General features: G+C 39.5%; 1 protein-coding gene across 1 annotated transcript; it reads right to left on the bottom strand.

Annotated features, from left to right (window-relative positions):
* Nucleotides 1-42,820: 42,820 nt before the first annotated feature.
* Nucleotides 42,821-108,162, bottom strand: LOC134224750 (A disintegrin and metalloproteinase with thrombospondin motifs like). The gene is made up of 8 exons (XM_062704306.1): nt 108,010-108,162; nt 95,275-95,327; nt 85,702-85,828; nt 85,447-85,611; nt 69,986-70,217; nt 69,802-69,902; nt 68,186-69,596; nt 42,821-45,097 (listed from the first exon to the last, which is right to left on the bottom strand). The coding sequence occupies exons 1-7, from the start codon at nt 108,072-108,074 to the stop codon at nt 68,849-68,851; spliced, it is 1,491 nt and encodes a 496-aa protein (XP_062560290.1). The 5' UTR covers nt 108,075-108,162; the 3' UTR covers nt 42,821-45,097; nt 68,186-68,848.
* Between the last annotated feature and the right edge of the window lie 19,561 nt (nt 108,163-127,723).

Genomic DNA, 127,723 nt, shown 5'->3' with positions numbered 1-127,723 from the left:
AAATACGCCTATTGGATGTGCCAAAATTGAGCGTACAGCTAATGTTTTTTTTATAAAATTTCTTATTATAAACACGATTAATATATTTTAATATTGTTTTTTCATGATTATATTTATAATAATAAACATCCGCTACTTAAACATTCAATGTTTTGAAATTAAACTATGTTTTGGTCAAAATGGCGAACAAGTGAGAGGTAAGAACATTGCTATTTAACAATTCAATGCCTGTGGGCAAAATAAATGCTTAAATTTGTATGTTTCACCGGCATCGCATCTAATATGTGATAAATAATCGAAATCGATTACCTACACTCTACGTAGGGGCGGAAACGAAATCTGTAAGCAAGCATTAGACTGGAACCCAGCGGGACATCGCAGCAGAGGCAGACCCAGAGGCTCATGGCGGCGAAGCCTCAATAAAGAAATAAAAGAAGTCGACCGAAATCTAACCTGGCAACAGGTTAAAGCGATAGCCGGGCATCGCTCAGGATGGAGATCTTTCAAGTCGGCCCTTTGCACCACCGGAGGTGTACAGGATCCATAAGAAGAATCGAAATCGAGCGAGACATACGATTAATTTGTCAAAATTCAGTCGGTAAATGATGAAAACAGATGTAAACATACAGAGAAAACGACAAATGTTAGGAATGACATAATTCAAATCTAGTATGTCTTTAACTTAAATTTGTTTTAAAGCTCGATTTTTGTCTCAGGTCTATCATTAAGAGTAATCCCGCATAGAAATAAATCGTACGCTAAATGATTTAAATTATAAGTTTTCCATTCCGCGTGTAATCATCATAACGTGAACGATACTTATACAATCATATGATTAATATATTTGCCGACCTTATAATTGAAAATTATTGACAGATTATACATGTTACAGTAATGATTACTGGAATGAGAAATGAAAAATAATCTTTAGAGAAAAAAATTATACCTGATATAATTTGGGTAGTTATTCACACCTGACTGCATAAAAAGAAGTGTTTTTTAATTTTAGTGTTATAGTGACATTTCTGTCGACGGCAGTTGGTCGTCAGGCCTGAGATCACATTTTTCTTTTCAAATTCGGTGGTGAGGCAAAAAAACGAAAAGGACTAAATAAGTTACAACTTCATTATATAAAATGGAAAATGAATCTGCTTTTGTTTCTCCAATTTTTCTTTATTCGCAGAATTATCCCTTTCCTATCACCTCAAGGGAAAACGTGAAACGTGGTGAAACGATTCTAGTCCACTTCGGACACCGGTGTTACGCCACTCCGTACTGGGCAAGCGGAATCAGCAAATCGGCCGAATCGTAAGGATATGCTTGCGAAGGTAATATAATTATTAGCAACACTACAACCAGAGACCGGCGGAGTGAAAAACTGTCGAATTGGCAACGTATGAAAATGCATGAAACCGCGAAAATAATACTGGCAGCACTTGAACTTTTTGCTTGCTTCTTATGGATGCAAAAAGTAAACAAGTCGAATTGGAACCGCTTTTGACGGTTCTATTGGAAACAAGATGGCGTCTTCACCGATCTCTTATTCTAGTATTTCTAATAATTATCTCCTTCAATGTATTCGGTGTTCGGTTATTTGAGACATAAGGCCCAAACGCAATATCAGCGGAACGGCGACGGAAACGGCAAATTTTACAGAAAATATATGGGCTAACCGTCAAATCTGCCGTTTCCTTCCTCGTTCCGCTGTGTTGCGTGGGGCCTTTAGTTTGGGCTCATTCACAAACTACATGACGCTTTAGGAGGTGGGAGGGTGTCTGTCCGAGTGTTACGAACCATTCAAATTTTAGAACTCTTCCATACAAAACACATTCTCGAGGGAATGGGTGGGGGTTGAAAATGGTCCATTTTAGCGTTATGTAATTTGTGAATGAACTCTGCGTCGCATCACGTCATCGTACCCTTCGTACATACATGCCATAGTGCATTATACTAAGGACACACCTGTGGTACTTGTACCATGGTACAAGAGAACAAGAAAATTATTCCAAGACTATCTTTGATAAAGACAATAATTGGTATGGTACTCATTTCAAGATTCTTGTACCATGGTACTTGTACCACCAGTGTGTCATTAGTATTAGAAAAGCACCATCATCACTTAGTAAATATTTGTTTTAATATAATTCACAGATGAAGTATCCAGCTTTCATCGTCCGAAAATGGTGGAGAGTGTGGCAAAATCAAACATTTACTGTACTTTCAGACTTACAATAGATTATTTTAAGATTTTAGAGAAAGATATGTTGTTAGAAAATTAGAAAAGTTATAATAAAAAATATATTTAATATAATAGAAACCTTTGGTGTTGGCTTACTTTATTATAAATTGAAAAGAACTCTAATAAAAATATTACCCTACTGTGCCTCGTGAAATAGTATACATATTATAATACAGTAATCATATAATTGAATACTTATCGCACAGCGTTTGATTTGGATTAACAGCTGAATCGTTAAAAAATCATACTATTTTTAATCTTTGTTGAATATAATCAAAGCCCGAATGATCGCATGAAACAAAAATGAAGATAAACCAATTATTGATGGTAAAATTGCATTGCAAAAATACATGCAAAAATTGATGATTTTGAATGGTAACGATACTTAACAACCCATTCAATGTATCATCCAAAACCTAAATATTATAAGGGCTATCGTAAATATTATTCATGGTATACTTGGCGAACGGTTTTTTATATGATTCCATAAATAATTCAGCTATAAATTTCTATACTCAAAAAACGATAACTAGAAAAATAGTTTTATAATTTAATTTTATTCGGGATATTATTGAATCCAATCATTCACAGTCAAATTCTAAAAGTACAAGGTGCATGTTAAGGTACCGAACATAAAAACAGCTTTTCAATCCCGTAGAGCATTTCTGATTGAATATTGAAAAGATAGCTAGCTGAAATCGTAATTTCATAATTAAATTTGGATTGAACTCCACGGTCTGTTACCATAAGGGATACAATTGGATGATTTCCATGTGGCGAGTAAAAATAAACTTTTTTAAGAGTTCGGCAGCTTATTTAATGATATCTTGGTGAATTTAAATGATTCAACCAAATTTGTTCCTACGGTGACTGAGCCTTCAAATATAAAATGACATCTTATAATGTATCCGTGTGCTGCTCTTTTATTAATATTATTATTAATGAGTGTCCTGAGCTTATAAGCTACCTATACATCGACTTTTAAATAAAGTTATACTTAATTTGAAATATGCCGTTCCCAACATTTGTCGTTTTCTCTGCATGTTTACATCTGTTTTCATCATTTACCGACTAAATTTTCCCAAATTTATCGTATGTCTCGCTCGATTTCGATTATCTATCATATATAAGACACGATGACGGTGAAATCCATATCTTAAAGCATCTATTTTGCCCAGCAGCATTGAATTGTTAAATAGCATTGTTTATACATCTTACTTGTTCGTCATTTTGATTAAAACATGGTTTAATTTCAAAACATTGAATGTTTAAGTAGCGGATGTTTATTATTATAAATATAATCATGAAAAAACAATATTAAAATACATTAATCGTGTTTATAATAAGAAATTTTATGAAAAAACATTAGCTGTACGCTCAATTTTGTCACATGTAATAGGCGTATTTTGAGATTATTTTCAAATAAATGAACTTTAGAGAAAAAAATTCAACCATTTTATGTACGCATACATTGAAGGAAGGAATAAATATTGAAATGCATTAAAAACAATGGAGCCAACAATTAAATTTCCTTTGGAATTTTCGAATATATTCATCTAATCCATGCTGTACGCTGAATTTTGAGAGTGACTGTAGCTAATCATTTTATCTCCCTTGCGCCAATAGTTGCGGTAGTGTTCCAATAGCTGCGAATCTCATATGAAACTTATGGGATTCACAACTATAGGGACACGAATAACAAAATAAGGCAATCCATGAGACAGCTGCGATCAGCTGACGATTTTTGTTTACCTTGATTTTTTGACAGATTCTGACCGGTCTGACAGAACAATCCAAAGAAAATTGTTAAGCGCGGTTTACACCAGAAGTGAGTTGCATTCAACTGCATACACACTTTGTTTTGATTTCGATTGTCAGTCCCATCGCTGAATGTCCTCATGGATAACCTAATACCGCAACTATTAGAACACTGCAGTGGTACAGTGCACTGTACCAATAAAAAAATTAGTCTAACGTTATTTAACACTTACGTACCTGACGCCCCAATTTCATGGGAATTTTCTAAATTTTTAAAATGATAGTTTTCAGCAGTCTTCCGTCGGAATTTGGTTATGTTTTCTGCAATCGCTCACAAAATTCCATGGGGGAAGTGGTTTCATCAAAAAGTGGCCAATTCCCTTAGAGAATCAGCATTCCAGGGTATTCCGTAATACTCTCAGAACACATTTGAGTGGCCTCGTGTCATCGGAAAAGGGTCAGCCGAATACGTCAGGTAATTGTTGGGGACGTCACGTGTCGTCCATAACTAATCAGGGGAAAAACTAGTTGCTTTGCAAACGTGTTGTGAGTCATGGCCTACTAACGCTCAATTCAAATAATGCCGCGTTAAGGCTACTTTACACCTCGGGAAAATTTTCCGCCGGATTTGGTCCCCGTGCATTAAATTGGGCCGGGATTTTGATTTTCCGTGCCCAAATCCCGAAAACATTGCATATGTAAAAATGCATGGGGAAAAAATCCGCGGACCAAATTCCCGAGGTGTGAGGCTACCTTTTAGCGTGGTTGTGCATGGCGAGTCACGTGAGACGTAAGATCAATAAGATAGATATCGGTGATGAAAATTATGCTATGCATATTACATGTGGGCAAACGAGAATTCAAATAACTATAAATTCATGGCACACAACATTCATATGGGCTGGTCATGAAGTTTAACACGGCGAAAGTCGTGTTTCCGGCTCGATCAGGCAGTGGCCATTTTTCCGAGACCTTAGTACTCCCATTAATATCTCCGGAACCATGTCTATTTTCAAAATGATGTCCAATGCCCCAAAAACTATAGGAATTTTGTGAACGATTGCAAAAAATAGAACCAAAATTCCGATGTATGACTGCTGAGAACCAACATTTATAAAATTTAGTTTTCCATGAAATTGGGGGATTGAAAGAGTTAAGATTGCGTTCGTTTGTAGCGTACAGATTTCGTTGTGAACAAGTGTTACTGCTCCCGTTCCGAATAGCATCCTTCTCTCCTCAGCCAGCTGTCAGTGGTCACAAAGATTCGCTCAATCGCCGACACGAGCGGAACGGCTTGATTAGAAACATCCTAGGGTATCTGTTCCTATATCAATAACAATAAGCCAATGCGCATATGAAATGCATTTATTTCTCACCCAATAATCAAGTAACATGAGAATAATTATGCTCGGCTCACGTCATTTTTAATTGATAACAATTTGGTAACTTCAAAAATGAAATTGTTATCACATTATAGAAGTATTTAGCTAAAAAACATCATCAGTGCCATGCACCTATTTCAATAACATTCAAAAACAGTTAATCCTATGCCTGTACCTATATCAATAATACTAGTGCTGTCCAATGAGCAGCTCGAAGTAGCTCGAAGTTGTTCTTGTCACACTCATGCCCGTTTGTTGACAAAAAAGAACGAGCAGGACGGGAACAACTTCGAGCTACTTCGAGCTGCTCATTGGACAGCATTACTGTTTCCAACATGAAATACGCACACTATTACTTGTGTGTATACGTAACGATATGATTGCAGTGATGCCGAATTCTTTAATGTTTTGTATTTGAGCTGAAATATAATTACAAAATTCCAGTTTTTGTTGTAGTTTTCCAACTTAGCAGTTTAATTTTATGTTTGTCATAGCTTATCTCCTCGATATACCTTGTTTTACAAACATAAGAGATGAATTTCACAATGAAAGTTCATTCAAGCATTTTTTAAATAAAAATCTAGGTCGGCAACCCTTGCAGATGCTGCAGGCCATGTAAATAGTTTGGAATACGGACAAGGATAATTTAGACGTTGTTCGAAATAAACCTATATCAAACTATAGGAAATCGCGTTAGTTTTTCAAATATGATTATATTTATAGTGAAAATGTGATGTGCTCTCTGTGTTGTGAAGTGTATTTTGAAAGGATACATTTGTTTTAGCTTGAAATTGAGTGGAAAACAACGGCGTGAAATGAGATGAATCTGCTAGTAGCAATCGAGCAGTGCATCAAATCAATAGTTCAGAGGTAGGAAAATGAAAATAAATGTGTTTTATAATTTTGTTTTTAATAATTTGAGTCTTGTGAACTAAAACATTACTCAAACGGAATTTTAAATAATATTCTAAACATTTGAGAAGGTGGTCTATTTATTATTGTGTACATACGATGTGAGAAATTGCAATCAAATTGATTTTTTATTTGGTTTATCAACGGTTGAGATTAATATACGGGCTGTTATTGATATGGGAACAGATACCCTATGAGCCTAACATCGAATGGATATGCGCCAGTCTTGTCCAGCAGAGTGAATAATTCATGCAGCGGGGACAGATTAGTGAATTATGATAATGTCTCCATATTTAGATGGTCCTTTAAATACAAAATGGTATAACATTCACATTTCTAGGCTAGGGTTTTTCTGCGAATCATGATATGAAATGCTGAAGCCGTTGACTTTGTTTCAAAAACGAAGAATGTAAGGTCACTCATGCCCTGGAAGTAAAGTCGTAGTTTGTAGGGTCTGATATGCAGGATACAGTTGAGCGAATCTAACCTTCTTGTTTTCGGTGCTTGATACCCGTGTTGAAACTTATCGTCGGAGAATAAAAGCGGAATCTAATTTTTTTGTTAAGATTCGAACTTATTTGTGTGGTTTGAATTTGTAAACGAAACGTACACGATGCGTTGTATTTTGTGGGGCAAGCTATTGCAAAAACTGGATTGTGACTTAGAACAACTTTTCTGAAGGCTACCTTCCTTCCGGATTCTGTCTTCCATGCATTTTAAATGAGGAAGAAGTTTTATAGGTCGATGCATACAACAGTCGTATGAATCCAACCATTTGCGAGTTTTAGAGCTTCTTCAATCACAACTCACAACCATGAATAGAGAGCGAAAAAATTAGACAGATTTGCAAAATTCATTTCTTTTCATGATTTAAGACAACAGCTGTGTCAAATTTATCCGATAAAACGGAAAGTGAATAGCTAGTATTTGCGAACTAATGAATAAAATCTGAATTGGTCATTACTATTATATCGTTAGGTGAAATAAAAAAAGCATTTGATGAGCATTTGACCTCGATGGCAAGGTCGGTGTGATTCGTGTCTTCCATTTTTCTGATTTTACAGTTGGATATACATACAAAGCAGTAAATCAAACCGTTCAACTTGTTGCTTATTCCAATCACGGCTTGCATGTTCAGAATTTAATGTACTGAAGCCTACCACACTATCATGACACACAGTTAATGTCGATTTTGTCATAATTCAGCAACAGTTGTTGCAGAACATGTGCAGAACGCTAATGTCGCCTAGATCACGATTAGAAACTACAACGCCCAATGATAGCAGTGTTGAGCAACAGCTGAGCGCAAATCCAAGGAGAAAGAGAACATTAGCACCATGTGGTTTATTAATATCGTGGAATTATAGGTTTATCGTCTACTTCTTCGGCGAAAGGAACTCAGTGTAGGCCACCGAAGTCTATACTTCGAGATCGATCGTGTGGATACACTCAATTTTCGTTCCACACATTGACGGAATTCCTCGCCTACAATTTTACTGGTCTGGTCACTAATGGAGATATAGGCGCTGATGGCAGTGGCGGCGTTCGCATTGCTAATTGATATGATAGTCGATGTTTTGAGCAGTCTCAGTGGGGTGGGGTTGACGGTGCGGTTTTGAGCTTGGACAAGAGAGCGATTCATATTTGACGATGTGGGTTATGGTGGGTGTCAACCGCCTTTTTGAAGGTTCCTGAAGAGAAATTATAATTTCTGCATACCAGAATAGGCCACCGACTGACTGTCAACTGCACCCGGAGGTGTGCGAACTTTTTGACTGTCGCCTCACCTGTTGTTGAATCACACTTCGTAGCTACGCAGCATTCAATTGCAAAATGGATGAATACTTAACTCGTTCAGCGGGGTCGGTCAATGGTAGAGTGACACGGAGTAAGCAAACAGATTGAAAAGCGTCTTCCAAACAGTGCTGTTTGATTCACAAGCTGACCGCCGAGCGATGTATTATGACACATGTCTGCGACGTAATGAGCGAGGATTGCCTTTTTTCTTATTGTTTGCTGAATTTGAACTTCACCTACTGGAGGTTTGATGAGGTGCAGATTGTTGCAGCGGTTGGATATGCGTTGAGAAGATAACACTAACAGAGCTTTATAATTTATGCTAGGTGTGACTACTTACTCACTCGGCCAAATATAAACTGATTAATATGAATAAATAATGTTGGACATACATTTAGTTGGAGTTTGCCAAGAAATTTTTTACACAAGCTGAATTTTTAAATGTGTTGTTTGGTAAGATTGTACACCCAAACCAAAAATTTCTGTCATGCTCTGCATAATTCGTTTTTATACAGTTTCTGCATATGAATAATGCAAGAAATGCATAAAAAAAATCTGCAGGGTCTTGTATAATAAGTTTCATACATCATTTCAACTACCACATTCATCTTCCGCACTCTCCACTTCATGTATTGTGTATCCGGAATAAATTTATACCGCTTTTTATACCGAAGTTGGATTTTTCTCCAGATACAGGCAACTTTCCCAACTTCGGATATAGTGCGCTGGATTCGCCTAAAGATGCGCTAAACAACGCATCAATTAGTTTGACAGATAAAACTTCGGAAGAAAGTTCGGTTCGGAAGTCCCGACTTCCGAATTCTAAGTTGGTGCTACGCCGACAATAGCAACAAATAAAGAACAGGCGAAACATGCAAGAATCTCTCCATGCCGGTTTCGAACCCACACTCTTATAATATAATTACGTGTCTTACGAAAAATCTGCCGTGTGCAATATACACTTTGTTATTGTGGTAGTGAGTCACATAGCTGCTTTATTTCAGAAAATCGGTTCGTCTTATTTGTCTGGTAGTGACTGGCAGCGCGGTCAACTTTGAGTGCACGGTTTCAGCGGAACGACGATTTTCCCCAGTTCTCGCATCAGTGTGAAGTGACATAAAAGTGACATCTGCCGGGTCGTCGTTGTCGAAGCGGATAGCAAACAAATGAGGTGTATTTTTTGGCCTGCTGCGGAATTGACCTCAGCTGGGCGTTCCGTTCGTGGCGGCCAAATTCGGAATAAAAGTTAGCGACGAAATTGCGACGGAGCTCTTGGAAACTGTGGTTACGGATGCTGTAATATGCTGGTGATAACATCACGTACCGTATAACGCTGGCTTAGCGCTGGAAAGCAAAACAGGCGACGTTTTTATGCAGCAACAAGCGGGGGATGGCATAGTGAACAAAATGGACTGCGAATGCCAATGGCAATAAAAGCGTGGGCTTAATTATGTAGGACAGTGAAATTTTGTGACGAAAAGGAAGTGCTGCAGATGATTAGTGGTGATCAGTGGTGAAGCACGGCTAGTTCAGCAACAAGTTCGATTAATTTATTCAACCACAATTGATAATAAAGCAACAGGTAAGGCAAGATTGATCTGAAGACCAAAATTTACAGATACGGATGAAATTACATTTGTTTGTTTTAGTTCATTTTGTGTATACAGTGCAGTTGATGATTCATACTGCCTCATCACTAATGCAAACGCCTAGGTTTGTAAAACCAACATAAAGCACTGCAGCGGGTCTTGTTTTTTTAATGCACGAACTGTCACCTCAGTTTGTTTTGTTTTGTCCGTCTGTCTCACCACTACATGTAACGTTCACGCGAAAGGAGTTATCACACATACATACACAGTTTCTAAATCAGCACCAACACATACAAACATTAGATTTATTTTTTGTCACGAACACACATGTAGTCTTGAGTGACTAATACATGCAAAATGTCTCCAAAACAAATCTCTTCCTTATACAACGTGCCGCAGTTCGAACATATGCAATTTTCGCATATGCCCAATTCTTATACAGTCACTGCATATGAATAATGCAGTATTGTATTAAAATCTAGCAGACTCTGGTTGGGTGTAGCAAAGTACTGTATTATTACTACTTTGTTATATTTTCCTTGTTTGATTTTCACGCGTTATTGGAAGATTTGTCTCATTGAGAGACTTGTTTTTTTAATATCTGGAGGTACGATCAGATTAGTCAACATGCCACAATGCGAAAATTAAATTCTTGAATGGAATTTCATTGGCAATCTGGAGATGATGAGCTCGATTCTCAGTCTGGTCTATGATGTTTTCGGGTGGGAAATATTGAATTCTCGTCTCCCAGGGCATAAGTGTATCCCATTGTACAAGATACATATTCGTGAATTGGCAGGCATGGAAAAGCTTTTAATTAAAATCTTTAGGCATTCTTTACAAAACCTTTTCGAAAATCTTCAATATTTTTCTTTGGAAATTTCTTCGAGAATTCATTCTGGAATTTCTCTGAAATTTCTTCTGAAAATCGTCCAGAAATTCTTTCCGCTACGGGAATTCCCTCCAAGGATAATTTAGAAAATAACGTCAGGAATTCTTTTTGACATTCCCTCATGAATTCCTTCGATAAATTGTCTGGAAAGGTCATTAAAATTCATCCGCAAATTCCTTCGGAACTTCCTTTTCCTTTTAGCAAAACCATGCATAATTCCTTTCGAGATTCATGCAAAAATCATTTTGAAAATTTTGTTGAAAGATTTTTTACGGAAATTTATTAAAGAATGAAATAAGAAATACTAAAGGAATCTTCGGAAAAGTTTCTAATGGAAATATACACGGAATTTCCAGATGAAATATCTGATCAAACTCTTGAAGTAGTTGCTGAATGATTCATAAAAGAATTTCTGAAGAGATTCTCGGAACAATTTCTTAAGGAACTCCTGGATGAAGTCCTGAACAAATTCCTAAGAGGAATTTCGAATCAATTCCAAGAATTTCTTCCTAGAGTTTCGGAAGGGATTTCTTGAGAAATTGTTGGAAGAACTTCTATGAGAAGTTCTGCTGCTGAAGCGATTCCTAGAAAAAGAAAATGAAGGAATTCCTAATTTGGTTTACGCAGGAATTCTTAAATCAATTTCCAAAGGAATTCCGGAAGGTTTTTCTGAAACAATTTCTGTATGTATTCTAAAAGAAATTTACGAAGGGGATTTCGTAGTAATTCCAGTCAAATTTCCAGAGGTATTTACAAAAGAATTTATGTAGCTTTGACTCCAACAGAGAATCACCCAACACAGCTCGACGTCCTTGCATTTTAGAATCCATCCTCCATCCTCCTTACAACTGCCAGCAGTAATGGCTGTACCTTACATGCACAGTGTCTACAAGGGCTTTCATAGATTGATCCATGTTATAGACTGATTCATACCACACTTCTTCCGTCTTCTCTCATAATCAGTGCATAAAACTAAATCGCTCGCAAACATCTAACAACGAAAACGATAGAAACATTTAAACCGGAATGTGATAAGCAATACCATCTAATAAAATAGAGACATATTAAAAAAATATATCACGGCCTCTGGCCACTGGCTTCGGTAATTTTTCAATTCCAACTATTATGCATTTCAGGAAAAACATGAAATCATTCACAATTGAACTTATTCCTCTCAATAGAAAATATGGACACGACAAACAGTAGATTTTATCGAGGATTGCTACCAAACTTTTCACATCACCGAGAGAAAACTTTGCATCACCGATGAGACTTGAAGGAAGATTGAGTAATGAAGAGAAGCCAAAACCGCGAACAAATATCAAAGGAGACGGAATTTTAGCCTATCAACGACATTCGGCTCTGGAAAATCAAGTAAAGCACTCAAGTCCAAGGTGAATACAAATTCAGCCATCTTGAATTTTTATATGGGGCAGCCACCGAGTTTGTTTATGTTTTGCACTGAAAATGAATTTTTCACCCCCGCGCTAGTCTCTCCCATCTACTGTCGAAGTGAGTGAACCCTGATATAAGAACCCTGCTCAAGTCGACGGGACAAGCGATAGTGGGTGGAATCTCTTGCCAACGAAGATGAGAAAGCCACAGCAACCGGGCGAAGATTAATGTAATTATTCCTGTGAAAGACGCGATTGGTCAGCTATTGACCGACTCAATTGGCCTGCTGAAAAGGAGGTTCAAGTTATTCGTTCAAGGTTCAACTTTTCTAAGCGTCAGCAGGGCCGCCACCACATTGGCATGCTTTGGCTATGATCTGGCGTATACCACGCGTTAGTACCAAAGCTTCATCACTGCTAGCGATCCAAACAACCATCCATTGCATGAAATCGAACAAAATTTCAGGGACGAGACGCCGATTCCATAACATTCGCTCAACTGTTGTATCGTCTACTCCGCAATAACTGGGACATAACAAGTTTCCCGGACGACCGGATGCATGGTATCTCAGTGAAGGCGCCCAAAACTGCGACCCACTGTATGCGGCAAGTGGCGAGGAATCTTGCTGCTGTATAATGCTTGTCTTCAAGGTTCCATGCAAAGTGATCCCAGAACGAATCCAGGAGAAGATCGATGCGACTCTCCGACGGCAGCAGGTCGGGTTGTATGTGACCATATTGTCACGTTCCTTATCATTCTGGAGCCGGTCAACGATTTCCAAGAGTCTTCCAATTTGGTTCCCATTGACTTCGAAAAATCTTTCAACGCACTTAATCACAATGAGACGCAAAGCGGTTTGTTAGCAAATCATCAACCTAATCAAGGCAAAGCAAGAGGCCCTCTCATACAGAGTGATGCACAACCAGGGTGGCCAGATTATATTTTGATAAATCGGTAGCTTGACTGTAAAAAAATCGGTAGTTATCGGTAGGCCGGAAAAAGCTTAAAACCATTAAATGAAATAGTAATTTCACATGGCGCACTTAGCCTCATGTTGAAAATATTTTGCAACGTCGTTCAAAGTAAGTATCTTACAATTGAGAAGTTGGGAGCCATAGTTTATTGTTTATAAGTAATTTCACTATCAGGATTTAAATCGGTAGTGATTAGGTTCAGATTAATATCAAATATTCTTTTCCAATTCGAATCTTAAACTATAAAATAACAAAATTGGGTCCTAAAGCCCTACCTCGGTTATGGTTGCAAACGATAGTGCATCGGTCAAGAATACTTGAACCGATGTCATAAAAATTTTGGTAAATATCTAAATCAGTAAAAATAATATTTTTGTGTTTAAGACATTTTAAGGCGAATTTTGGGCTGTGCAACATTTCAGAACGAATCAACCATCAGCCCAAAACGTCAGGCCCATATATTAACTGTCAAAGGTTGAGTCAAAGTGCCCTGCGGTGTTTTACTAGTGCGTTTAAATCATATTATTCCGTGCGTCAAACGTGACCAAAAATGTCGAGGAAGCATTTTTCATCTATTTTTAAATTTCAAATCAAACAATCTTCCTTTTGATTTCTAAGTCAAAGGAAAAACTGATGCGTTCAGGATGACTAACTTCATCGTTCCATGCAAGAAAATCAAGCATCGATTCTTCATTTTAGGACCCAATTTGTAGATTCCCCTGCAATGATATTTTTACATTTTAAATCTAGTTTAAATCTATGTTGCTGTTCAGAAAAATTCCACACTTGTAAAACTGATTGGCCAGAAGAAATTATGACATATTCATATAATAATGTATTTGTAGAACATTTGAATCTTACGATTTTCGAATCCACAGAAAATAGAACTTACACACTTAATTTTTTTCACCGAGGCCGGCAAAATAAATAACCGAGAATCCAACAGCTGAGATGTCGGTAAAAATCTCGGCAAAAGTTCAAATTACAGACTGGTCGTAAAATGTGCGTAAACGTCCAGCTGTCAAAATCTGAGACGAGACCTGCAAAGACGCTGCTTCTTTTCTCTTGTTTTGACACTTGTTCTTCTTTTCATCACAGTTGACCATCGAGTTTCAACTGTTTACTTGACTGTTTTTCCTAAGCCCCAGGTGGACCCTTCTGAGCACAATAAAAGTGTATCCAATTCACGAAATAGTTAATTCATTTTCATAAGGATTTTTATACCGGGAACAAAACACAGGTTTATTACTGATTATTAACAAGCTAAACGGAAGGTTTGGAATACTCGTTAAAGAAAAAAAGCCTTGGTAAAACAAAAATGATGTGTAATAATTTAATTGGGATACCAATACTTTCACTCAAAAAGCTGCTGGTTGCACCTGACAGTTCGTGACAGCAGTTGGCTGGCAGCAGCTGAAGTTACATTTTTTCCTCTTTGCAGGTCTCGTCTCAGGTCAAAATTTGCCGTGCTGTTCGGTAATACGTTACCGATGTGCTCGGCGAAGTGCATTACCGAGATAATGTAAATTCATATTTTAATTTGTTTTACTTTTCAGTTGAAAATAATAAAAACAACAAAAGCGTGAGGTAGCATCAAATATATTTTGTAAATGGAAAATGTGAAATGAATTTAAAAAAAAAAAAATTTTTTTTTACAAAATTGAATAACGCTTGACATTATCGAGAGTATCTTCTTCTTCTTCTTGGCATTACGAGAGTATCATTGTACTTATTTCGACCACCTAAGATATGATAACACTACTCTGGCTGCACTTAGTATATGACGAGCTGGAATATTCTTCCACATCCAAGAATCCGTCAAACCCATTGCAAGCTGACATTACTCATTGAGTTACAAAACTCGTTCTCTCCTGGGTGGTGCGAATAGAATCGATTTGGTTGTCAAAGTGAAGCCAAACTTTTCTATTGTGCCGGAGCCAAACATTGAAGATTGTGGTTATGTTCGTTTCAGATCCTACATTGAGAAGTATTGTTATTATTTGGGAAAAAAATAAAAATAAACTAAGATTGAGTTTTGTATTCTTTGTAACAAATATTTTCACATTATATTTCGAATTGAAAATTAGTAGGAATGCAATTAAAAAGCACTCGTTACGAAATTTCACGAGATACAACAGCTGATTGGAGCTGGAATGTATGTAAACCATCGTAAAGTCATGTAGAGTCTCGCGCATTTGTGCGCCTTCATGCAGCATGAAAAGAGAAATTCGAAGAGCGGGAAATGTTTGACAGCCAAGTAACTGCAAAATAATTTTGCTTATGGGATTGATTTCAAAATATCCCTCTACTCGCTTGAGAGCAGAAAAGCGGCTTTATCCGCAGCACCCAGGTTCTCTCCATTCTTTTCCATGATGGTATGCTCTATAAAATAAAAGTTCAAGCACGGGATAAAGTAAAATGCCTGCTATAATGTAACTTTATAACTTACAAGAAGATTTTTTTGTCTGCGGCCGTTGTCTAGAAGCAAACAAGTGAATGTTCTCCTCATTTTTTCTAACACGTTCTTTTGTCACGTTTTGACGTTTGACAAGTATACTTCTCCGAAATTCGGTAAAGTGGGTAGTATACCGATGAAGATCGCAAAACATATATCCGAATCTCAGTAAAACGTTTATTTAGCTGATTCTCGGTAATTAAATGTACAATAATTCGGCGAAACAATTTTTTTTGACGACATTCCGGTTAAAAGCGATTTTACAGAACATGTTCGTTAAATTCTTTTACCGAAATAAAATCTGGCTTTTAAGTGTGTATCGATTGACAGCTTCAAATATTCGAAACTCAACATGTAGAAAGAATCCATCCAAATCCAAAGTTATTGTTTGACTTCAGACCGGGTCATTTTTCAAAGCTAGCCACATATCATTGTCAGCTTCATAGCCTTGTACTATAACGACGACAGGAGATCTCCGTAAAGGTGATCTAAAATATTTAGACCGGAATAGCCCTTTTCTAAATGAATATTTTATGAAACATGTTGTTCACAAAGGGTGTACTTGAAACCACCGTAGAAATAATCAGAAAAATAGTTGTATCATCACAGAATCTTCATATTCTTAACTATCTAAAAGCAGTTACAGCCAAAGCTCCATGATACGATATTAAAGGGACCATCGGCTCATGGAAATATCGAGATGTGGAATAGAGAATCCTTGGAAAGCTATTTAAAGAGTAACAGTAATCCAGAAAATATTTCTTAATATGACATAATTTGCTTCCATGAGTTGATATCGAGTCATAGAACATCGACTCATAGAGGTTTGACTGAACCAATAAAAAGATTGCGAGAAAAACTAATGAATTGGAAAAAAATAGTAGACAATAAACTTCCCAAGTCCCAAATAATTTCTAATTCATAAAAGTTACTAATAAAAATCGTAAAAAATGCCCATGTCATTGCTGCAAAATATTGAACAAAACTGTTTTGATATTTCAAAATAATAGATGAGGATGATCATTAAGTTATATTTATCAAAAAAGCAGTAATATCACAAGTGGCAGGAATGATAATTATTGAACACTTTGATCCTGTCCTTAATCTATTTATGTGGTTTGAAATATGAATTTGATGCAAAATGTCATTATAATAGAGAAGACCAAATTAAGATACAGTCGCCTCTCCACATATCGATATTGAAAGGACCATGGAGATAGTTAGAGATCGTGGAATGGAAGGAAAATTGAGATGTTTACTAGATCCCAAAAACCACGTTGCTATGAAAACGACAACACAGAGAACATCGAGATGTAGAGAGTCGACTGTATTGAATATTCAAGCAATTTATGATTAAACTATTCTGATGTAGTTTGTTTGAGAATTTACTGATTTTTTTCTAATCGTTTATAAGAAAGATTACTATGTTGACCGTGCTTTTGTTTGGTGGGTTGAAAATCGGTAGTTCTCGGTAGGAATTTTGAAAAATCTGTGGTTTTTGATCTCTTGTCTGTGAATCTGTAGGTGAGTCAAAAATATGTAGGACTACCGAGAAATCGGTAGGTCTGGCCACCCTGCACAACGGGAACCTGTTCGATGTCAACCGGGTCGCAGCTGGTTAGACAAGGATATATCCTATCATCACCATGGTGCATACAGTAAGCAACGGTGTTATTGTTCGTGATCAAAACCACAAACCATCAGACAGCACCTGAACGACTTCGATTTGGCTGAAAACGTAACACGTCTAGCTTATCGGCTATCTAATATGCACATTTAGATCGACGAACTGCCTTACATTCCTAATCGACAGACTTAGTCATCAACGTTAACAAAACCAAATCGTTGAATGCGAATACTATGACCGCTTCCAACTTTTTAGTGGCCGAAAAATTAGTGAAAAATGTTGAAAGCTTCTTGGAAGCCAAATGGCATCAGACGGCGGTTCCAAGATCGAAATAGGTGCACGGATAAGGAGGGCAAGGACTGCTTTGTAATTTTAAGTAATGCGTGAAATCTGTGCTACTATACGCTAGTGAAACATGGTGTGCATCAGGGGACAGTCAGCGGCTGCAGGTATTTATCAACGGTGCTGGAAGCCTCTCAAACACCGAGGCGCATCGTCCTTGTAACCAGAGAGCAGTAGCCTCCATAAAAAAATAAAAAAAGGCGAACGAATTTGACCCTGACACATATCAATTGGTGTGCACTGACCCACAAATAACTTAGTAAGTTAAATGTAATTTGAATTATCTGAGCGAAAATTGAAATCAGATCACTGCTCACAGCAGCACACCGCAGAAATTAATATTCGAGACCTCGACTATCCACACTACACTGGCCCAGGATACAAAAAGTCGTCCGATTCTACGGGGCACCCCCCAGGATTTTTCCTTTAAGTAAGAAAATCATTTTCTGAAAATTTCAGCCAGATCGGTTATTGCATAAGCTGGCGCAATTGATTTGAAGTTAATATGGGGGTTTCAGCCGAAATATATGGGAAAATACACCTCTGTTACTATTTCGTACATTGAATTGGATGGAAAAGCCCGATTGAACCCAGATTTGCAGGAAATGAAGTTAACATACCAATGAACAATTCGACATAAAATTCTACTATGATTAAATAAACTTTAAATTAGTTTTTAGCTGATTTATTTGGAGTTTGGTTGAGCACTTTGAAATTCATTAGTTGCCTTGAAAACAAGCGCATGTAATCGAAGGTAGCTGCGATATGTGTTGTGGCGCGCGTGCAGTTACTTATGTTTCAGTGCGCGCGAAATCACGCATCGCAGGCACCTTTGATTGCATGCGTATGTTTTCATTGCAATTAATGAATTTCAAAGTGCTCAACCAAACTCCAAATAAATGAGCCAAACACCAATTTAAAGTTTATTTAGTAATAGTAAAATTTTATGTCAAATCGTTCATTGGCATGTTAACTTCATTTCCTGCAAATCTGGGCTCAATCGGGCTCTTCCATCCAATTTCCTGTACGAAATAGTAACAGAGGTGTATTTTCCCATATATTTCGGCTGAAACCCCCATATTAACTTCAAATCAATTGCGCCAGCTTATGCAATAACCGATCAGGCTGAAATTTTCAGAGATTTATTTTCTTACCTAAAGGCAAAATCCTGGAGGGTGCCCCGTAGAATCCGACGACTTTTTTTTCTCCCCATACTAGGCTGGGCCACTCTAATCCACACACTCTGCGTTGTTCCAGCTCTAGTTAGCCCACATTGAGAGCGACAAGGCCACTCCAACTACGAGGCTCTTCACGACCACAATCACAAACATTTTTATTTGTTCTCAACACTTCATTGCGTGCCCATCGCAAATTACGCCCTACACATTGATACCGCGGTCTTCCAGATCTTCCTCTAATACCTCACCGCGGATTTCATAGCACGGTCACCACGATCCGTTTCCAACTTTTCATTGCGTGGTCATACCAATCTGCTCTCTAGATTTAATTACGCGGTCTTTTCAATCCGCTGCCTACATTACATTGCGCGGTCCTCTAGATCCACTTCCCAAAATTCATCGTGCGATCATCCCGATCCGCTGCCTACATTACATTGCGCGGTCATCCCGATTCGCTTCCTACATGTCATTGACGGTCATCCCGATCTGCTTCCTAGATTCCATTGCGCGGTCATCCCGATCCGCTTTCTAAATTTTTATTGCGCGGTCATTCCGATCCGCTTCCTAAATTTCATTGCACGGCCATCTCGATCCGCTTCCTAAATTTCATTGCGTGGTCATCCCGATCCGCTTCCTTCATTCAAGTGCGCGGTCATCCCGATCCACTTCCTAAATTTTGTTGCGCGGTCATTCCGTTCCGCTTCCTACATAACATTGCGCAGTCATCCAGATCCACTTCCTAACATACGTTCATAACTGTTCTATGTTAAGCTACCCGGCTGATTTGGAATAACCGTTGAAGTGAAAAGTCTTCGTAAAACAAAATTAAGCGGAATACTTTATTTGGGATACCTATACAGACCCTATTATAATTTGGCAACAAGCTCGGAACATTTATGTTGCCAAAATTTAATGGTTTTCGTTTTCTCATGATCCTCCTATATGAAATAAACTACCAAAAGAAAAATAAGACGATTTTCATATTATGAGTTTTGACTGAAAGAAACGATTTGTTGTCGACCAATTTTTGTGCGTTCTAGTCTTTACTCTATTAGAGGAACAATCCGTACACCCAACCAGCGGATGACAGATTTCAATACAGTTCTGCATAAGAACCTTACAGAAACTGTATGATAATTGGGCATATACAATTTTGGAAGAATTGTATTATTTTAATACAATATTTGTATTAAAAGCTTACAGAATTGTATATGCCCAGATTTTATACAATAATTGTCAGATTTGTGTTTTGGGTGTAGTAGAGTTACAAAAGCGATTCTGGAAACGCATTGGAAATTGCTACATTTTTTCCTAGGCAGAATGTTGGACTAGCAATTCATCATCCCCAAATAAAAACTGTACTTGCCTACATGCGATGGACAGCCGTTCGCACAAACTATTCAAGCAGTTTTGCTTTAAAATCAACAAAGTAGGGGAAGTGGGGGTAGCACGCCCATAGGGGTTAAAACGCGCCACCCCTGAATAAGGTTAAATATCCCCATTGTGATTATTTTCTGTGAATACTCAAATATTCCAATCCGTAAAACACATGCATCTGCTGGCCAAAGGACACGTCTGGTTTGCACTAAACTTCACAACACAATGATGATCGGGAAAACGCCGGCCGGCAACGTCGACAGCATCATCATGCTGATGGTCGACTCTTGTCACACAGTGATGTCAGGAGAATGCGATTGACTTTGTGTTGTATATAGCAGGGCAAGGAAACTGATGCAATAAGGCTGGTATACACCTCACATTCTCCTTCTTCTCCAAAAAAACTATCAATCTGAAAAAAAATATCCGGTGACCATAACCGTAAACAGACGTTCAACTCACCAACTTGTGTACAAAAAAATGGCCGTCGGATTGCCAAGTGGCAATAAGCGAAGAGATGGCGCCACATGTCAAGGCAGCTAACGTTATTTGGTTTTGTTTTAAATTTCGATTTCATCAGATTTTGTTTTGTTTCTTTATCAAATCTGATGCTAATGGGACTCTTTATAAAACTGCACGAAGCACGACCACGAGCGAAGCGATGTTGATTTTCAGACAACACCGTCGAAAATGCTCAATCGTTTCACTCAGCGCGCAGGAGATATTTTTATGACTCCGGAAGGGTTGTTTAATTTATTTATGTGTAGATTCCTTTTTGACAAGTAAGACTTGATTTGGATGGATTCATCGTTGGTTTTCCAATCAAAAGAACTCTACTATCCTCCGTTCAGACTCGTGGTTTCGAAGTACTATCGCAAGCATCACGCATCAGAAAAGATAAAACCAACGCGAAGGCTCCGCAAATATGGTATCATTTCACAAATTTTCTACAACTTCACAGTTTCTTTACAATATCGTGGCATAAACTTGCAGAAAAGTGATTCGTTTAGTTGCATTGCATTGTAATTTGTAATAGTCGATTGAAAAACAATGCGTTGACATTGAGAGAAAAAAAAATGCGGCCGTGCGGGGACATCTTTGCGTTGAGTGTTTCTGTTTTCCCGACCAACCATTTCTTCAAGTTTCTTAAAAATTCTTCATATCAATCTTTAAAGATTCTCTTACCAAACATCGATAGCGATCGATGCCATTTCCTGAAGAATTTCAAATTAGACAGAAGTTAAAACACGACAAATTTATAACGATCTTTTTCAAAATATCGATACCAATTGATGCCGTTCAAAAAATGCGATTTTTCGCCATTCTACTTTATCGACCTACCAAAAATTCGATAAAAATAAAAATCTTCAGAGGTACTTCGAGAGTCTTTTTTACATATAGATTTTCTTTTATTTATTCGCTTATTTAAGAACCGAACCTGAAAAACCAATGGTGTTGATTTGCGCAGAGAACTTAATCACTAAACCAAACTATGTTTTTCAATGCGAGTAGTTAAATTGCAATAACATTCTTCGCCATGTAATTTATTTGAAATACTACTTCTATGTAGGGGCATTATTTTTCACCTTATAACATTCTTCTTTTCATTTTACTTTACTTCCATGCGATACATTTTGGACATTTCTACATAAAATGGTTCTTCAACACGGAATCGTTCTCTTGCGATTATTGAAAAACGAATGTCGTTTCATTCAACATTCGTCCATAATAAATTTCTATTCCGAAAATCAAAATTTCGGAGGAAGTAAACAAAAGCCAAAATATCAATCGATTTGTAGCAATAAGTTATATAGGCGGCGCTAGCGAGCAGTGAAATTCCAATGTATTTGAATTTGAAAATTTACACAGGAAAATCGAATTCAAATGTATGAACTTAAACGTCTGTTTGCGATACTACCAATTAAACAAGTTTTGAGTTCGAAATCAAATCATTATTATTAGAACATGTTTTCCTTTGATTTTCAATCTTATCTGTTCTAAGTCAGCTAACTAGGGAGGACTAGTACAAACTAATTAGTATTTATTTGCTCAGACTAAGGTCAGAGTGGCCTGTGCAGTACATAAAAGTCTTCTCCATTCAGTTCGGTTCATGGTTGCACGTCGCCAACCACGCAGTCTTCGATCGACAAAACTACACACTAAACTCCCTGGATTAATACAAATCGCGTAGCATTCCTATATTTACAAACGTTGTGCTGACTCGACTACAGACGCGCTGTTCCAATTTGGACACTGCGTTATAACTTTATCATTGATCCCATAACGCTGCTATACTCCTTCACGCGGTGTGTTGCAAGATAAGCTCTACCTTGGTCACATTGTTAGCTACTAGGGAATCATGACACAACGAATACCTTCCCCAACTTCCCGCAACATCCAACTCCGTAGTACTTATGAGGATGTCGCTGTCTTGGGGACCTTTGCTTAAGTAAGTACTACATCAACATTTCCTCCCCATTTCAAGTTGTCTTAGGTTGAAATCAAGGACTACACCCATTTTGATTTCTAATAGCAATCTGGATAAAAATTTCCAAATAAATATGAATTAATGTTCAAGCCATAAAGAACACCTCAACTATTTTGTGCTATGCTAATACTTCTAAAAATGGGCTTTAGTTTAACGAAATAACACCCTGCTTCCGATGCGCAGAACATAAATGTGCTCATTGGCATTAGTGACAAACTAAATGCACAATTCAAATCGTTTTCATTTGGGTGGTTTTCATTACTTATGCATATCAGCTCGATCTCCGATCGCAATCTTTTTCCTTTTTTTTATTGAAACTTGCATCCCTAGGTTAGCTCATCTCTTATCACAAAATTTCTTTCATTAGAGATATCCAATAACTTACGAAAATATTTGTTTTGTCAATTTCAATCGTCGATCTTATTGTTTGTCTTCCAAAGTGGTTTTCAATACCTTTTCATCATGTTACGTGTTGCTATTACTTTTGTTATTGCTGAACGAAAGATTTTTCTACCGTCTAACCTTTTTTCTACAATTTGAAATGCTATTTTAATCCGTTTTCATTACCTAGCATAAGATTTCCTTAACCATAAACGGTTTTCTTTACCTTTTAAAAATGTAGTTTTACCTCACCAATGGTTTTCTTTTTTATTGGAAATACTTTTTTTTGTCGGTTTTCTTTACCTCACAAATGGTTTTCCTTACCATTCAAAACGTTTTTTGGCGGTTTTCATTACCGTGCAAGCATTTTTCGTTACCTCACAAATGGTTTTCTTTACCATTCGAAATATATTTTTTTGCCGGTTTTCGTTACCGAGCAAGAGGTTTTCTTTACCTCACAAATGGTTTTCTTTACCATTCAAAATATTTTTTTGGCTGGTTTTCATTACCGTGCAAGAGGTTTTCCTTACCTCACAAATGGTTTTCTTTACCATTCGAAATATTTTTTTTGCCGGTTTTCATTACCGTGCAAGAGGTTTTCCTTACCTCACAAATGGTTTTCTTTACCATTCAAAATATTTTTTTTTGCCGGTTTTCATTACCGTGCAAGAGGTTTTCTTTACCTCACAAATCACTCAATTGCTGTCGAATAAAACACCTTACCTGTTTTGCTTTCACTTACTGTTTTGCATACAGATTAATCTGGCAGGATCGCCAATGTGAATACTCAAATATTCCAATCCGTAAAACACATGCATCTGCTGGCCAAAGGACACGTCTGGTTTGCACTAAACTTCACAACACAATGATGATCGGGAAAACGCCGGCCGGCAACGTCGACAGCATCATCATGCTGATGGTCGACTCTTGTCACACAGTGATGTCAGGAGAATGCGATTGACTTTGTGTTGTATATAGCAGGGCAAGGAAACTGATGCAATAAGGCTGGTATACACCTCACATTTTCAATGGTCTATACGATAAAGTAATGAAAAATATTGACATTGGATACATATATTTCATGATTTTTCTCTAGTTATACATGAAAAACTCGAAAAAACGATTTTTGCGTGTTTTGATGCAATTCTAGCTCGGTGGAATTTAGTCTTTCTGTCGCTGTTATACATTGATAAATTAAAAATTGAGCCATGAGCCATGCTGCTTACTCGTGTTCTTTATGTTCCACACGAAATCGTCGTCAAAATTGGTCTTAAAACGATTTGATGGGCCTTCAAACTTCTGAGGTCGGTGTGGGGCAGTACGCTCATGCTCATTTCGTATGACCGAAACAGCTGAAACATTCGGTTAATTGCCTTAATGTAGGCAATTAAAATGAAAATCAGTACGATAAGCACATGCGCGTTTTAACCCATCCACTGGCGCATCTCACCCCGCATGGTTTCAAAATCAATTTTTTTCGGGTGCTTTTTAAAAATCAAATTTCTGTACAATAAAATGTACAATTAGATATCTGTCATCGGTAGTCAGTCGCAGATATGCTGTTCTTCAGTATGCGCTGATGAAAACTGGCTGAAATGGTGGTTTTCATTGATAAAAATGGCATTTTCCTTAACGTGGGCGTCCTACCCCCAGTTCCCCTATTTGTTGTTTAAAGCTGTAAAGCTGCATTGATCCTACAAACATGAGGGCCATGCTTTCGCGCAGCGTTGAAGTCGTTTGAGTTGATGTACGGCATAGTTTATCAGTGCCAGTACGAAAGCTGTTTTGCTGCCATCTGGTGGAATTAGGTATAGAAAATGTATCACGAAGAGCTTTCCATCGCAACTTGGAATGTGTGTATTACAGAATGTCGAAATTGTGTACAACTATTCGATGACGAATAATAGGGTAGTTAACTCATTTACGACATCGTTTGCAATATTTTCAGAAATGTTATAATCAATATCTTTTCACCTCCCAACTTGAAACCTTGAAAGGGAGTCGCATGAGATGGTGGACAAAAATTGTTTGAATAAGGTAGGGCGCGAATTGTCCACTTTTCCAACAACATTATAATCGTTCACGTCGCTCAAAGAGAGACCACCGGTAACATTTTAATTCCCTGATTTTAGAGACTGTTTGGCTTAGGGGAAACTCTGCATAAAAGTCTTCTCCATTTAACTTGGAAAATGGATGCACGTTGCCAGTCACGCAATCTGCGGAGAGTCTGCAAATCATCTTACACCGGATCGATCCACCTTGTTCGCTACGCATCGGGCCCTCGCCGATCGAGAACAATTTTTACTGGGTTGTTCGACATTCTGGCTACGTGCCTAGCCCACCGCAGTCTTCTGATTCTCGCGATGGGTTGGTATATTACATCATGGGTCTCCAAGACTTCTAGGGTTAAAAATGAAATGTACACGAACATTTTGAAAATTAAGCCAATAATTCTCAAGGCCGACTAGAATATGACGTCAAATACAAAAATACAAATACAAAAAAGATTATTCAACCAACGACACCCCCACCCCCCTTCGCCACGATGCCATTTTTGAACGATTCCTAAATATAAATAGAAGACAAACAAAACCGCATACATAATATAATATGGAAATAAGGAGATGTATAAAACGAAAGTTATATTCAAATTTGCCCTTGAAATCACCCAAACTACACCATAACTCCACACCACCCATCATACCACACACCACCCAAACCAAACAGCATGTTGAAGCATCAATGAAACACCCTTTTTCCCCTTCCCATGTATGATACAAAACGAACGCAAAAACCACCATGGCCACGAGCGTATGAACCAGCAGTTATTCGTGTCGTAATCGAGTGCAATTTCTGTTGTCAACGATCAGTGAAAATAAATACTAAGGTATGGAAATCCATATATTGTGTGTGTGCCTTCTTCCTCACCTTCTATCTATTCTCATTGGTCAACGATGAAACTTACAACTGTGTTGGTGCGAATGCTGCGATAAAGTCAAGCTCTATCTGGTAAAAGGGCGAATGTCGCAAGAGAGGATTCTCTTCGTCGACTTCCCCTCTTTTAAATAAAAGTGACAAGCAGTGGATTTCATCGCGGTTTATCACCTCAGAATGCAAGTTTTCATTGTTTTCTTTCGTTCTGAGGGGAAAACCGCAACGAAATCATCTGCTTGTCACTTTAATTTAAAAGAGGGGAAGTCGTCGAAGAGAATTCTCTCTTGCGACATTCGCTCTTATTCCAGATAGAGCTTGAAGTATAGACTAACGCAAAATGAACTCCCCCAAGAAATTGTGACGTTTGAGCGGGTCGCATAATGAACGCAAAATGAACTTTTGATCGAGAAGACGACCCGCTCAAATGTCAAAATCCATCGGGTGAGTGAATAATGAACCGCTGCACAGGTCTATAATGGCAATAATCATCATCGAGACGGCTCTCAACTTAAAAGCGCGTGCGTTTTTCGTCGATTAGTTTTCGTGTTCAACACGTTCCACATTGCAAGTTTTTGCTCGTTGAGTAAGCGTTATCGATATTGCCCTAGCGAGGATTCTAACCCATGGAGCGAACGTAATTTATATTATAGCATGGTAGCTGCTCAATGCTCGTAGTCCCTATTATATGGGAAAAAATGGAAAACTGCCTAGACCGTTTTCCTTGTCAGCTGCGAACGCATTAATCAATCTTGATGAAATTAAATAGCATGTAATTAGAAGAGTGGCTCTGCGGAATGCAACTTGTTGCGATGAAATCAGTTGAGTCTAAGTACATGAAAATCGTGTGAGTTTTTGAGGTTGAAAAAGTGACCATACAGACACACAAACATACACACACATACATACACACACACAGACATCACCTCGATTCATCAAACTGAGTCGAATGGTATAAGAAACTTTACTATCAGATGTTCCTGTAAAAAGTTCGTTTTTAGAGTGAAATGATAGCCTTTCGGTACAACTTTGTTGTACGAGAAAGGCAAAAATACACGCAATGACGTAAAAATAAGTTTCTCTTATTTTCACGACATGACATGTAAATCGATAGCTGGGTTGGGGAGTTCGTTAATTCCCGGCCCTGTTCATTTTGCATCAAAAACACAACTATTGGATTTGTGGGATTTAAAAAATCGGTTCTTATCATCATATATATAATAGCCCTGTTTGTCTGTCCGGTGACTAGCCAACCAGACGCAGCACGCGGGGAAATTCTCACAAAAAAATTAACACTTCAATTCTTTTCACTATCAGATGCAGAAAACAAAACCAGTGACAACCTTAGACAACCAGACACAGCATTTGATGAAAAAAAATCACAGACAACAGACGTTGAAAATTTTGATTTTTTTTAATGCAGAAAAGAATCTAAACACTTGCCACGGGCGCTACTGCGTCCACAAATAAACTAGTAGTTTTATAATTCACAATTTTGACATTATTGCATTTTACAATTTTGGAATTGATACAGCTGTTTTCTTCGTGTTGTTTAACAAACACATATGAATCATCAATTGAACGGTGCGAATAATAGCACATGAACGTCATGTCGGTCCAGATCTACGCAAATTTACGTCTTACTGATCAGAATTTCTCCGCTTTAAGTACAGAAGTATCGGTCCATTGAGCGTTCTGTATATAATCAGTTTGGGACGGAGGCGAACTCTATTTGATTGGAACGTTTCGCGGAGTCCAAAGTACGCACGATTTCCTGTCACGATGCATCTCTTAATGTCTCTGCTGGTATCGTCATTGGAGGCCACTAGCAGGGACAGGAATTATCAATCTACCTTCACTAGCAATGAGAAGCAGCTAGTCTTAGTGTAGATGATTATTCCTGAATGAATATTCATCATCATGTGTTCATGCATGACCCTAACTAACACTATTATTGTTCATCGATTGAGTAATGTTTCAATTAGGTTCTGCAGCATGACGTCACGAATGAATTCGGTCCTCGTCGAATGAATTTTTTTGACAGTTCAGTAGTACTTTCCACTGACTCCGACAAGGATCGAGTTCGTGATTGGTTGGCTGCCCCCGAGTCCAACGCGAAGTACTACTAATCAGTCATCAGTTTGAGGTTAGATACAGACGCTGCAGAACCTAATGAAGTTCATTCTACTTGCGATGTCAACAAACATCTGTCAATATCACAAACGAATATCAAGTCGCAGAATTTCAAAATCAAACGTTTTGAATATCATTTCGCGTTGTTTTTTAAAAATGGATAACGAAGAAGCTGGTCCATCTCGCCCAACTAAGACTGCATCCAAACGTAAAGCTGGTAAATATATATTCTTTTCTAGAATTTGTCGTCGAAAGTTGGTGATTACTTATGATTCTTTGTAGGAAAACCAACGCTTCAGGATATCGCTTTTCGCTTCATTAATCGGAATGGTTCTACCGGCCAGTGTGCGATTGATGTTTCAAGTAAGTGTACATATACACAAACACTTGTGGATGTTGGCAATTTCATTCGCCACTTCCGCACACGCCATCCTGAAGCTGCTAACAAAAATGGATTGCTGAAGGATGAAATGATACCGGAACAAAAGCCAAGAATCATAACGAAGCGATTGGTAGCTATGGATGCTCAACTACTTGTTGATTCTATCATCAAAATGGTTACCTGCAATCGTCTTCCACTGGAAAGCGTTGAATGGGAGGGATTTAGACAGATTCTGGACCCTCTTTCTGCCGCTGTTGGAGTGACCATTAATAAGAGCACCATTAAGTCTCATCTGCATGGAATTACCGGTCTGGTCCGAAAAGCGATGTTAACTAATATCGTTAAAAGTCGATACTGCTGCAGACTGCAGCTGTTTTGAAGACCAAAATCTTGGAAGTGCTATCTACATATGGAGTTACAATCGAGCAGATCTACTCCGTCACGGTTGATAACGGAGCCAATATGTTGGCCGCCGTGCGAAAGCTTAAAACGGACCTGGATTGCATGCTACTGCAGCAAATAGAAGAGCTTCGAAAAATGGAAGTGGCAACAAGTGATGCAGACGAGGACACTTATGTGGATTTTGCTGGTGATCTTGAGCTAACGAAGGACATATCGGAACAATTCCAAGAACAATTGAATTTAATTAGATGTGCCGTACATACACTTCAATTGGCAATCAATGACGTGCTCAATAAATCCGATAAACACAATTTTTCGATAATTACAATGCGTCGCTTCCTCCAGTTTGGTGTCCAACGAGATGGGGTGGCATTTTTGAAATGATGGATAGCTTTCACAGTCAGAAGCAGTTTTTTGAAAAACTCGGACAAGAATTTCCAGAACTGGGTGAGTATAGAGCATTTTGAATATCATTTCAATCATAATTACGACTACAAATCATTTTAGAGCTGTCTCGAGTTTCTGGACTTTCATTGCGAACTATGTAAGCGCATTCAGACCACCATACATCTGTACCATCAAGATGCAGGAGAAACATGTGTCTCAACCTGACTTTTATTTGGCTTGGTTGATGACATTGAGTGAAATTCGGAAGCTTCAGGCGAACCCTTTTTCAGCACGGCTGGTGGAGTCATTGACGGGGCGGCTGGAGAACTTGAAAGCATCACGAGCTTTTCAAGCAGCACTTTATTTGGACCCACGTTTGAATTTTTTGAGCTCAAAATTGTTCAATGACGACGAAAAGCTAACCATACAGGTAAAATCAGTGTACGATCGAATGATATAATATGTTTAATGTGTATCGTAACGTTTACAGAACTACATCGTGGAAACATGGGAAAGGATCAGTAAGTTGAGTCCCCCAGCAGAAGCTGAAGCCGATCAAAGTGGTACCAGTGAAGGCTGTAATTTCGACGACTTCATTACCGATCTTTTTGGTGGTACCCTAGATGAATCATCTAGTTCTAACAGTTCAAAATTTGTTCAGCAACTCAGGGCTCAAGACGCAGAACCCCGTCAGAGTTTCAGTCACGACCAGGGCTGTGCAATATCAGGATGCTCTTTGTACATTCATAGAAAACTTAAAATGATACTCTTTCTATATGGATAACCATCATTGCACAAAGAGTGTCCAAGACAACCAAATGGAACGACGCTCGTGCTGATGAAGAACATGCGAAAATGTGTATCCCCGCTGCACAAGATATTGTGTTCTATGCTTTGCATTAATTTTCACACGATTAGCTTTATATGTGTGCACGGCCCAATGGCAATACAACTGCAAATTGATGGTGATGAGTATCTTTTCGAAGGCAAGTGAAATGATGGTCCTGTATCGTGCCACTCTTTTATATTTTGGAGAATGATGGAAGAAGCAAATCCGATCATTTCAATAGGCATGTCACAATAAATAGCTTTGTGTTACTATGATGGTTGAGGATAGTGTGGAATGCAGAAGAATAAGCGTGTCTATATCAGGGTGTTAAAAGGTGTTGATGGTGATGGTGCACAGCACTGGTCACGACGTTTGGGATTACTGGCTGAAAAGAGAGAAAAGTCACCCAGAACTATTCGAAGTAGCGATGGTGGCGCTTGCGGCTCCATCAAACCAAGTGTCGGTGGAACGTGGTTTTTCCGCGCTTGCGTTGGTGCTGTCTCCACAGAGGACAAACTTAGGTCCGGAAACATTGGAGAACATACTATTGATAAAGCTGAACCAAGACGTATTCAAACGAGAGATATCCAATTATGATTGGAAAGGCATATAGAAAGTGTAATATGCTATTTCTGCACGTTGTGCAGTTCATTTTAACATGTATTCATTTATTCTACTACAGCTTTCATTACCACATTGCTTAATTCGTTTGAATGAAGTTTACAAGTAGTTTTGAAAACTTTTATTCATTTTAACTAATTTGTTATGAGTATTACGCTAAATTTCAATCTTTTACAATTTTTACTAAACAACTTTATACCAGCGTACTTGCAGACTATGGGATTAAAATATAGTCATTAATAAATAAACACTTACAAAATGTTGTCAATTATTTTCAACTCTATTCCATTCATTATTTTCCATTGGGTTATTTTACTGACTGTCTGAGTTACGTAAGGCTTAATGCGTATGATACTGTAAAAAATGACTAACACTGAAAGGCTGTGCGCTAGTTCATCCAAACTGACTATAAATCCAGAACTATACCAATCAACAGTCACGACTCTTGATTTTTCGTAACTCAAACGCTTTTATATGTATTCAATGTGGTAAGATAATGATATGGAAATGCCAATATCATCTTCCAAACTTAGACTTACATTTTCATGACAGAATTAGAGGAGAAAATATAAAGTTCCATTAGAATACGGTAAGCATGAAGATTTTTATATAGTTTGGAAGACAATATTAGCATTCCCATATCATTGAATCCTGGGTCATCTCAACTGAGCTTGAGATCAGAACATGCGATCTACATCCACAAAACTAGCTTTTTTCGTCACTCAAGGTTTGAATATGTATTAAACCATATCCATTGAACTTTTGGAAGATCTGATAAGATTGTTTTGGAATAATCTTTATTATTATTATTTCTCAGACTAAGACCGGAGTGATCTGTGCACTCTTTCCATTCAACTCGGTCATAGTTCATAGATCAACAGGCATGGTAAGATAGTTGTGGGAGATCATGGATCATTTGAGCTTCTCAAGATTAATTGGATGGGTGCCTAGTGACGCCCGATTATATCGCTCGAATCAAGTTCGAATTCCGGTAACGGCGCGCATTTTTTTTTCACTTCGTGACGAAGTTGTTAAAGTAGATTATACTATTTTTGTCAGTAAAACAGTGACGAATGATAACTAAATTTGTTATTTGCAAACGCGAGCACCGAACATAAGAACAGTTTTGGTCAACAATTATTAAAATTACCTACCGATGTCTGTTGACCTTCCAGGAGATGAGATACGCTATTGGTTGATTACATATCTAAACTTTAAGAAGCAAAAAGGCTTTAAATCAGTTGTAGAACTCAAGTAGCAGCAGAAGCAGACCCATAGGCCCACACACTTAGAAAAATTCGTGTAATTTTAAGTTCGATTGCATGCACATAAAAGGAGCGGCGCATATAACATACATTTAAGTCTGTTTTTAAAATTACATGACAGTGTGAACACAAAAAAATACACGTCATGACGTAAAAGCCAACTTTTGAAGCTGTTGTACTTTTACATCATGACGTGTAAAGTGAATAAAACTTTTGTTGTTGTCTTTATTTTTTCACTTGAAAAATTTAACAACCTACCTGGAGCTGGAGCTGAATATCCAATAATCTGCATGCGCTTATCATTGCTTACTGCCTTAGTTGCCGTAACAGCGGTGACTCAAAGATTTGAGCGAACTTTGAAACATTGGTTTATCAGAGCTCTGCCTTCGCTCCGCACTACGGGCAGTCTCCTTAAACTCTTGAAAACTTCCCTTTTTATTTCATCACAGGATCTAAGTTAGTGATTTAAATTCATTACAGTATAAAAAACGAATATCACACTTCTTTTAAACTTGAACTAATCACATCGCTTGGATGAACTTGTACTGTACAATCATCTGCAAGAAAAAAAAAGCCATCCATCACACTGTATTTTTTCTGCGGTACAGCAGTATTCCGCTGGTAAATTGCTAGGAAAACGGAATTCTACTTCACGCCACTAAATAAAAGAACCCTTGTGATCTATTTAGTTTGGTTTATGTTTTCATGGGCAAATCACTGTCTTATTTTCCTATAAATAGTTACAGCCACGGAAATCAAATTACCGAAACACATCGTCACATAACCACAAGTTTTCGTCACTGACGTTCAATACCTACTGCATCGATCGATGTTGAGATGGCTCACCACCAAATTCGTGTAAATTTACATCTTATACATTCTAAATCAGCATCATTACGAAACTGAATACTTGGTACTGAGAGTACATCAAAGCATACGTAAATATAAATCTCATTTGTGTTCGCGTCGTAAAATATTCAAGTACAACTGAGATTCAGTCGCATGTAAATTTCATATTTTCTTAGTGTGCATGGTGACGTACCTTCCATAATAAAATAAAAGAAGTCGACCGAAATCTAACTCGATCAGGGGGAATATCATTCAAGTCAACCCTTTGCAACACTCGTGGTGTACAGGTTTCATAACTAATCAAGTAAGTAAAATACCATAGACGGAAACGGAGACAGCAGACCCGCTTCGCAAACACTCCAGTTCGTTCGAATACCTTCGGGACCTCGCCGAGGACTTACGACAATAGGATGGTTTTTTGTGCCTGTTGTTCGATAGACTTATGCAGGGGTTCATCGAATTCACTCACCCGATGGATTTTGACATTTGAGCGGGTCGTCTTCTCGAACAAAAGTTCATTTTGCGTTCATTATGCGACCCGCTCAAATGTCATAATTTCTTGGGGGAGTTCATTTTGCGTTAGTCTATATTGCGCTAGAAGATGTTATGCGGAGATCCGGGTGTAACACACATGGTACATCAGAAGTAACAAAAGTTGGATTGGTGCTAAACGATCCGAAGACAAAGTAAACGCAAAGTGGGTGCATCCGAGCGCGACAGGATCCACCTGGGAAACATTTTAACGATAAACGGGAATATCAATACATGGACTAAGCGTTTTAGAAGGAAATAAATGTTGACAAAGCTTATTTTTACTTTTTTTATTCGACATGTTTCTTTAAAAGTAGGTCGTTTTAATCCAACTCTTGTGTCTCTTATTAAAAACATATCAGTGTCCAGTTTAGTTTTGTATTCGCTTCGATTTTCTTCGGTGTAACTGCAACCGTCGGCTATGGTACGATCTATTTTTTGCAGAAAGGATAGTTTTAACCCTTAAAGGCGCAAGGCGATTTTTTTAGAATTCGTCGGAAATATTTTTAACGTAAATAACCATTGGAATTATTAACATTAAACGTATTTTCGGTTTGTTGTTTTAAAACAACATTGCGCATTTAAGGGTTAAATACCGTATTACATTATAAAAGATATAGTACACTTCCTATTAGTGTTACTTACGGGCACGAGACGTCATAGCGATTTGTATAAGAGGTTTCAGGTCAATAAACTCTTCTGATGCCGCTACACATGCACGCAATCCCGACATCCAGATCAGTATCCGGTTCGAATCAAACGTTCGCTTGCCTTCCTATTTCAACCAGCTTTTCTGACCAATGTAATAATGTAGGGATACTGCAATCAAAATAAAATGCTTTTCGTTATCATGCCAAATTTACTCCTCACTTTACATACTGTTTAGCCAAGTTAGGTTTATTGCACTACTGATTCCGTTGCAACGGGATTAAAACAGCATGCAGTGTCACTGTTTAAGTAATATCATGCCTTTATCGTATAAAACTAAAACTCAAATTGTTCAATAAATTATATTCAATTTCCCGACTTTTGAAATGATTATCGTTTTTGTTTTTCGACAATAAATTTTGATTTTAACATTAGTGAATTTAGGAATGAATGAATCTGAATGAATGAACCAAAACAAGAAACGAATTTGAGGATAATTGTTTATTCAATTGGAGATAGGTTGTCTTGTCAAATATCAGGTTCAGATGTGTAGTAGTAAATTTATTGTAAGTTGACTCAAAATTCATCCGATTTGAGGATTGTGTTGTGGTGATTTTTGCTGTCCCTGGTCACTAGTAAGCCTAAGTACACGAATTCTTCAACCACCTCGATTTCGTTTTCAGTGATACAAACTGGTGGGTGGGTGGTTGGCTGACATTACATCGTCCTCTCTTGAGCTTCTTCCTATCATGTACTTACTTCGTCATCTAGGTGTTGATGATTGGTGTCCAATCCATTCTCAGTTTGATGTATGCTTCCTCCATCTTCTCAAAGGAGTCTTGGGGAACTTTGCACCCAAACTTCTTAAGGGACACTAAAATAATGCTAGCTCAGCGGAATTTAATAACAAAGAGTCAGATGAATATTGATTGCATGCTCGTTAACGGTTGCTTCGTGTGGACTGACAATGTTCTGTGTCTGTCCACGATTGTGTGAGCTGACGAAGCGACGACCTATTTCGGTGACCTTCTCTGCAAGAGTTTTGAAGCGATTCTTAGAGCCATTGTTGTCAAATGGGATCAAGGGTGGAATTGCTTGGATTTTAAAATTTTGTTCAATTTTTAGAACGGCTTAGCACAGTCTGGGAGAGCGTGGGTCTTATTGGCGAAATCACTATTTTTGAGGTCCACAATTCGGGTCTTGGTGGTTTTTGTCCGAATGCAACGCAATTAAGCGCAGGCATCCCTGTACGTTGGTACTTCCTGTGTGTGACATTTCATAAGCGGATCAAATCTTTGGTGAGTGTATCAATAGTTAGGGTGCTGCTTAACTGCCGAGCCATTGGAACGTGTAGTTCACGGGCCTGAGACAGTGCCTCTTGGATAGCATGCAGTTGCTCGTCGGCAGTCTCCGGCGTTGTCGGATGTTATATTGTCGCTCACGCACGTTTGGAAATGACCCCAGTCGAGTCCATATGACAGTTTCACCGGGACTGCTGATGCCGATTAACCAAGGAGCCAACTTCCGCCACCACCGGATAGTGATCTGAGCTGAGCTTCTGGAATATGACCGGCTGTGAAGTATGATATGTGAAGGTAAAATGTGGCATGGACCGAGTTGGGGAATCCGGGCTCAGGATCGTGTAGTGGGCTACTTCCATGTCGTTGCTCCAGATGGAACCGTTTCGATTATCGCGACTTAATAGGCTTAATACTTGGCATTCAGATGGCCGGCACTGATGTAATTTCGTGTTTGCTTGACGATGTCCCTCCGAAGCGCGGCAGATGATCGATAGTAAATAGTTAATAATAAATAGTTATAATCAGTATTGTCAGACAAATACAAAGAAACGTTGACTCTTCCTTGATTGAATGGTCAAAAACAAAAAATTGAAATCCATCGAGAAACGGTTGAGATATTAACGTTCATAGTCTATCATATTTTCGTGACGGTCTCCGGTTTTCGCAATCGCAAAGTGTGCCTTAATATAGAATACGAGCTACGAGAAGATCGGCATCAGTTGCTTCGGGTGTAGAGTGGAGTAGATTTATCCGGTGGAATAGTTTTGTCCTCCGGCTACCATGTGGACTAAGCGAGGGCCATTCACTGGTGGGTGATGCAGCTGTTGCTGCTAGTCGCTTGTGCGGTTGTAACGGTGGAATTTGAATCGCTCGCTGAAGAGCCGGGATGGACGGATAGTTCACCTCGCTTAGTGCGGGAACACGGTTCTGCTTCGGGAGAGTCCTAGTGGAAGCCTTCGTTCTGTTTTCCAGGAGCTCCGCCCATTTTCGACAGCCCTTTGTAGTGGGCAGTGGCCCATTGTTCAACACCACAGTTGGCGCACTACGGCCACCTGCCGACCGTGCAGTTTGTAGCGTCAATGAGGTTCAGATCCTTCCAAACGACGGAACCATGCTCGAAGTTGACCAGGTACAACTAGACCTGATACTTTCTCGTCTTGTCGAGACGAATGATTTTGTGGATGGCGACAGGCTTGAGGCTACAACTTTCCAGCTCAACAATGAGCTCCTCGTCACCCATATGCAGTACACGCAGCAAAGCAATACCACCATTATTGAAATAATTTTGTATTATTGTTTCACCCATCGAGAACCTGATACCCAAATGGAGAATAGTTTATCCATGCATCTGACAGAAGGAAATAGGTTTATACAACCTTGAGCAGTTATGAAAATGTGTAAGGAGTATTCGACGTAATTGTGCTATACTATTGACTTGCTTATTGTATTACTATATATATTATGTACTTTATGTTGTGGTTCTTATGGAATTGGGCTGCAGCTGGCCAACACTAAGATCTTAAGGTGGTGACATTCATAACGAAGTCTTGTAAATCACCCATATAGATTCGTCTGGCTATATGAAGCACTAAGGACTGTTCAGTTTATTGAGAGGAAACTTTTGCATAACGATATTTTACAGTCAGATTGGTCAATTTTGATGGAGTTTGCTCTTTCGTATATTATAATACACTGTCAATCAACTGTAATTTTTGAAAAGAGATAAATGCTTCTCGAATTTCGCGTAAACTTAAGCTTCCCAACAGATTTTTTTATAAGCAAAATTGACAGTTTGTAAGAATGTAAATCGACATGTCAACAAAATCATCAAGAAGATCGGAAAGAAACACACTGTCAATGATTGGTTGATATCTAAAAACAGTAGAGCCTATGGCAGCTCGAAAACGGCATATAAACGGTTGGAGCGGTTGAAAATTCAATAAATTAAGATTGTTATGAATATCCCAAATTACTGAGTTAGAATTGTTTCGTTGATAATTTGATTTCATTTCTAGAAAGTCAGATAATATATTCAACGAAAAGAAAACAGATTTCGAAAAAGATTGATGGTTTAAAAAACATCGACAATACAAAGTGTTCTCTTTATAAACTGAACAGTCCTTAGTAGACTTTCTTGTTTCCCAAACTGGATCTGGAACTGGTTGAATATCTTATGTTATAGGAAATGATAGCCCTGGCGTCTCAGATGAGGCGGACCTTCAGCTTCCTTGGATGCTGGCCACTCCTAAGGGAACGAGTTACATACGACTACGATTCGAATCGATTTCCACTCAAAATCGTAGATTTGCACACTTGTATGCAAACTTGTATACGCCGGGCAGCTATTGGTTAGCTCTCAGAAAAGTTTGCCATTGAGATCCTATTTCAAATCTTCCACCGACTCATTGCGTTGATTTTTCATGTCTCGCTTGTTTGTCATCGGCAAGGAGTCTTACAGTTGTTTGGGAATGAAAGTGGACGACGCGCATTGTAACACCAACATTGCACTCCCATATCCTACAGTCCACCTCGTGGAGACAGTTAGCTGATTTGGATTCGTTTAACTTCACGAACTTTCATGGGCGTAGCCATTCCTTCGACAATTGCTCCTGGCATTCTATCCGCAATGCTATCAGGGAATCTTTAGGAATGCCTCCAGTAACTTCTTCGGCAGTGTCTTCAGGAATTCCACCATAAATTTTGCCGGGAATTGATCCGAAAATTCCACCATTATTTACTCCAAGATAATCTTCACGAACTTCTTTATAAGTTCTGCAGAATTCCCTGCAATAATTCAAATAATTTCGTGCTGTTTCATATAATTTTTAGGAATAAGTATATTCCGTGGAAATTCCGCAGAATTGCCAGTAAACATTCCTGAGAATTTCACGAAAAATCTTCGAATTTCTTGTGTAAGTTCCATAAAATTTTCCGTGAATTGTTTCGAATAATTTCTTGTGAAAATTTCAAAGAATTTCAGAAATTATACCGGAAATGAAATGAACAATGGAGTTTTCGGAGGAATTATTAGATTAATTCGCAATGAAATCCTGAAAGAATTCCGGTGGAAACTTCAAGATTTCCACTGGTAGATCCTCCAGGAGTTTCTCCGAAAATTCCTCCTGGAATTCTTCCAGGAGTTCCACCGGCATTTCGACCAAGAATTTCTCTAGGATTTCCTTCGAGAATTATTCCGGTAGTTCTATCGGCAGTTCCTCTGAAAATTCTTCCGGGAATTTCGGCAAAATTGGAATTTATTTAGGCTTCTTCAGGAATTTATATAGATTTTCCACCAGAAGCTCCTCCGAGAATTTCTCTGCGAGCTCCTCAGGGAATTCTCTGGGAGGTCCTCTGATGATGATGATGGTCCAGCTACAAACCCCAACAAAGGTTTCAGCTAGACGAGATTTGTCTATAAGATGAATTCTCTTGTTTCCCCGGGGTTCCTTTGGATATTCTCCCGGGAGTTTCTTCAGAAACTTTTCCAGAAAATTCCTTCGAGAGTTCCTCCGGGAATTCCACCAGCAATTCATCCGGGAATTTCTCCGGAAATTCCTCCGGGATTTCCACCAGAAGCTATTCCAGGAAATTATTCAGGCTTTTTTCAAGAAATCATTTTGGCTTTCTTCAGAAATTAAGCTGGAAATTCCTCCCGAAGTTCTTCCGATAGTTTCTCTGGGAGCTCATCCGGAAGGTCCTCTAGGAATTCTTCTAGGAGTTCCTCCTGATATTCCTCCGGGAGTTCTTACGGGAGATCTTACGGGAGCTCCTCCAGCAGTTCCTTCGGGAATTCCTCCGGAATATCCACCAGCAGTTTCTACGAGAATCCCTCCGGGAGTTTCACCGGCAGTTTATCCGGGTGCTTCTCTGGAAAGGAACTCCCGGAGGAACTCCCAGAGTAATTTCCGGAAGAACTCCCGGGGGATTTTCTATAGGAATTTCCGGAGAAATTATCAGAGGAATTCTCGGAGGAACTGCCGGTGGAACTTCTGGAGGAATTTATTGAAGATCTACAGGAAGAATTTCCGGAGGAAATCCTGGAGGAACTCTCGTAAGAATTCTAGGATGAGCTCCCAAAGGAACTTCCGTAAGAATTCCAGGAGGAACTCCTGGAAGAATTCTTAAAAGAACCTCCCGGAGGAATTCCCGTAAGAACTCCCACAGAAATTCTCCGAGGAACTTCTGGAGGAATTTGTAGATAAATGCCTAAAGAAATGCTGAATGAATTCCTGGAAGAAATCCTGATTGAATTCCCCAAGGAACTACTGGTGGAACTTCAGAGGAACATCCGGTGGAATACCCTAGAGGAAGAGAAAAAATATTTCTGAAGGAACTCCGGAATCCCATTTCCTGTGAAATTCCTGCCAAATATCATCCAGGAATCGCCAAATATCGTCAAGGAATTCCCTGTAAAGGGAGGTATTACTGGAGGTATTACTGGAGAATTTCTTGGAAAAACTCCTGGAAGAACTCCAGGAGGAACTTCCGGAGGAATTCCCACATGGAAGTCCTGAAATAATTCTTAGAGAAGTTCCTAAACGAATTTCCGAAAAAATATCTGAAGAAAAATACCAGGAGAAATTAATGCAGAAAATCCCAGATGAAATCCTGAAAGTATTCCCAGATGAATTGCTGAAGAAAATCCCTGCGGATTGTTCCGAAGAAAAATCGAATCTAAGGTAGTTTCAACGAGGGAAAATTTGTTGGATTTCGGTCCTCACGTACCTTACAGATCAGGTTAGTTTACAAATCAGGAGCTTGTCCGCAAATTTCGCCAGGATTTGTTTTACTTTCAACGACGAATTGCGCCTTTTTGGAAGCACATGAGAACAAAATCAATGGACAAGATTTCCGAGGTGTAAGCCCAAGTAACAATTGAGGTTGTATCAGAGTTTTATAGCGTTCTTCAAAACCTAATCTCAAAACCTTTCATGCAGTCCTCGCAGTTTCCTCTTGTAGATTTCTATAAAACCATGTTACAGCCAGTTGGCCCAGTTTTATTGCAATCATTAAAACCTAATATGCGTTCCAGTTCAGGAGCAACGATTTTATAATATACTTCAAGCCTCACATAAAACATGCAACATAAAACCTCCTCTGGACTTGGTGGTTTTGAGAACCACTATATAACCATGATACAACCACTTCATGACTATGATACAACAACAAATAAGCCGATAATGAAACAGTTGTCAACTCTCAGGTTGATTATTTGTTTATTGTTTGTATTCGAAAAAAATATGTTTTCTTCCTGCAATACATGGATTACATGTCAACAACAAAAATAAAAGAATTATTATCAGCAAGTTCAATAATAGTTCATATCTGGCTTTAAGTGTTCTATGCATGTTTGAAGGCATGCCAGGGATTTTTCATGGTGAAACCATGATAAATAATCAGTATTTTAACAATGCGCTTCGTTAATTTGTTATTATTTAGAATTTTTCAAGTTTAATCAATTGCCTTAGTTAATTACTTTAGAAATAATTTCAATGAATAACCATTTTGTTTGATCAAATACTCAAAGCATTGTTCCTAAAACTTATTAGGATGACCAATTTTATCGTTTAAAAGGTGAAACAGAAATTTGCATGATATTTTGATTATGAAATTCATTATTTTTTCCATATCGGCGACATTTTTTCGAATAAAACTTTGATTGCATTAAATATGCCTCTATATAACCATTACTCCTAAACTGGCCCTATCTTGGCATTTCAAACAACTAGAGGTTTTATCTTGGCCTTTCTCAAGACCATGTTACGACTAGCAAGTTTTATCTTGGTCAAACCTAAAGCTTGGTAGTTTTATATATAATGACAACATGACAATGTAGACAAATATAAAAAAAATCATAAATAAACTTTTTTTGCCCTCGGCGTCGAATGCAACTACTTTTAAAAGTAAGTATTTCAATTGAAAAGCATATAGTGGCAATTGTTAAATGGTATATTTTGTACCATAGAAGTGTTTTACTCGTGTTAAATTGGAAAACCATGTATGGATTAAATACATATTTTCATACCCCTCATGGGCAAATCCTGTTTGAACAGTTTTTTCGACGACTTAAATATATAAGGGAACTGCTCCTGGATTTCATCTCATGACTCCGATGTTCATCCCATTGAAAGCAGAGCAATGGAAAGGTATTTGATTTGTGATTTTTTTCACCAGGAGTTCGTAAAAAGAAGCGAAGAAATTGGTGCCGTATTTCTTCGCTTCCCGATAAGATGAATGTATTTTCAGTGAGTGAGATGGAGATCGGAAAAGTTCCCCTACATAATTCACGACATAGAAAAAACTGCCCATGTTTTCTTTTCATTTTCGGCTGAAAACGAAACGAAAAAAACTTCCGTGGGTCAAACAATTTGTGCTGCAAATGTGGTTTCTATCCATAGTAGTAGTTTCAAGCTTCGTATTCCTATGCAGGTCTTCTTCAGGAGTAAAGGTTATATGTGGGTTTTATACAGGACTCTACGAAGCTTGGCAGCTTTTATAAGTCTTTATCAAAACCAACATATAACTTAACTGCTGGCTTTATGTCAGTTCCATTTTTTAGCTCTGAGGAGGAACACAGGAGCATTATAAAACCTAAAGAGCTGTGGTTTTATATTGGAATTCAAAATGTAGTTCTCAAGTACTCTTGCGGATCTAATTAAATGACAACTGAATAAAACCAAAATAAAACTTTAAGCATTTCTACATGCCGTAATAAAACCTCTATAAAACTAGCATAAATCTTCGAAGCATTGAGATTGTTACTTGTGAGGCTACATGTAGTGTGATTTGAATCAATTTCGATCAATAAGGACTGTGAGTTGATTGGATTTGGCATTTATTCATATGCGCCAACCATATTGATGGAAATAATTAAAATTACATTTTATTCATGTTCTTTGCTTGTTGAGATTCTTGTTATTCTTATCCGCAGATTTTTCCTCACTTATATTCATGAAAAAGGGTTTTAGCACGAGAAATTAATAATCCCACTCTTTTCGCATTTGCCTTTTAAATTTTTTTAAATTTTTTTTCTTATCTCTCTAATACCCAGACAGGGTACTCTGACTATTTTTTTGTTATTTTCAATTGACGATTCCCGTCAAAAATTGCTTTCCTTTCAATGTCTCAACCGATTCTTTGGCTTTTTTAAGCTTAATTATTTAAAAAAATGAAAACGCAAGCTAAAAAAGTGCTGCACGTGTGAACCGCCCTGAAAAATACACTCGATGTTCGTTCAAAATCGAGCAAATGTTAGGCTAATCTTTAAAAACAGCACTTTTTTATTTTTGTTTGAAATTAAAAAAAAAACTTAAAGGCGTCAAAAATATAGGTTCATTGGGGAAGTTTCCAGGAGAGCTTCTAGAATGATTTCAAGGAGCATTTTTGGAGCCCGAAATGTTTCGAGTTTTTTTGAACTTTCATATATTATGGATCCTAGATGCCCTAATAAGTTTTGGGAATCTTTTCAATTTCAACCACCTATTTATGTATATGATTGGATCGTAAAGTGCACATGTTTGAGGGAATTCATTTCAGTACCCGTTCAATCTTTCCTCAATTTAGGGGGGGCGACGGATCCCCCCTGCCCGCCCCCCCCCCCCTTGGCTACGCCCTTGCGAACTTTCAATGGCACATCATGCAGCATGTTGTTCAACTTCATTATGATTGTTTGCTACTATGAGAAATGGGGCATTAGGAAATATAAATTTTACAAGTAGTTTCGGATCATAAAAATAAATGGAACAAAACAAAGAATTTCATTTTCACTTCAAATACTCTTTCTGTATTTTTTCCCTCAATTTTTCGTTTCTTTATTTGTTAATATATTTTACATCGAAACGATACAAGATATTTCTTACAAAACGTCACATTCTCGATAATTGTCTCAACGTGTATGCGTTTGTGTGCACTCGGCACTGCTGTACACTTGTACAGTTGCCTTTCTCTTCATATTCTTGAATTCTATATACGTTCCAACCCTTCCAGGAAGAACCCTACCAGCAGATGAACCTCTCTCGAAAGGACTCTGTATATTTTTTTTATCCCTCCGTCTAACAACTAACAGCGCTTAAAAGTGATAAATTAAAGATATCTACCTAGAGAATAGTGGGGGGCGAAGGGGTCTGTAGTGTCTTGTGTATATGTGTGACTGTTACCGTCTTCAAGATTAACAAAAATACGCATCTTCACCTTAAGAGCAACACATGTGTTAGTTTTCTTTCTCTCTGTTGCAGGAGCCACATGCATCAACATGGGATTGTTTTTTAAACTTCTGTTCCTAATTTCTTGTTTCAGTGCAGACTTTTTCGTTGTTTTCGATTTTTTCTTCTAGTTCCTTAGCATAATGGACGAATCGTTTTGTTTGTTTAAAATTATGATCACTTACAATTGTTACATATTTACAAGATTTGTTTTTTTTTGTTGTTTCAGTAGTTTGTTTTTAAGAACAAAAGAAATAACAAGGTTTTACGAGTTAACGATTGGGTTCTTGAAGTTTTTGTCATTTTTATGTTTTGTGTTCGTGTTCGTTTGGCGGGCAGTTCAACAGTTGCATTAGTATACTTTAACGATTCGTACTTTTTGTACAACAAAATAATACCGAAATCAACATTGTGGGCAGTTTTCCGTTGACAAATTGACTCTTCGGCCAAGTGCCTTTCGAATTCGATCGGTGGTGTCCAACGCTGTAATAACAAAACTTGTTAAGGTGACCGTGATGTGTCGGTGCATTGTGGGTTGCCTACATTGAGGCCGGGCGACGATCACTTTCAGCGATGAGATCTGTCAAGGGGGTTGTTTTGGGCTAAGATGGGGGCTCTTCGTTCGTTTGCTTATGTTCGATGTTAAATCACAGTAGGCCATAGTGAGAAGTGATAGACTTTTAATCGTGGAATTCGGTTTACAAATTATGGCAATGCTTGCTACGATGGCACCTTGCCCTTTAGAGCACGATGTCCGTAAAAGTTGTTTTAGGGTTTGGTTCAATTTAATGACACTCTCAGGTTTCTGGCAACCGCGGGAAGATGAGTTCGGAGCAATTCTTGTTTCCAACATATAACACAACACTGTTGAATAATAATCTGTCATTGTTCTTGAAATTTAGAAATCACAGATATTAGTTACATATTTAATAACTCATCTTTCGGCGGTGGCTAGTTGGCTCAAATATTATTATTTTGTCACACTTCCTGTGACTCGTTTCGTTACGATGTTACAATGTGGAAATGTTTAGCTAGGATTGTCAATATATCGATTAAATCGAATGTATTGAACACATCTTCTCTCACTCTCTTTTTCTCGATTCTTAAATCTACAATGAAATGTGACTACAATTTCTTAAAAAAAACTGTATCACTTTACTTATAAACTATAAAAAATAGAAACGACTCTTCGGTAGAAGTAAATAGTTTCTTTCGCCTATTTGCACAATTTTATATCACAATTGTATTTTGAATGTAGATTCTGCTTACTGCATAATTTAGTGCATTGTGCTTGGTGTGATTCTGTTTTTGCGCGCTTTCACTGTGGGCTTTGTGTGGATAGCAGTGGGAGATATACGACGCTTCCGACTGTATTCGGACGATAGTTTCTGAACGTTTTGCTGTCACTCTCTTCATAGAAGAAGAAAATACAAAACAAGTTGTTTCAATTTATATGTTCGGGTGAAGGTGGGAAATGCTGGGACTTGCTGACTGCAAACCACGTTGCTAAAGTGTTTCCAAGTTATTGGAGTTGTAGCAAGGCATCTTAATTCATGGCCTGCTGTAACCATGCTGGTTCTCTAATGGTGGTTGCGTTTTGCACACAGTTACTATGGTAATGATGCGCTGCCGGTCTTTTCTTTTTTTTATGGTGCAGAAGAAAAAACAGAATTCTATTGGTGTCTGGGGATCTAAACTATCCTAACTATTTAGTATTGCTACTGTTGATTGCTGACGATTTCCTGCTGCTGCAGTTGCTCCTTTAGGTGTTGTAATCGCTTTCGTTTGATGGCATTCATGAAATTCTTGTATCGTCTGTCCTCATCATCCACTGTTGGTCGATTGGGAGAAAAAGCAGAAAAAATGGAATGGATTAGTAGAATCAGTGCCCAACGATTGTCTGCTGGTTCCACTAAATGAGAGTAAATGCTGGTTTTAATAGCGGCGCAAAACGAGCGAATAGTTTACAGGGCGATTATATAATGAGATCGAATGTAGCTGTTGAGAGGATCAACTGGAAGTTATGACTAGATGCTACAAGGTTGGTTCCTACTAGGAAGAACATGAGTATAATAGCGAATAGGTGTAGCGCACTTGTAGGTGTTCGCAACTACAGATTTGTTTGAATATATTTGAAGTGTTGCAGAATGTGGAGCCATACTAGAAGCAAAGTTTTCTACTTGTGAATATACATAAATATTGGGGAAAGTATACAGAAATAATTTAAGGGAAAAGGATCTATACATGATTATTTTAACTTAGTTATTTCACATGCAGGTATAGGTTGATACAATATTTTCTAACACTTAACTATAGGACTTATTTTAATGCATATTTATCCACAACTCGTGTTATTGGATGCATGGAACTAAATTATGTCGTACGACGATATGGACTTGTAATATTGCAATGCTTGTTATTCTTAAAACAACCTGACCAGTTGGTCCTAACAAAATTATATCACAATTCTATCAATACAGTATACCCCCGCTAATCTAACAAATGTATGGCTGGACTATCGAGATTTCTCTCGTTAACCCGACTGTCAAATCCATACAAATGATCCAAAACATAATCACAGCACAAATTTAAAAACTAGCAATTTAAACAATTTAAATCCATTGGCGTTGACAGTTTTTAATCCGGAAAATTTCGAATTTGCGAGATCTGGACTAACGAGTCGTTGGATTAGCGATTAGCGATTAGCGGATAAGCGGGGGGATACTGTATATGTTACAAATAACAATATCTGTAATAATGTTGAGATAAATTCTCTATCCCGGATGGAGAAAAGAAAATTCCACGATCGTCATAACAAGAATATAACAAAATTTGATATTATTAAAATAAATAGCAATACTTGTAACACGACCAGTTATAGTTTTGTTCTTTTCAATAACATAATTTGTAATAAGTTTAGTTATTTTCATTCCTTTTCATATGACACATCGAGTTATATTTTTGTTCAATTGAAAACATATTTAGTAACGTTTTTGTTAAAACTAGAAGAAATTTTGTTACAATTTTTGTTATTTTAACTACTAATATATTATTAGTTTAAAAAAATGATCTACTGGTCGGGAAACTAATAGTTATCTGCTTCATTCTTTCATCGGTTTATTATAATCTTTTCATAAATCAGAACGCCTTTCACAATATGGAAGAATGAAGATATGAAGGGATGTTTACTAAATAATTTACTTGAAGATTTATTTTTACTGGTAAACATTGTTCCTTTCTAGAATATGGATGGATAAGTTGATTTTGGTTAAACTTGATTTCTTTGTCTATGCACTGAAATCAACATTCTCAGTAAAAATTTTCGTAGAAGTTAACTCATACTTTTATTGTTAAACCTTTGCTGCATCGCAGCAAGTGTGTTATAAAAAGATAACAGCTGCTTGCTGCTTTATTATTGAAAGTGGTGCCGTTGAAAACGCGAGGTTGAATATAATTGGATTTCGAAAAGTTCGTTCTTAAGATGGAAATACTTTCAAACTTTCAAATGAACCTGTGTCAGCAAAAGTGGTACATGTCACATTGAGGAAATTTTACAGGATACGCGTTTTCTCAAAAACTTGGAATAATTTACAATTTTCTGCTCAATTTTACCACCAAGTTATGAGTGTAGTTGTTTCAGAAAGCAGCTGATTGATTTTCAGCAACACCGTAATTTTTTTTTATTCATTAAATATTGCAAATCATGCTTAACCCTTTTGAGACGGATGGGTCATATATGCCCAGCGCTTTAGATTGGCTGTTTAAAATGACAGATGAGAGCTAGGTCCTAGCTTCCTTCAGCAAAGTTGTTTATCAGGATGTATCAGGATGTTACAGGAAAAATATCGGAGGTCAAGTGTAGCCATACCATGAAGACCCAGATATCTGAAACCTTGGGAAGATTTTAGTTCTGAGAGCATGCAAATGAATCTGAAATAGTCCTATACCGCATTGTTTGATGATTTTGAACACTCTATGAGGTTTAGTCATCTTGAACATCAAGTCAGTGATCAATTTTCAGGAATACGAGATGCTCAAGGCTCTCCAAAACATTCTCGAGTTCAGCCCACGGTATCTATCAAATCAATCAAGGCTTTTGTCCTCATCATCAGTGTCCGATATCCTCATCATCGGTATCAGGGTTGTTAATCGTTAATTTATCGTTATCGCCGATAAAGTTGATTGTGATCAACGTTATCGGTTGCTACGATAACGATGAATCAACTGAATTATTATCGGAGTTCGATAATTTAACGTAAGTTAACTCGATAATTTTGCGATAATGTGGTTACTAGATTACGCGAATAAAGTTTGTGTAAAATTTTGACAGAAGTCGAGAATGGAACAAATTGTTTGCAGCTGGTTGATCAGAGTTAATTTTGATTGAAGCGGGGCACTCTAAAATTATTGCTTAATGCATGCTGCTCTACGAAACGATGAGAAGTGAGGTGCTCTGTTGGTGGTTAGCGTTTTTTTAGATGTCATCGACAAGATATTGGGATCCAAGTACTAGAAATTTATTTTATGCAGCGATCTGTAGTACTGCATTCCAGGCAGCACCAGTACCAAGTGAACATTCTCACAACAGATTGATGGACTAACCCCGTCACCTATGATTTGGTTACACTAAGGAGTTTAGTCTAAGCTGTGAGTCATAAAATATTCATATAACTGGGTGCTCGGATCTTCAAAACAGAAGTTTTGTTAATAATGCTAGATTAAACATAAGTATAGGTAGACATTAAAAATGCTCTCAGGTTCTCTACTATGGAGAACTACGACTCTGTAAGAACTTCAATGATTGAACGAAATAATGTGTTGGTCAATTCGGTGACCTCCTTGAATCCCAATTTAATTCCAGGATTTAAAGGCGTTCTCGAATATTGTAAGGCGATACAATATTTTTAAAATAGATATTGCAAATCCAGCTTGTGAATATTTGCACTTCAAACTGTAGTACATGTTACAGTTAACTCGATAATTATCGATAAATCAACGAATACTCGATAACGATAACGTTAATTCAACGCTCATTTTATCGTCAACGAAGCATTATCGTAAAAGTGTTATCGTTATCGAAGTTGGCGTTAAATTAATGATGATAATTTATCGATTAACAACCCTGATCGGTATATACCCCATCCCATTCAATAAGCACCCAAACGACTTCGAATTGGCTGATGACGTTGTACTCCTCGCTCAACGGCGCTCTGATATGTAGAGTAAGCTAAACAACCTTGGCGATCGCTCTTCTTCGGCAGGTTTAGTCATCAACGCCAACAAATCCAAATCGTTGGATGTAAACACGATGACCCTTTCCAGTTTCACAGTAGCTTTGCAATCAGTGCAAAATGTTGAAAGCTTCCAACATCTTGGTATCCGAATGGCGTCAGACGGCGGTACCAAGATCGACATAGGCGCACGGATCAAGAAAGCAAGGGCTGCCTTTGCGAATTTAAGAAATATCTGGAAAAACAGAGCGCGACAGGGCCCGCCTGGAAAGCAGTGTTACGATTGACGGGGATACCTTCGAGGTGGTCGAGGAATTCGTCTACCTCGGATCCTTGCTAACGGCTGATAACAATGTCAGTCGTGAAATACGAAGGCGCATCATCTGTGGAAGTCGGGCCTACTACGGGCTCCAGAAGAAAGTGCGGTCAAAAATGATTCGCCACCGCACCAAATGTGTCATGTACAAGACGCTAATAAGACTGGTTGTCCTCTACGGACATGAAACATGGACAATGCTCGAGGAGGACTAGCAAGCACTCGGATTATTCGAGAGACTGGTGCTTAGGACCATCTTTGGCGGTGTGCAAGAAGACGGTGTGTGGCGGCGAAGAATGAACCATGAGCTCGCCCAGCTCTACGGCGAACCCAGTATCCAGAAGGTAGCTAAAGCCGGAAGGGTACGATGGGCAGGACATGTTGCAAGAATGCCGGACAGCAACCCTGCAAAGATGGTGTTCGCTTCCGATCCGGCAGGTACGAGACGACATGGAGCGCAGCGAGCGAGATGGGCAGACCAGGTGCAGAACGACTTGGCGAGCGTGGGGCGTATTCGAGGATGGAGAGATGCGGCCTCGAACCGTGTATTGTGGCGTCAAATTGTTGATTCAGTGTTATCTGTTTAGATGTAGACTAAATAAATGAAATGAAGGTGGGCTGGGTCGGCCACACTCTACGTAGGGGCGGAAACGAAATCTGTTAACAAGCATTAGACTGGAACCCTGGGACATCGCAGCAGAGGCAGGCCCAGAGGCTCATGGCGGCGAAGCCTCAATAAAGAAATAAAAGAAGTTGACCGAAATCTAACCTGGCAATAGGTTAAAGCGATAGCTGGACATCGCTCAGGATGGAGATTTTTCAAGTCGGCGCTTTGCACCACTGGAGGTGTACAGGACCCATAGGGAAGGTTCAATAAGCATATGCGCATCATGTAAACTAAATTTTCTTGAACACGAGATGCTCAAGGTACTCCAAAACAATCTCGAGTTCAGGCCATGCATACCAGATAAACCGAGGCTTTTACAATATCCTCATAATCAAGTATACACCCAATACGGTTCATAAAGCATATGCAAAATGTGTAAACTGAATTATCTTGAGCACGAGATGTTCAAGGTACTCCGAAACGTTCTTGAGTTCCGTCAACGGTCAACCAGATCAACCAAGCTTTTGACTATATCCCAAGCAATATCCTCTTAATCAGGGTTGTTAATCGTTAATTTATCGTTATCGCCGATAAAGTTGATTGTGATCAACGTTATCGGTTGCTACGATAACGATGAATCAACTGCATTATTATCGGAGTTCGATAATTTAACGTAAGTTAACTCGATAATTTTGCGATAATGGGGTTACTAGATTACGCGAATAAAGTTTTTGTAAAATTTTGACAGGAAGTCGAGAATGGAACAAACTGTTTGCAGCTGGTTGATTAGAGTTAATTTTGATTGAAGCAGGGCACTCTAAAATTATTGCTTAATGCCTGCTACTCTACGAAACGATGAGAAGTGAGGTGCTCTGTTGGTGGTTAGCGTTTTTTTAGATGTCATCGACAAGATATTGGGATCCAAGTACTAGAAATTTATTTTATGCAGCGATCTGTAGTACTGCATTCCAGGCAGCACCAGTACCAAGTGAACATTCTCACAACAGATTGATGGACTAACCCCGTCACCTATGATTTGGTTAGACTAAGGAGTTTAGTCTAAGCTGTGAGTCATAAAATATTCATATAACTGGGTGCTCCGGATCTTCAAAACAGAAGTTTTGTTAATAATGCTAGATTAAACATAAGTATAGGTAGACATTAAAAATGCTCTCAGATTCTCTACTATGGAGAACTACGACTCTGTAAGAACTTTAATGATTGAACGAAATAATGTGTTGGTCAATTCGGTGACCTCCTTGAATCCCAATTTAATTCCAGGATTTAAAGGCGTTCTCGAATATTGTAAGGCGATACAATATTTTTAAAATAGATATTGCAAATCCAGCTTGTGAATATTTGCACTTCAAACTGTAGTACATGTTACAGTTAACTCGATAATTATCGATAAATCAACGAATACTCGATAACGATAACGTTAATTCAACGCTCATTTTATCGTCAACGAAGCATTATCGTAAAAGTGTTATCGTTATCGAAGTTGGCGTTAAATTAATGACGGTAATTTATCGATTAACAACCCTGCTCTTAATACCGATTCCCAATCCAGTTCAATAAGCATATACGCACAATGTAAATCCAATTGTTTTGAATACGAGATGCTCAAGGTACTCCAGAACATTCTCGAGTTCAGCCTACGGTATCTAACAGATCAACCAAGGCTTTTGCAATGTCTTTATCATCGACATATACCCAAACTGGTATTATATGAACTCAATTTCCCAGTAAACGAGAAGTTCATGGTACCCCAAAACGTTCTCGGTTCCAGCTCATAGTATCTACCAGATCAAACAGGTCTTTTGAAATATCCACATCATCAAGTATACAACCAGTCCGGTTCCATAAGCATATGATTCATATTTCTTTGAACATGGGATGTATAGGGTCTTCCAAAATGAGTTAAGATCAAGGTATGTTCCAGATGTACAAACACTAAGCAAGAGTTTGAGTCGAGGAATTTCTATTCGAATGCAGACACGGGCCTTTTTTGTTGAGGCGTTCAGAAGTTCATTGTCGTGTCGCAGCTAAGTGTTCATTTAGGGAGCATCCATAAATTACGTAACGCTCTGAGAAGGGAGGTAGGTTGCTCGAAGTGTGACAATCCATACAAAACTCTTAAATGATTCATACGAAAAGTGTGACAAAAGCGTGAGGGGATTTAAATTGCCAATTTTTGCGTAACGTAGTTAATAGATCTTCCCTTAGCACTTCAACAGATATTAACTTCGAGTTTTTCCTAAGCCAAGATACCAGCTTTGTATTCGTACGCAGTGGGTCCAAAATGTATTCGTCTAGCTACATATTTTTTAGTAAGATGTAAAACTTAGGCGTGATAGAAGTGAAATCAAAAAACTTTCTTCTAAATTTGGTAGAAAACTTATCAACACATAATTATTATTCAAAAACAAATAGAAATTTCAATTACTTTTCCTGGTATGTGGAGAATATCTAAATTTCGTCAATTTCGCTTGCTCAAAAAGTATTCGTCTATTCAGAAAATAATCGAGCGAAACACGAATATAATAGTTTTATTCGCATGTAATTACACTAGCACACTATAGTGATGTCTAGCAACATATTGTCAATACTCAATGACAGATCAAATAATGTTTTTGTTTGTTTGTTCGAACTTGGCGCGGAAAATAGAAGCACCATGGGTGAGAAAAGTAAAAAGATGAGTCCCAATGAAAAAAAAACTTATTCTACGCCTACATAATTAGTGCAAGTTGACTTACGACTTTGCATGAAATGTGGGTAGACCAAGGGTAACAAGAATTCAACCATTTAATTGGAGATTGGTCGCATCAGCGCCACAAAAATCTATCAAAACAAATAACAGAGTGGTCGTCAACGATGGTAAACTGATAACGATGAGCGATTTATTGAGTTTCACCCATATAGACAAGTGAGTTGGAGAGAAGAAGTGCTCAGATATGAACCAATACGAACAGAAATACCTGTGAAAAGTATGGGTATAATGGGCGAGTATCACGAAAGAAAATTCAAGTGAGCCATCAAATTATCAAAAACAGCTCGATTTCAGCTAAAAATATCGCTGGAAGAAGGATGACTTTCGGAATCAAGTCATGTTATCTGACGAAATCAAGTACAGCATATTTGAATCAAATGGCCGATGTATGGTATGGCGGAAAAGATATAAAGAGATACAGCCGCAGACTCTTTTGAGCAGTAAAGCATGGTGGGGGCTCCGTCATGGTCTCTGAGGTGCTTGAGCGCAACCGGTGTGGGAAAATTTCACATTATTGAAGGAATTATGTATCACAAAATGTTCATCCGCATTTTGAAAGAAAATTTGAACTCCATTGCTGAGAAATTAGGCTTACAGGGAACATACATCTTAGGAGGGGATAATTACTTCGAACACACAGCCCATAGTACTAAGCTGTAGCTACTCTATAATACCCCAATCAACTCAAAACGCCTCTTCAGAGCCCAGATATAAATCCAATTTAACTCCATTTGAAGGTTCTGGACAACAAACTTTTCGTGAAATTCGTGAAAGTTATATTTCCAACAACAACGAATTGAAATTAGTGTTGAAAGAAGAATGGAAGAATATTCGGTCCCCCGTTACTACAGCCCGTCATAGATACACAGGGGAATCCAACGAAATATTGGATTCCATTCTACAACTCCTGTTGTCGTTTTAAAAGCGCGCTAAGCCTGAATAGACTTTTTGAGCCCGTATTTGATGAATTGTTATGTTTTGTTACCTTTGTTTTTGTTATTGTTTTATTCTTCTGTTTGATTTTTCACAATAAAGATGAATTGATTATTTTGCTACGCAATGCAATCGATAGTTTTATTTTTTTGAGCTTACTAGATTCTATTTTTGACATTTTCTAGAAAACGCACAGCTAGACGAATACTTTTTGGACTCACTGTATATCATGAGGCTAAGTCGAGAAAATTTCCAACCCAAAAATGGGAGAAGGCCGTTTGGCTGAATACCGTTCTGATTTTTTTCAATGCCTGTTTCAGAGAAACAGCCCAGCGTTTACGTCATGGATGTAACGACATTCAGCTCGACAAGCTTCCCTTGTTCGGCGCAGTTTGTGAAGAACCGGAACGCATAGAAGTTTGCCGCATTATGACGAAGACTATTTCGACAGCGTCTGTGGAAGCGGCCGTCAAGCTAATGCAGGAGGTTTGATTGGTACACTTTATCGCCAACTGTTGGCCGAAGAGCCGAGGTGAACCGATAGTTACTGCACAGGATACAGCAAAGCAGCAGCAGCTGATGAAGACGATAGCAGCTTACTGCGAATCCGTCAAAGCGCCGCTTCGCCCGAAGAGCTCCAGCAGGCGGAGACAATACTGTAGCGGCAAGCTCAATGGGATAGATTTCCGGACGAGGTGAGAACGCTAACCAACAATTAAAAAAGATGACCGGGAGCGCGGAATGACACTTTCAAGATGAGTAGCCAAATCTACAAAAGGTCACCGTCAGTAAACGACGAAGGTGTGTTGCGTATGGATGGAAGGCTAGCAAATTGCGCTGAGAGCTCCTTCGACAAACGGCACCCGACAATTATTTTCACACACCCGACAATTATTTCAATTCGGACACGGTAATTCGGAGACTGTATTAAAACCAGATTAAACAGCGCTTCCAGATTCCCGAAAATGCGTCCGGCGGTACAGCAGGTGATGAACAAGTGCATTTGATGCAAGATCAACAAGTTTTGTTCACGAACACCGAGAATTGTTCTGCTCCGTAGGTGTTAGTGATGGGGAAAATGGATCACATTGTTGAACAGATCAGATAGGGGTCATTCAGTCTAATGATCCGGATATTTCATAGAGATCGGATCTTTGGATCAAAACGTAAGGAGAATGCAAAATGGTGAAATGGTTGTCATGCAGGACTACACTTTTGACCCTCATATATTTTTATGACATATACTTGTGACATGCATAGAGAATCTACAACATATTTTTAGTTCTATCATTTCCTTACAAAAGATTAGATAATTTGCTCATTTGGTGAATCGGATCTTTGTAAAAGTGAGCTCCGAATCATTCACTCACTTCAAAGATCCGGATCATTTTAATGGTTCCAGATCTGGCCCATCTCTAGTAGGGGTAGACTACCTGGGTCTTTCCGCCAGGTACCCCACACATGGGAGGTGTCTGGAAGCGGATGCGGTCAGTGACAGAGGCGATGCGCTCGATGACGGGAGAAAGCAATACCGCAATACTGGCGAAACAGAAGCACTGACCCGAACGATATCGGGTGCTGACTTGGAGGTGGAGAAGTTTTTGACGGGCTCTGCCGAAGCTTTACGGAACATGTGTAGAAGCGGACCCAGCTTCTGGCAGATATAATGTGGGAGAGATGGTGCCGGGAGTATCTCCCGACGATCAACCAACAACGGTCGAAATGATTCGACGAACAGAAGCAGATCGAGGAAGGTGACCTGGTATTCGTGGCTGAGGGGAAGTTCTGGAGGCGAGGTATTGTAGGTGCGGTGATGCTGCGTTACCGCTTTTTCCCGATGCACACCTGCGTCCTTTTAATGCTACTTACATGCAGCGTTGAAAAGACGCTACGTGGGCATCGAGCCTAACTCAGCGAGGCGGGCAGTAAATCATTGCTGGTGACCTGAACGCAAAGCGCTAGCTGAGAACGGTTCCAACAGAAACGAAGATATTTTCAACACACTTTGCTGCCTTCTATGGATGCTGAATGCAATCGTATGACCAAAATTATGAGGACAAGAGTGGTGAACCTCAGAAATTATTATTTTTCTAAAAAGAGTCTGTGCTAAGCCGTTCTAAAAGATGTAAAAAAATTAAAAACCAAACCTTCTCCTATTCCACCGTTGATCCCGTTAGACAACTCTTTGAAAAAGCGATCCACCATCGGCTAATTATGTTTTCGCAGTGAACGATAAATCGTCCACTGATCCGATTCAAAAACATCCTCAGTCGGATCAAATCTGTATCCAATTAAAACATCCACCATGAGCTGCACAGGTACAATCTTTCCAGCTTCTTAGTGAAAATCATGCGAGGACAAAAAAAATGCGAGGACATTCCGGGTCTCCACCGCATCATCGTAGGTGTTCCCCAGGGCAGTATATTCGGGTCCCTGTTATTTAAACTGTTCATTTAAGACTTGCATGACTGACTGGGAGTTGCAGAGAGTATGTCCAAAGGCTTAACAATCCCTGTTCAGGCCACTAAGAGTTGTAGGGTTTGCCTAGGATATGGTGGTGTTTGACAGTGGGCTCTGTTAAACTTCAATAAAAAGCAGCAAATATCCGCAAGCAGGATCAAGCAAATCACTCTTGTGCTGATCAAAACATGCTAGCCCAAGACCTGGTGTGAGATGGGAATCTAAATAGACCTGACACGACGGCCTCTACGAGACAGGAGGTTTATGTAGGAACATTTGGCCGCCTGTAAAATCTGTAATTACGAACGACATAAGAGATAACTTGACTCAACACAATCGGCAGTTTATCTTAAAGATGGCTGGAGGGATATTCGATCCGCCATTGGTAACACTGAAACCACTAAGCACGATTTCCTTGGTTCAGAGAAACGACTAGTATGAGGGCGAATATGACCAGTTAGTAGAGGAGAAGGATGTACATAGCATCCTAAGTAACATTTTAAGTTTTATAACGGTCTTGAAGACCATAATTTTCTCTTTAATAGTGTTATAAAACCAGCATAAGACCGAAATGTTGCTAGGGATGGGCGAGATTGCTCGTACGAGGTTGAACGGGGTGCGATACAAACGGGTGCGAAATAGTCAAAACTGGATTATACGGAGAAAAAGGTCCAGCAGGAATATTGAGCCCGTGAAGAGTAATAGATATAATAGAGTTATAGAGTTCACCGCCTTACCAAATTGACTATCTACAAAACGAGACCTGGACAATGCTTCCGGATAATCAACGTGCCGGAAATTTTACTGAATTTTTATGAGGAACACTACTAAAATTTAGCCACTTCTTCTTAATATTGGAATTACATTCTTCACTTCACTGGTACATTGCAGCCTCGCTGCTCATTGTTTATTCAGTAGAAGCATAAGTACTAGAATGCTAGTGGCGCTGTAGTCATTTAAATTATTTTGTCAAATTATGCTTCAACAAGCTTCAGTTGGCCATAATTTATACATCATGTTGTAGTGCATGTTTTGTTTTATCACCAGCATCGGTTTGACCTCCAGGTCAAAGTAAACTAGATGTTAGTCACGCGAACAGGGACGACATTAGCAATCTTATACTTTTGAATCAACTGTTTATTCAGCACTTCTGCAGTTTAATTCACTCAGATGGTCAACTAGCTGACATCAGACCTGGTAGATTGCAAGTCAGTTATCATTAGAGGAGACTTCTATGTGTGATCGACAGAGTGGGAAAGCCGATATACTAACCGGAGAGGACAACCGCTGCTAGAGGCCTTAGCCAAGCTGGACGTCGTACTGAGCAACGACGGCTCCAGCGAAACGGAGTGCAGTGCAGGGTTGATGAAGGACCAGGGAATGTAAAATAACAACATTGCCAATGACAACAACATTGTCCTCTCTTGTAAATGTTGGGACAAACTCAACTCGCAATAAGCGTTTGTCCCAAACTGCAACAGAATAGGACAATGATCGCCTGCCGCGCATTTTGAGAAGTAGTCGGTTTTCGATAATGTTTTTGGTTAAATAAGTATCAGTTATCAATGCCTAGGGGTCATTCCATACCAAGTGACCGAACCACTTGTAATCGACTTACACCATTTTTTATCAAATTTTGTGGATTTGTTTATCTACCGATTATATGTGAAAATCCAAATTTATTTGATGATTGGACAACCCCTCGGCAAATGCGAGCACCCCCCGTTTTTGACGATTTGCAAAAACCATATTTTTGAACGACTCATATCTCGGACAGTTTTAAAGCTACAAATAACTTCTTTTTATGCATTTTGAAGAGAACTCTTCAAACTTTTTGAGAAAAATATCGATTTTTAGTAGAAGTGTTGCCATCTGCATTGTTTTTGCGTTTCAAGTATAAAATTGTATTTTTCTGCCAATGAGTATATTTTTATTTGGAAAATAACACCAGCATCGTGTTCTCCAGAGAATTTTGCATAAGAAACACTTGAAACCCCAAGGTACTATGAGCCGTTCTCGAGTTATAGAGTTTTGAATGTAATATGATTCATATGGAGCTTATCAATCCCATAAGATTTTGTTACGCATACCCAACCTTTACCCTTTTTGCTAGAGTGTTTTTATAAAATTGCCAAGAATTCCAAGATATTGTTTTCTTAAAAGAAATTGTAAAACATGTAACATTGAATAGAAAATAATGTACTTGGCAACGTAGTCACTTTGGAAAAAAATAACTTTTCTGTTAAGAAAATTATTTTTTAGCTTTTTAGTGGAATGTTTTCACTTGTCATAAGACGAGTTTATACAATCCCATTGAATTCAACCACTTAATTGTATCTTGACAGATACGTATTTCGACCTCAACAGTAAGGCCGTCTTCAGTGTCTCGTACTTGACTCGAAGTCGAATATAGTATTTCACCTGCTATGGAAAGATTTTTTTTAATTTTATAGATCATTAATTAATTTCAAAAGCTTTCGGCTCATATGCTGTAAAGCGTTACGGAGCCGAAATCTTTGTTTTACTATTTTATTCTTACAAAATAACGTTAGATTAAGTGCACCGAAAGACTCGTGTTTTAATCATAGAAACAAACATTTTTTTTTAAAAACAGCAAAAAAAGAGGCACGAAAGGCAATTATGACAGAAGAAACGATATGATTATCTAAAAACCCTGATTAATTTACCTTGCGGGAATGGTGCACTTCTCGTGCATTTTGAAAATAGTATTTTGACCATATGTTTCGAGCCCATAGTCCGAACCAGTCAAATTTGAATAACATGTTGTGAGCAACGTAAAATGCAACATGTTGTGAGCAAATCGGTTAAGGGCAAGTGCCTAAAAAGTGGATGAAACTTTTCTGCGCACACACACACAGACATCACCTCAATTTGTCGGGCTGAGTCGATTGGCATACAACACATGGATCCCCGGGCCTTCTATAAAAAGTTTGTTTTTGGAGCGAACATATACCCTTCAGTACGCTTACGAGAAAGGAAAAAATAAAGTAGCTCATAAGGAAGTAGACTTTCACTATATTATTGTGGGAAAAAGGGTATGAAAGTATGTAAGTAAATGCTACTTGTACTTACAGCAGAAGAGGGTAAGTGATTTGTGACTATTTGTGACAAGTGGGAGGTAAGAGGGTTGAAAATGGTAAAAAACGTTGGATGCAATTTTCAAACGATTTTTTAGTTATACACAAGGCAGAAGAAAAGCTTAATGTCAATACTAGTCGACCAGAGGAGAACTATCCACGAAAAGTTTTTCTCTTACTACCACGGGAATTAAACCCACACTTCACAGCACCCAAATGTGATTTGAAGACAGCCATGAGCTCTCAGTCACTCACCAAGGAATCGAAAATTGTCAACTGTGTATGTATATTGTCAAAATATGAAAATAGTAGACCAAAAACAAACATCATAAAAATGGTCTTCTTTGAGATAATGATTTTATTTTCTGTTGTTGTATTTTTTGCATTTTTAACTCCTAGAGAATTCAGATTTTCTTAAGCCATGTGACATATTGCGTTAAAGGTTGACCCTAAGTATGCCGAAAAACTTTGCAGAAGAAGGATCACTCAGAAAAATCGACACATACTTTATGGCAAAAATCCATGTATTTTGAAATATGCATATCATGCGTCGGCACATACCTAATAACATACAAATTCACACATGGTTTCTATGACCCAGATGGATAATATGTGTGAACACTCATGCAATGCATGTGGGCCCATGGAATATATGTGTCTAAAATATGGAATCCATTTCGCTAACCCCGTTGCAAAAATCCATGTGTGAACTCATGAATATAATGTGGAGTTTATTGTGAGTGATCCTTGCTGGAACGACGACCAAAATTGTTTATTCTGCCAGCACTACCAAACTACGTGTACATACCAATCATTCAACTGTGCGTTATTTCAAAAATTTTATTTTTTTAGAACTGAGGAACAAATTGTAGTATAGTGCTGGCAGAAACATTTCAACAATCAAACTTCAAAGCGTTCTAAATTTCCAGCAATGCTTATTCTTCAGCAAACTTTTTCGGCATCTTTCAGACTATATGCTAACGTATTGAGTCAGATGATTGAATTAACGATAAACTTGCCGCTAGGAGCAAGAATGCAAAAAAAAAATCCATGCTGATCTTCATATAAATTTCAAACGCGGTGCGGAAAGTGGGGAAGCAACCAATTGAGCTGTGTGTGTATATGTCAATGCGAATATGTGTGTATGTTCGGAAATTGGTAAAAATATTCAATGTTCACAGTGAAAAAGGACTTTTCATTTTTAAAATCCTGTATCTCAAGATCGGAACATAGTACCTCGGGGTTTCAAGCATTCCCAATGTAAAAATGACCAAAGAACACGTTGGTGAGGTTATTTTTTAAATAAAATTATACTCATTGGGTAAAAAATGCATTTTTCGGACAAAACCTTGAAAATTGTTCATTTAGCAACACTGCACATCAAAAAATTCCTTGAAAAATCTTAATACGAATGGTTACCTTAGATTCATTCTAGCACTCACGGTTCCAGAGAAATTAGCAAAACAATATGACGGGTTCCACACACTTTGTCCGAAAAGGGGGATGATCGTATTAATCGTGGGGTGGTCCAATCACCACGAAATTTTGAATTTTAGGATTTAGCCCAAACATGAACAACTGGTCAAAATTTCATTCAATTCTAAGAAAGTCGATTGCACGTTTGCATTTTTTCTCGGTCACTTCATATGGAATGACCCCTAGATAGGTATAAACTTAACCATCTGTTCACATGATTTGTGTTTACTTCTGAAAAACACAAGTTTTCGCAGTTTGTAAAGTTCACAACAATTTCCTCTCCATGTTTGTTGCAAATAAAAAGGAACGCAAAATTGTCTTTATCCTCTGCAGATGAGGACAAAGAGTTATCGCTATTCTCTTTTGTTGCTTGTTTTTTGCATTTTTCAGCGACAATTACATTCCTTGTGAGGGACCCATATTGATCATAAGACTATCCGCGACAGGAACTACTCCTACAATTGGAGCACGCAGGGTCGCAAACTTAAGTGAAGCTAAGGGCCTGAAGGAAAACACGGGCAGTCTGAGCGGAGGTGAACTTGTTGTGGTTCTGTCACGAGCTTACGACCAAGCGATAGGTAAACTGATGGAGCGAGCAAATTGCATCCATTAGAGTAACCTTGCCCAGGGCTTGAAGAAAATTGTAAAGGGCATTACTTTTAAAGCGACGGACATGACAAGAGGAGCACTGGCTCCTTCCGGGTGATGTCCAATGAGACTGAAGACGATCATGGAAGTACTGTTCCCGCACAACGGCCCAATTCATTGGCAGTCAGTAGCAAGGGTAGGAGCAATTAATGGTGGCAAAGGGCCCTCGACCCGAGTAAAGCATCCGATCCGGACGGGATCCCGCACACGACGTAAACGGCAGCCATAATGATAAATCCGGACATGTTCAGGTCAACCATGCAGAGATGCCTGGGCGTGCGGACATTCACGGATACATGGAAGAGATAGCGTTTGTTACTGAAACTTGGCAAGCCACCTGAAGACCCCTTAGCGTACAGACCCAACTTTCTTATAGAAACTTTTGAGAATCTACTAAAGAAGTTAATTTTGAACAGACTGTCTCCGTACATGGAAGTGGCGGGAGAATTGTCGAGTCTACTCTGGGCGCCGAAAACGGTGATGACACTGCAGAGGTCGCCATCGAATGCAAGTGGCTCGGTATCCGTTACAGCGCAGTAATAACACTCGACGTGCGGGATACGTTCAACAATGCCTGCTGGGCGGTGATTGCGAACTAGATGCTTTGGCTGGGAGTACTGGTAGGGCTGTACAAGATTCTGGGAAGCTACTTTCTGAACCAAGTTCTGTACCATCACCGCTGGTGTCCCGCAGGGATTAATTCTGGGCCCACTGGTGTAGAACTTGGTGTACGATGGCGTGCTGGGGTTGAAGCTACTGCCAAGAGTCAAATTAGTGGGGTTTGCCGATGAAGTAACGATGACCGTGTACGGAGAGTCCCTCGAGGAGGTCGTATTGATTAAAGCCTATTCGATCAGTCTCATCGAGGAATGGCTGCGCAGCAAGAAGCTACAGTTGACGCATCATGAAACGGAGATAACAGTTGTCAACAATCGGAGATCGATGCAGTTAGAGTCGGCGACTGAGACATTACCTCCAAGAGATCTCTTAAACTATTGACGGTGTTGCTGGGCGATAGGCTGAGTTTCAAAAGTCATGTTGCCTACACATGCAAGCCCGCGTTGACAGCGATAGCGGCACTATCTAGGATGATGGTGAACAGCTCTAGTGTGTGCTCCAGCAAGCGCAGGCTGCTGACAAGCGTGGCGGTTTCAATACTGCGGTACTTAGGTACTATATGGAGGTCGGTTTTGAGCGGGATCTGCAACACCCGAGAGCTAGAGAGTACTCATAGGTTAAGATGTTTAAGTGTCATCAGCGCATACCGCATCTGCCCGCAATGTCCAGACATGACATAAACGGCTAACATTCCCATGAATATTATCCTGTTTACATGTCCTTGGTTTGAAGCGGTGTTGAAGGCATACGGAATTGACACTACCACAGATAACATCGTCGGAAGAATGTACCAGAACGTAAAACAGTGGAGTGCTGTCGCAAGAGTGACAACCAGGATAGCAGACATCCAACAACGGAGCAGCAGCAGGCCACCATTGCACAGTGGTCCAGGTAGCGGTAAAAAGTTGTTCAAGCCAAACATAGCAGAGATAGAAAAAAACTTTGTTCTACAAAGTTGCTCCTAATAGTGAGGGGCTAATTGAGATTTTCATAAAAATTAGGGTGGGTCACATTTGAAAAAAATAAAAAATAAAACTTTTTCTTTTGCAGAGATACGGCTATACAATGTGCCGCGAAGTTATAGTTCAGCCAGATTCCCAGAATTTTTCTAAAAAAATTATCTCTTTAGCTCTTAAATTGACTGATTTAGAGCAATTTTTCCAAGTTTACTTAGGGTGACCCTTAAAAAAACAGTTTGTTTTTGCTCTAACTTTTTTGTTTCAAATTTCTCAGCAATGTGATGTTCAGACCACTTTTTGTGCTTTGCAGGGCGCAACTTTTCATGGACTTATGGGCCAAACACAATTGATACGTTTGCGTGCGTTTTGACAGTTTTCCCATGGGAAAACTGTCAAAACGCACGCAAACGTATCAATTGTGTTTGACCCATTAGCGTTGCCATATCTCATGCGGATTAAAAGCTATTAAGGTTTTTCTTCGAAAAACACCTTTTCTTCTAACGGCTGTATCTATGAATGGCGCAAACATTTTTTCAATCTGTTTTCTCGACCTTATTCTACTACTTTCAGGGTGTTTAAATCGAGGGGATAATTGAAAATAACTCCATATTATTGCAATGAAAAATTACCGTTTTTTCCATTTTCAAGCACTAATTTGCTATTTTTAAGTATTTTGCTTCCATGGCTAAGTTCGTGATATGGCAAACGCCACACTATTTTGTTATAGAGCCTGAGCAGAAGCTAATATCTTGAAAACAGCAGTGCTTATGAACTTGATATGAATAAGAGGTAACATGACAAAAAATAATAACAAAAATTATTATCCAAAATAAATACTTTAGGCATAACATTATCAGATATTTTAATACAAAACGAAAAATAATTATGTTTTGCCTTTGATATTGTAATAACAACATATGTTATGCCTTGAATATTTTGTATATTACTTTTTGTTAATTCGTATCTTATTGAATCAAGAATTGACAAAAATCGAGGGGTCCATAAAAGTGATTTCGTCCATAACTAACGAGTGGTCCATCTTTCTGAAAAATTTAACTCGGATCCCTAATAAACTCGCCGAAAGCATTCGAATGAACATAAATGTGGGCATTTTCAAAGATCTCGTGCAAATATTGGCCCGGTATCAGCGAGAATTACTCACATGTATAAGAAAGTAGTGGAATAAGGTCGAGAAAAAAGATTGAAATAATGTTTGCGCCCATTAATAGATACAGCTGTTAGAAGAAAATGTTTTTTTCGAAGAAAATTCTTAATAACTTTTGATCCGCATGAGATATGGCAACGCTAAGTCCATGAAAAGTTGCGCCCTGCAAAGCACAAAAAGTGATCTGAACATCACACTGCACACTGGTTCAGAAGCCCCCAAAACGTGCGTTTTTTAGTTTTCGACCTGAAAACTACATTTTAAAGCCATGATGTCTTCAGAAGAGTTGAAGGATATTTCTTGGGCTTTCTTTTGATAAGAAAATATCAATGATCTATCCACCTTGAAGGGCGGTATGAAATAAAAAAATTACGCAGATGTACAAAATCATTGGTTGTCCTCTGCAATGTTATAAAGAATGTGAATTGGAACATCTTTTCTGAAGACACAATATTGGACAAACGGTTTTGTAACGAATTAGAGCACGTTTTGTATGAATGACCCCCAAAAATCATATTTTGAGCATAACTTTTTTGAAAATGATTTTAGCACTATGGTTTATTCTAGAAAGTTGTGCATAATGACAAAAAACATGTTTGTCTAGAATACTACTTTGATCTATCTTGAAACCTGTCAAAGCTATTAAGGAATCTTTAGAAAAAATAGTCAATTTTCACATCAACACACCATGAAAAGCGGCAAGAGGCGACAAGCCAAACAGCCACCATCTGAAAGATTCGGTTTTAAGCTACCGAATGCACAATGTTTTGTTTTGTTCCGTCGTGTTCCACTATTGTTTTGAATCAACTTAAAATAGTCCTTAATGTACGTTTTTCAGTACAACTGTTACGTAAACAATTATGACTTATGGCATCATGACTCTAAAATATAGTTTTCAGGTCGAAAACTAAAAAACGCACGTTTTGGGGGCTTCTGAACCAGTGTGCACTGCTGAGAAACTTGAAACACCCTAAGTAAACTTGGGAAAATTGCTCTAAATCAGAGCAATTAAGAGATTTAAGAGCTAGAGAAATAATTTTTTTAGCAAAATTCTTGGAATCTGACTGAACTATAATTTCGCGGAACATTGTATAGCCGTATCTCTGCAAATGAAAATGTTTTATTTTTCATTTTTTTCAAATGTGGCCCACCCTAATTTTTATGAAAACCTCAATAAGCCCCTCACCATTAGGAACAACTTTGTAGAACAAAGTTTTTTTCTATCTCTGCTATATTCGGCTTGAAAAACTTATTACCACTTTGTCTCCTCCCTGGACCAATGTTCATTGCGGAAAGCAAACTAAAGCTTGATCCACTTAGTATTTGGCCGCACGAAATGAGACATTTCTTTGCCGAAAAAGTACATAAAACATTGATTAAGGTTTTATTATACAGAGAATTTATTAAACTTCAAAGGAAAAACCCAGATTAATCCACCTAGCGGCGATGGAGCCTTTCTCGTGTGTTATAAAAATAGTATTTTGGCCATAACTTTTGAGCCCATAGTCCTATATGGCCAATTTTCAATAGAAAACAATGGTAAAGGGTTCCGCGTCGAATGCAGTTTGTTTCGAGCAAATCGATTAAGGATAAGTGCCTAAAAAATAAGTGAGAAATTTTTACGCGCTTGTTTTTGGTATAAAAAAATAGTATCTGAAGACACTCCTCCATGTAGGTATACTTGTCCATTTATGGTCACTACAGTTATGACAACTTTTGTTTTCTTTCCATAACTGCAGATGCTTTGCTATACCATCAATTTGTGGGCAATTTTGCTTGCATAGACAAATTTGATTCTTCCTGACACATCACCCTTCCGATTGGCAAGGTAAAGCTTGTGTCCCGGGAGTTGAAAGTCTATTTTAATATTAGCTTCATCGTTCATCAAAATACATCAATAGAAAGAAAGGCGGAGGCTTCGGTTACCAGTTGGTGTGTTGGTTTGCGTGGAAGTGCCATCAGATTGGACAAATCGACGTTTGAATCTTTGTTTACAAAATCACACACGTCCTTTTGAATAAGTACCCGAGAATTGTATTTCGTCAGAACTTGCTCGTACAGCATTCTTGCGTGACGTTTAGCAACCAGGTTCTGTTTCAGGCTCTTGTTGGGATGGTTCCTGGCATGATACGACTTACAATCTTCGCGCCAACAGATTCTTTGAGCATTGAACCTTTTCACTAAATCACGCAAGGAAATCCCAGAATTGTTCCGAACTGCCCTGCGGACTTTCACTTGTAGTTTCTGGTCGTATGTTTCACTTTTACAGTTGTTTTGTTTCACGCGATCCTGCGATAGTGTTTCCCGATAACGTTTGACTATATCATCAGTCAATTTCGGGAATTTTAGATACTTTGCAATCATTCCTTCTGACCACGTTGGATTTCCAACGTGAGTGTTCAAAATATGTTCCCGCCTCTCGCGTTCCAACTTGGATAACTTTTGAACGTGATGATCAATACTGATGAAACTTTCACCACATATTAAACAAACCAGAATCTTGTGATGTATTTTACTTCTCGATACAGCCATCAGAGGCGCCGCAGTAATTGGAATGAAACAGCCAAATACTAAGTGGATCAAGCTTTACGAGCGTCAAAGCGTACCGCCCCGTGGTAGATAAATATCGATAATGAACGGGAACGCAAGTGCCAGCTACCATCGTCGCAACCGTTTTTCGCTTCCGGCGAGCGAGTAGCCACAGAAAGTGGTGTCACGGCCGGTTACGGGGCAGCTGCCGCAGTCGGGAAATTTCTCGACGGAGTAGGATAGATTCGCCGTTGGGGGCTGTACGAGTCGTTCGCGACCAAAGCGGGAGTTGAATAGTTCAACGACTAAGTTGGGAGCTGAATGACTGAAGGGCATTGCAATTCGGTTGTCGGGGCAGTCTAGATCCACTTCCAGGGACTAGTTGGGTATATCGTGGCGTACGAATGCACCGGCTCCGGGCCGTCGGGGTACCATCGGAAGCTATCTCCATCGATAATCTTCAGACCGTCCTTGGTACTCGCCCGGTTACCCGTTGAAGTGAAAAAGTGCTTGGTACTTGAGCTGATCTATAAATTGAATACATATGCTGACCAGATGAAAGAGTAGTGTTGGTAACGTAATAGCCTTCCACGGATGCAGGTCTTCGGTATCAGGGGAGCTTTCACCGCCGGGGGACTCCCAGTTGGAATAAGATAGATCCGCCACCGGGGCTATCTGAATAAATTGCGAGCACGTTGCGAGCTAAATGGCTCAAAAAGATGTGCCATTGAATGGCACAAAGAAAACATCTGAAGGGCTCAAGATCTTGGTTTGTTAGTGGCACAGGCAATTGATCTTCCATCTCCCATAAGCTACCATCATGATAATCTTTTTTCTGGCTTATGCAGAGTAAATTTAAAATTAAAAAACTTTTCATTAAACATTTTATTTTTGTAGAGCCAGTAATAGGACGCCACGCACCGTCGGAAGAACCAGAACCAGACAGAGGACGGTGAAATCGCAAACACGTTGGCTGCGCGTTGTGGAATCAGATCTGGGGACCCTAATCGCTTGGGGAACCGGGAGGAATATCGCGGAATATCGAGGAAGACCGACTAAAGAAGCTGTACAATACGCCTGGCATACATAGATTTAGCGATTACTGTATAGTGTTTTCCGTAAGTATTCGACAATGTAATGCAAAAGTGATATGAACAATGTGAAAATAAATATACATTTAACTAATTCCTTATTGCTAGATATGTACATTTATGACGTTCGATAAACATTCTATTTACACTAGGATTCCCTGCGTTTCCGGCCTTATACTAGATATCAAACGGATGTTCCACTGGTGAGTCCATTTCCCGTGACTTCCGAGCCAGTTCCACCTCTTGCATCCAGGATTTTATGTTTCATCACTGCTGGATTCGATTCTCGCCAAATTATTTACACGATCTTTGGCTGGCAGTTTACAAATCATCCAATGGCGGCAGATTGTCACGCTGGTATTTAAACATTTACCAAAATGGGTGTGTTTTGGTGGGTTAGTGCTATTTACGCGTTGTTGGATAAAAAGCGCTGGGTCACAAATTTTGCCATGAAAAGTTAGTATGTAAATGGATTCAACAAGCTTAAGTGCGATTACTGAAGCTCTAAATACAAGGGTATTAGTCTTAAATATTTGAAAAATATATTCAGTTAGTGGAAGTTTTCGGTCAGTAGAAAATAGTGTACAGTTCTGTATAGTACAGTAAAGTAGGTAAGTGAATTGTAAGTGTTTTAGTCGATTTAAAAAAAAGTAGTAGTTTATAGGTTTCACGAATTGGCGTCAGTAAGAGTGCTAGTTTGGAAGTGGCTTCGAAGATATCAACTTGGATGAATACAAAGGTTTTATCATAGAGAGTCTGCTTCTAGTGCGAAACACTGTAAAGTTTTGAATACGATTGAATTAGGAAGAATACTTGGAAGAGAATGACTTCAAATCTACAAGAGTAATGATTGTTTAATGAAATTTTGAGCGGGTAATTCGATGTACGAAACAATAGGACTAAATTACAAAGAAATTATTCTCATGACGGAGAGAAGAAGTTTTGAAATGATGCTAAAAGTGGCAGCATGTAGTTCTCAGAGTGGTTTTCTTAAATATAGCGAAGTGCAATTTCTTACCCGTGATGCGCGTGTTTGTCTTGGATGTAGTGGAAGAAGTCGAAGCGTTCCGCGCGTATTTCATTCTCAAATGTATGTAATGTGTATATATAAAAGCACTATTTTTCGTAATCCCGCGAAAAATATACTTTTTAAAATGAATTCGTGCACTCTTTTTACTCTTACTCTCCTAAAGCATAATTTAAATAGATGGCAGACTTTTTTTTAATTATATTTTTGAATAAAGAATGTGTGTTCAGTTAGTTGAGGGAATTCGGGTTAGGATAGATTTACTTAATCTCAAGAATGGTTAGTACTTTTATCGAGAGAATATGGAATAAAATAACATTGAACACAAATTTCACAGAAATAAACAACAATGCTTTTCAACAGAACAAAATAATTTTAACAAACAAAGAAATAATATTCAAGCGAAAATAAAGGAAAACAGGAAAGCGACAGGGAACACACAAACATAATAAATAGAAAAAAGAGGAAATCATGGTTCCAACTTGTTTGAATTTAGTTCATATAGCGATCAACAGAACAATAGCGACGCTGCCAGGCGCGTTTAATATTTTTACTCGTCATAAAAAAAGTGTTCTGTTGGCTTGCGCGGGTATCAAACCCTGGGTGTTTGCTGCCAAAACCGTGTGCGAGTGCGTGCGCAATGGCGTGCTTGTACTATCCACTAACCGATCCGCTTCCACCACTACTACTATTGAATGGCGCTCGGTTGGAGCTGATTTGGCTGTTCGCTCCTACGTAGTTTAACGCGTAGTTCGGACTCTTGGTCGTGCGTTTGACGTAGTAGCTGAAGTTGTACGGATTTCGCGTTGTCGTCTGAGCGATCCGATTGAAGTACACGTCGAACACCGGATGGTAGGTGGACTTCGGTTTCGCCGTGGTTGTGGTGGTGGTCGTATGACCATTATTGTAAGCACCGTCACCGTGTTTTTGCTGGTGCTGATTGCTGTGATGATCGTCCCAGAAGGGCGAACGTGTGGTGCTAATGCTAGTGCTTGACGGTGTCGTGCTGCTCGCCGTGAACTGACTGTAAGTGTACGGGCTCCTGGTCGAGCTGAATGTGTATTTACTAAACACGTACGGAGTCTTGGTCGCTTTCGTACGGTAGTAGTCAGATTCGGTAGTCGATTTTTGTTGATTATCGTTATTGTTGTGGTTATAGTGATTACTGTTACCATTATAACTAGAGCTAGTAGGATGGAAATTACTATGATATGTACTCGTGGACTTGTGGTTGAAATATTGGTAATAATTCCTCGTCGATGTCGGTGGCGGCGGTGGTGGTGGTGTTGTGGTGGTGGTGGTGGTTGTCGTTGTGGTGGTGGTGGTTGTTGTTGTGGACGACGTGCTACTTGATGGTTCATAATACTCTTCCTGCTGACCTGACTTGTCGTCGTAGTTATATCTAGAGAAGTTGATCCGTTAAAATTTTGATCGTTCAGCAAAGTTTCGTGAGATATATACAATAACATTATCATCGATAACTTCTTTGCATGATCGCTTACCAATGTAATGCATTCGAAATCTAACTGACAATTTTATTAATGACTGAGAATAAGTTACTTTACTAACACAAATAATCCACAAAGCAAATCAAATGCTATACATACTTGACTGGTTGTTGGTTGAACCGCGCGTACGACGGTGTGTGCTGTGAATAATCAGGAATTATGTTTTCATGTTCGGCAACGCATCTACCATCCAAGCAGTGCTAAAATGAAATACAAAACAATAATAACATCCGCCTCACGACCTCGAACGGATATCCCGCGAAATCACTTCACTGGCCCTTACTTGTCCATCACCGCAGGTGGATCCCTCGGCGGCCGGTCGGTACGCCACGCAGTACCCGCTGGCCGAGTCGAAGCAGAACAGCTGAGCGCAGACGCGTTCGTCCTTGAAGCACGCGGATGTCCCCCGGTCCCGCCGGCACTGGGCGTCCAACGAGAGGAGCGTACCGGGCAGGGTTCGCCCCAGGGCTTCGTCCTCGTGAGGAGGATTGTGCAGGCAACTGGCGGTGTCACCACTGTTCATGGGAAGGAGAAGAGAGTTACGTTAGCGATTGGAAATCATCGTTAGCAGGAAATCGCAACTATATTATTATGTAGTAAAATGATCTTTTGAGATCCGGAAATCTAAACCTTTGCCTTAAAATTGGTATTTTAGTTCAAAGCCCTATTATGTTTTGTTTTGTTTGTTCTTATTTAACCTTTGTTGAAAGTCAAAATGAGTCTTGTGCTGAAATTTATTCGAAAATCTCATATTCCCCATATGACCACTTTTCTAAGTGTGGGCCCATGTGTCGAAAGTTAACTTATAAGCCTGCTTTTCTGCGGTTGGCCGAGAGCTGGTTTACAGAAGGTGTGTTTTTGTAAGATTACGTCCTTAGGGGAGATAGGGAAGTCATTCTATAGATTTAGATTTAGATTTTTTTTCATCTGGAACCCTTAAAAGGGGAATATCTCCACTGGGATTCTGTTATAAAACTTTGATTAGTAATTTTCACTCTCGTATTTAGATTCATAATTGTTTATCTTCTCAGCTTTTAAATTTAAATTATTCGAATTTTTTTTTTTTGCTTTTTTTGTTGCCAGTTGATAAGCTGAGATAGTTGCGTCCATTACCAGGAAGTTCAAATTAGAGCTTCTTGGCGTGGGGGAGAGTGGCGGGCCATTAAAAAAAAATGAGAACGTCACAAAAAGTGGTTATAATATGAACTTATAATTCCGCCATCTTCTAACGGATTTTGGAGTTTTTGTATCAATCGATCGACAAACTCTTGAAGATTTTACCTAACTATGAAAATATTGAGTTGAAGGAGCTAAAGTATTGAACAATCGAAAAATTAAATTGCGCCTAACACTGTTAAAAATCGGTAAGCCAACCAATCTCGTATGTACATCGCAAACACAGACATCAATATCGTACTACTTATGGACTAAGCTCTAATCCTCAGTTCAATCAAGACTTCGAGAACAGAGATGAGGGCCACACAGCAGCTGTCGTAATATGACGCAGGTAGAAGCGTTCCCTGCAGAAAGAGAATTATCGATTAGCCGTCGCCGACAGCAGCACTAAAGAGAAAGTATCATCATGTGGCCGTCGCCGACAGCCACACAATGAAATGTCCACACAATGTTTCGTTGCTGCTAGTGATCAGAAAGGCGCATTGTGAAAAGAAAATCGGTTCTTTTCAGGACCAACACTTTTTGAGAAGAAATCTCGCTTAACTTTTCAAAAGGACCTAAGTAACATTTTTTTCATGAATTAATTTGAATACTGAAATCAATAGCTTTCATGTTGTTCTGTTGATTGCGCTATTCAAATTAATTCATGAAAAAAATGTTACTTAGGTCCTTTTGAAAAGTTAAGCGAGAAGTGGCTCATTAAAAAATGGTGTCGGTTCCGGTCTCGGGACATCAGTGGCGGTGCTCAAAGTGTATTTTAAACTAGCGGAAAATTATCTAGTGGCCGTCGGACAGCAGCAGCAGCAGTCAAGTGAAATTTTTACACATAAACTGACGTTTGGTTGCTGCGATCAGAGGCGCGTCCACGTTCCGGGACGTGGATAGGACAAGAAGAAAAGTCAATCAAATAAAGGATATGTCGAAATGAGCTACAGTTTTCTGATGAGAAATCGGATCACACCCTATCTCTAATCAATTCTGTTAAAATTACTTTCAGGAAACGACTAGATATTATTGTAGACTTCAAAAACATTTGCTTTTTGGGTGGATACACGCTTGGGTCAGCTTCCACCGTAAGAGCTGACCTTTGGGGTATCTAACAGCCTTCCAATCCACTGCAATATTTTTCGGCACGTATCCAATGCACGGCAATATTTTTCGACCAACCTGCCACGTACCCTTTCCCGATTCTCATCCTCTGCGATAACAGAACTGCAAAGAGAGCAGCCCAAACATCACAGGATTCAGAGCACCCTAGCAAATATGCAAACATGCTATCCGGTAACAAGGTTGACATTTCCCAAGCAGCATCTTTCAAATAGGTGTTTGTTCCTAATAAATTGCATTGAAAGCACTGGCAATACAACGAGTCACATTAAAGCCACATCCCTGTTTCAAAAAATCACAATGTTTCATTTCCGTTTAAGTGGCGTCGCAATGTTCTACCCATCTAACTTATTGAGTGGTTTAAAATTCGATGTGCTTCATATCAGAAACAAAACAGATAAGTTGCAGAATTAATAACACTTCGGTTCATTGCTGTTTCGACAATGTTTCTGATATGTTGCAAAACACTTTGAGCTCAGCTGAGCAGTATTTTATTTTTGACAGTCCCCTGCATGTTCCATATAAGGTACAATTAAGTTACAAATGACTTTCTTGTTTATGTAGTGCACTTGTAGCAGAATCTCAAATAGAATTGTTGGTGTTATGGTTATAGTAGAAGGTTGCAAATCTCAAGGTCCATGGTTCGATTCCTGGTTGGTTTTTCTGTTTTTATTTTCATTGTAGCCGCAAGATGTTGCAAATAGACTCCACGTCTTGCGCTTTTTGTGTCACAAAGGAGTTCCAAATACGACGCGTTGTGCATAAGTCAGACCTTTAGTAAGTCACACCACAGTTGTTGTTACTCACTGAGAAACAAGAGGTGTTGCTTGGGTTCTCCACCTCAGCTCTTGCGGCTGACGTAAAAGCATGAAACAAAAGAGTCGACACTAGACAGCCAAGACTGTGAGAACACCAATAGAGGGCCAATAGCACCGCTTCTTTAAGGAAGATCAAAGATAAATACGATTGTACCCCGTTTGGTATAATGAAAAGATATTTTAGTTACATACAAGATAAAGATTGTCGCTGTCGTCGCTGTCCGGAACATCTTTTGCTGGCGAGGATAGGGGACCTAATGTCAATGAAGGAAAAATACATACGATTTGACAGTTTAGTACCACACATGTTTCGGACAGCAGAACAAAGAGAATCGAAGCGACAATCTTTATCTTGTAACTAAAACATCTTTTGCATAAAGCCATTTGGAATAATGCCGTTTGGCATAAGATCATTTGGCATAATTTTTGTTTGAGCTGTGTAATGGATAAGTAAGATTTGTTGATCCATTCAGTTACGTGGTTTCCTTCGTATGGGCAATACATAATAATTGGGAACGGAATTGTACGGCGGGACAAGTTAAGAATAAAGAAGCTTCCTGTCCAAACGGGACCATTTGAAATGTTGACGCACCTACCAGCAAGATTGTTCAGTAATAAATTAAATTGACATTGGTGGCTTGTTTTGTCTTTCATGTAAGGGCAAGCAAGAAAACTTGCCCATTTCTCCCTATTATGAGCAAATGGTTTCTATGAAAGGATCATATTCGTAAAATAGGACTTTTCCAGATAATAATGGCGCAAAATGATGATGTAAGTCAAAATGTTTATTAAACATAAGCTTTATTGCGTTATCTAAGTAACTCTAAGTAGTATATACTTTTATTCTAAGATTGTCATTTTACGATTCCTCGGTATCTGTTGGTGTTAAAAATAGTATAGTAGAAAGCTACAGATTCGAAACGTATTCGGGGTAATGGCTTTCGGGGTACTGTCCCATTCGAGATAATGGCATTCGAGGTGCATGGATGGAGCCACCATTTCCTCTCCTGACTTCTGCGAATGCATTTTCTGAATGAAGGGATCATATATTCCTTTCCTTAAACCGAGCAAATGCCTTAAATAATGGAACTATGTCGTCTTTTACCTTTTGCCGAGCAAATGCATCCACTGAATGAAGGAGTCTCATCTCCTCTTGCCTCTAACCGAGTAAATGCTCGAATTAAAAGAAGTATTCACATAATCTTTTGCCTTCTCTGGACCTTCTGCCATCCGCTGAAAAAAGCGATCATATCTTCCCCGAGCAAATGCCTGATTTGGAAGAGGGAAGCATATCGTATTTCGCTATCTGCCGGCCAAATGTATCTTTTGAAAAATTGAACCATATCTTCTCTGATGTAACTGTCGGGAAGATGCATCCTTTGAAAGAAAGGATCATACCTGCCTTTGCCTCAAACCAAAAATGCCTTAATTGAGCAAATGAATAAAATCTCCCTTTGCCTTAGCCAAGAAAATGCATACATATTCTCCCTTGTGTTATGCTAAAAAATTGCATTACTTGAAAAAAGAGGCATATACTTTTTAGACTTACAAAACGACAAAGTATGCTTTTAAAGAAATAAATATATTTCATGCAGAAATAACTTCATTTGCTTTTTATTGCACTTACAGTTTGGCTATTTGACTTTCCGTATATTGTAGTTTGTTTAAGTCAACGACGATCTTGCTGCTGACCCAGAGTTAAAAGGGCAGATAATAAAAAGTGTAATTAAAGTACCTTCAAGCAGTGATTTGATAGAATCTGAAATTTAATTCGAAAAAATCATTTTAGAACATCTGTTTTATAATGTTAAAGTAACAATCATTATAAATCAAACGACATTATGTCAAACGACCTTTTTGCCAAACGGCGTTATGCCAAATGACCTACCACCGGTAAATACCACTGCTTGACTAACTTAAGGATCAGCAAATCATGACCTAAGCGGGTACACCCGAGCCCTCCACAATTTCTAGAGTTGCCTCTTCTGAAACATGTGTGAGGACTGTGAAAATTCCTACACTATAGAGCACTTCTCCTGTAGGTGTCCGAAATTCCAAATTCCAGATCTCTCGGGAGTAAACAATATCTTGCAGCATCAGGGACACACTGACTGGCTGGTCCTGTCAACCTTACAGTCACTATTTGTTTCCTTACAGAGGGAGGACTGTACATACAAATTTAAAATTTCTGTTTCACTATGTTCCAAACTGTTAATTAGTTGTATCTCTCGTTAATTGCTCTAGGTATGATGTGCTAGGATATCTCGATAGACGTGGATTGTATTGTAGATTGATATCCGGATTGTAAATGTACAAAAAAGAGCACAAATGTACGATAGCTCTCTTTCCCTGTTTTGGCTTCACCTAATAAAGATTGTGATAATACTGATCGGGTGGAGAAGTTTGGTGATCCACCACCAATTTAACACAAACATTTTCTGCCTGCACGGATTTGCCGGGCATTCCAGCTCGGACAAGGATTTGAGACCTTCTCACCCCCTATGAATAAGTGTGATAAATGGCAGCTTTCAACTCTATATAAAGTAAGTCAGCAAGCCCCATCTCAATTTGTCCAACCACTTTACTCTACCGAAGAAAGCCATAATGGATCGGTCAGTTATCGAAAGCACGATTTTAAGTGGATTTAGTTCCTGTCTTCATTACCCTTAAGATTCTGTGAGATGTATGATGGAATATATCTTATATGATAGAATGGAATTTCAATCAATCTTAAATTTGAAATTTGGCTGATTTTGTTTTTGTGTTCTACAAATATTTTCATTTTCATTCCCACGATGCATAAGGCCAGCCAGGTCACCAACGTAGATTCGAATACTTAATCTTTCCATACTAAATCGGTAGAGTAGGGTGTGGGAGTTGGCTTCGCAACGTCATTAGTTTTGCTGCTTTCCAGTTCTGCGTGATGCACGGGATCTTGCCCAAGGGTTAAGGATGAGAGTAGAATTGGGAGTGGAGTTTTTTGACAATGAAAGCTATAACAAACCAAATTTTCCTAGCCTAATTGAATTTTCTTTGCAAAACTCATTGATCAAATATTCAAATTTATCGCGAAGCTTTTGTGCCCAAAAAAAAAAGCTTTAGTAGAGTCCAAGTCCGGCACGTCACCTACCTTATGGCGAATTAGTTAATTCGAACAGTTAACCCTCGGTAAGTTACGGAAAATTACTGATATTATTTTCTTTTGGTTTTTAATTCGTCAAAACGAGTAGAAAGTTTTTAGATCTTTTTGAGCTCACCAGAGCTGACCAATAAAAAAACTGCTTTAAACTACCGAGTAAAGCCCGAGGTGGAAATTGCGTCGTAGCTAATCGCTCTATACAATTTTTTACGCGCTCTCAAATTTAAATATATAAATCGATCGGATCGTTTTTCGAAATTTTCTTGGAAGTGACGCCAAGTTTAGAAGTGGAATTAACTTCAATTATTTCTAGTTTTTATCTTAATTCGAAGTAAGTTCGCGAGTTTTTAATATAAAATTACAATATACTGATGATTCGGTTCAAATTTTAGTTTCCTAAATTTGGAGAGTTCGGATAGTTTGACCAATTGCTGAAATCTTAGTAAAATAATTGTGACTATTCAGGTAAGCCTTCTTAGTGGAAAACATGCAATATGTTCATTAGTGAAGTATTATCACGTTGAATAGGCGTCGTCAAACCCATCCAACGTGGGCGGCCTGTTTTGGATTTGGTCACGTGGTTTCCACGCGCACGGTAGTCGAAGGTTGTGCCGGCTAGGAAAGTAGTGGGCCTGCGGTGGAAAATTGGGAACCCACCAACATCAGGGACGCCCCTACCCCGCATCAGCCTACGCGCGAGCCTACGACGAGAAGCACCGAATTCCAATTAGAATCCAGATCAACTGGCCTCGACTCAAATGCAACGTCGTCGTTGGAGCACCTCTCCGACGCTGAGCTAAGGTCAGATCGACAAGTGTATGAAAATCTCTGTGAGAAATTCGAAAATTGTAAACCTTATGAATGAGCCAGTTAAATGCGTGACGTCATCAGATGAGGTTTAGGTGCAACTGAATTTTCACAATAAATGGGTTAATTGCTAATTTTGGAAAAAAGGGCCTATGCAAAGAATTCTACAAATTTTGTTTTTACTTAGAGTTCGTTGAATTCCATTGGAATATTAAACATTTATTTCGAATTTAGATCGAAATTCATCTAAATTTAGTTCGTATCTCAAGTTAATTTAAATTGGATGAGTTTTTAGCTTAAACGTTTTTTGCCGCTCAGTTCTGGCTGACTTTCATTTATTAGTTTCTTGTGTTTAATCATTACGTCATTTGCTTTAGTTTCCACTTAGTTTGTCCTAATTGCGCGTGCCAACTTGTTCAGTTTGAATCATGTCGAGAACTTTGCGACCCGCCCTGTTAAGGAAGGTCTCATACCGGGCTTAGACAGAGGAACGGTCCTTCTGATAAGAAGGTGGCGCTTAAGTCGTTACTTGAAGAGCAGAGTAGAACGTTTCGAAGCTGTGGGAAGATTTCTGATTAGCATACGTTTTATTTGGTTGCGCTTTATCTGCTTGGGTGGTGTCCTTGTTGATTTTTTCCTACCGTTTTCTCATTTGTTTTTGTACGATATAGCAGATTCGGGATACCAAATAGTTTTTAACGGGTTGCAGCTCGTGATTATAAGTTGATGATACATAGGGGAAAAAAAGGAAAGGAGGATTGTTGATATTGATAACATGCAGCATGCATGTGAGAGTTTTTTTTTGTGATATTCTCACGACGATCATTTAGAATGGTGAATTATTTGAATAAGTTAATATTCTCTTTGAATAAAATCCTAAATGAGATATATATGAATTATGTTTGCAGTCTAGAATTTGACTGCAATGCTATAATAAAACATAATATGGTTATCGTTAGGTGTGTGGATCGGCGGGTATGAAATGGAATTCCCGATCCGAGTACGATTTGAGCACAAAAATGATTTGAGTGTAGTACGAGTTGATTCAGATGAATGCATTATATGATAACTGACTAGCTTAAACTTCTAAGCGATCTGCTGGTGCAACTATCTTGCCCAACGCGGGTAAGGTCCAATCTTAAACAAAGTATTCAATTGGCAAAAAAAGAGGGATCCAAACTTCGGAGAATGCTGCACTTCGCGGAAATATATTTTTTATTATCCTGATTGACTTCAACCGTCTTTGTCCAGTATTATTTTTGAAACATAAAAACTGACGGGATTGGTGGTCATATGGCTACCGCTTCTGCTTTATACGCAAGAGGGCATGGGTTCATTCCTAGGCCCGTTCCATTCTCCTGCTTTGTATCGTTCCCAATACTACTTCTCATGTTCTAGCAATTGTGAGAACTGAAAATGGAGTTCATACCATTTCCATATTATTTAGTAGGGTTTTGGTCACCGTGAATTTTTATATCTTTGGGTTGTTGATTTTTTCGGTGAAAAACGACACTCACAATTCCCGTTTTTTAATAACGTTTCGGCTTACTCCATTCAGCAATCATCAGATATTGAAAAATCATCATTTTTTTCAATATCTGATGATGGCTGAATGGAGTAAGCCGAAACGTTATTAAAAAACGGGAATTGTGTGTGTCGTTTTTCACCGAAAAAAATCAACAACCCAAAGATATATATATATTTCCATATTATACTTTACCTTCAACTAACTATTCTAACTAACCATTCTACTAAAATTTGAAGTGAACGGAAAGCTAGTTTCGTATAAATAATAAATTCTAATAAAATTCCGCATGAACTCATGACAAGTGTAGAGGTATACTTGGCTTGTAGTGAGCGAGTAACTGCATCATCATTGCATCCCCATCCCCGACGACCGTAAGGCCGTGGCCGGCACCGTAATTTACCATTGAAAAGCTTAGAGCTCTTGGACTGTGTACATTGAGGTTTGAAAGCTACTCCCATGCTCCATCTATTGGTTCCCTGTGCAATTACGATTGTTCTGGTCAATCACGGAGTAGTAACTACGAAATGCACATTCATAAAGATCTCAAGTTCTCAAGTATTATTTTTGAAATCTTATAACACAGTGAAGCACAAGATTCGGAATCAGGTTTGTGAACCGAAAACGTGTTTGGTCGGAGGTATGAAGTGATTATAAAGGCGAATATAAAGGCGAATATAAAGGCGAGGACCTGCGGAAGTTTAAAATATGCGAATGTATCTATTCGTAGTTCGCCACTCCATACACAACAAAATTGTGTGGTGTAGAGAACGAGCCGTTGTTTGAGGGGTTACCCAAATACTACTGGAACGAAGCTGTGCTCACTACAAACTTTGTCCAAATCTGGTTTCCATCAAGGCCTATGAAGAAAATACATTACCAGGTATGGACAGGCAAGCCAATCGTAGGCTACTCTAGCCACCATAAAGGATATCGATTTCTTGCCCGAGCAAAGTACCAAAACTGTTAGAGATTCCGATCTAGCAAAAGGGTGATTTTTTTTGAATTTATGACGAAATGTCGAAAGGAAAAAGTTTGAAATGACAAAAAGTCGAAAAGACAAAACGGCGAAAGGGACAGAAGGTCGAAACGACAAAAGGTCGAGAGGGAGTAAAGGTCGAAAGTGACACAAGGTCGAAAGGGACAAAAGGTTGAAAGGGACAAAAGGTCGAAAAAGACAAAGGGTCGAAAAAAATAAAAGATCGAAATAGACAAGAAAACGAATCGGAGAGAATCAATCTGGTATTATACAAGTTTTATTCATTTCTTATAAACAATCTTTTTTTTATCTCTAACAGAACTATTTAGATACATATTCATAATATGGGTCATTCCGCGCCAAGTGACCGAGAAAAAGTGAAAACTTGCAGGTGAATACTATGAATTCCAACCAAAATAGGTGTATCTACTTACTTTGGGCCTACATTTCGAAAAAACATTTGATCCGACCGTTTGAGCCGCCCCTCCGGCCAAACACTCCTCCCCGTTTTTGAAGATTTTTAAAAACATGCCATTTTCAATAATCGATATCTCCGCCCCTGATAAAGCTACAAAAAACGTTAGTACCAGTTTTCCGCTTGAAATTTTGTGAAGATTTTGCAAAAAATATTTCAGAAGCAAAGCAGTGTTGCCAACTACATTATGTTTCTAAAAAAAAATAAAAAAAGCATTTTTCTCAAAATACGTATAATTTTTTTTAATTTCTCAGCGGATTTGAGTTTATCAGGCAATTTCCTGTCAAAAACACTTATCGTTACAAAGTAAAATGAGCAGTTGCTGAGTTATGACGGTTTTAGTTAGGCATAATCGAAGGTTTTCATTCAGCATATCGTTCAATTCGTTCTGTAAAGGTAAACAACTATGATAATGAAGTTTTTTTTAGTTTTATTCGAATAATTTACAAAAAAACATATGTTTGCAGCCCATAATGCTTTTGAGGTCAGTGATGCCAGATTTCCACTGAATATGTTTCAATGGTTTAAAGTTATTTTTGCAATTACTGATCATAATACCTGGTTTACAGTTCGCCTTTGAATGCTAAAACGGCCTTCTTTCCATACCAACGAAATGGGTTATTTAATGACCATTATTCAACTCAAATGGGTTGCATAAATTTAATTATAGCACTCATTTTGGGTGCTGTAATGAAATGCCAACATTAGGACAGTAGTTACATGACTGCATTTTGCTCAATTAGCTCTGCTGGTGGTTTACAAAGGTTCAGTTTCAATAGATCTTTTAACGAGGGAAATGCTTTGTTTCTATTAACTTCAAGTTTCAAGAGAGAACAAGTTTTGCTCCCGTAAACATCAGTTTGAAGTACTCGTGGATTACACATACACATACTGTATGAGTGCCTGCTGCTCCTGCTAAAACGCATTCGGGCGGCCGATGTTCGGCGAATTTGATAAATCCAATTTTGTAAAAAAAATTTCCTTGAAGAGGGCATATATTTCAGTCAGATTCGCTAGAACCAAACGCTTCTGTTTCTGCACCCGTTTTCCTCCTTCACGCACGCTTTTGTACTCTTTTTTCCCTGAACTTTTTGTACGTTTTCTTGTTGGAGGAGATTACCCCTCTTAAGATTGGGGCAGCACAAAATACCTTTGGTGTCAACGCATTTTTTCATGTTCCTTACTAAGCGTTCTGAACACTGAAATTCGTCTGAAGATAATAAAATTTTGATAATTATGTCAGAACATAAATTTAAAATCAATAAGGGGTGGCCCATAAACTACGCTACATTTTCGCACCCCATCTTCTTTAATTCCTTAGTACAGAGGTTCCCAAATTTTTGGATATGCTAGGTGGGTCTAGCAGAATCCAATATTGTTTGCGACCCACAAGGTGCAAAATGAATTGATTTTTAGAAATTTAATAAAAAGTGAGTTATATTGAGCGAATCATAATAAATTACTTTATATTCCTTTATTGATTGGATTTGGATTGGTTTTAGATTGAATTAGATTTAGATTTGGATTGAATTTCAAACGATTTGGATTAGTTTTGAATTGGATTGAATTTGGATAGGGTTCGGACCAGCTTTGGATTGGATTAGATTTGGATCTGAATTGGATCAGATTTTGATTGGATTTAGATTGGATCAGATTTAGATTGAATTTGGATCTGATTTGAATTGGCTTGAATCTGGGTTAGATACGGATTGGATTTCGAATAGATTTTTCAATTGAATTTATATTGTTTTTGGATTGGACATGGATTTTGACGACCAGCACAGTTCAGCATTCATATTTTCACCTGTTTTGGATACCTAAAGAAGGCTATTTACTTCTAAAAATGTGTTGTTCTTTAGTCATTTGTTTATTAGTATTCCAAATCTAATCATTACTTATAAGATTCAAATCTAAAAGCTGGTATACATTTTTAGGACAAAAAAGAGACTCAAGTATGAATCAAGAGTTGTCTTTTGCGGCACATCAATGATTATCCCGCGACTGCCCTGGGGGTCGATAAGTGTTTTCGACAGGAAATTGCCTGATAAACTCAAATCCGCTGAGAAATTAAAAAAAAATTATGCGTATTTTGATAAAAATGCTATTTTTTATATTTTTTAGAAAAATAATGTAGTTGGCAACACTGCTTTGCATCTGAAATATTTTTTGTAAAATCTTCACAAAATTTCAAGCGGAAAACTGGTACTGACGTTTTTTTAGCTTTATTAGGGGCGGAGATATCGATTATTGAAAATGGCATGTTTTTGAAAATCTTTAAAAACAGGGAGGAGTGTTTGGTCGGAGGGGCGGCTCAAACGGTCGGATCAAATGCTTTTTCGAAATATGGACCCAAAGTAAGTAGATACACCTGATTTGGTTGGAATTCATAGTATTCACCTGCAAGTTTTCACTTTTTCTCGGTCACTTGGCGCGGAATGACCCAAATAAGATTTACTAAAGCTGCCATATCTCAGCAACGGCGCATTTTACTTTGTATCGATAAGTGTTTCCGACTGGAAAAAGTCTGTTAAGCTCGAATCCGTTGAGAAATCGAAGAAAAAAATATACGTATTTTGAGAAAAATGCTTTTTTATTATTTTGTGAGAAAAATAATATAGTTGGCAACACTGCTCAGCATTTAAAGTATTTTTTCTTAAAACTTCATCAAATTTCAAGCGGAAAACTGGTATTAAAGTTTCTTGTAGCTTTATCGGGGGCTAAGATATCGATATTTGAAAATAGCATGTTTTTAAAAATCTCCAAAAACAGGGAGGGGTTTTTGGTCGAAGGGGCGGTTCAATCACCATGGTCATATGGTTATTCAAAATAATGGACCAAAATTAATATGTGCTAGGTATTTTTCATTATTTTTAAATAGGTTAATTGCACGTGCTCGGTCACTTGGCGCGGAATGACCCATATTGTGTCATAGTAATTAACCTAGGGACGTTCCGATACTTCCGATATATCGGTCATATCGATAATTTTGCTTTCGATATCGATATATTGAATCAGAACAAAGTAATACTATGTTCGCACTACGGCCTAAATAACGTGTTATTCAAATTATCGACAAAAGAAAGCTTATCAAGAAAGCCGAATAACATGTTACAAGGCCCTAGTGCGAACATAGTATAACACAAGAATAATAATTGCATTGTATTTTGTGAAAGAAAATACTTTAAAATGGATCTGAAATGCCGTATTTTTAATGGTTTAGAGGATTTTTTTGGTAGCGCGGATGGTGTGAGGTGTGCGCTGCATTAGCATTGAGCATTTCGCACAAATTCGTAGGTGGTACAAGCCAAGACTATTGTATGAGAGTAGCATCACTTTCATCCGTTACCACAAATGGGGCAGTGCATAGGTTCATTATTTGACGTTTGAGCGGTGCCGAAATTCATTTTGAATGAACTCGATGTATGAAAGAGTGTTCATTTTCAGTAAACAGCGCACCGCTTAAACGTCATTGTGTTCATTCGATGCACCTACCCATAGTGATTTGGGACTATCACTATCTCTTAGATGCAAGCAATGCACTCTCCAATAGTCGAGATCTGTCCTGGCCACGTCCTTGCGAATGCTGAGGAAGGGGAAGGATGGTTAGTTGGATACCTAATTAAGAAAGATGCAGAGAACTCTACGACCCGTCATAGGTGCCACGGGAGGTTTTGGGATTGTGTGGAAGGTTATAACAGTAGGAATCGTTTTGGTAGAACGTGAAGCACAGAAAGAACTAAGATAGAAATACAAAGTAGGAAAGGGACGAGTCCGGAATTGAACCCACGACCTCCTGCTTACAAGGCAGAAGCGGTAGCCACTACACCACCAAGCTCGACCGGATGGTGTGAGGTGTGCGCTGCCATCACAAATAATTTTGGCAACTCTACACTTTGCATCAACGTGCCGTTATCCAGCGGCATGACGCTGGTCCTTGAATCCCTATGCGAATTCAATTACATATTTTACGTGCTCCTATGATAAATTAGATAAATAAACTTTACAACTTAGGATGAGATTTGTGGAAATTGGAAAACATATGAAAATTTCCATTAAAATAATGCCGTAGGAATTAAAGAATATTTCGTTAAAACATTTCTAGGGGTTTTCTGATGAAAATTTTGAATTTTTTCTGATGGAACTTTTTGCGTAAATTTGGAAGACTGCTCGTGAGAACCGAAAAGAATTTCCTGCCAAAGTTCGAGAAAAATTTCATTTTAATCAAAAAGATAATTTCTCTTGAAGTTTTGAGTTAAAAATATTCCAATGGAATGGATTTTCTGAAAATTCTGACTTTTCTTTGATAATTGAATTTAAACTTCAAAAAACTTCCTTGGAAATTCTGAAGATAGAACATTTTGTTGTCAAGAATCAGAACAACCCGAGGAGAAATACAGAAAAATAATGCTATTGGAATTTCAGCAAATTTCTCGAAACCCCGATTTTTTCGAGCGAACAGAAAGATCACTACAGGTTAAAACTTTGACGAACGCCGTTGCCGATGATTGTTGGACTGGCATACTCTAGAAACAAATTGGAGTAATAGAACAAAAGTCATTTCTAATAATTATTGTGAAGGGGTATACGATATTAATTGAATAAATACAACCAATATATTCTAAATATAAATGTTCATATTTGAAATATCATATGTTTTTCCGATATATCGATATTTTCATTCCAATATATCGGTGATACCGATACTTTGATTCGATTATCGTATCGAATCAAACCCTTTCTTGAAAATTGCTCAAACTTTGATTGATGAAGTGAGTGTATTTCTTCTGCTCGAAGCTAAATGCATATCACAAATTCCAAAGGAACACCCAACTTGTTATCAACTGGTTCTTGATCGACCTTTTGTCCCTTTCGACATTTTTTCCTTTTCGACTTTTGTCCCTTTGGATCTTTAGTGATAGATTTACTAATGGCATTAAAACATGGTAGAAAATTTCAGTGAAATCAACAGACGCAACACTTCATTTCATATGAAAAAATACATGGGGAAAAATCCACGGATCAAATTCCCAAAAGGTGTGAGGCTACCTTTAGCCGGCAACTCTCAGGGAACAACATCCATCGGCCAATCAACATTGTGGTACGGACAGTGCGAGAAAGCGCGTGGTGCGCTGTAAATTAGTGTCGTAAGAGCGTTTTGTTTCGCCAAAAAGTTTAGATTTTCCTGTATATTATGTTAACACTCTTTTCACCTAGCTTACATATTTTTACACCTAGTTTAATTACGTCTATCAATGCTGATCTGGTCTATTTTTGATAAGAAACAATTAATTGAATTAGGCATGAAATAGGAAGGGGAAACCAAGATTGTCCACATTGTGAATGATTGGGCTTCTGTAGACCAGGGCGACGCGCAGTGCAGTAAAAGCGTATGACTCACAAAGCACTGTTTAGCGACGATGTGGGTAACAGTTCTACACTTAGTTGGCCGAAATTAATATTAATTTCTTTTTTCGTCCTTCTGGCCTTTCGATAATGAAATAAAAGCATAAATTGATTAAATCGAAAAACTCATCAGTTTTCGTAAAAAAAAAACTATAGAAGCTCAACATTTTATTATTTTTCCGGTAAAAAATTTAAACCTCCCAAGAAATAAATTTGGCCATCAAATTTTTAGGTGATGGTGACAGAAGAAGATAATGAAAATTGTTCCCGCCTTTTTGAAAAACATCTAGTCTTTTAAATTAAATTCATACTCACTTGAGGAAATGATGGAAACTTTGAACACTGCACGGTGACCACCGGAAGCCCCGCTCGGTGTGCCGCAGATCGGACATGATGTAGCCGTCTTCCCAGCGGCATTTCTCCGCGCCCGGTCCTCCCAGATAGCTGGGTGGGGGAGACCCATCGTGAACGGCTCCCAGTCTACAACAAAGCGCAACAAGATTGTGATTAGAAAATCTGAAACAAATCAGCCCGCAGCTGGTAGGACGCTCAGATTGGAACTAGTCTTACAGATGACCAACTTCGTGGGCCGCCACAATGATACCGCTGAAGCCGCCGGTGTCCTCGATGATGGCCACGCTGTTGACCTTCTCCAGTCGCTTGTTCACGACGCAGGCCCCTCCGACGTATGCGAATCCTGACGCGGGGGTTGCAGTTCGGAGAGTTCCATTTTCCCAAATTTCCAAAAACGTAAACAAAAACGAGCAGGAACGAAATTGAACAATCGATGTTAGTGATTCGGTTGCGAGAGTATGTACAAACGAGGGATGAGTTGGGATTCCGGGGGTATTAGATGAGGGGGGTGTAGAAATAGAACCACACAAAATATGTAATACCAACATTTACCAACAACTTATTTGCTAGGGACGAGAAGCGAAACATTTTGGTGAGACCAACGGGATGTTTAGTGTGAAATAAATGCAAATAATGGCAAGGTTAAACAGGTACAACAAGTGTTTAGTAGTGGCTAAGTTTGAATTAAAAGTTATTAATCGGTAAATGGTTATCGTGCGGAGAAAAAGAAGTTTCTAAAGTAACAAGGCGGCACTTACCAGTGGAAGTAAGATTAAGCCATTAAATTCTACATTGATTATTTTGATAAGATGATCAAGATTTGAATCGAGTTAAGAAATTTAGTTTAATTATGAGTTTCTACTAGGTTTATTATTAGTAAACAACGAAGTGCAGTTAGATTCGTGTCAGTTTACGGTTGAAAATATTTTGAAAAGTTAATAATCGATCGTTTTTGTCAGTTCGTATGTATGGAACTTAGTCAGAAGTATGCCTACATAGTGTTGAAATATTTTTTTAGTCAACAGTTTCTGGATAGATTGTAGGAAGTCGAAGCTGGAAAACGTTATTTTTCTGATATACAGTTGTAAGTATTTCATAGTAGTTTATAGATTTTTTTTAATAGTTGTGAAAGAATAGTTTGCATTATGCGTAGTTACAAGAAAATAAATATTTGAAGGCGAAGAATAAAAACATACTTAAGCCCGTAGTTTACTGTTTGTCATGACAAATATTTGTCAAGTTTATCTGGACATCTATCAGACTGATCAGAAATCATCAGGCTTGACAAATATGTGTCCTTATGACAAACAGTATACTGATAGCTTAATCAAAAAGATATTCCAATAATCTTTCGGTCTTCCAAGGGAAAAACATTCTTCGAGCCCAATAGCCGAAATGTTGGAGTTTAATCATAATATTAATATAATTATATCACTGAGGAATTGTTCGTTTGGCTTTTTAATTTTGAAGTAAATAAAGCATTTACTAACGGCTTGAGTTTTAGTTTTAAATAGATTTTCGTTCAATCCTGGAACCCATCTTGCATTGTACATTCTACAAACATTGCACTTCATGTTTTTGTAAAATAGGTGCACTGAAGCACATTCCGATGGTTTTTGATCCAATTGGCCATCTTCCAGGTGTTCCTGGAACCTTACTTTTCTAGTGGATAGCGACGTGCAGTGTATGTGGGAAGAAGTCGACGGAATTATTGGCTCGACCTCTGATAGATTCTGAAGAGTTCTCCGAAGAGTGACAGATTTTGTAGGAGAAGGACGCAGCACGAACGATTGCGCCATAGCAAGGGACCCCCCAGAACGTAGAACCCTCCAGAAATGAGCCCCCACCTTGAGAGGAGTTAAGGATGCCATCCAACAGCTCAGGAACAATGAGAGCCAGGTTCCAGGAACACCCGGAAGGTGATAAGCTCGACTGAAAATCGTCTAAATGTGCTTCAGTGTTATTTTGTGGAATCATAAAGATTGGCATGTCGCAAAATGGGTTCTAATATTGGTCACTTCCCCAGGGATGCCAGGTTCCGGAAACACCTGGAAGATGACCAGTTCGATCGAAAAGCATCGAAATGTTCTCCGTTGTACTTATTTTGCCAAAACATGAAATATGACATGTCGCAAGATGGGTTCTAAGGTTGAACGAAAATTGGCCACTTCTCCAAGGGAATCACACCCTGGAAGTACCCGGAGAGTGGCCAATTCGATCGAAGATGGATTTCGAAGCCAATCTGTAGGTGGCCATTTCTGCCAGGAGGGAGTTAACAGTACTCCCCTAATATATCCGAAACCATGGCCATGTCATAAAAAATGACCTCCGTTCCTAAAACTATAGGAATTTTGTGATCGATTCCAGAAGATTGCTTGAAAATCCGAGACGTGAGACGTCTCACTTCACACTGTGAGATTTAGGAAGTTAGTTATCTCTGCTCAGCAGAAGTGAGAAATGAGTCATTTCTCTTTTCACTCCTCTTTTTCAGTTCTCATTTCTCACTTCTCATTTCTAACTTTTCACACGTCGTCATGTGTAAATTTAATTTTCTCATTTCGCACCTTTTACTTTTCACAGTGAGAAGTGAGAATGGTGAAATGAGAAGTGAGAAGCGGATCGTCTCACTTCACACTTCTCTTCTCTCTCTTAGCACTTCTCACTTTCAATAGTGAGTAGGACGTCTCATTTTTCACTTATCAGTGTGAGAAGTTTTCGAGCCTCTTGATAGAAGCATTCCGAGCATCTTGAAAAAGGCTTCCGAGCCTCTTGAAAGAAGGCTTTCTAGCCTCTTGAAATGAGGTTTTCAAGCCTCTTGAAATGAGGCTTTCAAGCCTCTTGAAATGAGGCTTTCGAGCCTCTTGAAAGGATGCTTCCGAGCCTCTTGAAAGAAGGCTTCTGAGCTCTCTTGAAAGGAGGCTTCTGAGCCTCTTGAAAGGAGGCTTCCAGCCTCTTGAAAGGAGGCTTCTGAGCCTCTTGAAAGGAGGCTCTGAGCCTCTTGAAAGGAGGCTTCTGAGCCTCTTGAAAGGAGGCTTCCGAGCCTCTTGAAAGGAGGCCTGAGCCTCTTGAAAGGAGGCTTCTGAGCCTCTTGAAAGGAGGCTTCTGAGCCTCTTGAAAGGAGGCTTCTGAGCTCTTGAAAGGAGGCTCTGAGCCTCTTGAAAGGAGGCTTTGAGCTCTTGAAAGGAGGCTTCTGAGCCTCTTGAAAGGAGGCTTCTGAGCCTCTTGAAAGGAGGCTTCCTGAGCCTCTTGAAAGGAGGCTTCCTGAGCCTCTTGAAAGGAGGCTTCTGAGCCTCTTGAAAGGAGGCTTCCTGAGCCTCTTGAAAGGAGGCTTCTGAGCCTCTTGAAAGGAGGCTTCCAGCCTCTTGAAAGGAGGCTTCCGAGCCTCTTGAAATGAGGCTCTGAGCCTCTTGAAAGAAGACTTCCGAGCCTCTTGAAAGCAGGCTTCCGAGCCTTTTGAAAGGAGGCCTCCGAGCATCTTGAAAGGAGGCTTCCGACACTCTTGAAAGGAGGCTTCCGAGCATCTTGAAAGTAGGCTTCCGAGCCTCTTGAAAGGAGGCTTCCGAGCCTCTTGAAAGGAGGCTTCCGAGCCTCTTGAAAGGAGGCTTCTGAGCCTCTTGAAAGGAGGCTTCCTGAGCCTCTTGAAAGGAGGCTTCTGAGCCTCTTGAAAGGAGGCTTCCTGAGCCTCTTGAAAGGAGGCTCTGAGCCTCTTGAAAGGAGGCTTCTGAGCCTCTTGAAAGGAGGCTTCCGAGCCTCTTGAAAGGAGGCTTCCGAGCCTCTTGAAAGGAGGCTTCCGAGCCTCTTGAAAGGAGGCATCTGAGCCTCTTGAAAGGAGGCTTCCGAGCCTCTTGAAAGGAGGCTTCCGAGCCTCTTGAAAGGAGGCTTCCGAGCCTCTTGAAAGGAGGCTCTGAGAAAGGAGGCTTCCGAGCCTCTAGAAAGGGGGCTTCCGAGCCTCTAGAAAGGGGGCTTCCGAGCCTCTAGAAAGAAGGCTTCCGAGCCTCTAGAAAGGAGGCTTCCGAGCCTCTATAAAGGAGACTTCCAGGCCTCTTGAAAGGAGGCTTCTGAGCCTCTTGAAAGGAGGCTCTGAGCCTCTTGAAAGGAGGCTTCCTGAGCCTCTTGAAAGGAGGCTTCGAGCCTCTTGAAAGGAGGCTCTGAGCCTCTTGAAAGGAGGCTGGAGCCTCTTGAAAGGAGGCTTCCAGCCTCTTGAAAGGAGGCTTCTGAGCCTCTTGAAAGGAGGCTTCTGAGCCTCTTGAAAGGAGGCTGGAGCCTCTTGAAAGGAGGCCTGAGCTCTTGAAAGGAGGCTTCTGAGCCTCTTGAAAGGAGGCTTCTGAGCCTCTTGGAAAGGAGGCTTCTGAGCCTCTTGAAAGGAGGCTTCCAGCTCTCTTGAAAGGAGGCTCTGAGGCCTCTTGAAAGGAGGCTTCCTGAGCCTCTTGAAAGGAGGCTTGAGCCTCTTGAAAGGAGGCTTCTGAGCCTCTTGAAAGGAGGCTCTGAGCCTCTTGAAAGGAGGCCTGGAGCCTCTTGAAAGGAGGCTTCTGAGCCTCTTGAAAGGAGGCTTCTGAGCTCTTGAAAGGAGGCTTCTGAGCCTCTTGAAAGGAGGCTTCCAGCTCTCTTGAAAGGAGGCTTCTGAGCCTCTTGAAAGGAGGCTTCTGAGCTCTTGAAAGGAGGCTTCTGAGCCTCTTGAAAGGAGGCTTCTGAGCCTCTTGAAAGGAGGCTTCCAGGCCTCTTGAAAGGAGGCTTCGAGCCTCTTGAAAGGAGGCTTCTGAGCCTCTTGAAAGGAGGCTTGAGCCTCTTGAAAGGAGGCTTGAGCTCTTGAAAGGAGGCTTGAGCCTCTTGAAAGGAGGCTTGAGCTCTTGAAAGGAGGCTTGAGCCTCTTGAAAGGAGGCTTCTGAGCCTCTTGAAAGGAGGCTTGAGCCTCTTGAAAGGAGGCTTCCAGGCCTCTTGAAAGGAGGCTTCCAGGCCTCTTGAAAGGAGGCTTCCAGCCTCTTGAAAGGAGGCTCTGAGCCTCTTGAAAGGAGGCTTCTGAGCCTCTTGAAAGGAGGCTTCTGAGCCTCTTGAAAGGAGGCTTCTGAGCCTCTTGAAAGGAGGCTTCCTGAGCCTCTTGAAAGGAGGCTTCCAGGCCTCTTGAAAGGAGGCTTGAGCCTCTTGAAAGGAGGCTTCTGAGCCTCTTGAAAGGAGGCTTCCGAGCCTCTTGAAAGGAGGCTTCTGAGCCTCTTGAAAGGAGGCTTCCAGAGCCTCTTGAAAGGAGGCTTCTGAGCCTCTTGAAAGGAGGCTTCTGAGCTCTTGAAAGGAGGCTTCCTGAGCCTCTTGAAAGGAGGCTTCTGAGCCTCTTGAAAGGAGGCTCTGAGCTCTTGAAAGGAGGCTTCTGAGCCTCTTGAAAGGAGGCTTCCTGAGCCTCTTGAAAGGAGGCTTCTGAGCCTCTTGAAAGGAGGCTTCCAGGCCTCTTGAAAGGAGGCTTCTGAGCCTCTTGAAAGGAGGCTTCCAGCCTCTTGAAAGGAGGCTTCTGAGCCTCTTGAAAGGAGGCTTCTGAGCCTCTTGAAAGGAGGCTTCCTGCCTCTTGAAAGGAGGCTTCCAGCCTCTTGAAAGGAGGCTTCCTGAGCCTCTTGAAAGGAGACTTCCCAGCCTCTTGAAAGGAGACTTGAGCCTCTTGAAAGGAGACTTCCAGCCTCTTGAAAGGAGGCTCTGAGCCTCTTGAAAGGATGCTTCCAGGCCTCTTGAAAGGAGGCTTCTGAGCCTCTTGAAAGGAGGCCTGAGCCTCTTGAAAGGAGGCTCTGAGCCTCTTGAAAGGAGGCCTGAGCCTCTTGAAAGGAGGCTCTGAGCCTCTTGAAAGGAGGCTTCCTGAGCCTCTTGAAAGGAGGCTCTGAGCCTCTTGAAAGGAGGCTCTGAGCCTCTTGAAAGGAGGCTTCCTGAGCCTCTTGAAAGGAGCCTCTTGAAAGGAGGCTTCCAGCCTCTTGAAAGGAGGCTTCTGAGCCTCTTGAAAGGAGGCTTCTGAGCCTCTTGAAAGGAGGCTTCCAGCCTCTTGAAAGGAGGCTTCTGAGCCTCTTGAAAGGAGGCTTCCAGCCTCTTGAAAGGAGGCTCTGAGCCTCTTGGAAGGAGACTTCGGAGCCTTTTGGAAGGAGACTTCTGAGCCTCTTGAAAGGAGACTTCTGAGCCTCTTGAAAGGACGCTTCCGAGCCTCTTGAAAAGAGGCTTCCGAGCCTCTTGAAAGGAGGCTTCCGAGCCTCTTGAAAGGAGGCTTCCGAGCCTCTTGAAAGGAGGCTTCCGAGCCTCTTGAAAGGAGGCTTCTGAGCCTCTTGAAAGGAGGCTTCCGAGCCTCTTGAAAGGAGGCTTCTGAGCCTCTTGAAAGGAGGCTTCTGAGCTCTCTTGAAAGGAGGCTTCCTAGCCTCTTGAAAGGAGGCTTCCCGCCTCTTGAAAGGAGCCCTCCGGCCTCTTGAAAGGAGGCTTCCGAGCCTCTTGAAAGGAGGCTTCCGAGCCTCTTGAAAGGAGGCTTCCGAGCCTCTTGAAAGGAGGCTTCCGAGCCTCTTGAAAGGAGGCTTCCGAGCCTCTTGAAAGGAGGCTTCCGAGCCTCTTAAAATGACGTTTCTGAGCCATTTGAAAGAAGGCTTCCGAGCCTCCTAAAAGGATGTTTCAGAGTCTCTTAAAAGGAGGTTTCCGAACATCTTGATAAAAGACTTCGAAGCCTCCTGAGATAAAGCTTTCAAGGAGGCTTCCAAACCTCTTGCCGCGAAGCTACTGAGCTTTTTTGTAAAAATTGCTTCATGTCTCTTTTATGAAGGCTTCCGAACCTTTAGATTCTTTATTTTAGTCACTCGACGTTTTGTCATTTCGATCTTTTATCCATTAGCTCTTCACACACTGTGTAGGTTGTGGTGGGTTGGATTTAATAGGCTTTGATATACTGATCGCCATGCATATTCGGAAGGATCCATAAAGTACGTCACGTAAAAATCGGCAATTTTCGAACCCCTTCTTTACCCTTCGTCACACTTTTAAACATCCAACAATTTTGTATGAATCGTCACGCTGCTCTAAAATTCAAATGAACTTAAAAAAATCAATATAAAATATAGGATGCTAAACTATCTACCGAATATGTTTTTGAGAATGTTCCTTGTCATTCAAAAGCAGTTTTGGATACATACAAAACAATTTTACGGGGAAAATCGTGAATATATTTCTTGAAAGTGCACAAGAATTTCTTTTGAAAATTCAGAAAAATTTTCCTCGGAAATAAAAAAAAAATTCGTTTTAAAAAGAATTTCCATTGCAAATTTAGAAGAAATTCTCCTAAAAATTCATAAGAATTTCCCTTGAAGCTTTCTTGAAGAATGAAAAATTTCCTCGGTAAATTTGTAGATATTCACTTGGAAGATTGAAGATTTCCCTTGAAAGTTGGACATTTTTTTGAAATTTGGGAATTCCCTTGGAAATTATTCTTGAAAAGTATTGGAAAAGTTTCCATCGGAAGTTTTGAAGAATTTCTTGAAGAGATTCATAATAGTCAAAAGAAATTACAATGATATGGAAATGCTACTATCTTCTTTCAAACTTAGACGTACATGTTCATGATATAATTAGAGGCGTAAAGTATTGAGAATTCAAAAACATTCGTCTGGCAAATAAAAAAAAACTTCACCAATTTAAAATAATTTTCCTTGGATATGGCAAAAATATTCCCCGGAAATTCAGAAGATTTTTTTGGAACTTCAGATAAGTTTTCATTTCACAGAAAGTTCAAAAGAATTTCCTTTAGGAATCGAGGAGTGTCCCTAGAAAAATTCAAAATAGATTTTCGTTAATATTGAGAGGTATTTAAAAATCCATATAGGTGTCACAAATAGAGGTGTATTGAATCCAAAAAAATCCATGGAAAAAGTTAAAAGGACTTTTGGGGGACATTCAAAAATTTCCCATTTAAATTTCGATGAATTTCCCGGGCAGAAAAATTTTTCTTAAAAAATAACTCGGGAATGTCGAGTTTGCACTAGAAATACGAAGAAATATCTGGAACAAACAACCAGAGGTTTAGAGTTATTGTGGCATTGGCTAAAGTGTGTTGATGAAAAAGCCCGAAGCTGCCGTCTCTGATTTCTATTCACGATGCTGGCGTACAAAGTTAGGTGTTTGTTTTCTAAAAATTGTTGCTGAAAAATAAGTGATCTAAAAATTTAAGAAAGCGAAAGGGCCCTTATTTGGAGTATTACAATTTGAAGCATTGAAATTAATTACATCAAATAGGTAACTGGAATGTCATGTACTCACTTTACATCGATAGTCCTTTGTGTTGTAATTGATAGTGCAGTAAAAAAAACACCAAAATTTATTCACACATGAATATATCCATGATTGAGTTTATACAGTGATTGAAGAAATTTTGTACACATAGAATAACAATTGTCGCCAATTCGAATGACTAATTACACATGAGACGGAAAGACACACACGAAATAGTGCAGATTGATTTAACATGGTCACAGAACACACAAAATAAGGGAGGGGGAACCAATTGCAGGATTTGCAGTGTGGAAAATTTTCAGTAGACAACAAACCTAGCGGGGCTATTTTGTGAGAAGTGTGAAATAGTTCGATAATTTAGTGCAACAATCACTAGATATTCGAGCCATGATTAAAACAGTTTACGTTTTTTCGTTAGAAACAAGGTTCGCATAGAAGAAGGTATATTTCGTTTAGCAGAAACAGTATGGAGGGGTTTGTGAGAGAATTTCGCAGCAGACGTGAAGCTTAGGACGGAATTAGAAGAAAAGAAGTGTGAAGTGGTACGCAAAAGATAGGGGCGCAGAACTAAAATATTTATTAGAACTTGAAGCAACACAGAGGTGTCTGCATTTGGAAATCAGTTCGAAAAGAAGGGGAAAGGTACATAGCTTTTGTAGGTAATTTGACAGAAGTTGTTGGTGCTCTACGAAGAAGGGTGTGTGTGTAATTGTTGTTGTGGGTTGCGGTAGACAGAACGATAGCAATGAAGAAAAATCAAGTAACAGTGGAAGGAAATTGTTGCCGACTTGAGGGCCTATAATTACCTGCGGTACCGCGATTACATGCGTCATTTGCATACTGTCTTCTACACATATCTAGTCTGTGAAATATAGGTAATAATTTCCAGCTTTTAATACAAAACAGAACACGTGTAATTGGGTGTTGGTAGGATAGTGGTATTGTGATATAAATTCGTTGTTGTAGTTGTTGTTGTGGGGTGTCGGGTGGTTGTTGGTGGTTGCGATTGCGTTGGAAGTTGCGTCCGACTGATTCTCGTTTGTACTTTGATTGTTCTCAGTTCAGGCGTAGCTGGAGCGGAATCAGGAAGAAGGGATCACAACTTGGTTTCCCACTCACGCAGCTGCACTCAAATATGTGCAGAGCAGGAGATCGCGCTTTTTCAGTTTTTGTTTTCGCGGGGTTAGTACTTGTCCAGGTAAGCCGTTATCGTAACATTGTACTCATACGGTTAGATAACCCTATCTGGATGGAACTTTGATGGGTGAAATTAATTTGGGTACGAACAATGCTATTTTCCAATACCGATGATGGAAATTTCCTTCCGATCCATCATCGTTCAGAGGTTCTCGGGAAATTTCCATCACCGTTGTTGATACTGAGTTTTAAGCCAAGGAACAAATCTTCAACCAATTAGAGGATATAATGCGATTAAGATACGAAATTAGTGGTGAGAGAAGGATGCCTTATGTGATAAGAGATGTCTGCGCACGCTTACGGCGGTTATGCAATAGAAGGAAATATACGGAAAATAAACAAGAATGAAACAAGTTTGATTACCAGCTGTGCCTTTCGTACAACGACCGCCTTTCCTTCTTCGGCACATATCATACCTGTGAAAGATCTCAATTATAGTTAATCAAACAAATTCTAACAGAGGATTCAGTACGTTGGGAGCATCGAAGTGGGTTGAGAAGGTCAAAACTAAAGAGAAACGGGTTCGGAATCATATTTGGGAAAAAAGTGGGTCGTAATAAGTGTGTAGAATTGTTCCACGCTGAATTACCGCAATATCTGCAATTTCTTCTACCTTTATTCTATTGATTTTTCAAATCATTTTCCAAGATATTTTTATCTAATATCTGTAAAACGCGCTTGAATTTGGATATTCGTTTAGATCTGAATGTTCCAAATTCACTGAAATCTCTATAATTTCTTAAATCACTAAAACCTATAAAATGCTTAATGTTTTACATTCTCAAAGAATTTCTTCTTTTTCTGTATCTCTTACAAAGATCTCAGATCTTCAAAAACCTAAAAATATTCAAAATCTCAAAAAGAAAGAACGTCAATATTAATTTTTTAAAAAAACTAAAAATGTATTTTTAATTATCCTTAGTTATCATGATTCTTGATACAGCAATCAGTTTTTTACTTGTCATTATGTGGCACTTCGCAAAAGGCACGGGGCTTATAACAGGGTCATCATCAGGTCCTACTTAAGGACCTTTCAATAGCAAGATTGAAAGTAACATACGACAGATTAAAATTAAACAAAAAAGGAAACTTGCGTCCAACATACCGGTATTAAATAAAATGTTGTTAAGCAATGAATCTGGTTGCATAAAACAACCACGATTTTGTTTGTGTAAAAAAGAAGCAGGCAGGGAAGAATGACCTTCTAGGTTAATATTCCTAAAAAACGAACAGTGGATAATGTCTGTGACATAGCCACGAAATGGACGTATGACTTTGGAAAAAAAATCGACAATATCAGTTTAAACATTATTATTACCATTTTCTTGATCAATTAAAACAAAAATGTCTCAGAAATAAAGCTATCGATCGATTTTTCATTAAATGATGGATTTTTTGTCATTGATAAAAAATAAAAGAACATTGTTTGATACTGCTCGCATACAAAGCCAACATGACTGAATGGTCGTCCCAAGTTACCTAGATTTTATCACACGAAATCCCATGTCGCCTACTACTAACAATGTTGTCTCAGAAAAGAACACACACTTCCCACCTGAACTACAATTTTTAGATCACTTGCCTGGCTCGCCTGTACCGAAAAGCCTCGTTAGGAAGTAGACGCCACCAGCGAGCAACAAGAGTGAAAAAGAAGAAGCCCATCAGAAACGCGTCGATGATGATGACGTTTTGGCTGACAAAGAAATATATTTAAAGGCATGGTCAAGTTAGGTTCTACGTCCGCTCCACGGTTTTGTCACAGATATTACCCACTGTTCGTTTTTTATGTTGGAGAGGATGACTGGAATACACGGGTGATCACTTTGAAGGTCAGTGATTGCACTGGCGGAGTCAGTCAAGACTAGAATCGACATTGCTTGTTTAGGCTATCCGACACCGTGAAGTTGCTATCTAGCTGAGACTTATAGGCCAACTCCTGCCTCGAAATAAAACCGATAATGTAGTAATGTTCGTGGTCTTTGTATTCCATGTTTATCAACTCCGCAACCGACATTAGAAGATTCTCTGTATTGTCTCTTTTTTGGAGGCGATACAAACTTCTGTTGAAGTCGGATGGATTCGAACATAGCTGTTGAATGTTGAACATAGCTATTGAAGGTCAGACGTTAAAGCAGTAGCCGACTCGTAGACGAATACTGCTGTTAGTGGTCCTTCGGGGCTTTGAAAACGTTTGGATTATGTCGAACCTGATGCGGCAGCTCACTTTCACGTATCGCGTGTGAGGCTGAAAGGTGAGACCAGGGTCGATGGAAACGTGGAGTACTTTTTCAATTTTATGGTTGGAAATGGGATGTTTTTCCGACTTTAGGCGCATTCACTGAGATGCTGCAATGCCATTAAAGAGGTGTCCATGAAAGAGATGCTTGGTCGAAACATATTCAGCCGAAAGCAACTTGGCTGAATGCCACTTGGTCGAATAACATGTTAGGCCGAAAATCATCTAAGCGAATTCCATTTGACCAAATTGGACGTTTGGCCGAAATGGTTATTAGGCCGAAAACGGCTTGGCTGGAAATGTACTAGGCCAAAAGTGTCATACGGCACGAAAGGGACATTCGGCAGAACTGGTTATTCGGCTGAACAAGTCGTTTGAGCTTGAGCTTGAGCTTGATTGACTGCTCGTAGTTGCTACTCCATTATGACCAGATCAGCTGTTCTTGCACAGGGCACCAACAGATGTTTGCTTGGGACTAACACATATCTTCAATGTACAAGTACTGGTGATCTCATTTGTTAGGTTATACTGGCGCCTGCCACGTCAGAATGCAAGTCAATGTAAGGAAGGGGAGAAAATGATGATGCAATCACTCGCCCATTGCAAGCCGAATATACCTCTGCACTTGCCACGAGTTCATGCGGAATTTGTTGGAATTTTTGGGTTAGGTTCGAGAGGCAGAGGTCCGTCTTGGTTAACGAGCTGCCAATTTGATAGATAGAAGAAAGTAACTGATGGAATTTCTAATTGGATGTAGGAAACGAGCTTTCTTTTATAGTTCATTTCCAATTCTAGCAGATTACTGCTAGAATACTCAAATTGAAGGTATAGGAATAGTAATGGAAACGGTATGGAAGTCCATTTCCAGTTCTAGCGATTGCTAGAACATGAGAAATATAGATAAAGATACAAAGTAGGAGAATGAGACGGACCTGGGATTGAACCCATGACCTCCTGCGTATGAGGCAGAAGCAGTAGCCATATGACTACCAAGCCCGCTTATTCGGCTGAACAAGTCGTTTGGCCGAAAAAGTCATTTGGCCGAAAATGTCGTTTCACCGAACAGGTCATATAACTTAAAATGGCGTTTGGCTGATCCGGTCATTTGACCAAAAATGTCGTTCAGCAGAAAGGGCCATTTGGCCGAAAATGTCTTTTGGTCTGTCAGAACAGGTCACCCTGGCAACACACATGTTACACTTAGGTTACTGCAAATCGTGCGTAACCAGATTAAGTCACAAACAAGTTGCTGCAACCAAGTTTGCCTAACTTGTGCTGCTCGGGATATGGGCTGGCAGAACAGGTCATATGGACGAAAATATCGTTTGGACGAACCGGCCGAAAACGCCGTTTAGTTGAAATGGTCGTTTGACTGAAAGGATCATTGGCTGTAAACGTCATTTAGCTGAACGAGTAACACGACCGAAAATGTCGTTTGACCGAACAGGTCATATGGCCGAAAGTGTCATTTGGCCGAATAGATCGTATGATCGCTACCATCGTCTGCTAAACAGTCGCTTGGCCAAAAATGTCGCTTGGCCGAACTAGAGTAAATGTGAGAAGCATAAAGTGATTAATGATTAGTAAGAAGTGAGAAATGAGGAAGGAGGAGTAATATATGAGAAATAAGAAGCGAAACGTTTCATTTCTCACTGATATAAGTATGAATTCTCTCAATTCTCAATTCTAACTTTGAACTTCTTTTTTTCCACTGGGAAGTGAGAAATGAAGAGCGAGAGCAAAAGTAAGGTGTCTCACACCTCTTTTCTGCTTCTTATTTCTTATTTCTAGCTTCGCACTTCTTGCTTTCACAGCGAGAAGTTAGAAGTGCGAAGTAAGATGTGAGAAATGAGAAGTAAGAAATGAAGAGTGAGAAATGACAAGCGAAACGTTTCACTTCTCAGTTCTCATTTATCATTTTTCACTTATCACTATGTGAAATGAAGAATGAGAAGTGAAACGTCTTACTTCTTACTTTTCACTCCTTATTTCTAACTTTTCACATTGAGAAGTGTGGGGTGCAAAGCATATCCCCCCTCATTGGTCTGGTTGCCAAAAACGAAAAAGGTAAAGGATCAAATAATGTTGGAAAAACTTCAAAGCTAGTCAATGACTGGTGCAATACTACTACACTACTCTATATACTTCCCTTGCATTAGTTGATATAATTAGAAAGAGAAAATGATCCAAGCAATACTATAGAATTCTCCTCAATATGCTACGCAGGAACTGTAGACATTCAAATATATGCATAATGTACGGCAGTCAAGCAGCTTTAAATGCTCTGAATCTGTTTGGGAGTGTACTCAGTCACTCCTAAAGTTATCTTGTCGTAATAGAGTCAATTTATATTGGGTTCCTGGTCATTGCGGAATTGATGGAAACGAAAGAGCCGATGAATTGGCAAGGCTCTGATCATCCCAGGATTTTGTTGGGCCAGAACCTTTTTGTGCTACATCCGCCTCTTCTCTTACATCAGAGTTGAAGGCTTGTAACCAACTGGAGTAGCACGTTTATTGCTAGGCAGACGAAGCGATTTATCACTCCGAGCATTCCAGTATCAATCTTAGAAAAAATGTCTGTATTTTTCTGTATGGATTTTAGAAGGAACAGGAATTAGAAAACTATCCAAAAACCATGCACTTTTGACAGCGAGGTTTCAATAATCAAAAAGTCGTTGTAAGACTTATTCGAGTCAAGTACGAGATGTTGAAGACAAGTGAGGTTGCTGTTGAGGTCGAAATACGTATTCTTGAGGCTACTGTAATGTTACAATCAAGTAGTGGAATTAAATGGGATAATACTATCACGTCTTATGATAAGGGATTCCACTAAAAAGCTTTGAACAATGTTTTTATCAATATGTATATTGATACATTAACATAAATTGACAATACAGGCATACCTCGATTATATGGACTTTTTCGATGCAAAAAAGTCCATATAATCGAATTTTCCATACAATCGAAGCAAAGAAAAAAAATTCTCAAAATGTTTTTTAAACTATGAAAATAGTTTTAATGCATTATAAGAAAATATCTATTTATTGCCTTACAGTGTAATCCGCACGTTTGGGCCCATTTCATGATCGTAACCGTTTTTCAGTCGCTAGTTTGCACACCGTTCTAAGATTACGCTAGTAATTAAGACTTTTTTAACCAGTTCATTGATTTGGTAGGCTCTGTCGTGTGTGACAATTTGCGGAGCCACAAATCTCAAGTATGCTCATCCGCGCGTTTGACGTTGTAAACGGTTTTGCGTGGCGTCACGCTCGATTTTGGTTTGTCATGGAGCATCTTTCGGATGGCCTCGTGGTACACGGTACAGAGAAACAGAAGTAATGAAGACTTCATCAAGCTTAATGTGGACACAAAATTACACTTATTTAAAAATTCTTAATACAGTGCCTACTTCTTTTAGCAAACGAAGTAATGATGTTATGGCCTAAATACTTTATATGCAAAAAAAAAACGCCTATAAACAATCACTCTTGTCTGACACTTTTAATCCGATCCGCTTGCAACAAGTTGCGGTTGATGGGGATTTTTACAATTAATTTAAATACGGTTACGGTGATAATGATTGGAAAATTTAACTGAGCATATTTTTGATTATATTGTCGCAATTGAATCCTTCCTATCAATGTAAATTCATCATTAAATTGAAATAATTCTTGCTGCCTGCACCATTTGTAATCTTCTTTAAACAGCATTAAGAACTGCTAACTTACGTTCCCGATATTCAACTTTTCTGCCTGCCTTTTAAAATCAGTATAATCTGCAAGCTTTGTGCTGAACGAACATAAATACCGGGATATTCGATAACTTTTTTTGAAAGTTTTTTTTGTAGATTTTTGCGGCATTGACAGTGGAGGAAAAATAGTAATTTCTCACCAGGCCTTTTTTTCTTTATGTGAGTGAGCATCTTCTGCACGTGAGTATAAGTGAGCATTACGATCGCTGATAGCAGTCATTAAAAAAAATCTTTCAGTTTCTTGGACATACTGCTAAACGATTTGTTGGATGGTAATGCGTCATCCGTTTTTCTACACTCAATTCCACGCACCAAAAGCAGAAATAAAGAAATAAAGGTCTAACAGCTCAATACGGCAATCTCATCTCATCACTTGCTTCCCATACTGTTAGACTGACGAGCCGGTTCACGTTTTCTTGTATCAGAGATCACCCACATATTTGTAAGGACGTGGCCGTGGATTTTGTTGATGAATGAAATACACAATTACAATGAAAGTTGCAATGTAAAAATGGTTAATCAATCTAAGCAGCGGACCATATGATTTAGTATGCGCTTTCATATATAGCTTCGAAAACATGCCATACTGGCCCTAATTTGCCCCAGTGCACCTTAATAAATATAGAATCAATGTAAAATATGACGTGGAATATTCAACAGCTTTTCAAACTCCCAAAACACGAAAAAAATTGAGCTGAAAAAAAAGTCCATATAATCGAGGTAAAAAGTCCATATAATCGAAGTCCATATAATCGAGGGTCCATATAATCGAGGTATACCTATATATATGCAATTTCCTAACTGAAAATCCTCCAGTTCATGGGAGAGATGCAGAAGGAGTGAATTTGTTTGAAAACCCAAAGAACGGAGCGGATATCTTTTGGATTTACAAACGGAGAACCTTGGGTCTTTCAATTTTTTTAGATTCCGAACAGAACTCCTTTTGCGCTTTCGAACAAAATACTTTTGGCTTACAAACGGAATCTTTTTCGACTTCAGAATCTCAAAAGGATATCCATTGTACAGAAAGAGAAAAAAAAATCTCGACTCCACTCGGAATTCCAAAAGTATTCCTTTCGAAAGCCTAAAAGGAATTTGTTTGAAAGTAAAGTCCAAAATAATTTCGTTCAGCAGCCTAACAAGGTTCCGTTCGGAAACTCAAAAGAATTCTGTTTTGGAAGCCCAAAAGAATTTCGTTCAGAAATATAAGAGAATTCTTCCACAATGCCAAAAAAATGTAATCGGAAACCCAGAGGAAGGACTTTTTTTTAAATTTTTTCAAGCTAATCTATGCTAAGAATTGGGATTCTAAAAAGATTATGCTTGGAAACCAAAAGGAATCCCGTTTAAAAGCCTAAAACCTCCTCTCGGATTTTATTACCGTTTGGAAACCTTATAGAAATCCTTACGAAATACCCATAACAATTTAATAAAAGTCTGTAACTGTAACGGCATCCCTGCCATTAATATCGAACATAGATTCAAGTTGTTCTGAAGGTGGTTACCACCGCTTTTTTCCAATATCTACAAAAAATGTAGGCAATTACTTTGTTTTTTTTTTAATCTTATTAAGGTATTTTTTTAATTTTAGATTAAGTTCAACACCGGCAATTACTTTGTATAAATATACATAACTAATGTTGCTATAATTTTGATAGGAAATAAAACTAAAAAATAAATTATCAAAATATAACACACGTTGTTTTAAACAATAACCCTTGGTAGAATTGAGTTATAATTTTGTTATGCACTGCTGATCGGGTATTGTTCGACCAAACGACATTTACGGTCATATGATCCGTTCGGTCGAATGACATTCTCGCCCGTATGACTCGTTCAGCCAAATGACCTTTCCGGCCAAATGGCCATTTCTGCGAAACGACCATTTCGGCCAAATAACTGGAACAGACGGGATTTCAACCTAATTGTTTGTTTAGTCAAATGACATATTCGCCAACAACTTTCGGCCTAGGCCAAATGGCCTCAAGGACGTCGAGATGTCAAGTCAGTGTGTTTACCCTCCTCGAAAACATTCTGAAGGACGTGTTCCAGTCCGGTGAAGTAGGCCCTGGTCCAGTGTCCTGGGATCAAATCTTTCGCTGGACTTCCAAACACCTCTTCTAAAACTAAACAAAATTTTGCCAACAGCCAAACAGCAATAATAAAAATTTGTAAAAATAGGCTAAAAAATCTCCTAAATCCCTTGAATATTTCAAATTTCTATAATTTATAAGTAATGTTCAGTTTATAAAGAGGACACTTTATTGTATTGTCGACGATTATTTTAATACTTAATCGGGTTTTTGTGTGATGAATATTTCATTTGAACGTCTAGAAATGATATCTAAATAATACCGAAACAAATCTAATTAGGATAATGACGAACTCCATAACGAAATTATTTAGCAAAAAATGCTTAAAACGTGTATAGTCCGTTCACTTGTTTCCGAAGCCTCTTCTGTTTCTGAATGTCGGCAAATCTTTGTGAGTCGAAATTTGCAATTTATCTAAAAGATTCTTTAAAGAAAACTTCGACTATAGTCGTTATTCATTGACAAAAATGAGTTGATCGGTGGTAGGTCATTTGGCATATAGTCGTTTGCAGCTTTTACATCAAAGGGGAGATGTTGTGTTTTATATCTTTTCCACTTACCATCTTTTTTGCGCGGCAGAAGACAAGGGAGGATATGATTCCATCTTTCAATTCGAGTATTTGCTCGCTTTAAGGCACGGAAAGATAAGATTCCTATGCATGGGATGTATTTGTAGCAAAAGAAGATGTGGTTGCTTCATTCAATTCAGGCATTTGCTCGGTTTAAGGCAACTGGAGATATGATCCCTTCTTTCAACGGATCCATTTGCCCGGCAGAAGGCAAGAGAGGATATGACTCCTTCTTTCAATTCAGGCATTTACTCGATGTAAGGCAAGGGAAGATGTGATCCCTTTTTTCGTAGGATGCATTTGCCCGGCAAAAGGCAAAAGAAGATATGACTCCAGCCATTTCCCCGGTTTAAGGCAAGGGGAGATATGATTCCCTCTTTCAAGGAATGCATTTGCCCGGCAGATGGCAAGAGAGAATATGACTCCTTCTTTCGATTCAGGCATTTACTTGATTTAATGCAAAGGAATGCGTGATCCATTTTTCCGTAGGATGCTTTTGCCCGGCAAAAGAGGATATGACCCCTTCTTTTGATTTAGTTTAAGAAGATGTGATCCCTTCTTTGAGAAATGCATTTGCTCGGTAGAAGGCAAGTGAGGATATGATGGCGTCTTTCAATTCAGACATTTGCTCGATTTAAGGCAAGGGGAGATATGATTCCATTTTTCGGAGATGCAATTGCCCGGCGAAAAGCAAGACAGGATATGACTCTTTCTTTCGATTCACGCATTTGCTCGCTTCAAAGCAAAGGAGATACGAGGAACATCAATGAACGCATTTGCCCAGCAAATGGCAAGAGAGAGTATGACTCCTTCTTTCAATTCAGGCATTTGCTTTGTTTGAGGCGAGGGATGTGATCAGGGTTTGCAGAAATCGCTCTCAATAGATAACGAACATCGATAAACGAGAGGCAAAAACTGTTCCAAATCATAACAAGCCATGATAACAAATTTATCAAAATTGTATACAAGTGCGAAAAAACAAAACCGGATAGGCAGCCCTCACAGGAAAATGGTGTATCTCGCTTTGTTTTCGCTCATTCGGTGTTGGTTACTGCACAGATGTGTAGAACAAGTTGAAATGCATCATCAGAGCCGTTCCTCACCGCATTTGGAGCTTTCTAAAAGAAGTTTATCATGGGGTATAGCCTCCCGAATCAGTTCTCTGTCATGACAGCTTGCGAAAAAAGGTTTCTCGCGGTACGCTACATTTCGTATATGTATACAGAAATGATAAGTGTGAGACTTGTTCATTCTCTTTAGGATTCAATCCCTGAATGTGATCTCTTCCTGCCAAATACCAAGAGAGGATATGATTCCTTCTTCCAATTCAAGTATTTGCTCAGTTTAAGGAGAGGGAAGATATGATCCTTTCTTTCGAAAAGTGCATTTGGCTGGTTGATGGGAAGGTAGGATATGAAGCATGGAGATGGAGATGGAGAATAAGATCGACAAATAGAAGTAATGACTTTTCTAAAAAAAAGTTGACGAATTCTACCGGGCACCCCTTCAATAGTGGAATTTGAACATCGACCTGTCAGGCAATGTTGTAGAAAAACCTTCGCACTAGAAGTTCGCCATACAACACATTTTGAAATTTAACCTCTGGAATGCGATATTGACAAACTACTAAATCATCGAACGCAGATTACTAAAAGCTCGATAACATCCCGATAATAAGATCAGGGTTTCCAATAGCCTTGCGAGCAAAGGTTTAGGATTGCTAATCCGGAGATGGTGTAACGTTGGGTGGATATTTTGAAATAAATTTATTGAATTTGCTTTGGCGTTTTTATTCTTTTAAGTAAAATATTATGTAGATGATTTGAAGCTTTATTATTAGTCAAGAATTATTTGTTTGTTTTCTTTATTTTATGTTGTAATTATTAGATTATTTGAATTGAATTAGCTTTGGACGTTTTTTTCTTTTTAAGCAAAATAATGATTGAACTTGTTTAGTCGGCTTGACGATTCACAGTCCGAAGCGAGAACATAATATAATCAGTATTTGTCCGACTATTCGACTGTCTCGGGTGAGGAAATATTTCGTACGATTTGTGTCTCGGCTAAGCAAAGTGTTATACTGCCTCAGTGAATGCAGTAATGGCTCCTGAAACTAGATAGCTCTTTTCCAGCCATTTGCGTGAACCTGGGAAGGCGCCAAATTGATATCGCCATTCGAAGCTGAGTACATAACGTTTTCCGATTTAGTGAGCTTGTGCGTCCGCCAAGGTTCGCCTTTCGGGGTAGTCAAATGGAGGGGAGATTCGTGAGATAGTAGAGTCGACAGTCGCCAAAAACTATTGATAAGGCGTTACGCCCCCTCCCCCCTGGTGGTCAGGTGTCGAGAGCGCGGTTCCCGTATGTTAAACCGAACCCGAACCGATAATAAGTAGCTTTCTTTTGGTCCTCGCCCGGTGAATCCGAAAGGTACGTGAAGCCGGGTCGTAAGGGAAAGAGGGAACGGTTATTTCGGACGCTCTCGAGAAGTTAAAATCGGAAGCTTTACGTCCAGCCGCCACTCCCTCCGCACCTTTAGTTCGGCCATTTAGACACAAGCTCATGTCGCCATTGTGTGGAGCATCGAACGCCCACTGGCAAGCTGCCGGTACCACGACGCCATCACGACAACTGCGTCGCCAGCATGGTCAGAAGGGGTCCGCGACGTTAGGCATAAGTACGTTAGGCATAAGGACGTTAGGCATAAGTACGTTAGGCATAATGGACGTTAGGCATAATGTACGTTAGGCATAATGGACGTTTGGCATAATTCTGCCTTCTTTATGTCATAGGCTGTTCTTTGGGTCATTTTATGCCTAACGTACATTATGCCTAACGTCCGTTATGCCTAACGTCTATTATGCCTAACGTACTTATGCCTAACGTCTTTATGCCTAACGTACTTATGCCTAACGGGGTATACCCCGTCAGAAGAACCATCGTCGACCCACCGGACAGATTATTGTTTTCGGCACCCCGCCGAAGAGACCTACATCTTCGGCACACCGCCGGAAGAGCCTTCGTCTTCGGTCCACCACTGGAAAAAACCCTTCGTCGAAAAATCCTGCGCAGGTACGTGGAAACTTGTACCCGAATGAAGTCGTGATAATAGATTTGTTGAATTAAAAGATCTGAGAGTCAGTTGATTTTGTGTCGGCAGTTCCGTGGGAACCTGCTGTTCTCTTTACGTTTCCATTATTCCATTGGTAGATTGCACCTCAGGCTTTTATTTCTCAGCCAGAAACCGTTCGAGGATTTCCCCTGAGGAATTGTCTCAAAAAAATCGGGCAAGTCAATAGACTGGTCGTCTCTCATATGCGAGACGGTTTGCGAACGGTTACAATGGCGAGTTCGAATCTCGGTCCGGTTTAGGATGTTTAGGGTTAGATAATTTCTCGACACCCTGGCCATATCCGTTATACTGGCCGTACAATCTGTTAAACCTCTAAAATTTCTGAAATCTTAAAAATATCAAATGAAATTTTAAGAATCTGCAACATTTCTAGAATTTCCCATAGCAAACACTTTAAAAAGCTTTTAAAATCTCTGAAATTTTCAATCTATCTTAAATCGCCATAATTTATTACATCTATAACAGTTCTTTAATCTCCAAAAAAAATATTTAAAAATCTGAAAAATCTCCAACATCTTCCAAACTTTGAAAATCACCATAATTTTCCAAATTGAAATATCTGAAATGTTTAGAATCTGAAGAATTTCATACATATCTTTAAATCTACTAACTTAACATTCTGAATTTTTGAAATGTCTTTATGCTCTAAAATCTTTGAAAGCTTGGAAATCTTTAAATCATATCCTAATTTTCTAAAATATAATTAACACTAACTTCAAAATTTCTTCAATCTCCTAAGAAAATTGAATCAGCAAAATCTATGACTCTGATCTCAAAAACTGCAGAATAAGATTTTCAATTGCAGACCGCCAACTGCGGTTCCGGATATTTGTCGGTAATTCGTTGTGGAACTGTAGTGAATACGAATCGTTAGTATGATGAAGTTGATGATTAAGCTAACAAATGTTTCCATTGTGCGGTCACGTTTTGTCAGACATGTCTTGCGAAAAATGGTACGGTTCAACCCTCGTCCGCGGGTCCGGCGAAACATGTCGCCCAACAAGTCCGATCGAGTGCCGCGAAGTGTACTTCGTGTGGTGAGACTGTTCCTAACTTGTGCATCAGACGTCTGGTCATCCTGCAGCAGAAGAAGATAGAGTTCAAGACAGACAGGGATTCCGTAGACACGCGAGTCCTTCCCACTACTGGATGGTCCACGGGACGACAGACTTCTCCTGGAGAGACAATCTCCCTTCTGCGCTTACTCTGCTTCTTAAGCAGTGAGGTTGTACGGTACGTGGTGCGTGCGTCGTCGTTATGCCGTTCGGTTCGGTTTGTTTCGGATATTCGGACCGTGCATTTGCATCCCATACTTACTTCGTGATGGCAACGGCAATGTCGTACACCGGCAGTCTTCGCTCTCGGAACAGATACTTGCCCATATCGGTGAGGGCAGCGGCCGAATCGATCGCATCACGTCCCACGCGATTCCGCTCCAGGTACGGAGTGGCGTCGCGACCCTGCAATGAGAAGATTGCGAACAAGAAGTCAGAAAAGGTGCCGCTCTTTATGGTTGAATTGGCGTAATTGCTGTCCAATTATGGAATACTAGCAGACCCGACGAACTTTGTTTCGCCTAAATTGATTTATTATCTGAATAATACTCGAGTTATGAAGAAATTTATGTTTCATTTGTTCCAAAGGGGGAGGGGTTTCGAACCATATTAAGAACCTTCCCTGGCCCCGAAAACCTCCGCATACACATTTTCACGCAGATCGGTTAAGTAGTTTCGGAGTCTATAAGGTTCAGACAGACAGAAATTCATTTTTATGTTTATAGATTTTGCTCGCACGCAAAGGAAGTTATCTTGATTTTGGAGGGAACTTAATTTTAAATTGAAATTTGTCTTCAAATTGCATAATATGAACGGGAGTATGCTATGCATATGAATGGAAGTACATAGATTTTTTGTGGGTTCAGGTTTAGATTTAATTTGAATTTTGCCTAAATGTGACCTTCGATTCGAAAAGCGTTCTAAATTACGGAAAACTAGAAAAATAAAATATAAGAAACTATATAGAGGATAAAGGAGATAGAGGACATAGATAGAGGAGAGAGAGTAGACAATAAATGCATTAAAAGAAAATAATGTGCAGAACAGGAATTTGAACTAGATTTGCTCTAAATTTGTTTACTTGGTAGCTGTATTTAACACATATTTACAATTTTCAAATACAAAATGCCGAAAAAAATAACATTCTAGTCTAATATTATCAAAACAAAAAAAGACATTCTTCAACGTCAACTCACATTGATTTATTCGACACCATTTCTAAATTATTATCCTTGACCCAACCGTATACCGACAGTACAAGCCATGATAAGGACATTTTCCTCCAAGCAAGCCGTACCGGTTCATTACTGTCATCTTCCTCCCCTTATGGGGAACCAGCCAGCATGTTGCCATGTTGCTGCCGCCAGCGCGCCGTACCAGTATCAGCAGCGTGTGACCTTAATTGTATAATTGACTGCATGTATCCAATCGTATCTCGCCCCGGGACCCTTACGTAACGATTGTTTGGTCGGCCTCAAACGGACAAGCGAAAAAAAGGTACAAGTTTAATGGGGTCCTTCCAGCACCCCGAGTGACCCTGCCCGCCGCCCGTCATTATCGCGGTTGGAGTACACCTTTCTCAGAATTGATTCGGGTAGAGCTGCTAATGCTGGATGACTGGCCATCGGGGCTGCTAATTTCATTTTCACCGCGTTGACAACATCGAATTTATGCGTGTTGGACACCAATCGATCGAGGTGCGTTTGGGCTGAGAAAAGGGTGTTTTTATGGGGTTTGGTGATCGAAATTAAATATGTGTTAAATTAATGAAACTTTATGCGGAGTGCGAGTGGCACTGACATCCACATTAGACTGGTTCATAGCATTGAAATTATATTTTTAAGTAAATCTAAAATTCCCGAACAACAATTTTTAACTCACAGCTATTTTTTTTTTCATAAAATGTGTTGAACAAAACTGCATCGACACATATAGGTTAAATTGAGTTGATGATAAAGATGTTCAAAACCTCCGTCCGAATTTCAACGCGGCCCAGTCTAATCAACAACGAGGGAAACGTTTATGTTGGCTGCACGCGGAGACTTGGGCCAAATTTTCGGCTGGCCTACCGACACTGAACCCGCGTGAGCGCGCGCGGTTCGCTCATTAGCGGGTGTTGTTGCAAGTCCATAATTTGTATAGCATGTCACTTCTGACTTTGTGCAAAAAATTAACGAGCACTGCGCTCGCCGCGGGGTAATCGCATGGTTAGAGGAACTTGCTTGCATCGCGTCCCGAGAGAGGTGTTTGCTCAAACTTTCGTTCACCGCTGCTAATCCTCGTTTTATTGAGTGGATCAATACCAGTTAGTTGATAGGCCCAGGGATTATGGGATTAGCGTAATCGTTCATCGATGCGGAGACGATTTAGCAGTGAGCAGGATTTTAAACTCGATATTTAATTAGTCCGGCGGATGGGGTTCAGTTTTCATAGGCAGACAGTCGGGGCGCCGTGCCAGGATGCGAGTGCAATGCAATTTGGTGTGATACCGGATGGTCCGGCGCGACGGATTTATAATCTGCTAACATATGACGAGGTGATGATTTCCTGTACGCAGTTTTGTTTTCTTCTGTTGATTTATTAATTTATGGCTACCGGACAAACTAGGAATCTAGGTACTGCGCACTTGCTAGTCACAAAATACTGGATTAAGAAGCAGTTGTACCAATCACTGTCATATGGATAATGTAGGAAGGTGACAGCATCCTATGTCAAAGACTTTTTTCGCCTTTGTAGCGGAAGCATGTTAGCAAGGTCGCTTATGAGCTTTATAAACCATGTGGCAAAATGATAAAACAATGAATCGTACGCGTCATAATGATTTCATCAATTAGACGAAACTCTACAGAAATAACTTAAAGGAAGTATATGAAACAATGAACCAATTAATTTTGTTCATGAAAATTGTTTTATCATTAGTTTGGCATCTAGCTAAACAAAGGATTTTCTGTGCGATTTGATAAGGCAACTTAAATTTTATTTTCTTCCGACGTGTAAATATAAAAAAATGAGACTTGTAATTTTCCTTCCGAGGATTTTGCTCACTTGTACTCGTTGAATAAATTTGCCACCCATAGTTTTGAAACATTCAATTCAAAGTCACTACAAAACGAAAACTTTTCGAAAAAAAAATCGCCTTAAATGTCTAGCTCCTTTGAATAGGTGTTCTTCCAAGTACATCTAGAATGCGTTTTTTGAGTAAAGGACCAATAAAAAAAAATACTTTTCCGGATAATTTTCGCCTTCATTGACAGTATCACTGAACTAAGGTGATGTCTGTTTGTGTGTGTGCTTAAAAAACCCACTATTTAAAAAAATACTTATCCTTAATCGATTTGCTCACAGCAAGTTGCATTCAACGTGGTATCCGGTCCCATTGTTTCCTATTGAAATTTGGCAAGATCGGTCATTGCGTTCCGCAGTTATGTCTAAATCACTGTATTTCTCCAATTTGGAAAAAATATTTCAATCTCGAAAAAAAAAAAATTCCTTCAAAGCAGAAATGGTCGGGGTTCAGCCAAATCGCACCAAGCGCCAACGAAAAATTACTGATTTTTCTGCCAAAAGTTTCGTTTAACAGATTTAATTGAACGCAAATCGTATCGGATATCCCTCAACCCCATAACTGAGGATATACTACAGCAAATGTACGCTTAAATTGATATGAAACTATTTCCGTTGTCCTTGTACGATCAAAATATCACAAGTCAGTCGAAAAGCCGCTCGATGCGGTTTGGCTGAACCCCGACCAAATGTGCAGCAATAAATGCAAACAAATGAAAATCAATGGAAATAACGAGATCCTTCTTTTTTCCTCCTCCTTCCCTCTTTTGTATTCCTTGTTTCTTATTCCTATTTCCTTCGTCCTTCCTTCTTCTTTCTTCTATCCTCTCTCTTCCATTATTTTATTTTTTCTTCTTGCTTCCTTCTCACTTCCACCTTTCCCACTTCTCAGTTTTATCATCTCCTTTCTCCCTTCTCACTTCCTTTTTTTCTCACAACTCACATCTCGCTTTCCATTTACTTACTCTTCAAAACTCACTTCTCAAATTCCCACTCCTCTCTTCTCACATCTCACTTCTCACTGCTTACTTCTAATGTTTTATTTCTATCTTATCATTTCTTACGTCGCACTTTTTATTTCTCAGTTCTCATTTCTTACTTCCACTCTCACTTTTCACTTCTCAATTCTCACTCTTCACATCCCACTTCTAACTTCCCACTTCTCATTCGGCCGAATGACCACTCGACCTAATGAACATTCGGCCTAATGACCTTCCGCCCAATGACCCAGCTTTGAAGCGAATCTATGGGCACGGGTACCGGTGACATTTTTGTAGTTTCGAAGCATACTTACTTAACATAACAGCAACAATATGTTTAAAACGAATTTTCAAACATTGCAATTAATTTACATTCCGCTTGAACAATAGCTGGAAAGCAGGCAGTTTCTTATTTTAATGAAAGCATTTTACTGTTGCAAGTAACCCCATAAAGATAGTCAAAAGAGTTTACTACATTTTTTAAAGTTTTGTTATTCAATTCATACAACTTGTAATACGCAGTTTTGTTCATTAATACTTATTCTTTCTTGAACTTTGAGTACTACACGTCTGAGCAGGCCGAGGCACTATTTTCAGCCTCATTTTTATGCAGAAATTTACTAAGAACTTTTTAAGCATGTAGCTTGAAAACAATACGGGATTATGTTTTTTTCGGAACGACATAACTTGCTATTACATATTAAAGTTTGATAGTCTTAATGTTTAGACTGCAAAAAATACGGACAGCCTTTGAAAATGCATCTGAATGAGATCAAGTCAAAGTGTTGGACGTTACCCCGTCGTTGCAATTGTTACCCCATTTGACGCTACAAAGTGTGTTACGGTTTATTTTGACGGTTGTTGTTGCAGTTGGTTCGGGATTCTTATAAATAGAAAAAAATACACATTTGGGCCGGAAAAAAGTTCAAGTAATAAATATCTCAGCACCGGGAGGATAAAACACTATTCAAAAAGTGAAAAGTGAAAAGGATAAGTGAGAAGTAGCAAGTGAAAAATAAGAAGTGAGAAGTGAGATGTGAAAGAAGTGAGACGTCCCACTTTTTACTTTCTACAGTGAGATATGAGACTAGCTTCCTTTTCTCAGTTCTCACTTTCGCATTTCCTCCTTCTCAATTAAGTATAATTAACACATAATTAATACGAGTTTTGTCATGAGAGTAGTGTCTTTCCCAGAAAAAAAGTTCTTTCCATGAAGTAGACACTAATTCCGTATCAAAACGTCGGACGAATAAAAAAGCTCGTAATCGTATGAGACTGCGTAACCGTTATTCAATGATTTATGATTAGATATGAGTAAATTCTTGCTGAGACTGGGTCACTATTTGCACGAGGTTTTAAAAAATGCCCAAAATCTTGTTCATTCGAAAACATTCGGCGAGTATATAAAGGATCAGAGTTATATTCCTAAGAAAGATGGACCTCACGTTTATTATACACGAAATGACATTCATGGACCCCTCGATTTTTTATCAATTTTTGGCAAAACTGTCATAACTCCAACATTTCTCAACCAATCTTGAAAGTTAGCATATCATAATTAGGAAAGCTTTGATCACCGCGTAACTTTATCGAGATTATTTTATTGTCTTTTTTCGGTGATAATTATACTACTCAAAGCGAAATGGAGTAGGGTTAAGGCAGGCATTTTCGTCTTTTCGTCATAGTCTCGAAAACCAATAAAAGAGACACTTTTTTGACAAACTCATCCGTATCAAATTGTAAGCTCAGGAGATACGTTCTGCTATAGTGGAGTTCTAGCAAATGGACGTTGCTTTCGATGGTTTTAGCCCCTATGACGATGGACGGAAATACCTGCCGTGTCCCTAGATGAAAGTAATGAAGATACAGATTCGATTGACACCGCAAGCGAGCGGCAAGTGTGAAATGAATAGAAACTGAAGATTATCAGAGAACCATATGAGAGAACAAGCATTGATAAAATCGCTGCCTAACGTCCACCCAGGAACGGCTTGGATAGTGACGTGGTGATCACTGTACCAAGACAGGCAAAATAACAGCGATTTCAACCTGCTAAAGTGCTGCTCGGCAAGCGTAAACACTTCCATTGATTTGTGGCATATTTTCAGAGATTCATACAAGACCGCGCTAAATCTCTTCACGCATAACTCTCGCTAGCTCATACTTCGCCCAAATTGAATCTTATTCGACTGTATTTCATCTATTTTTTTCGCCAATTGGATTCTATAATTAGGAAAGCTTTGATCACAGCGTGACTTTATCGAAATTAATTTATTGGCTTTTTACTGTGATAATTATATTACTCAAAGCGAAAGGGAGTAGATGAAAGTAATGAAGATACAGATTCGATTAACACCGCAAGCGAATGGAAAGCGTAAGAGAAAGCCTTTTATTAATGATATGTTAGGACAAATAAGTTCAGAATAATTTAAAAAAACTCCACTTCACGACACCAAGATTCTTGAATTATTTAATCCAATAACTTTGCTCACCTCTAAGATCGTTTGAGAAATGTTGGAGTTTTAGTTGTTGAATTTACAGTTTTGGTGAGTTGAATTGAGAAAAATCGAGGAGTCCATAAAAGTGATTTAGTGTATAGCTAACGAGGGGTCCATCTTTCTGAGGAATTTGGCTCTGATCCTTTATATACTCGCCGAAAGCTTTTGAATGAACATAAAGTAAGACATTTTCGAAAACCTCGTTACTCATGTCTATCTTAAATGATCGTCTTCCCCTGATGGTCCCGCTTACTGACCCAAACGCCACGCTGCCCTGACCAATCAAGACTCTCCTACCCATCACAGCGCTTCTTTGGACGCTTTTTGATTCACACCCAAATTGATTCCCACAGCACTATCTCCCACCTCGATCAACACATCGCATCTGGAATATCAACACGTGTTAGAAAGATGCACTCCGGTAACGCTCTCCGATGTTTCCAAAAACGTCCTTGGAAGAAGACCACTCCATTATTGATGGTCTGATGAGGCGCGTGGAGCCGTCAAATCCAAAGGAAAGGATCTCAGAGCGCTCAGGGAGGGGCTAAGGGCATTGTAGGATTACGCTACAACGCTATGAATATCGTGCGATCATCCAAGATGCCAAAAAGAAACAGTGGGAGTATTTCCTGGACTCCGTTAACCCGGCGCAATCTGCCGCTGAACGATGGGGAAAAGTCAACGCGCTTAGTGGCAAGCGTAGATTTTCCTCCATCCACATTGATTCGCCAATGTACTCGGGGAAAACTTTTCAACACTGGTATTTATAAGTGCCTATCCACCCGAGTATCAAAGACTAATAGCCGCAATGACCTAACTGGGTTCTCCAATGAATCAACCCATTTTTATCTGCTGAGCTCTCCTACGCTATCGCCAGAAGCAGCGGGAAACATTCTGGCCCCGATGGAATAGGGTATCCAATGTTGGAATCCCCCGCGGGGCCCGACCGCAAAAATAGTTTCCCTCGATCTGGTTAACGAGGCCTGGTCCAGTCAAGTTTTTCCCGACGAGTGGCACCTCAGCCACGTTATTCCGATCTTCAAAGCCAGTTCTTATTCCCGCGACGTCGTCGATCTCCGACCCATCTCGCTGACCTCGAATTTATTAAAGAGTTGCCCAGACCCTGTTTTTGGTTGCCATGCTAGTAGTCGTCAGAAACACTCTGGAAAGCAGCGATTAGTGCGGTTCATCGGTGGGCCTCGTCTGTTGGCCTCACCATGTCGACTAGAAAAGCGTTTGCTGGCATGAAAGTAACGGGAGGCACCGTCTTTCCGGCCCCAACCTTAAAATTGATGGACAGCCGATTCCAAACCGGAAGCTTGTGAAGGACCTCGGCGTCTTCACTGACTGAGGACTATCCTTCACATCTCACCAGTCAGCTGCAAATCGAGAATTAATCCTATAAAAACCCTATTGAAACCACATAGGACTAATAACAAGGCCACCCAGTTCCGAAAAGGGCAAGCTCTAATCGACAGCCGACTACTATGGACTGATTTGGCTAGCTCGCCGAAAACTCATCAGCAAACTATTTCCGGTTTTTAATCAGTACCTCCGCTGAGGCTGACTGCGCTGAAGCAGGTGTCCACCCATTTCGTAATTGTGTGCAGGCAGCTATTTGTTATAAGACTGTTGTTTTTGATTTCACTATCGAAAATCACAGTATCCCTCTCCTTATCCAGGGGGCAGGGTTCTGCACAAGATGACCGGCATCAGTCTCCCTCGCCCAATGACTAGAGTCTACTGGCATAGAGCAAGAAGCTGGGACTTCCCTATAGCCAACGTAAATCGCTTCAACGCGATGCGCTTCAAAAGAGAGGACAACTTTGAAGCCATGCGAAGATCGGTTACAGAGTTGCTCAGCATATACATATACATATACAGGAATACCGCTAAACCGACGGGTCTATCTCAAGACAAGGCCTTAAGGGGTCAGGTTGGGCATCTCCGGTAACAATATCACAATGTCTGACAGTCTTCCCGGACCACGCATCGTTTTTTTTTCGGCGTAAAACGCTGCACTATTCATCACCGCATTCACTCCCTCCGATTAACCTATCATAATTCTAATGGACTTCGCTAGTGCTTTCGCTGGGCTACGAAGGGACCATCCATCACATTCGCCTGGATCCCAGGGCACCAGAGAACCGTCACTGCGGACTTGTTAGCTGGGTTTGGTTATCGAAGCTAACGCTATTCTACACCGACCATCTGGCCGAAGTCAAAGCCTGGGTAAAAAAGATCGTTCACCATGACTAGGAGAGGCAGTGGGCTGCATCCAACACCATCCAACTCCGAAAAATTAAGGGATCCACGACCTCCTAGAACGATCTACCCAGCCTTAAAATCCAGGTAATTATTTCCCGTCTTCGTACTGGTAACTCACACAATTCTGGAGAGAGGCCCTTCCGGACAGTATGCCAGGTCTGCGGAATAAAAAATCCGTTAAGGATGTTTCGTTTTAACTTGAATTCCGAACATGACTCATATTCCGAACACTCGCTTTTAGACAGCCTTTTTGGCTTTATTTGGGTAATTTTCTTCCCTAGGAGCTAGAATTCGCTTGTACACTTAATTCTCAATACAGAAAACCGATGAAAGTTTCAGCTTTAGGGCGCTAAAACTGCAATATTCGGAATGTGAGTCATGTTCGGGATTTGAGTCAAAATGGTAATTTGCTGGTGCCTTTAATTCAAATTTTCCCGGTCCAATTACGGTATACCATCCAGTATTTGCACGCTTCTTCTTCTTCTTCTTATTGGCATTACATCTCCACACTTGGACAGAGCCGCCTTGCAGCTTAGTGTTCATTAAGCACTTCCACAGTTATTAACTGCGAGGTTTCTAAGCCAATTTACCATTTTTGCATTCGTATATCATGAGGCTAACATGATGATACTTTTATGCCCAGGGAAGTCGAGACAATTTCCAATCCGAAAATTGCCTAGACCGGCACCGGGAATCGAACCCATTTTCATGAATAAATCATCAAGGAAAGGGTCATTTGACCGAAACCCTAGTGGCCGAACGCCACTAGGACGATCAAACCATTAGGCCGAAACCCATCTTGCCGAAAGTCATTTGACCGAATAGGTCATTTGGCCTTAAAGGTCATATAGCCGAATATGTTATTAAGGGAAACAGACATTTAGCCAAATAGTTAATTTGGCTGAATAGGTCATTTGGCCGCAGAACAAGTCATTTGGCTAGATAGATAGCACAAGTCAGGTGAATCTGGTTGCAGCAACTCAATTGTGAATGAATCTGGTGATATATAAGTTACTGTAACCTATGTGTAACACGCGTGCCACTCGGCAAAAGGACATATTCGTTCAAATGACCTATTCGGCCAAATGACTTTCGACCTAATGGTTTGTTCGGCCAAATGGCATATTCGGGAAAACAACTTTCGGCCTAGTGACTTTCAGCCAAATATCATGACTCTCTAAGTAAGTCAAACCCGTATCTCCACAACAAAAAAAAGGGTCAGAAATCGAAAATTTTCAAGTTCTCCTTTTAAAGATAAGTAATTTGGTGTTAGAAAGGACTTAGCGAACAAAGCACTGAAGCGAAATAATGAAATTGTATTTGGCAGAGACGAGAGCTTTAATAGCTGCTTGGCTATCTGAACAGAAGTATATTGCTTTGCCCATAATGCGTTGCTGCAGTGCAGATTGCCCTCCACACATGATGGCAAATATTTCCGCTTAAAATACAGTGCAGTGTGTACCCAGTGAGTGTGACTGTTCCAATCTTAACTCACGCGAATATACGCCTGCACCTGCTCTACCTTCGAGGAGGGAGCCGTCAGTGTAACAAACAATGCTGTCCGACATAATTCTTTCCAAATAGCCAGATGTCCACTCATCCCGCGAGGGGAATTGTGTTGAAAATGTCCTATAAGGAAAACTACTAACGTATGTGAGATCACTTGAAGCAACAAAAATTTTGTCCCAATTAACCATAAGCGGTAACAACGAAGTGTGTGTAGAACTGCGGTTTACAGGATTCTCTTCCATGAAACCGAGTACCACCCATAGTCGGTAAGTACAAGAAAATGCTTCTTGTTTGAGATGTATGTGTAGTGGGGCCACGTCGAAGAGAACTTCGAGAGCAGCCGTGGGAGTTGAAGAGAACGCACCAGTCATTGCCAGTAGGCACATCCTTTGAAGATGGCCTAATTTAGACTGAATTGTCCTTACTTCGCCCTTTTGCCACCATACAAGACATCCATGGGCCAAAATTGGTCGTACAACTGTTGTGTAAATCCATTTTATATATTTGGGTTTGAGACCCCAAGTTTTACCAAAGGTTTGTCGGCATTGGTCGAATGCCATACACGCCTTTTTGATTCTGAGCTCAATGTTAGATTAATTTACTTGATGTTTAGATAAAATTTACTTGATCAGTTACATTGATTTCAGAACCAAAAAGATGTAATGAACGAATACCATTACGATTACGTTTTTCCGTGAAAAGAACAATAGATGTTTTATTTGGATTGACCGAAAGACCATATTGGCGACACCAACTTTCAACTACCTGAAGAGCATTTTGCATCAGGTCGAATAAAGTAGTAATGCACAAACCCTCTATCAATGTTAGATAGTCGTCGGCAAATCCATAGGTAGGAAAACCGCCACTATTGAGTAACCTCAATAGCGTATCTGCAACGAGATTCCACAAAAGTGGAAATAATACTCCCCCTTGAGGGCATCCGCAGACACTTAATTTCCTAATCGCTGCTTGACGTAATGTCGAGTAGAGATGTCGGTTTTTAAGCATCTGGTGAATCCATTTGGTAATAATATTAGGTAGCCCATGACAACGTGCGGCTTCCAATATTGCATCGAAAGATACGTTGTCGAAAGCACCTTCAATATCTAAGAAAGCATCCAAGCACGATTGCTTTTGAGCGAATGCTTTCTCGATATCGTACACAACCTTGTGAAGAAGAGTCACGGTGGACTTTCCAGATTGGTAAGCATGTTGATTACCATGAAGAGGAATGTTTGCCAAACAATCATCACGAATGTGATGATCAATAATACGTTCTAAGCATTTCAGAAGAAATGAGGTCAGACTGATGGGTCTAAAACTCTTTGCTTCTTCATACGAAGCACGTCCTCCTTTTGGGATAAACTTTACAGTGACATCCCGCCAGGATATGGGTGTATACCCATATGCAAAACTGCATACTAAAAGCATTTTCAAAATATTTTTGATATGCTCAAAACCTCTCTGAAGTTGAACGGGATAAATCCCATCCTCCCCTGGAGATTTGTAGGGAGCAAAACTGTTAAGTGCCCATTGAATCGATTCAGTAGTTATGATTCTACGTGCTTGAGCCCAAGACCCATAGCTACATGAAAAGACATCAGGATCATCCGAAGATGTTATATAGACACATCCAGGGAAGTGCGTATCAAATAAGTGCTCTAACGATTCTTCATCAGAAGAAGTGTAGTCGTCATTTGGCTTGCGAATTTCGCCAACTTAGAAATCCTTGGATCTCGTAAGAATTTTATTCAATCGACTGGCTTCACTCAAATTGGAAACATTTGCACAAAGGTTTTTCCAGCTGGATCGTTCAGCAGATCGTAGAGCCTTCTTGTAAGCTTTGAGAGCCAACTTGAAAGAATCCGTCCCAGCTGAATGGCGTCTGTTCCAACTCCTTCTACACTGCTTCCTGTGCTTAGCTAAATCGGAATTCCACCACGGGGTTCCTCTTGAAGTTTTCACAGAACGCAAGGGGCAAGCTTCTTCAAAAGCTTCCACGATATGTAACGTTGTAGTATCAACTGCATCATCCAAGTCGGTAGGAGTTTCTATAGAAGGTAGATATCCATGAAATTTGGTAGAGAGCAACTCTGTGTAAAGATCCCAGTTTGTTGAACAAGGATTTCTGAAACGCAAGGTCTGTGAAGTAACATTCAAATGATCAAAGTAGATGTAGCGATGGTCAGATATCGATTCCTCATCTGACACGTGCCAATTCGTCAACTCGTGATTGATTCTATTGGAGCAAAGGGTTATGTCTAACACTTCTGCTCTATTAGATACCATAAAGGTTGGGCGATTGCCTATGTTAAGTAAACTAAGTTCGGTACTACTTAAGTATTCCATCAAGCTGGAGCCTCTCAGATTAATATACGAGCTACCCCAGATGATGTGATGAGCATTAGCATCACTGCCGACAATTAGCGGAAGGCCTTTTGAAGTGCAATATATGACAACTCGTTTGAAAGCATCCGTAGGGGATGGTTTATCATGTGGTAAGTAAACTGAACAATAGACGTATTTCCTGACGGGGGTTCCGCTAGTTGCATCAATTGTGACAGCACATACATTGTTTGTTAGTTCAGAGATAAGTGTAGCAACAATAGCATTGTTAACAAGCACACATGCACGCGGCATTGATCGAGAGTTTTCCATTTCTTTACTGAAAGCAGCAAAAACCGGGTTCACTAGGTTACCTAGGTAGAGGCTACCCTTGCGAAAATAGGGTTCCTGCACCAAAGCCACTTGGGATTTGCCATTTTGCATAAGTCTACAAAGATTAATCGTTGCTGTTCTTTTATGCTGAAGATTGATTTGAGCTATCCTAACTGAAGCCATTACGATTTAAGATAATGCACTCCACACCTTCAGCATTAATATGAACAGCAACGATGAAACCAAATTGGTATCGCATCAAGAACGTCAAAGACGAAACACAGAGTACAATGTGTATAACGCATAATGTGAATCCATATAGGTGTCAATTTGTTGAAGAACTAAGTAAAAACATATTCATAATCCCACCCTTAACCTAAAGTTGAGATTGAATAAAAGTAGCCGATTATTTGGGAGAAGAAAATCAACTACGCCATAGCTCTGGTTAGCGCAGTAAAGGCTAGATACTGTGTAGGGTGCCCTGGTGCTTCACAGGCTCCGTTTGCGGTTAGGTTCTTTTTAGACTCCCCTAACCATTCATTCGTAGGCACGGTAAGCATAAAGCCGCATCACATCAAGAATTTGGGGTCACCTGTATGGTGGACTTCTACCACCGGAACAGGCAATCCGTAGCGTTATTATTAACCAGATAACTGGCTGCCGACACCACACAGCTATCTTGGCTGTTCGGGGAGAGGAGTTGACATTGACTTTACGTCAACTCTCAATGTGGCCGAACAGCCTGCCTTTCTTGCATAGTAAGTGAAAACACCAAAGAGCATTGTTTTCATTTTTGCTAGTGGATAATCAACATCAACACGCGTAGGGCGAGATGTATAATGTGATGTGTGATGTGAATGTGAAATGTGCTTCAATAGTTATCAGTTCAAATAAACTGCGAAAACACTGTTTATTTTACGCTAAAAGTTAAGCGATCGCAAAATGAGATTAATATTGGATCTGAGATTGAAATGGAAGCATATACCCTATAGCTATTTCACTGTAATTCTTGAATACATCCAAATGGAGCTTTTTCCTTGAATAAACTCAAAAGATTTTGTACATGTCCTTAACCAACATTTTTCAGCCTGCAATCTATCCCAACAAAAAAAAACTCATTTTATTGTCTCAGTCGATTATTTAACTTAATTTAAGTCAACTTTCCCAAAGAAATCATATTTTTTATGCCTCTAACTTTTACATAAATCGAAAAAAAAATCAAAAAAATGCTGCAGTGTGCACCGGCCTGAACATTGAGATTGCGATGCTCTTCCAAAATCTGACGAATATCAATCCAAAATTAGATTTCAGCGCTTTTCTTTTTTTTTTATTTTGATTTTTCATTATAGATCCGACAAAACAGAAAGTTTTTTAGAAAGTTTACCTGTATTAGTCGGATTATATACGTAAAATATATACGTTAGAGTCAATAACCAATTCGAAATGTTGACGCGAAAGGTTAAATCAAAATATTATGTTGCGTAATGATCAATTTTGGAGGCTACGAGCTTCTATTTTCTCTCCAGACCAGCATCTTTCAATCGGCCACAATTCTGGTGGTTTGGGGTAAATGGCACACAGTTAGATTAATAACATCTTTTCATAAGATGTTTAATATAGAGGTGAATGCACAAGATTTATTTACTCACGCCCTTCTCCTTTGGCTGTATTTTCGAAACTACTGGAAAAACTCACGCAGTGTGAATAACACATACTGAAGCCGTCTTCCACAAAATTTCGTTAAAATCAGCCCAGGAGGTGAAATGTTATCGACTTTTGAAAGTGATGCAATTTGATTCCGTACACCCTTTACAGATGACTTCCACTACTTGATATCATCACTTAAATTCCCACTTTTCGAAAAATAAATCGGGATCATTACAGATAGATGCTAAATTCATGAATTGTGGTTCTGTTTTCATTATAGATAGTAGATTAATAGAGAAGAAAATCAATCGTCTCTAAAGTTAGTTAGGCAAGCGTTAATTTTAGGAAAAAAAAATGGAAATCGGTGCCAAAGCTTAATTGTTTTCTCAAGAAATAAGACTTCTCTAAAGTAATATTCCGCACAAGATTTAGTCTGCAAAATACACACTTTCCTATGATGTAACATTCCAAGCAAAGTAATTTGATACTAAAAAAAACTCACTTACTTCCACGATAATAAATCTTAACACTCCCTAATTAGAGTCTCGTAAATCCCCCTCATCCTTTCTATTCATCATACAGAAGCCGCAATTCATGCCACAAATTAGCAGGGTCACGTAAACGGTACCTCATAAACTCACCGTGCCTGCCACTGTAGGTCGGTGGTGTTTATGCTGTTCGTGGAAAAAGGGCGGCACAACTAGATCGCTAAACTTGCGAGCACACACGTGCCTCGCCTTCACCGAGTATAATATTCCTCGATTAGGATTAGGGTAGAATGGTCTGAAACGCCCCTCTGCCAGGCAATAGGAAACCCACCAAAAGTTTGTAAATGTGCCTTTTTCCTCCCCACATGAACCGTTTCGCATCATGTGCATTTTTGAAGCATAAATAAATGCACAAGAAGGTCAAATATAATTGTCTTGAAAAGGAGTTAAATGGGAAGCTCATGTTATAGAATTCATGCCTGCATGCTGAAATGATTTGATATGTATATTTATATGAGGTAAAACATATTTGATTATCCTCCCCAACTCGGAAGAAAAGCTCAAACTCATAGCACTATGGAGAATCGAAGTCAGTGAGTCGGTCGGTCAAACATAATACTTGTTTCGTGCGAATCCCCGCAGACGAAGATGCGCCGCATAGAGGAAGAGTATCTAATGATGCTTAACCGCACTCGGCGTCGTTCAACCTGGCGAGTGGGTGCCGGCCGCACCATCGAGTAGGCTTTTCATTCGATGAGGCAGTAGTGTCGGAGTTGGCCAATTGAGTTTGACTAATGTGCGAGTCCCGCAGAAGAGCCGGTTGGTGTACCTCGCGCGCATCACACAATTATTTCATCGCACTCCATACCACCCGCATGAGAGATGAGAGCAACCAATCCGCAGCACCAGCAACGACAGAAACGTATGGAGGCAAAAAATGGCAATTTGATAGCCTAATGGCAATTACTTTCACTTCCTCAATGATCGTGCTCCAACTTACTTAGTCAATGGAGGGATTCCTAGTTTGGTCCCATCCGGTTTGGCTGGCTCGGTGTCGCCGGCCTGTCTGGCGTCTGAGTATGGGGTTGTTGGTGGTGTTGTTCTTCCGCTATTACCGCAGAAGTTGTTGCGGGTTGGTCACGTGCTGCACAGAGCTCCCTTTCTTGCAAGTGTTAGCCGGTAGTGGTCAGATTAGATGTGGTGATTGCTGTTGTCTTAGGAATGCAAGTTGAAACCATGAGGGATAGTTGAGTGCAATGTGGTGTTTTTGCAGATAATATGTGTCAGTAAGGCATGAAACGAGAGATAAGTTTTCCTAGTAATATGGCTTGAGTGGAATAACAGACTTGCGGTTGGCTATTTTATTTAGGGGAAAGGTATGCCAACTGTCGTAACACACGGAAAAAATGTGAAAGAATTTCAAAATGTTTCCTCGACAAGTGCCAGTGGGCATAACTAATAAATGATACTAATTAATTAGACAACCTGTAGAGTTATGTTTCTTTCACATCCTGTCCATGTCATTTAGAGAGGTGGATGAATTTGAAACTTAAACCGAAATATTCTAATATTCTAAAACAGAGGGATTAGATTTGGAAAAAGAATACCAATTATGGTATTAGGTAAAAGGGCATTAGGGTTTGACTATTTTCGAAACGAGATATTCTCATTACTGCAGTGAAGTGATGAAAAATCAATGTAATGACGCTCCCTGACATCAGAACGAGGAATATTCTTCAACTAGCGGACAACACTTGTTTCAACATTCCTCGATCACTGTACGTAAATACTTTCATCTAATATTCCCCTCGAACTTGCTGACAGCTCCGATTATTAGCGTCGTCACCATCGTTATCGCTTATCTCACGATCAGCACCGATTATCGTCTCGGAGAGTGATAAATGATCGACAAGTTGATTTACAACTTGTTATGTTTCTCGAAAACTAATCCACGATCGCTGTTGTCAAAACATTTTGTTCACAGCGATGCAGGTGGTCACGGACTGATCGGGGCACTGCTGACCTGATTCTCGTGCTCATGTGGTCATCGGGCGAGCTGTCGCGTCACTGCAGCTTGATTGGTATCCAGTTGAGATCGTTTCATTCGAAGCTTTATCACGACAATACCACTCAATTAGTGATTCATTTTCCGTTCCCTTCCCGTTCTCGGCGCCGCCGCCGTTGGATGATTCTTCAAACCGTGCCGCTCTTCACCGATTTAATGCTCCTGCTCGTGTGTGATAATTCATAACAATTAGTTGCGGTGAAGCAGCACGGAACCGTGCAGGCGCGTCTAGAAGCGATCACATGTAAGTAGGCAAGATCGCGTTTGCGGCGACGACAAATTACGATTGTGCAATAAAACATTAGCAAAACAATAAAGTTGTAGTTTACGACGTCTGCTGGACGATGGCATGGTGACGAGTAAACTGGTTTGAGGGAATGGGTGACCGGATGAGAGCCATTATAGATGTTTGCGAAATGGTACAGCATCAACATAAGTTTACTTAAATGTATCTCGGCAATGACTTTATTAAACTGCAACATTTCGAAACTACTACAACGGAATACATTTATAGTAGTATTTTGAGCTTGTAATGTGGGTAGTTAAATTTAAAAGTAACGATATGCGAGATAAGATGATCTTAACAATTTGGATGTAACTAAATTTTGAATGTGCATTTCCACCAAGAAAGAAAATTGTGGTATTAAAATAAGGTTCCTTTACCAGCTTCTCAAGCAGCATGAATAGGAGTGTAGTAGAATAAGCCCAGCAGCACACATATTCCACATAGGTTACTGCAACTCAATATGTGACCAGATTTAGTCGCATTAAAGTTGCTGCAATCAGATTTGCCTGACTTGTGCTTCTCGGGAAATTTTACATTCTACAAAATCGATTGCCCAAGTTTAACAAACAAAAGTTCAACTGTCATAAGACGAGTTCAGTACTTTCCATTTAATTCCACCGCGTTTTGTTATCTCTGCAGATACGTATGTCGAACTCAACTGTGGGGTCGTCTTCAGTGTTTCGTACTTGACTCGACTTGAGTTGAGTCAATTTTATACTCCCAGAGAGGCCGGACATTTTTTTTAATCTATTTGGATCGCATTTGGATTTGAATCCAGCTAATTCATATTTTTTATTAATTTTGACGTACTCTGCAAAAAAGCATGAACGTCCTCAATCCAAAACAAATCAATTTGATATTCGAATCCCGAAAGGATTCCCAACGGAATCCCGAAAGGATTCCCAACGGAATCCCGGAAGGATTCCCAACGGAATCCCGAAAGGATTCCCAACGGAATTCCGAAAGGATTCCTAACGGATTCCCGAAAGGACTCCCAACGGAATCCCGAAAGGATTCCCAACGGAATCCCAAAAGGATTCCCAACGGAATCCCAAAAGGATTCCCAGCGGAAGCCCGAAAGGATTCCCAGCGGAAGCCCGAAAGGATTCCCAACGGAACCCCGAAAGGATTCCCAACGGAAATCCCGAAAGGATTCCCAACGGAATCCCGAAAGGATTCCCAACGGAATCCCGAAAGGATTCCCCAACGGAACCGAAAGGATTCCCAACGGAATCGAAAGGATCTCCCAACGGAATCCCGAAAGATTCCAACGGAATCGAAAGGATTCCCAACGGAATCCGAAAGGATTCCCAACGGAATCTGAAAGGATTCCCAACGGAATCCCGAAAGGATTCCCAACGGAATCGAAAAGGATTCCCAACGGAATCCCGAAAGGATTCCCAACGGAATCGAAAGGATTCCCAACGGAATCCCGAAAGGATTCCTCACGGAATCCCTGAAAGGATTCCCAACGGAATCGAAAGGATTCCCAACGGAATCGAAAGGATTCCAACGGAATCCCGAAAGGATTCCCCAACGGAATCGAAAGGATTCCCAACGGAATCCCGAAAGGATTCCCAACGAACCTGAAAGGATTCCCAACCGAATCGAAGGATTCCCAACGGAATCCCAGAAAGGATTCCCAACGGAATCCCGAAAGGATTCCCAACGGAATCGAAAGGATTCCCAACGGAACTCGAAAGGATTCCCAACGGAATCCCGAAAGGATTCCAACCAACGGAATCCGAAAGTTCCCAACGGAATCGGAAAGGATTCCCAACGGAATCCCGAAAGGATTCCCAACGGAATCCCGAAAGGATTCCCAACGGAATCCCGAAAGGATTCCCAACGGAATCCCGAAAGGATTCCCAACGGAATCCCGAAAGGATTCCCAACGGAATCCCGAAAGGATTCCCAACGGAATCCCGAAAGGATTCCCAACGGAATCGAAAGGATTCCCAACGGAACCTCGAAAGGATTCCCAACGGAACTCGAAAGGATTCCCAACGGAATCCCGAAAGGATTCCCAACGGAATCCCGAAAGGATTCCCAACGGAACTCGAAAGGATTCCCAACGGAATCCTCGAAAGGATTCCCAACGGAATCCCGAAAGGATTCCCAACGGAATCGAAAGGATTCCCAACGGAATCGAAAGTTCCAACGGAATCGAAAGGATTCCCAACGGAATCCTCGAAAGGATTCCCAACGGAATCGAAAGGATTCCCAACGGAATCCCGGAAAGGATTCCCAACGGAATCGAAAGGATTCCCAACGGAATCGAAAGGATTCCCAACGGAATCCTGAAAGGATTCCCAACGGAATCGAAAGGATTCCCAACGGAATCGAAAGGATTCCCAACGGAATCCCTGAAAGGATTCCCAACGGAATCGAAAGGATTCCCAACGGAATCCCGAAAGGATTCCCCAACGGAATCCCGAAAGTTCCAACGAATCTAAAGGATTCCAACGAAAGGATTCCCAACGGAATCCCGTAAGGATTCCCGAACGGAATCTC

This window comes from Armigeres subalbatus, chromosome 3 (genome assembly GCF_024139115.2).
Source record: "Armigeres subalbatus isolate Guangzhou_Male chromosome 3, GZ_Asu_2, whole genome shotgun sequence".
NCBI classification, from domain to species: Eukaryota; Metazoa; Arthropoda; class Insecta; order Diptera; family Culicidae; genus Armigeres; species Armigeres subalbatus.
This window is presented reverse-complemented; position numbering and strand designations above follow the sequence as displayed.

Coding starts and splice junctions, on each gene's coding strand:
- LOC134224750 (XM_062704306.1), bottom strand. CDS start 108,074: ATGGGCAAGTATCTGTTCCGAGAGCGAAGACTGCCGGTGTACGACATT. Junction 85,612..85,701: donor GCCCACGAAGTTGGTCATCT/GTAAGACTAGTT, acceptor GCTTTGTTGTAG/ACTGGGAGCCGTTCACGATG. Junction 69,597..69,801: donor TTCAACCAACAACCAGTCAA/GTATGTATAGCA, acceptor CAACTTCTCTAG/ATATAACTACGACGACAAGT.